The sequence below is a fragment of the Cherax quadricarinatus genome, chromosome 100, assembly GCF_038502225.1.
Source record: "Cherax quadricarinatus isolate ZL_2023a chromosome 100, ASM3850222v1, whole genome shotgun sequence".
Lineage (NCBI taxonomy): Eukaryota > Metazoa > Arthropoda > Malacostraca > Decapoda > Parastacidae > Cherax > Cherax quadricarinatus.
In genome coordinates this window covers 2,691,966-2,836,144 of record NC_091391.1, presented here as the reverse complement: position 1 = coordinate 2,836,144, position 144,179 = coordinate 2,691,966, and positions in this window count along the sequence as shown.

Below are 144,179 nucleotides of genomic sequence, written 5' to 3'. Positions count from 1 at the left end.
GAGGGAGAGAGGAGAAGAGGTATACATGAGAGAGGGAGAGAGGAGAAGAGGTATACATGAGAGAGGGAGAGAGGAGAAGAGGTATACATGAGAGAGGGAGAGAGGAGAAGAGGTATACATGAGAGAGGGAGAGAGGAGAAGAGGTATACATGAGAGAGGGAGAGAGGAGAAGAGGTATACATGAGAGAGGGAGAGAGGAGAAGAGGTATACATGAGAGAGGGAGAGAGGAGAAGAGGTATACATGAGAGAGGGAGAGAGGAGAAGAGGTATACATGACAGAGGGAGAGAGGAGAAGAGGTATACATGAGAGAGGGAGAGAGGAGAAGAGGTATACATGAGAGAGGGAGAGAGGAGAAGAGGTATACATGAGAGAGGGAGAGAGGAGAAGAGGTATACATGAGAGAGGGAGAGAGGAGAAGAGGTATACATGAGAGAGGGAGAGAGGAGAAGAGGTATACATGAGAGAGGGAGAGAGGAGAAGAGGTATACATGAGAGAGGGAGAGAGGAGAAGAGGTATACATGAGAGAGGGAGAGAGGAGAAGAGGTATACATGAGAGAGGGAGAGAGGAGAAGAGGTATACATGAGAGAGGGAGAGAGGAGAAGAGGTATACATGAGAGAGGGAGAGAGGAGAAGAGGTATACATGAGAGAGGGAGAGAGGAGAAGAGGTATACATGAGAGAGGGAGAGAGGAGAAGAGGTATACATGAGAGAGGGAGAGAGGAGAAGAGGTATACATGAGAGAGGGAGAGAGGAGAAGAGGTATACATGAGAGAGGGAGAGAGGAGAAGAGGTATACATGAGAGAGGGAGAGAGGAGAAGAGGTATACATGAGAGAGGGGGAGAGGAGAAGAGGTATACATGAGAGAGGGAGAGAGGAGAAGAGGTATACATGAGAGAGGGTGAGAGGAGAAGAGGTATACATGAGAGAGGGAGAGAGGAGAAGAGGTATACATGAGAGAGGGAGAGAGGAGAAGAGGTATACATGAGAGAGGGAGAGAGAGAAGAGGTATACATGAGAGAGGGAGAGAGGAGAAGAGGTATACATGAGAGAGGGAGAGAGGAGAAGAGGTATACATGAGAGAGGGAGAGAGGAGAAGAGGTATACATGAGAGAGGGAGAGAGGAGAAGAGGTATACATGAGAGAGGGGGAGAGGAGAAGAGGTATACATGTTCGGTTTCAGCCATTACCTATTTTCGGTTGCAGAACTAATGTAGGGTGACCCGAAAAAGAAATACTTTTACCATCATTCACTCCATCACTTTCTTCTTATTACAAACACAGGTAAAGAATCCTTTGCAACCTGGTCGTAATGATTTTTTTTTTGAGGGGGGGAACAAACTCAGTTAGTACTATTTAACTTGTATTTCCGTCACTAGATACATATACAACTATGTACATTTATGTACACTATGCACAAGAGTTGAATATAAGTGTACCATGGTGACGAAGAATGGCAAACAGAAGCCAGAGAGAGAGCACTGTACTCAACCAGCTAATAGGCAAGTCTGGCAATTGCTGACCACTAGTGAACCACGTGGCCTCAGCACTCGGCAGGCTCGCCTGTGATTGGCCAATGAACCAGGGCACCCCCCTAACACCTGGTTCGCTGGTTGGGAGGCAGCCTATATGGGAGTGTGTATAACCGCCGAATAATTGTAACATACTCTTTCCATGCCACACTTGTCAAAGCCGATACTACAGTTTAAATGCCCCTACAAACCGGTTCTCCGTGTTCACCCATCAGTAGAATGGGTACCTGGATATTAGTGGACTGGTGTGGGTCGCATCCTGGGACAGAACTGACCTAATTTGTGAGAAATGCTCAGCATAACAAGGGACTTTCTATATAGTAGTATGTCACTGATGTCAGCTATGGTCTGTATCCCTTGTACATGTACTTGTATACCTTGTACATGTACCTGTATACCTTGTACATGTACTTGTATACCTTGTACATGTACTTGTATACCTTGTACATGTACCTGTATACCTTGTACATGTACTTGTATACCTTGTATATGTACTTGTATACCTTGTACGTGTACTTGTATACCTTGTACATGTACTTGTATACCTTGTACATGTACTTGTATACCTTGTACATGTACTGGTAGAAATATAGATATTATTATTATTATTATTATTATTATTATTATTATTATTATTATTATTATTATTATTATTATTATTATTATTATTATTCTCTCCCTTATGTATTCTGTTATCCAGTGAAACAATTTTCTCATTATTTCTGTATACTGTATTTTTTTTGTGACTATGGTTCCTATCACCTGGAGTTTACCTGGAGAGAGTTCCGGGGGTCAATTATTATTATTATTATTATTATTATTCGTAGAACTCCAATGTTTTTGAGACAAAATTTGCCTTCTCTTAACAATACATCTCTGGTTGTCTTCAAGAGGGAGCTGGACAAACACCTTAAGTCAGTACCTGACCAGCCAGGCTGTGGTTCCTACGTTGGATTGCGTGTGGCCAGCAGTAACAGGCTGGTTGATCAGGCCCTGATCCACCGGGAGGCCTGGTCAAGGACTGAGCCACGGGGGCGTTGACCCCCCCAGAACGCCCTCCAGGTAGATCTCACACTGGGTTTCCCTTATATTATTATTTTGCATTCGCTATATGGTCACAGACCTGGTCTGGTCACAGACCGGGCCGCGGGGGCGTTGACCCCCGAAACTCTCTCCAGGTAATATTATTCTGAATCTACCTTCACCTACTTAATATGCATGTCAGTGTTACTGGCCTAAGGTATTTAATGGTGTTTCTCTCTCCTGAGGTTTGCGTAGTCAAATAACATTCAGTATTTTCCAGCTATCCGTTGGTTTGTCGTGGTTTGCTAAGTGATTCTGCACCTTTTCTCAGAGCCTAGAGAAGGAGACTTTGCCTGGTCCTATTGTTGTGATTCTGTCCAGTCACTTCTTGTGTGTTTGTGTTGGTGTTCGGCCTCTGCTGGTCTGGTCTTGATGGGTGAGATATACGTTCGATGTTTGGGTATCTTTATGCTGTATAGCCCTTGTAGTTTAGCGTTTCTTTTTGATTATAATAACAATGGGTATATGTATTTATGTTACGTTTAGGAGGTGAAGTAGACTCGTTCGGTCGAATACAGGCAAATATAACTTTGTGGAGAGTGGAAGAAATAATTTTGAGGTAATCAGTCCCTCATAATAATAATAATAATAATCTTTTTTTTGTACAAGTACATTTATAAGGTATACAGATCATAGCTGACATCAGTGACATAATGTATAGAAACTCCCTTGTTATGCAAAGCATTTCCTGCAACTTAGGCTAATTTTAGCCCCGGGATGCCACCCACACCAGTCGACTAACACCCAGGTACCTATTTACCGCTAAGTGAACATGGACAGCAGGTGTCTTAAGGAAACATGTCGTAAAGTTTCCACCCGTACCGAGGATGTAAACCCGGATGCTCAGTGTGTGAGCTGAATGCCCTACCAACCCAGATACGGGACACCCTTGATAACCCTCAATCTCAAAATAACTTCTCAAATTCGAATACCCTTTAATGCAATACGGATATAGTTTAGACGCAATAAAGCAATGTTAGGGACAAAATGAAGCCACTAGAATGAGGTGCACTCACGGCAGACTAATCCACAGTTACAGTGGCTTGTACTAGACTGGAGAAACGTGCTGAACAGGCGATATTTTTCAGCAAAAAAATGACCTAAGTATTGCCAATGTATCTTATCCATCAGCTTGTCTTAATAATAATAATAATAATAATAATAATAATAATAATAATAATAATAATAATAATAATCTTTATTTCTACCAGTACATGTACAAGGTATACAAGTACATGTACAAGGTATACAAGTACATGTACAAGGTATACAAGTACATGTACAAGGTATACAAGTACATGTACAAGGTATACAAGTACATGTACAAGGTATACAAGTACATGTACAAGGTATACAAGTACATGTACAAGGCATACAAGTACATGTACAAGGTATACAAGTACATGTACAAGGTATACAAGTACATGTACAAGGTATACAAGTACATGTACAAGGTATACAAGTACATGTACAAGGTATACAAGTACATGTACAAGGTATACAAGTACATGTACAAGGCATACAAGTACATGTACAAGGTATACAAGTACATGTACAAGGTATACAAGTACATGTACAAGGTATACAAGTACATGTACAAGGTATACAAGTGCATGTACAAGGTATACAAGTACATGTACAAGGTATACAAGTACATGTACAAGGTATACAAGTACATATACAAGGTATACAAGTACATGTACAAGGTATACAAGTACATGTACAAGTTATACAAGTACATGTACAAGGTATACAAGTGCATGTACAAGGTATACAAGTACATGTACAAGGTATACAAGTACATGTACAAGGTATACAAGTACATATACAAGGTATACAAGTACATGTACAAGGTATACAAGTGCATGTACAAGGTATACAAGTACATGTACAAGGTATACAAGTACATGTACAAGGTATACAAGTACATATACAAGGTATACAAGTACATGTACAAGGTATACAAGTACATGTATAAGGTATACAAGTACATGTACAAGGTATACAAGTACATGTACAAGGTATACAAGTACATGTACAAGGTATACAAGCACATGTACAAGGTATACAAGTACATGTACAAGGTATACAAGTACATGTACAAGGTATACAAGTACATGTACAAGGTATACAAGTACATGTACAAGGTATACAAGTACATGTACAAGGTATACAAGTACATGTACAAGGTATACAAGTACATGTACAAGGTATACAAGTACATGTACAAGGTATACCAGTACATGTACAAGGTATATAGATCATAGCTGACATCAGTGACATACTACTATATAGAAAGTCCCTTGTTATGCTGAGCATTTCACTCAAATTAGGTCAGTTTTGTCCCAGGATGCCACCCACACCAGTCCACTAACACTCAGGTACCTATTTTACTGATGGGAAACATAGATAACCAAAATAAAGAAAGACCCCCAATGTTTCTACTCTCGCCGGTAATTGAACCCGAACCCTCGCCGTGTGAAGCGAGAGCTTCAGCCACCAGGCCACGGGGCACCGTGGTCTGGTGCACCAGTATTAATAAGATGTGGTCTAATACACAGTTATCCCGACTTGGTCCAACTGGGACCCAACAGGTCACACTAACCTAGGATGTGAAGGAGCCAGTATATATAGGAGAGGGGGTCAGGGACGGGACCCAGAGAGGAAGAAAGACGTAGAGAAATAGTGGTAGAGATAATTCTGGCAGAGGAGGTGGTAGTAGTAGTATGGTTAGTAGTGGTAGTGGTAAGTAGGTGAGTAGTGTTGAATATATACTGGCTCCCTTACCTCCTGTGTTAGTGTGGCTTGTAAATAGTCCAAGTCACACTGACATTGATATGTGAAACACAAGTGTTATACCTATGCATGGGTTATTTGTGTACTGATGGGTAGTTTGAGATAATCAGTCCCTCATCCGGGAATCGATGTGTTCAGCCCATCAGTCTTGTAGAAAGTACAGCATATGGCCGGAGAAGTGGCTTATATACTGTAGTCAGGCGAGTGGAAGCAAGAGGAGGCGGGATCACAGTGAAAACATCCACTTGTTTTAAGTAGGTCTTCGTCCATAGGTTGGACAGGTATATGTTGTACTTGGTTCAGAAAGACACGTAGGCAAACACTATGCCTGAATGAGCATCGAAATGCCTCTAACAGAGACGATGTAAGGTACGCCTGTGTCCTCCACAGAGACTCCACGGGACATTTGATGAACTGGAACGAGGCACAACTCGTTCTCACCGAACCAGACCTCAGACGTCGACGGTGCCTAGAAGCCTCACTAATCGCCGTCACCGACACTATAGAACGTAACACTGGAAACTACAAAATTTCAAAAACATTGGCATACATGATACTTAAGCACCACCAACCCAACAACACAGGAGTCACATGATTTCATCGTCTACCCGTCCTCATCATAGGTAGAGGTTGTTTTGATAAGGACCTGTCTCGCATGGGCCAGTAGGCCTTCTACAGTGTTCCTCCATTCTTATGTTCTTATGACATTCCTCAGGTCACGTGCGTCACACCTCACTCTCCGCCTATATATAATGCCTTTCTACCTCATCATCGTAAGACACAGTCGCTCCTCACCTCAAGAAGTGTTCCTTCGATCCCCGTCGGGGAAGGGAACCTATAGTCATCGTACCAGAGCCTGACTTACTCCTTCATGATGCTTGCAAACCGTGTAAGGATCAAACCCAACAGTGGAGTAATAAATGACTCTACTAAACTTGCCCTTGCTGCCGCTGTAAAGACCTGCCTACAAGTTAAATTTACAGCCATCCACTCGACGAAAGACTCATTCATCGTCGTCTGTACTGACGATTATGAAGCCACAAAGCTGATCGCCGACACTTCTATGAAAACCCTCAGAGACCGACAGTTCACCATCTCCCCTTCACCTTTTTTGCTGGCGAAACGTTCCGTTTTCGTCAAACGGCTGGACAAACTCGTCACTTCTTTATCGACTGAGGATCTCAAGACCTCTATCGAGGAACAAAATACCTGGGCGTCGATTGAACTTATCACCAAAATCCCCAACGCCTCTACAATGATCAAGCTAACCTTCTCCAACATCGAGATGGCTACTAGAGCACTGTCTGACGGCCTAGCTATCTACCTACTATCATATCCATCCAAGTCACAGAGAACCTGAACGTTTCGCCCACCCATCTCGCCATGTTGGACCTGCTACTCCCTATCACCACTCAACGCCTGACTGTCCTCTGAAAGGGAAGAAGTACTGCACAAACTGCGGTAAAGACAGGCCATGACTTCAAGGAATGTTCTACTACCACTACCTCTCCTACCTGCCTCAACTGCAGGGTACTCACCACACCCTTGCAGCAAAATGCCCCCTCTACGAAAGAAGTACTGTCTAAGAAAATCATTGAAGAAAGCAAGAAGAACAACCCTAAATCGCCAAGCATACGCCGCCCTTGCAAAAATTCAATCAGATACCACCGAACTCCTTCAAGCTACACAACAATCGTCTCCACCCAGCCTGTCCCTCTCTGCTCTTCCTGACGCTGCTCCGTCCAAGGTGCTATACTGTATGATGTATGCACACCTTACTAATGCTGCAAACCCTGGCTCATTCAACACAACAATCAATGAACTGTTTCGCCTAAACAACATGCCAAACTTCAACTTTCCAGACTCGCCACCATCACAAGACCTCCTCAAGCTAATTCCAGACATTGTTAACTTCACCTCAACCCCTGGTCCTACTCGTATCTCTGACCAAGACTCTACTCCAGAACCAACACCACCGTCTACTGCCACCTCTCACCACCCACCACCAGCCCAACAAATCGACCGACCAACACTCCCTGCCTCCTCTCAACACAGTCACAGAAGACGAAATAGTACCAGAACATTATGAACAACCCTCGGACAACGACGAAGTAGTAGTCGAAGAAGAAACCACAGGCAACCGTTACCTAAGCCAAGCCTTTAATGGGTCTCGAACCTTCTACACCACCCCCAACCTCCCGACCGAAATGAGCGCAGCTGATATGCTCCACTTAATGAAAGAAGGAGCTATTAAGTACACCTGCACCAAACCTCACCAAATTCCTTTTGAAAACGCACTATCTTACCTCGTGACGAATCTGAACTGCTCCAACCTCAGAATGCAACTTTTCCACATGTCCAAGAGAGACTTCAAAAGACTCAAGAGTGGCTCCATCACCAGCGAAGTGTTGCCAAACACACAACACCCTTCCCAACACCTAACGTCCAAACCAGCTCTTCACCTCAGCCTGTAGCATATCAGTCGGCGAGCACTGTCTGCAGTCTGCTCTCTCCTCTATGTCCTCAACATGCCCTCTCTACACTGCCTCGCAGTGCCACGCAGCTGGGTTTAGCCCTGGCTCTTTATTCTACAACTCAAGACCTTCCTCTCACGACTGTTCATCGTCTGTCCACACTTCGCCACTCACCCACCGGAGTCGCAACAGAAGAGCCTGCTATGTGTGTTCTCAATGTCTGTCCCACGATCGACTTAGCTGCTGGGTTAAGCCCTGGCTCTATTTCTACAACTAAGAACACTCCTCTCCAGCACTATTCTTCGTCTGTCCCGTCTTCCCCGCTCATCCCATTTGGGATCTTACCTGAACTTTCGTTCGTTCGTTGTATGTTAGAAGTGATCAAGGTCCCAGGACCGAAACGTTTTCTAATATGTCATAGTGTTTGCTTACGTGTCTTCCTAAACCAACTTGTCGGTATTTATTACCAAGGTTTATACCATATGTTGTACTTAAGTGTATTATTCCAGTCAGGTTCTGTTCCTTTTCGGTCTTTAAGATGTCGTCTGTATCTTCTCTCTAGTAATTCCCTTCTCTTATGGTAATTCTCTGCAATTATTTGTTAATTTCTTTGCAGCTATTACCGTTCATTGTCGTATCTATGTTATTAGTCCTGTAATTAGCTTTAATGATTCACATAATCGTCACAACAGATCACAGAACAGGAGGGGGTTTGAACCCATGGCAAGGGTGTTCTAAAACTCACAAGTCTGTTGGATGACTCTTGTTAAGGTTGGCATGGTCCAGTTTTTAGCACACTGGCCTCTGAGTTTCAGCACTTCCTGCGTCGTGTTCGAGCCCTGTCCGTTCTGTAATTATTTATCTTCATTAAGTGCCCCATAAACAATACCCTATAGACGATGCCCCATAAAAGATACCCCATAAAGATGCCCCATAAACGGTACCCCATTAACGGTACACCACAAAAGATACTTTATAAACGATACCCCATAAGCAGTACCCATAAATGATACCCTGCCACTCCATAGACGGTACCTATAGGGGAAACCACAATAAATGGTACCCTATTAACGGTACCCCATAAACGGTACCCATTAAAGGAACTTTAAAGATAACAGAAAAAACATTAAAAACTCAGGATCTGAACCTTTAACAACTAATTATTTTGCAGTAATAAACTATTTACAAGCTTATAATTATATTTAGAAACCCGGTCTCGAAAAGGTTTCTGTCCGACGTGGCTGTGATGCCGTTTTCTGTTCGGTTTAATTTTGGACAGTGTCGTCATAGCTTTTGTTCTCACTTGGGACATACGAAATAAATTTCATAATGTAACTTCCGACAGTAAGTGAACTGTAGATAAAAATCCAAATGTACTCCTGTTAACCCTTTTGTGGCCTAGTTCCTAGGCCTATTGTGTATCCATATGCTCTTGTGCTACCATCCACAGGTTGGATATGAGGTACACAATAAACTAGCCACTACCATCCACAGGATGGATATGAGGTACACAATAAACTAGCCACTACCATCCACAGGATGGATATGAGGTACACAATAAACTAGCCACTACCATCCACAGGATGGATATGAGGTACACAATAAACTAGCCACTACCATCCACAGGATGGATATGAGGTACACAATAAACTAGCCACTACCATCCACAGGATGGATATGAGGTACACAATAAACTAGCCACTACCATCCACAGGATGGATATGAGGTACACAATAAACTAGCCACTACCATCCACAGGATGGATATGAGGTACACAATAAACTAGCCACTACCATCCACAGGATGGATATGAGGTACACAATAAACTAGCCACTACCATCCACAGGATGGATATGAGGTACACAATATTCAGGTCGTTATATACGACTTGTACCCACCACTGCAACACTCTGTCTAGGTCGTAGTGTACGACCCTATACGTCTATCTTTGTGCCGGATGTATGAGCGCTTGTGTACATGTGCGTATTTATGAGCGCGTGTACGTGCATGTGTGATCTTCGTGTATGTGTTTTCAGGTATTGTGTACTTTGATATGTGCGGGTTTTCTCGTGTGTGTGTTTTCACGTATTTGTTCTCACGTGTTTGTGGTTGCAGGGTTGAAGTCATAGCTCCTGGCCCCGTCTCTTCACTGGTGACTACTAGGACCTCTCTCTCTCTCTCTCTCTCTCTGCTCCTTGAGGTTTATCGTACCTCTTCTTTAGGTTATGTATGGATCCTGCCTCCACTACATCACTTTCCAGACTATTCCACTTCCTGACAACTCTATGGCTGAAGAAGTATTTCGTAACATCCCTGTGACTCATCTGGGATGTGTCCCATCTCTGGAACATCCCGTCCTTATCCACCCTGTCAGTGTCTCTCAATATTTTATATGTCGTTGTCATATCCCCCCTATCCCTCCTGTCCTCCAGTGTCGTCAGTGCCCCTCTGCTCTGGGACTAGTCTTGTTGGAAAGTTTTGCACTTTCTCTAATTTCCTGACGTGCTTGACCAGGTGTGTTCCATACTGGTGCTGCATACTCAAGTATGGGCCTGACGTATACTGTGTACAGTATTGATGAATAAGACACACGTACAACACCTGGGTGTCTTTATTGATGAATAAGACACATGTACAACACCTGGGTGTCTTTATTGATGAATAAGACACATGTACAACACCTGGGTGACTTTATTGATGAATAAGACACATGTACAACACCTGGGTGACTTTATTGATGAATAAGACACATGTACAACACCTGGGTGTCTTTATTGATGAATAAGACACATGTACAACACCTGTGTGTCTTTATTGATGAATAAGACACATGTACAACACCTGTGTATCTTTATTGATGAATAAGACACATGTACAACACCTGTGTGTCTTTATTGATGAATAAGACACATGTACAACACCTGTGTGTCTTTATTGATGAATAAGACATATGTACAACACCTGTGTGTCTTTATTGATGAATAAGACACATGTACAACACCTGTGTGTCTTTATTGATTAATAAGACACATGTACAACACCTGGGTGACTTTATTGATGAATAAGACACATGTACAACACCTGGGTGTCTTTATTGATGAATAAGACACATGTACAACACCTGGGCGTCTTTTTTGATGAATAAGACACATGTACAACACCTGGGTGACTTTATTGATGAATAAGACACATGTACAACACCTGGGTGTCTTTATTGATGAATAAGACACATGTACAACACCTGGGTGACTTTATTGATGAATAAGACACATGTACAACACCTGGGTGACTTTATTGATGAATAAGACACATGTACAACACCTGGGTGTCTTTATTGATGAATAAGACACATGTACAACACCTGGGTGTCTTTATTGATGAATAAGACACATGTACAACACCAAGGTGTCTTTATTGACGAATAAGACACATGTACAACACCTGGGTGTCTTTATTGATGAATAAGACACATGTACAACACCTGTGTGTCTTTATTGATGAATAAGACACATGTACAACACCTGGGTGACTTTATTGATGAATAAGACACATGTACAACACCTGGGTGTCTTTATTGAAGAATAAGACACATGTACAACACCTGGGTGACTTTATTGATGAATAAGACACATGTACAACACCTGGGTGACTTTATTGATGAATAAGACACATGTACAACACCTGGGTGTCTTTATTGATGAATAAGACACATGTACAACACCTGGGTGTCTTTATTGATGAATAAGACACATGTACAACACCTGTGTGTCTTTACTGATGAATAAGACACATGTACAACACCTGTGTGTCTTTATTGATGAATAAGACACATGTACAACACCTGGGTGTCTTTATTGATGAATAAGACACATGTACAACACCTGGCTGCCTTTATTGATGAATAAGACACATGTACAACACCTGTGTGTCTTTATTGATGAATAAGACACATGTACAACACCTGTGTGTCTTTATTGATGAATAAGACACATGTACAACACCTGGGTGTCTTTATTGATGAATAAGACACATGTACAACACCTGTGTGTCTTTATTGATGAATAAGACACATGTACAACACCTGGGTGTCTTTATTGATGAATAAGACACATGTACAACACCTAGGTGTCTTTATTGATTAATAAGACACATGTACAACACCTAGGTGTCTTTATTGATTAATAAGACACATGTACAACACCTAGGTGTCTTTATTGATGAATAAGACACATGTACAACACCTGGGTGACTTTATTGATGAATAAGACACATGTACAACACCTAGGTGTCTTTATTGATGAATAAGACACATGTACAACACCTGTGTGTCTTTATTGATGAATAAGACACATGTACAACACCTGTGTGTCTTTATTGATGAATAAGACACATGTACAACACCTGGGTGACTTTATTGATGAATAAGACACATGTACAACACCTGGGTGTCTTTATTGATGAATAAGACACATGTACAACACCTGGGTGTCTTTATTGATGAATAAGACACATGTACAACACCTGGGTGACTTTATTGATGAATAAGACACATGTACAACACCTGGGTGTCTTTATTGATGAATAAGACACATGTACAACACCTGGGTGACTTTATTGATGAATAAGACACATGTACAACACCTGGGTGTCTTTATTGATGAATAAGACACATGTGCAACACCTGGGTGTCTTTACTGATGAATAAGACACATGTATAACACCTGTGTGTCTTTATTAATGAATAAGACACATGTACAACACCTGTGTGACTTTATTGATGAATAAGACACATGTACAACACCTGGGTGTCTTTATTGATGAATAAGACACATGTACAACACCTGTGTGTCTTTATTAATGAATAAGACACATGTACAACACCTGGGTGTCTTTATTGATGAATAAGACACATGTACAACACCTGTGTGACTTTATTGATGAATAAGACACATGTACAACACCTGGGTGACTTTATTGATGAATAAGACACATGTACAACACCTGTGTGACTTTATTAATGAATAAGACACATGTACAACACCTGTGTGACTTTATTGATGAATAAGACACATGTACAACACCTGGGTGTCTTTACTGATGAATAAGACACATGTACCACACCCAGGTGTCTTTACTGATGAATAAGACACATGTACAACACCTGAGTATCTTTACTGATGAATAAGACACATGTACAACACCTGGGTGTCTTTACTGATGAATAAGACACATGTACAACACCTGGGTGTCTTTACTGATGAATAAGAAACATGTCTAACATTTTCTTATATTTATTGACGAAAGGTTTCGCCTACGTGGCAGAATTCCTCAGTCAAATACAAAGATGAATTGGAATCCAGGTAGACGATGTATATAAGCAGTCTGAGGTAATCATTCCCTCAACTGGGTGCGAGTCAGTCTCTCGGCAGCTTCGTCTCTAGGTACATAGTTGTGCTTTAAGCTAAGGAACTAATTACCCTTCAAAACTGAGGGATTGATTAAACTTCAAGACTGAGGGATTGATTAAACTTCAAGACTGAGGGAAGGATTAAACTTCAAGACTGAGGGATTGATTAAACTTCAAGACTGAGGGATTGATTAAACTTCAAGACTGAGGGATTGATTATCCTTCAAGACTGAGGGATTGATTATCCTTCAAGACTGAGGGATTGATTATCCTTCAAGACTGAGGGAAGGATTATCCTTCAAGACTGAGGGAAGGATTATCCTTCAAGACTGAGGGAAGGATTATCCTTCAAGACTGAGGGATTGATTATCCTTCAAGACTGAGGGATTGATTATCCTTCAAGACTGAGGGAAGGATTATCCTTCAAGACTGAGGGATTGATTATCCTTCAAGACTGAGGGAAGGATTAAACTTCAAGACTGAGGGATTGATTATCCTTCAAGACTGAGGGAAGGATTAAACTTCAAGACTGAGGGATTGATTAAACTTCAAGACTGAGGGATTGATTAAACTTCAAGACTGAGGGATTGATTAAACTTCAAGACTGAGGGATTGATTAAACTTCAAGACTGAGGGATTGATTAAACTTCAAGACTGAGGGATTGATTAAACTTCAAGACTGAGGGATTGATTAAACTTCAAGACTGAGGGAAGGATTAAACTTCAAGACTGAGTCCCTTGCAATGCCGTCAACCTTCTATGGTGTAGAAATACACCAGATGGAATAGATAATACTAGCTAATCTAGTCTTCTACTGAGCTGAATTTGCTATGACCCTGGGAATCCAGCTCTTATCTTATAACATAGAGGGTTTGAAGCGTTTGAATTGGTAGGTACCAAACTTCTTCCGACTTCCGACAGGCTTCAAACTTTAATGGCCGGTGCATTTTATAATTAGAGAATGAATCTTCAGATCGGCTTTAAACTTTCGAGAAAGGTGTATTTTTTAATAAGGTTTGAATTGGTTTTGTGCTAAAGGAATAACTGGGAAAGTGGGGAGATGGATCTTCAACTTCCTAACAAATCGAACACAAAGAGTAGTGGTCAACAGAGTTAAATCGGAGGCTGCCATAGTGAAGAGCTCTGTTCCACAAGGCACAGTACTCGCCCCCATCTTATTCCTTATCCTCATATCGGACATAAACAGAGATATACACCACAGCACCGTATCATCCTTTGCGGATGATACTGGGGATCTACATGTGAGGCTGTCATGCTGAGGACGATTAACCTCCAAGAAGATATAAACAAAAAGGTTTTCCAGTGGGCAACGGTAAACATAATGATGATTCAATGAGGACAAATTCCAACTACTCCGTTATGGAAAACTGGAGGAGATAATAACTAGAACAGAGTATACTACAGACTCTGGCCATACAATAGAGCGGAAAAATAATGTAAGGGACCTGGGAGTAGTAATGTCGAGGATCTCTTTCAAGGATCACAACAGTGCCACGATCGCGTGCAAGAAATGATAGGATGGATAACGTGAACTTTCAAAACGAGATGCAAGCCATGATGATCCTTTTCAAATCCACTTGTTCTCTCTAGGCTGGAATATTGCTGTACATTAACATCTCCATTCAAGCAGGTGAAATCGCAGATCTAGAGAGTGTACAGATCCTTTACTGCACGTATAAGTTCTGTCAAGCACCTTAACTACTGGGAACAACTTGGAAGCACTTGACTTGTACTCGTTGGAACGCAGAAGGGAGAGATATATCATAATCTACACTTGGAAAATCTTGGAAGGAATGGTCCCAAATCTGCACACAGAAATCACTCAAGTATACAAGTATATAAGTATGCAAGTATACAAGCAAACAAGTATACAAGTATACAAGTATACAAGTATACAAGTAAACAAGTATACAAGTGTACAAGTATACAAGTATACAAGTATACAATTAAACAAGTATACAAGTATACAAGTATACAAGTATACAAGTAAACAAGTATACAAGTGTACAAGTATACAAGTATACAATTAAACAAGTATACAAGTATGGGGTATACAGTATGGGCAAGTGGACAAGTAGCAAGTGTACAGAAGTACAGGTGAAGAGTATACAGTATACAAGTAAACAAGTATACAAGTATACAAGTATACAAGCAAACAAGTATACAAGTATACAAGTATACAAGTATGCAGAGTGAAACAAGTATACAGGTGTACAGGGTATGCAGTATACAGTATGCAGGTATGCAGAGTATACAAGGTATGCAGTAAACAAATTATGCGTATACAGTATACAGGTATACAGGTATACAGAGTATACAGTATACAATTAAACAGTAGTAATGCAGGTATACAGAGTGTACAGTATACAAGTATACAGAGAAACAAAGTATACAGGTATACAGGTATATACAGTATACACAGTATACAAGTACTCAGTATACAATTAAACAAGTATACAAGTATACAAGTATACAAGTATACAAGTAAACAAGTATACAAGTGTACAAGTATACAAGTATACAAGTATACAAGTAAACAAGTATACAAGTATACAAGTATACAAGTATACAAGTATACAATTAAACAAGTATACAAGTATACAAGTATACAAGTATACAAGTAAACAAGTATACAAGTATACAAGTATACAAGTATACAAGTATACAAGTATACAAGTATACAAGTAAACAAGTATACAAGTATACAAGTATACAAGTATACAAATTACTTAAGTTATACAGTATACAAGTATACATATACAGTATATTAAATGAAACAAATTGTTATACAAATATACAAGTATACAAGTATACAAGTATACAAGTATACAAGTATACAAATATACAAGTATACAAGTATACAAATATACAAGTATACAAGTATACAAATATACAAGTAAACAAATATACAAGTATACAAATATACAAGTATACAAGTATACAAATATACAAGTATACAAGTATACAAGTATACAAGTATACAAGTATACAAGTATACAAGTATACAAGTATACAAGTATTCAAGTATACAAGTATACAAGTATACAAGTATACAAGTATACAAGTATACATGTATTCAAGTATACAAGTATACAAGTATACAAGTATACAAGTATACAAGTATACAAGTATACAAGTATGCAAGTATATAAGTATACAAGTATTCAAGTATACAAGTATACAAGTATACAAATATACAAGTATACAAGTATACTTTGCACTGCGTGTATTATTAGTGTATTGTAATATTGTTTAAATTCACTTAATTAGGCCGTAATATAACCTCTAAAATTATATAGATATTTGACACTTAACATAGGCCTACTCTAATATCACCCTTATAAGCCTACTGTAATGTTATCCTTAACATAGGCCTACTGTAATATCACCCTTATAAGCCTACTGTAATGTTATCCTTAACATAGGCCTACTGTAATATCCTGAGCATAGGCCTAATATTACCGCTTATAATAGTTTATTGTAATATAACTATTAACAGAAGTGTACTGTAATATTTCGTTTAATCAGTCTTATGCAATATTACCTTTAAAAGAGAGTCTACTGTAATATGACCTTTAACAAAAGTCTTTTGTACCGTCATCTTTAACCGAAGTGTACTGTAATATTACCTTTAACCGAAGTGTACTGTAATATTGCCTTTAACCGGAGTGTACTGTAATATTGCCTTTAACCGGAGTGTACTGTAATATTGCCTTTAACCGGAGTGTACTGTAATACTGCCTTTAACCGGAGTGTACTGTAATACTGCCTTTAACCGGAGTGTACTGTAATATTGCCTTTAACCGGAGTGTACTGTAATATTGCCTTTAACCCCAAGAGTACTGTAATGTACCTTTAACAGACGTGTACTGTAATATTGCCTTTAACCGAAGTGTACTGTAATACCTGCTAACCGAGTATACTGTAATATTACCTTTAGCCCAGTGTACTGTAATTATTACCTTTAACCAGAAGTGTACTGTAATATTGCCTTTAACGGGTGTACTGTAATGTATTGCCTTTAACCGGAGTGTACTGTAATATTGCCTTTAACAGTGTAGCTGGCCTAATATTACCTTTAACCGGAGTGTACTGTAATATTGCACCTAACCAGGTGTACTGTAATATTGCCTTTAACCGGGATGTACTGTAATATTGCCTTTAACCAGGGTGTACTGGGTAATGTAACCTTAAACCAGATGTACCGTAATATTGCCTTTAACCAGAGTGTACTGTGTACCTTTAACCGGAGTGTACTGTAATTCTGCCTTTAACCGGAGTGTACTGTAATATTGCCTTTAACCGGAGTGTACTGTAATATTGCCTTTAACCGGAGTGTACTGTAATATTGCCTTTAACCGGAGTGTACTGTATTGCCTTTAACCGGAGTGCTGTAATGTGCCTTTAACAGTGTGTATGTACCTTTAACCGGAGTGTACTGTAATAGTGCCTTTAACCGGAGTGTACTGTAATGTGCCTTTAACCGGGTGTACTGTAATGTGCCTTTAACCAGGGTGTACTGTAATACTGCCTTTAACAGGGTGTACTGTAATGTGCCTTTAACGGAGGGTGTACTGTAATACTGCCTTTAACCGGGTGTACTGTAATACTGCCTTTAACGGATTGTACTGTAATATTGCTTTAGCAAGGGATTGTACTGTAATACTGCCTTAAGCCAGGGTGTACTGTAATACTGCCTTTAACCGGATTGTACTGTAATATTGCCTTTAACCGGAGGGTGTACTGTAATGTGCCTTTAGCCAGTGTACTGTAACAATATTGCCTTTAACCAGGGTGTACTGTAATGTTGCCTTTAACCAGTGTACTGTAATATTGCCTTTAACCAGGGTGTACTGTAATGTGCCTTTAACCAGTGTACTGTAATATTGCCTTTAACCGGGTGTGTACTGTAATACGCCCCTAACCGGAGTGTGCTGTATGTGCCTTTAACCGGGTGTGCACTGTATGTGCCTTTAACCGGTGTACTGTAATATTGCTTTAACCGGAGTGTACTGTAATATTGCCTTTAACCGGAGTGTACTGTAATATTGCCTTTAACCGGAGTGTACTGTAATATTGCCTTTAACCGGAGTGTACTGTAATATTGCCTTTAACCGGAGTGTACTGTAATATTGCCTTTAACCGGAGTGTACTGTAATATTGCCTTTAACCGGAGTGTACTGTAATATTGCCTTTAACCGGAGTGTACTGTAATACTGCCTTTAACCGGATTGTACTGTAATATTGCCTTTAACCGGAGTGTACTGTAATACTGCCTTTAACCGGATTGTACTGTAATATTGCCTTTAACCGGAGTGTACTGTAATACTGCCTTTAACCGGAGTGTACTGTAATATTGCCTTTAACCGGAGTGTACTGTAATATTGCCTTTAACCGAAGTGTACTGTAATATTGCCTTTAACCGAAGTGTACTGTAATATTGCCTTTAACCGAAGTGTACTGCAATATATTACCTTTAACAGGGTGTACTGTAATGTACCTTGCCTTTAACCGAAGTGTACTGTAATATTGCCTTTAACCGAAGTGTACTGTAATATTGCCTTTAACCGAAGTGTACTGTAATATTGCCTTTAACCGAAGTGTACTGTAATATTGCCTTTAACCGAAGTGTACTGTAATATTGCCTTTAACCGGAGTGTACTGTAATATTACCTTTAACCGAAGTGTACTGTAATATTACCTTTAACCGAAGTGTACTGTAATAAATAGGTACCTGGGTGTTAGTCACCTTACACCTGTTGTCACTGTTCACCTAGCAGCAAGTAGGTACCTGGGTGTTATTCACTTTACACCCGTTGTCACTGTTCACCTAGAAGTAATTAGGTATCTGGGTGTTAGGTGACTGGTGTGGGTGGCATCCTGGGGGACAAGATTGAGGACCACAATGGAAATAAGTTAGACAGTCCTCGATGACGCACTGGTGACTAACCCTCCCCTGGGTTATCCTGTTTGACTAACCCTCCCCTGGGTTATCCTAGGTGGCTAACCCTCCCCTGGGTTATCCTGGGTAGCTAACCCTCCACTGGGTTATCCTGGGTGGCTAACCCTCCCCTGGGTTATCCTGGGTGGCTAACCCTCCCCTGGGTTATCCTGGGTGGCTAACTCTCCCCTGGGTTATCCTGGGTGGCTAACTCTCCCCTGGGTTATCCTGGGTGACTAATCCTCCCCTGGGTTATCCTGGGTGGCTACCCCTCCCCTGGGTTATCCTGGGTGGCTAAATCTCCCCTGGGTTATCCTGGGTGGCTAACTCTCCCATGGGTTATCCTGGGTGGCTAACTCTCCCTTGGGTTATCCTGGGTGACTAACCCTCTCCTGGGTTATCCTGGGTGGCTAACTCTCCCCTGGGTTATCCTGGGTGACTAACCCTCTCCTGGGTTATCCTGGGTGGCTAACCCTCCCCTGGGTTATCCTGGGTGGCTAACTCTCCCCTGGGTTATCCTGGGTGGCTAACCCTCCCCTGGGCTATCCTGGGTGGCTAACTCTCCCCTGGGTTATCCTGGGTGGCTAACCCTCCCCTGGGTTATCCTGGGTGGCTAACCCTCCTGGGTTATCCTGGGTGGCTAACCCTCCTGGTTTATCCTGGGTGACTAACCCTCCCCTGGGTTATCCTGGGTGGCTAACCCTCCTGGGTTATCCTGGGTGGCTAACCCTCCTGGGTTAAAAATCTGAACAAATATTACGTTAACACAGCTGACCAATCTATCAAGGATGCACTAATCCTACCAGGGCAGTGAACAGGATTACCAGGGATTCAGGATACACAGTCTCTGGGGCCTCTCTCAGACGGCCACCCAGCTATAGCGAGACTTCTCATGTGACTACTGCGTCTTACACACGAGACCTTGAAACTGGTGTGATTTAAATCGGGAGTTCTTAACCGGGGGGTATCCGTACCCCTTGGTGGTATGGGTACCTGAAGGAGTCTACCTGGAGGGCATTCCGGGGATCAACGCCCCCGCGGCCCGGTCCATGACCAGGCCTCTCGGTGGATCAGGGCCTGATGAACGAGGCTGTTGCTGCTGGCCGCACGCAATTCAACGTACGAACCACAGCCCGGCTGATCCGGCACCGTCTTTAGGTATCTGTCCAACTCCCTCTTGAAGACAACCAGGGGTCTTCCCGTAATGACCCCTTATTGCTGGTGGGAGGCTGTTGAACAGTCTTGGGCCCCGGACACTTACTGCGTTTTTTCTTAGTGTACCAGTGGCGCCCCTACTTTTCACTGGGGGTATGTTGCATCGCCTGCCAAGTCTTTTGCTTTCGTATGGAGTGATTGCTGTGTGCATATTAGGATCCAGTCCCTCCAGAATCTTCCAGGTGTAGATTACGATATATCTCTCTCGCCTGCGCTCCAGTGAGTACAAGTCAAGTGCTTCCAAGAGTTCCCAGTAGTTAAGGTGTTTGATGGAACTTATACGTGCAGTAAAGGTTCTCTGTACACTCTCTTGCTCTGCAATTTCACCTGCCTTGAATGGAGATGTTAATGTACAGCAGTATTCCAGCCTAGAGAGAATAAGTGATTTAAAAAGGATCATCATGGGCTTAGCATCTCTTGTCTTGAATGTTCTCATTATCCATCCTATCAGTTTCCTCGCAGATGTGATAGTGGCATTGTTGTGGTCCTTGAAGGTGAGATCCTCAGACATTATCACACCCAGGTCCTTCACATTACCTTTCCGCTCTATTGTGTGGTTACAGTTTGTAGTATACTCACTTCTAGTTATTATTTCCTCCAGTTTTCCATAACGGAGTAGTTGGAATTTGTCCTCATTGAACATCATATTGTTCTCTGTTGCCCATTGGAAAACTTGGTTTATATCTTCTTGGAGCTTTGCCGTGTCCTCAATGGATGACACTCTCATGCAGATCCTAGTATCGTCTGCAAAAGATGATACAGCGCTGTGGTTTACATCTCTGTCTATGTCTGATATGAGAATAAGGAACAGCATAGATGCGAGTACTGTGCCTTGTGGGACAGAGATCTTCACTATGGCAGCATCTGATTTAATTCTGTTTACCACTACTCTTTGTGTGCGATTGGTCAGAAAGTTGAAGATCCATCTGCCTACTTTGCCGGTTATCCCTTTGGCACGCATTTTGTGTGCTATTACACCATGGTCGCACTTGTCAATGACTTTTGCAAAGTCTGTGTATACTACATCCGCATTCTGTTTGTTTTCCAGTGCATCTAGGACCATATCATAGTGGTCAAGCAGTTGCGAAAGGCAGGAGCGACCTGCTCTGAAACCATGTTGCCCTGGGTTGTGCAATGTTTGGGAGTCCAGGTGGTTTATCCTGCTTCTTAGAACTCTTTCAAAGATTTTTATGATGTGGGACGTTAAAGCTATTGGTCTATAGTTCTTAGCTACTGCTTTGCTGCCACCTTTATGGAGTAGGGCTATATCTGTTGTTTTTAGTGACTGTGGAATCTCGCCTGTGTCTAAGCTCCTTCTCCATAGCATACTTAGGGCTCGTGAGAGGGGTTTCTTGCAGTTTTTAATGAACACCGAGTTCCAGGAGTCTGGGCCTAGGGCTGAGTGCATGGGCATGTCGTCGATGGCTTTCTCAAAGTCTAGTGGAGTTAAAGTTATGTAATAAATCTGGCCTACATTGGCAGGGTTTTGAGGCTCATTCATGAAAAAAAATAGTTGGATCATCTACCTTTAAACTGGTCTGTGGCTCGCTGAACACTGAGTCATACTGCAATTTCAGTATCTCGCTCATTTCTTTGTTGTCGTCAGTGTAGGATCCATCTTGTCTGAGCAGGGGTCCTATACTAGAAGTGGTTTTTGACTTGCTTTTGGCATATGAAAAGAAATATTTCGACTTTCTTTCAATTTCATTAATCGCTTTTAGCTCCTCTTGTCTCTCCTGGATCCTGTATGAGTCCTTTAACTTCAGCTCAATATTTTCCACTTCCCTGGTTAGCACTTCCTTCCGTGTATCAGAAACTCTGGCATTCTTGAGGAGCTCAATGATTCTTCGTCTTCTCTTGTAGAGGGAGCGTCTCTCTCTCTCCAGTTTACTTCTTCTTTTCTTTTGTCTTATAGGAATATACCTTGAACATACTTCAGCTACCAGAAGGGTGATCTTTTCAAGGCATTGGTTAGAGTCCATGTAATTTAAGATATCCTCCCAGCATGTTTCATTTAGAGCATAGTTTACCTGATCCCAGATAATGTTCTTGTTGTTGAAGTTGAATTGGGTAAAGGCACCCTCATAACTGTATGCATCTTGCCGGTCAGGACTCGTGCGCATGCAAGTCTGGACTTCGATTAGATTGTGATCAGAATTTGTTGTGTTTGATATTGTTATATTCCTTACCAGGTCCTCATTATTTGTGAAAATAAGATCCAGTATGTTCTCCAGTCCTGTTGCCTTCACTATCTGCTGACTTAGTGTGTGTTTGTTGCAGAAATTCAGCAACTCCTGTGTGTGTGACCTTTCACCTGAGCTACCTCCAGGGATTATTTCTGCTACGACATTATTTGCCATATTCTTCCATTTTGTGTGTCTTAAAGTGAAGTCAGCAAGCAGCAAGATGTTTGGTGATGGGGCTGGAAAGTTGTCGAGACAGGAGTCGATCTTTGACAGTTGTTCTTTGAACTGTTGGGAAGTTGCATCCGGTGGCTTATATACAAGTACAATAACTAAGTTTAAGGTTCTCGACTTTTATTGTCAGAACTTCAACTACATCATTTGTGGTGTTCAGAATCTCTGTGCAAATGAGCGAATCTTTGACATGCAGGCCAACCCCCCCTTGTTGCCTGTTCTTTCTGTCCCTTCTGGGTACCAAATAATGGGAGTATGGGAACCAAATAATGGGGGTATGGGAACCAAATAATGGGGGTATGGGAACCAAATAATGGGGGTATGGGAACCAAATAAGTGGGGTATGGGAACCAAATAATGGGGGTATGGGAACCAAATAATGGGGGTATCGGAACCAAATAATGGGGGTATGGGAACCAAATAATGGGGGTATAGGAACCAAATAATGGGGGTATGGGAACTAAATAATGGGGGTATGGGAACCAAATAATGGCGGTATGGGAACCAAATAATGGGGGTATGGGAACCAAATAATGGGGGTATGGGAACCAAATAATGGGGGTATGGGAACCAAATAATGGGGTATGGGAACCAAATAATGGGGGTATGGGAACCAAGTAATGGGGGTATGGGAACCAAATAATGGGGTATGGGAACCAAATAATGGGGGTAAAGGAACCAAATAATGGGGGTATAGGAACCAAATAATGGGGGTATGGGAACCAAATAATGGGGGTATGGGAACCAAATAATGGGGATATGGGAACCAAATAATGGGGGTATGGGAACCAAATAATGGGGGTATGGGAACCAAATAATGGGGGTATGGGAACCAAATAATGGGGGTATAGGAACCATATAATTGGGGTATGGGAACCAAATAATGGGGGTATGGGAACCAAATAATGGGGGTATGGGAACCAAATAATGGGGGTATAGGAACCAAATAATTGGGGTATGGGAACCAAATAATGGGGGTATGGGAACCAAATAATGGGGGTATGGGAACCAAATAATGGGGGTATAGGAACCAAATAATGGGGGTATGGGAACCAAATAATGGGGGTATGGGAACCAAATAATGGGGGTATGGGAACCAAATAATGGGGGTATGGGAAACAAATAATGGGGGTATGGGAAACAAATAATGGGGGTATGGGAACCAAATAATGGGTGTATGGGAACCAAATAATGGGGGTATGGGAACCAAATAATGGGGGTTTGGGAACCAAATAATGGGGGTATGGGAACCAAATAATGGGGGTATGGGAACCAAATAATGGGGGTATGGGAACCAAATAATGGGGGTATGGGAACCAAATAATGGGGGTATGGGAACCAAATAATGGGGGTATGGGAACCAAATAATGGGGGTATGGGAACCAAATAATGGGGTATGGGAACCAAATAATGGGGGTATGGGAACCAAATAATGGGGGTATGGGAACAAAATGAGGGTATGGGAACCAAATAATGGGGGTATGTGAACCAAATAATGGAGTATGGGAACCAAATAATGGGGGTATGGGACCCAAATAATGGGGGTATGGGAACCAATTAATGGGGTATGGGAACCAAATAATGGGGGTATGGGAACCAAATAATGGGGGTATTAGAACCAAGTAATGGGGGTATGGGAACCAAATAATGGGGGTATTAGAACCAAGTAATGGGGGTATGGGAACCAAATAATGGGGGTATGGGAACCAAATAATGGGGGTATGGGAACCAAATAATGGGGGTATGGGAACCAACTAATGGGGGTATGGGAACCAAATAATGGGGGTATGGGAACCAAATAATGGGGGTATGGGAACCAAATAATGGGGGTATGGGAACCAAATAAATGGGGTATGGGAACCAAATAATGGGGGTATGGGTACCAAATAATGGGGGTATTAGAACCAAATAATGGGGGTATGGGAACCAAATAATGGGGGTATTAGAACCAAGTAATGGGGGTATGGTAACCAAATAATGGGGGTATGGGAACTAAATAATGGGGGTATGGGAACCAAATAATGGGGGTATGGTAACCAAATAATGGGGGTATGGGAACTAAATAATGGGGGTATGGGAACCAAATAATGGGGGTATGGGAACCAAATAATGGGGGTATTGGAACCAAATAATGGGGGTATGGGAACCAAATAATGGGGGTATGGGAACCAAATAATGGGGGTATGGGAACCAATTAATGGGGTATGGGAACCAAATAATGGGGGTATGGGAACCAAATAATGAGGGTATTAGAACCAAATAATGGGGGTATGGGAACCAAATAATGGGGGTATTAGAACCAAGTAATGGGGGTATGGTAACCAAATAATGGGAATATGGGAACTAAATAATGGGGGTATGGGAACCAAATAATGGGGGTATGGGAACCAAATAATGGGGGTATGGGAACCAAATAATGGGGGTATGGGAACCAAATAATGGGGTATGGGAACCAAATAATGGGGGTATGGGAACCAAATAATGGGGGCATGGGAACCAAATAATGGGGTATGGGAACCAAATAATGGGGGTATGGGAACCAAATAATGGGGTATGGGGGGGTATGGGAACCAAATAATGGGGGTATGGGAACCAAATAATGGGGGTATGGGAACCAAATAATGGGGGTATGGGAACCAAATAATGGGGGTATGGGAACCAAATAATGGGGGTATGAGAACCAAATAATGGGGGTATGGGAACCAAATAATGGGGGTATGGAAACCAAATAATGGGGGTATGGGAACCAAATAATGGGGGTATGGAAACCAAATAATGGGGGTATGGGAACCAAGTAATGGGGGTATGGGAACTAAATAATGGGGTATGGGAACCAAATAATGGGGATATGGGAACCAAATAATGGGGATATGGTAACCAAATAATGGGGATGTGATAACCAAATAGTGGGGGTATGGAAACCAAACAATGAAGGGTATTGGAGCCAAATAATGAGGGGTATGGTAACCAAATAATGGGGGTATGGGAACCAAATAATGGGGGTATGGGAACCAAATAATGGGGGTATGGTAAACAAATAATGGGGGCCTGGGAAGCAAATAATGGGGGTATGGGAACTAAATAATGGGGATATGGGAACCAAATAATGAGGGTTATGGGAACTAAATAATAAGGGTATGGGAACCAAATAATGGGAGTATGGTAAGCAAGTAATGGGGGCATGGGACGCAAATAATTCGGATATGGTAACCAAATAATGGGGGTATGGGAACCAAATAATGGGGGTATGGGAACCAAATAATGGGGGTATGGGAACCAAATAATGGGGGTATGGGAACCAAATAATGGGGGTATGGTAACCAAATAATTACATCTGTTAAATCAGAATTTAACAGTTGTGTTAAATTCGTGTTGTATTTCGTGTGGAGTTTATTCACTTATCTGGTTCAGCAGGTCCTGGTTGATCAGGCTCTGATCCACCATAAAGCCTGGTCACAGACCGGGCCGTGGGACGTTGACCCCCAGGAACTCTCTCCAGGTTATCAAATTCGGGGACTCAGAGAGGACTGAAGAGTTTTAGTATTGATTTAGTAAAACTGGAAATGTAAGCGATGTCTTGGTGCTGTGTATAATATGTAAATTAAACAGTGAGAGCAAAATCTAACTGAGTTTCCCAGTTATGTTATGTCTGAGTGACTGGTTCTTAGTTAGGTTGTATTGTGACAGTCTGTGCTGGGGACTTTAGTGTCAGTCTGTACTGGGGACTTTAGTGTCAGTCTGTGCTGGGGACTTTAGTGTCAGTCTGTGGTGGGGATTTTAGTGTCAGTCTGTGCTGGGGACTTTAGTGTCAGTCTGTGCTGGGGACTTTAGTGTCAGTCTGTGCTGGGGATTTTAGTGTCAGTCTGTGCTGGGGACTTTAGTGTCAGTCTGTGCTGGGGACTTTAGTGTCAGTCTGTGCTGGGGACTTTAGTGTCAGTCTGTGCAGGGGATTTTAGTGTCAGTCTGTGCTGGGGACTTTAGTGTCAGTCTGTGCTGGGGACTTTAGTGTCAGTCTGTGCTGGGGACTTTAGTGTCAGTCTGTGCTGGGGACTTTAGTGTCAGTCTGTGCTGGGGACTTTAGTGTCAGTCTGTGCTGGGGACTTTAGTGTCAGTCTGTGCTGGGGATTTTAGTGTCAGTCTGTGCTGGGGACTTTAGTGTCAGTCTGTGCTGGGGACTTTAGTGTCAGTCTGTGCTGGGGACTTTAGTGTCAGTCTGTGCTGGGGACTTTAGTGTCAGTCTGTGCTGGGGACTTTAGTGTCAGTCTGTGCTGGGGACTTTAGTGTCAGTCTGTGCTGGGGACTTTAGTGTCAGTCTGTGCTGGGGACTTTAGTGTCAGTCTGTGCTGGGGACTTTAGTGTCAGTCTGTGCTGGGGACTTTAGTGTCAGTCTGTGCTGGGGACTTTAGTGTCAGTCTGTACTGGGGACTTTAGTGTCAGTCTGTGCTGGGGACTTTAGTGTCAGTCTGTGCTGGGGACTTTAGTGTCAGTCTGTGCTGGGGACTTTAGTGTCAGTCTGTGCTGGGGACTTTAGTGTCAGTCTGTGCTGGGGACTTTAGTGTCAGTCTGTGCTGGGGACTTTAGTGTCAGTCTGTGCTGGGGACTTTAGTGTCAGTCTGTGCTGGGGACTTTAGTGTCAGTCTGTGCTGGGGATTTTAGTGTCAGTCTGTGCTGGGGACTTTAGTGTCAGTCTGTGCTGGGGACTTTAGTGTCAGTCTGTGCTGGGGACTTTAGTGTCAGTCTGTACTGGGGACTTTAGTGTCAGTCTGTGCTGGGGACTTTAGTGTCAGTCTGTGCTGGGGACTTTAGTGTCAGTCTGTGCTGGGGACTTTAGTGTCAGTCTGTGCTGGGGACTTTAGTGACAGTCTGTGCTGGGGACTTTAGTGTCAGTCTGTGCTGGGGACTTTAGTAGTGTCAGTCTGTGCTGGGGACTTTAGTGACAGTCTGTACTGGGGACTTTAGTGTCAGTCTGTGCTGGGGACTTTAGTGTCAGTCTGTGCTGGGGACTTTAGTAGTGTCAGTCTGTGCTGGGGACTTTAGTGTCAGTCTGTGCTGGGGACTTTAGTGTCAGTCTGTACTGGGGACTTTAGTGTCAGTCTGTGCTGGGGACTTTAGTGTCAGTCTGTGCTGGGGATTTTAGTGTCAGTCTGTGCTGGGGACTTTAGTGTCAGTCTGTGCTGGGGACTTTAGTGTCAGTCTGTGCTGGGGACTTTAGTGTCAGTCTGTGCTGGGGACTTTAGTGTCAGTCTGTGCTGGGGACTTTAGTGTCAGTCTGTGCTGGGGACTTTAGTGTCAGTCTGTGCTGGAGACTTTAGTGTCAGTCTGTGCTGGGGACTTTAGTGTCAGTCTGTGCTGGGGACTTTAGTGTCAGTCTGTGCTGGGGACTTTAGTGTCAGTCTGTGCTGGGGACTTTAGTGTCAGTCTGTGCTGGGGACTTTAGTGTCAGTCTGTGCTGGGGACTTTAGTGTCAGTCTGTGCTGGGGACTTTAGTGTCAGTCTGTACTGGGGACTTTAGTGTCAGTCTGTGTTGGGGAATTTAGTGTCAGTATGTGCTGGGGACTTTAGTGTCAGTCTGTGCTGGGGACTTTAGTGACAGTCTGTGCTGGGGACTATAGTGTCAGTCTGTGCTGGGGACTTTAGTGTCAGTCTGTGCTGGGGACTTTAGTAGTGTCAGTCTGTGCTGGGGACTTTAGTAGTGTCAGTCTGAGCTGGGGACTTTAGTAGTGTCAGTCTGAGCTGGGGACTTTAGTAGTGTCAGTCTGTGCTGGGGACTTTAGTAGTGTCAGTCTGAGCTGGGGACTTTAGTAGTGTCAGTCTGTGCTGGGGACTTTAGTAGTGTCAGTCTGAGCTGGGGACTTTAGTAGTGTCAGTCTGAGCTGGGGACTTTAGTAGTGTCAGTCTGTGCTGGGGACTTTAGTAGTGTCAGTCTGTGCTGGCGACTTTAGTAGTGTCAGTCTGTGCTGGGGACTTTAGTAGTGTCAGTCTGAGCTGGGGACTTTAGTAGTGTCAGTCTGTGCTGGGGACTTTAGTAGTGTCAGTCTGAGCTGGGGACTTTAGTAGTGTCAGTCTGTGCTGGGGACTTTAGTAGTGTCAGTCTGTGCTGGGGACTTTAGTAGTGTCAGTCTGTGCTGGGGACTTTAGTGTCAGTCTGTGCTGGGGACTTTAGTAGTGTCAGTCTGTGCTGGGGACTTTAGTAGCGTCAGTCTGAGCTGGGGACTTTAGTAGTGTCAGTCTGAGCTGGGGACTTTTGTAGTGTTAGTCTGAGCTGGGGACTTCAGTAGTGTCAGCCTGAGCTGGGGACTTTAGTAGTGTCAGTCTGTGCTGGGGACTTTAGTAGTGTCAGTCTGTGCTGGGGACTTTAGTAGTGTCAGTCTGAGCTGGGGACTTTAGTATTGTCAGTCTGAGCTGGGGACTTTAGTAGTGTCAGTCTGTGCTGGGGACTTTAGTAGTGTCAGCTTGAGCTGGGGACTTTGGTAGTGTCAGTCTGTGCTGGGGACTTTAGTAGTGTCAGTCTGTGCTGGGGACTTTAGTAGTGTCAGCCTGAGCTGGGGACTTTGGTAGTGTCAGTCTGTGCTGGGGACTTTAGTAGTGTCAGTCTGTGCTGGGGACTTTAGTAGTGTCAGCCTGAGCTGGGGACTTTGGTAGTGTCAGTCTGGGCTGGGGACTTTAGTAGTGTCAGTCTGTGCTGGGGACTTTAGTAGTGTCAGTCTGAGCTGGGGACTTTAGTAGTGTCAGTCTGTGCTGGGGACTTTAGTTGTGTCAGCCTCAGCTGGGGACTTTGGTAGTGTCAGTCTGTGCTGGGGACTTTAGTAGTGTCAGTCTGTGCTGGGGACTTTAGTAGTGTCAGTCTGTGCTGGGGACTTTAGTAGTGTCAGTCTGAGCTGGGGACTTTAGTAGTGTCAGTCTGTGCTGGGGACTTTAGTAGTGTCAGCCTGAGCTGGGGACTTTGGTAGTGTCAGTCTGTGCTGGGGACTTTAGTAGTGTCAGTCTGTGCTGGGGACTTTAGTAGTGTCAGCCTGAGCTGGGGACTTTGGTAGTGTCAGTCTGGGCTGGGGACTTTAGTAGTGTCAGTCTGTGCTGGGGACTTTAGTAGTGTCAGTCTGAGCTGGGGACTTTAGTAGTGTCAGTCTGTGCTGGGGACTTTAGTAGTGTCAGCCTGAGCTGGGGACTTTAGTAGTGTCAGCTTGAGCTGGGGACTTTAGTAGTGTCAGCTTGAGCTGGGGACTTTAGTAGTGTCAGTCTGAGCTGGGGACTTTAGAAGTGTCAGTCTGTGCTGGGGACTTTAGTAGTGTCAGCTTGAGCTGGGGACTTTAGTAGTGTCAGCTTGAGCTGGGGACTTTAGTAGTGTCAGCTTGAGCTGGGGACTTTAGTAGTGTCAGTCTGAGCTGGGGACTTTAGTAGTGTCAGCTTGAGCTGGGGACTTTAGTAGTGTCAGCTTGAGCTGGGGACTTTAGTAGAGTCAGCCTGAGCTTGGGACTTTAGTAGTGTCAGCTTGAGCTGGAGACTTTAGTAGTGTCAGCTTGAGCTGGGGACTTTAGCAGTGTCAGCTTGAGCTGGGGACTATAGTAGTGTCAGTCTGAGCTGGGGACTTTAGTAGAGTCAGCTTGAGCTGGGGACTTTAGTAGTGTCAGCTTGAGCTGGGGACTTTAGTAGTGTCAGCTTGAGCTGGGGACTTTAGTAGTGTCAGCTTGAGCTGGGGACTTTAGTAGTGTCAGTCTGAGCTGGGGACTTTAGTAGTGTCAGCTTGAGCTGGGGACTTTAGTAGTGTCAATCTGAGCTGGGGACTTTAGTAGAGTCAGCTTGAGCTGGGGACTTTAGTAGTGTCAGTCTGAGCTAGGGACTTTAGTAGTGTCAGTCTGAGCTGGGGACTTTAGTGTCAGTCTGTGCTGGGGACTTTAGTAGTGTCAGCTTGAGCTGGGGACTTTAGTAGTGTCAGCTTGAGCTGGGGACTTTAGTAGAGTCAGCCTGAGCTTGGGACTTTAGTAGTGTCAGCTTGAGCTGGGGACTTTAGTAGTGTCAGTCTGAGCTGGGGACTTTAGTAGTGTCAGCCTGAGCTGGGGACTTTAGTAGTGCCAGCTTGACCTGGGGACTTTAGTAGAGTCAGCCTGAGCTTGGGACTTTAGTAGTGTCAGCCTGAACTGGGGACTTTAGTAGTGTCAGCCTGAGCTGGGGACTTTAGTAGTGTCAGTTTGAGCTGGGGACTTTAGTAGTGTCAGCCTGAGCTGGGGACTTTAGTAGTGTCAGCCTGAGCTGGGGACTTTAGTAGTGTCAGCCTGAGCTGGGAGGCTCCAGTAGTGTCAGTCTGAGCTGGGAGACTTCAGTAGTGTCAGCCTGAGCTGGGAGGCTCCAGTAGTGTCAGTCTGAGCTGGGGACTTTAGTAGTGTCAGCCTGAGCTGGGGACTTTAGTAGTGTCAGCTTGACCTGGGGACTTTAGTAGAGTCAGCCTGAGCTTGGGACTTTAGTAGTGTCAGCCTGAACTGGGGACTTTAGTAGTGTCAGCCTGAGCTGGGGACTTTAGTAGTGTCAGTTTGAGCTGGGGACTTTAGTAGTGTCAGCCTGAGCTGGGGACTTTAGTAGTGTCAGCCTGAGCTGGGGACTTTAGTAGTGTCAGCCTGAGCTGGGGACTTTAGTAGTGTCAGCCTGAGCTGGGAGGCTCCAGTAGTGTCAGCCTGAGCTGGGAGACTTCAGTAGTGTCAGCCTGAGCTGGGGACTTTAGTAGTGTCAGCCTGAACTGGGGACTTTAGTAGTGTCAGCCTGAGCTAGGAGGCTCCAGTAGTGTCAGCCTGAGCTGGGAGACTTCAGTAGTGTCAGCCTGAGCTGGGAGACTTCAGTAGTGTCAGCCTGAGCTGGCAGACTTCAGTAGTGTCAGCCTGAGCTGGGGACTTTAGTAGTGTCAGCCTGAACTGGGGACTTTAGTAGTGTCAGCCTGAGCTAGGAGGCTCCAGTAGTGTCAGCCTGAGCTGGGAGACTTCAGTAGTGTCAGCCTGAGCTGGCAGACTTCAGTAGCGTCACTCTGAGCTGGGGACTTTAGTAGTGTCAGCCTGAACTGGGGACTTTAGTAGTGTCAGCCTGAGCTAGGAGGCTCCAGTAGTGTCAGCCTGAGCTGGGAGACTTCAGTAGTGTCAGCCTGAGCTGGGAGACTTCAGTAGTGTCAGTCTGAGCTGGCAGACTTCAGTAGTGTCAGCCTGAGCTGGGACACATCAGTTGCGTCAAAGCTGGGAGACTTCAGTAGGACGATGAGGATATCTAAAAGAGGCGTGGATGTGGGAGAGTGGATGTGGGAGAGTGGATGTGGGAGAGTGAATGTAAGAGAGTGAATGTAAGAGAGTGAATGTAGGAGAGGGATGTGGGTGTGAATGTGGGAGAGGGATGTGGGAGTGAATGTGGGAGGTTACCTGGAGGTTATTCCGGGGATCAACGCCCCTGCAGCCCGGTCCATGACCAGGCCTCCCGATGGATCAGGGCCTGATCAACTAGGCTGTTACTGCTGGCCGCACGCAGTCCAACGTACGAGCCATAGCCCGGCTGATCCGGCACTGACTTTAGGTATCTGCCCAGCTCTCTCTTGAAGGCAGCCAGGGGTTTATTGGTAATTCCCCTAATGCTTGATGGGAGGCAGTTGAACAGTCTTGGGCCCCGGACATTTATGGTGTTTTCCCTTAGTGTACCAATGGCGCCCCTACTTTTTATTAGGGGCATTTTGCATCGCCTGCCCAGTCTTTTACTTTCGTAGGGAGTGATTTCTGTGTGCAGATTTGGGACCATTCCTTCCAAGATTTTCCAAGTGTAGATTATGATATATCTCTCCCTCCTGCGTTCCAACGAGTACAAGTCAAGTGCTTCCAAGCGTTCCCAGTAGTTAAGGTGCTTGACAGAACTTATACGTGCAGTAAAGGATCTCTGTACACTCTCTAGATCTGCGATTTCACCTCCTTTGAATGGAGATGTTAATGTACAGCAGTATTCCAGCCTAGAGAGAACAAGTGATTTGAAAAGGATCACCATTGGCTTGGCATCTCTCGTTTTGAACGTTCTCATTATCCATCCTATCATTTTCTTTGCAAGTGCGATCGTGGCACTGTTGTGATCCTTGAAAGTGAGATCCTCAGACATTACTACTCCCAGGTCCCTTACATTATTTTTCCGCTCTATTGTATGGCCGGAGTCAGTAGTATACTCTGTTCTAGTTATTATCTCCTCCAGTTTTCCATAACGGAGTAGTTGGAATTTGTCCTCATTGAACATCATATTGTTTACCGTTGCCCACTGGAAAACTTTGTTTATATCTTCTTGGAGGTTAACCGCGTCCTCAGCAGATGACAGCCTCATGCAGATCCTAGTATCATCCGCAAAGGATGATACGGTGCTGTGGTGTATATCTCTGTTTATGTCTGATATGAGGATAAGGAATAAGATGGGGGCGAGTACTGTGCCTTGTGGAACAGAGCTCTTCACTATGGCAGCCTCCGATTTAACTCTGTTGACCACTACTCTGTGTGTTCGATTTGTTAGGAAGTTGAAGATCCATCTCCCCACTTTCCCAGTTATTCCTTTAGCACGTATTTTATGGGCTATTACGCCATGATCGCATTTGTCAAATGCTTTTGCAAAGTCTGTGTATATTACATCTGCATTCTGATTTTCTTCCAGTGCATCCAAGGCCATGTCATAGTGATCCAGTAGTTGTGAGAGGCAGGAGCGACCTGCCCTGAACCCATGTTGCCCAGGATTGTGCAGATTTTGGGAATCCAGGTGATTTGCAATCCTGCTTCTTAGCACTCTTTCAAAGATTTTTATGATGTGAGTGAATGTTGGAGAGTGAATGTGGGAGAGTGAATGTGGGAGAGTGGATGTGGGAGAGTGAATGTAAAAGAGTGAATGTAGGAGAGGGATGTGGGAGAGTGGATGTGGGAGAGTGAATGTGGGAGAGTGAATTTGGGAGAGTGAATGTTGGAGAGTGAATGTGGGAGAGTAGATATGGGAGAGTGGATCTGGGACAGTGGATGTAAGAGAGTGAATGTAGGAGAGGGATGTTTGGAGAGTGGATGTGGGAGAGCGAATGTAAGAGAGTGAAAGTGGGAGAGTGGATGTGGAAGAGTGAATGTTGGAGAGTGAATGTAGGAGAGGGATGTGGGAGAGTGAATGTGGGAGAGTGAATGTTGGAGAGAGAGTGTGGGAGAGTGGATGTGGGAGAGTGAATGTAGGAGAGTGAATGTAGGAGAGTGAATGCGGGAGAGTAAATGTGGGAGAGTGGATGTGGGAGAGCGTATGTGGGAGAGTGAATGTGGGAGAGGGATGTGGGAGAGTGAATGTAGGAGAGGGATGTTTGGAGAGTGGATGTGGGAGAGTGAATGTAAGAGAGTGAAAGTGGGAGAGGGATGTGGGAGAGTGAATGTGGGAGAGTAAATGTGGGAGAGTGGATGTGGGAGAGCGTATGTGGGAGAGTGAATGTGGGAGAGGGATGTGGGAGAGTGAATGTGGGAGAGGGATGTGGGAGAGTGGATATGGAAGAGTGGATGTGGGAGACTGAATGTGGGAGAGTGGATGTGGGAGAGTGAATGTGGGAGAGTGGATGTGGGAGAGTGAATGTGGGAGAGTGGATGTGGTAGAGTGAATATGGGAGAGTGAATGTGGGAGAGTGAATGTGGGAGAGTGGATGTGGTAGAGTGAATGTGGGAGAGTGAATGTGGGAGAGTGAATATGGGAGAGTGAATGTGGGAGAGTGAATGTGGGAGAGTGAATGTGGGAGAGTGAATGTGGGAGAGTGAATGTGGGAGAGTGAATGTGGGAGAGTGAATGTGGGAGAGTGAATATGGGAGAGTGAATGTGGGAGAGTGAATGTGGGAGAGTGAATATGGGAGAGTGAATGTGGGAGAGTGAATGTGGGAGAGTGGATGTGGGAGAGTGAATATGGGAGAGTGAATGTGGGAGAGTGAATGTGGGAGAGTGAATGTGGGAGAGTGAATGTGGGAGAGTGAATATGGGAGAGTGAATGTGGGAGAGTGAATGTGGGAGAGTGAATGTGGGAGAGTGAATGTGGGAGAGTGAATATGGGAGAGTGAATGTGGGAGAGTGAATGTGGGAGAGTGAATGTGGGAGAGTGAATGTGGGAGAGTGAATATGGGAGGGAGTGTTTTAGAAAAAGTTGTCTCCCACATCCTTCACGGATACTGATCCCTCCATCCCTCCATCCCTCCATCCCTCCATCCCTCCATCCCTCCATCCCTCCATCCCTCCATCCCTCCATCCCTCCATCCCTCCTCATTCCCGCCCTCATCACTCCATCTAAATCACCTCCTCTCCATCTCTCCCTCTCCCAGAATCCCCTTTCCAGCCGCCTCTTCCTCACTCCCACCTTCGCCCATTTCTCAGAAGCATTATAGAAGTTTATATACTATCTATATTTGGAATATTCTCTCTCTCTCTCTCTCTCTCTCTCTCTCTCTCTCTCTCTCTCTCTCTCTCTCTCTCTCTCTCTCTCTCTCTTTTTTTTTGTTTTTTTTTTTTTTTTTTTTTTTTTTTTTTTTTTTTTTTTTTTACACATGGTTTTTGCAGGGTTAGATTAAGAGTTCCTTTGTTTATTTACAAGCTCAGAGCTGCTATATTATTTCGTTGATGCATCTATGGTGAGGTAATGTATTCCATATTCAAGTCATTCTAAGACTGAATGATAGCAGAGGAATGGTACAGTTAGGGTATTGGTGCTGTTTGCTGCCCGTCTTGTGGTATAGAAGCTGTCTTCTCGCCGTGCAGGAAGTGAAGGCGTGTGTATGCGACACCTTCATTTCTATGGTGTTGAGGGTTTTGCTGACATAATGTCTTCAGCCATTTAAGAACATAGGAAATGAGGAACGCTGCAGCTGGCCTACTGGCCTATACCAGGCAGGTCCTTCTCAGACCCAAACCCACTATCAGAAATATTTGCCCAACCCATTGTCAATACTACGCGAGGAATAAGCTTTAATAACAATATTAACTCAGGTGTAAGTCCCTAATTTACTCGACATGTCTAAAGTATTTTGCCAGTGATTGGCAGCAGTGACACCGGTCTGTAGTTGCTCACTATCGCTTATTATCAAGAATTTACCTCTTTCCACTAAGACCATTTACACTATATAGCAGAATTCGCTCTGTTGGACAGCACACCTGCGCAGCCGTTTTGGGTTGTAATACTGTTGGTAGAATTACCGACAGTATCTTATGCTAAAGGATACAAGCCGTGTAACGGCTTGACGAACCTCCTGGAGAGCGAAACGTTGCCACAATAACAATAAAATGTCGCATTAGTTGCACTTGTGTCCTTTAACTTAGTTTTGGATTCACCTTATTCAGGCATGTCTTGGCACAAAGATGTAAGAAGGATAATTTGCATTCTGTCTTAGTATCATCAATGACATTTTGATAGGGTTCTTGTGGCTAGCAGTTGAGGTCCACTGACCCAGGGAGATCACTGACCCAGGGAGATCACTGACCCAGGGAGATCACTGACCCAGGGAGATCACTGACCCAGGGAGCTGCATCTTATCAGCAAAATGTTCAGAAATTAGGTCAGCCTTTTCTTGAGTGTAGGGACAGTCTTATTCTCTTAATTTAGAGGTGGAAGGATTTCGTCAGGTGAATATTTCTATTGAGTTTAGAACCCAATCTTCCCAATACCAGTTTTCTGTTTTTTTATTATGGGTAGGTGTGGGGATTGTCAGCCTCTCGTCTTCAGATGGTACAGTTTTGGATTTCCTCCATTTGTCGATAGGTTTTTGTCATAGTTACTGAAATGTTGCACAAGTGCCTCATTCTTCTTCTTTTCCTGGTGATTGTGACTGACATCATCAGTGAGCTGGGCTCACACAATGCCACTATGATCCTGTCTGTTTCGTCTCATCTATGAGGTGTAGCCAGCCATTTTAGCGAAGTTCTCTGGAGTCCTGTTCTCCAGAAATATTTCAGTGACGGTGATCTCGTCAGGATAATGAGTTTTCTCGAAACTGTGCGTAAGCTTACGAACATTCAAGATTGATGGACTGACCACATCGACTCAAGGTTGAGGGACTGATTACCTCATTCTCCTCCTGTTCTTCAAGATTCTCCTTTGTATGGACTGATGAAGCCACTGTGTGGCGAAACGTTTCCTTAATAAAGATACCCAAGAGTTGCACATGTGTCTAATTTATCAACGTGTCGGTTCACTGAACCATTCATCTACAGTAATATTCCTGATGCTGGCAGGCAGGATGTCTGTGTATGGGGTCTACCTGGAGTCTACCTGGAGGACATTCCGGGGATCAACGCCCCCGCGGCCCGGTCCATGACCAGGCCTCCTGCTGGATCAGGGCCTGATCAACGAGGGTGTTACTGCTGGCCGCACGCAATCCAACGTACGAACCACAGCCCGGCTGATCCGGCACCGTCTTTAGGTATCTGTCCAACTCCCTCTTGAAGACAACCAGGGGGTCTTCCCGTATTGCCCCTTATTGCTGGTGGGAGGCTGCTGAACAGTCTTGGGCCCCGGACACTTACTGCGTTTTCTCTTAGTGTACCAGTGACGCCCAGGGGTAACTAAATAGATATTATTTTATATGTTTTATTAACACATCGGTCTTTCCCACCAAGGCAGAGTGACCCGAAAAACAAGAAACATTTTCACCATCATTCAGTCCATCACTGTCCTGCCAGAGGAGTGCCAACTGCCAGAGGAGTGCCAACACTATAGCTAAAATAAACTGCAACATTAACACCCATTCTTCAGAGGCAGACACTGTACTTACCATCTCCAGGACTCAAGTCCGGCTAACCAATTTCCCTGAATCCCTTCATAAATGTTACTTTGCTCACACTCCAACAGCACGTCAAATCATAAAAGCCATTCGTCTCAACTCACTCCTATCTAACACGCTCACGCATGCTTGCTGTAAGTCCAAGCCCCTCACACACAAAACCTCCTTTACCCCCTCCCTCCAACCTTTCCCAGGACGACCCCTACCCCACCTTCCCTCCACTACAGATTTGTAAGGTAATTATCCTGAACGTAGGTTCAGCACTTAGGAATAAACCCTGACACAAGACTGAGATAAGAGTAGCCTGGTGAGTGACTAGTAAGAGTAGCCTGGTGAGTGACTAGTAAGAGTAGCCTGGTGAGTGACTAGTAAGAGTAGCCTGGTGAGTGACTAGTAAGAGTAGCCTGGTGAGTGACTAGTAAGAGTAGCCTGGTGAGTGACTAGTAAGAGTAGCCTGGTGAGTGACTAGTAAGAGTAGCCTGGTGAGTGACTAGTAAGAGTAGCCTGGTGAGTGGCTAGTAAGAGTGTTCGCTAGATCTGAGATCCTGTTGATCTGTTCAGAGATTAAATCTCTAAAGAACTGGTGATTCTGTCTTCCCAGTTCCTTTTTATTTCAGCAGCAATTTTCTTGATATCGTCTATCATGACAGTGTTTATATCTGATATCTGGCAGACAGTTGTCAGTGGTGACCCCCCTTGGTGCCTGCACCGCTTGAGTTTTGCTGCAGAATCTCAACAGATTCCTTTATAGGTTCTACTGTTGCTTTTGTTATTAGGTCACAGCTGGGTCTGATGATGATGGAGGTGGTGTGTGCGTGCCTGGGGCTGTGCTGGGGGGAGATGAGAAGGCTGTGGCTGACTTTTTCATTCTTCTCCACTTCCATGTCCTCCTCCACATCCTTGTCCAGACTTTCCAGATAAACCCTGATACACGTGCCTTGGTCTGACACTTGTTTAAGTATAGCTTCAGTCAGTTGATTGTTAGCTAATACAGACGCACATTATAGAGCTAAATGTGTAGCAGCTATTATGAAACCACAATAACACTATTGCAGCCCGGTCCGTGACCAGGCCTCCCGGTGGATCAGGGCCTGATCAACTAGGCTGTTACTGATGGCCGCACGCAGTCCAATGTACGAGCCTCAGCCTGGCTGATCCGGAGCTGATTTTAGGTATCTGTCCAGCTCTCTCTTGAAGGCAGCCAGGGGTTTATTGGCAATTCCCCTAATGCTTGATGGGAGGCTGTTGAACAGTCTTGGGCCCCGGACACTTATGGTGTTTTCTCTTAGTGTACTGATGGTGCCCCTACTTTCAACTGGGGGCATTTTGCATCGCCTTCCCAGTCTTTTACTTTCGTAGGGAGTGAGTTCTGTGTGCAGATTTGGGACCATTCCTTCCAAGATTTTCCAAGTGTAGATTATGATATATATCTCCCTCCTGCGTTCCAACGAGTACAAGTCAAGTGCTTCCAAGCGTTCCCAGTAGTTAAGGTGCTTGACAGAACTTATACGTGCAGTAAAGGATCTCTGTACACTCTCTAGATCTGCAATTTCACCTGCTTTGAATGGAGATGTTAATGTACAGCAGTATTCCAGCCTAGAGAGAACAAGTAATTTGAAAAGGATCATCATTGGCTTGGCATCTCTCGTTTTGAAAGTTCTCATTATCCATCCTATCATTTTCTTTGCACGTGCGATCGTGGCACTGTTGTGATCCTTGAAAGTGAGATCCTCAGACATTACTACTCCCAGGTCCCTTACATTATTTTTCCGCTCTATTGTATGGCCGGAGTCAGTAGTATACTCTGTTCTAGTTATTATCTCCTCCAGTTTTCCATAACGGAGTAGTTGGAATTTGTCCTCATTGAACATCATATTGTTTACCGTTGCCCACTGGAAAACTTTGTTTATATCTTCTTGGAGGTTAACCGCGTCCTCAGCAGATGACAGCCTCATGCAGATCCTAGTATCATCCGCAAAGGATGATATGGTGCTGTGGTGTATATCTCTGTCTATGTCTGATATGAGGATGAGGAACAGGATGGGGCGAGTACTATGCTTTGAGGAAGAGAGCTCTTCACTATGGCAGCCTCCGATTTAACTCTGTTGACCACTACTCTTTGTGTTCGATTTGTTAGGAAGTTGAACATCCATCTCCCCCTTTGCCAGTTATTTCTTTAGCACGTATTTTGTGCGCCATTATGCCATGATTGCACTTGTCAAACGCTTTTGTAAAGTCTGTGTATATTACATCTGCATTCTGATTTTCTTCCAGTGCATCCAAAGCCATAACATAGTGATCCAGTAGTTGTGAGAGGCAGGAGCAACCTGCCCTGAACCCATGTTGCCCTGGATTGTGCAGATTTTGGGAATCCAGTTGGTTTGCAATCCTTCTTCCTAGCACTCTTTCAAAGATTTTTATGATGTGGGACATTAGAGCTATTGGTCTATAGTTCTTAGCTAATGCTTTGCTGCCACCTTTATGGAGTGGGGCTATATCCGTTGTTTTAAGTGACTGTGGAAATTCACCCATGTCCAAGCTCCTTCTCCATAGTGTACTTAGGGCACGTGAGAGGGGTTTCTTGCAGTTCTTAATGAAAACAGAGTTCCACGAACCTGGGCCTGGGGCTGAGTGCATGGGCATGTTGTCAATGGCTTTTTCAAAGTCTATCGGAGATAGGGTAATGTCGGAGATCTGGCATACATTTATGGAGTTTTGAGGCTCATTCATGAAGAAATCATTTTGGTCGTCGATCCTCAGACTGATTAGTGGTTCACTAAACACAGAGTCGTACTGGGATTTTAGTATTTCACTCATTTCTTTGTTGTCACCTGTGTAAGTCCCATCCTGTCTGAGTAAGGGCCAGATACTAGATGTGGTATTTGCCTTGTTTTTGGCATTTGAAAAGAAATATTTGGAATTTCTTTCAATTTCACTAATAGCATTAAGCTCCTCCTGTCTCTCCTGGTTCCTAGAAGAGTCCTTTAACTTAAGTTCGATAGTTTCCACTTCCCTGGTCAGCGCCTCCTTCCATGTATCAGATATTCTAGCATTCCTGAGGAGCTCAGTGATTCTTTGTCGTCTTCTGTAGAGGGAGCGTCTTTCTCTCTCCAGTTTACTCCTGCTCTTCTTCTCTCTTTGGGGAATATGCCTAGAACATGCTTCAGCTGTCAGGAAGTTGATCCTTTCAAGGCACTGGTTTGGATCCATGTTATTTAAGATATCTTCCCTGTGCATGTAAGTCTGAACTTTGATTGGATTGTGATCAGAATTAGTTGTTTTTGATGTTGTTATGTCTCTTACCAGGTCCTCATTATTTGTGAAGATAAGGTCAAGCGTGTTTTCTAGTCTTGTTGGCTCCACTATCTGCTGGCTTAAGGTGTGTTTATTGCAGAGACTTAGTAGCTCGTGTGTGTGTGACTTCATCTGCACTACCTCCAGGGATTGTTTCTGCTAAAACATTATTTGCTACATTCTTCCATTTTGTATGCCTTAGGTTGAAATCACCAAGCAATAAGATGTTTGGGGATGGAGCTGGAAGGCTTTCCAGACAGTTATCAATTTTCAGTAGCTGTTCCTTGAACTGTTGTGAGGTTGCATCTGGTGGCTTGTATACAACCACAATGACTAGGTTTTGGTTCTCGATCTTTATTGATAGAACTTCAACTACATCATTTGTGGTGTTCAGCAACTCCGTGCAGATAAGGGACTCTTTGACATACAGGCCAACCCTCCCTTGTTGCCTGTTCTTTCTGTTGCATCTAAAAAGGTTGTACTCACTTATCCATATTTCACTGTCAAAGTGATCTTTTGTGTGGGTCTCTGTGAAGGCTGCAAACATTGCATTAGACTCCTCTAGAAGTCCACTGATAAAAGGTATTTTGTTGTTGGTGGATGGCTTAAGGCCCTGTATATTAGCAAATATGAACGAGGTTGTATTCTGTGTTTGTTGGGGGGATTTTGTTATTGGCATCAGTGCTTGTAGTTCTGGAGGGCCATGGGTGGCCACTGGCTGTGCCTCCAGTCCAACGAGGCACTCAGGTTACTGCCTGAGCGCCAGGAACAAACAATACAACTCAAGAGATTCTCTGGAGATGTGTTGAATACCTGACATCTCTGAATACAGAGATAAATGAGGACAAGTATATATAGTGCCAAGAATCAGGTAGTAAGTTGCTGCTGATACAACAACAACTACTACTACTACTACTACTACTACTACTACTACTACTACTGCTACTACTACTGCTACTACTACTACTACTACCACTACTACTACTATTACTAGTACGACTAGTAGTTGCTGCTGATACAACAACAACTACTACTACTACTCCTACTACTACTACTACTACTACTACTACTACTACTACTACTACTACTACTACTACTACTATTACCACCACATTTCCTCTAATAATTGTCGTTCTACACATCTCGGTATCACTATACCAATTTTCATACTGGCAGGTGTTGGAGAGGAGCTGCCACATCCACGGCTTTCTTGTTGTGTGAAGGTGCTCTCCCCATCGTTATGGCTGAAGAAATTAAAATTGATTTTTCAAGTGTGTTGTACATAGCTTATCTATCTGCAGATCTGAAGGGCAACCAGAGCTTCACCAGTGTTGTGGTTGTTGTGGGAGAATTCCAGGCATTATCAAAATGGTGTTGAATTAGATATTTGTCCAACACTTGGGTATCTTAATTGTGGAAACGATTCGCCAGCCAGTGGCTTCCTCAGTCCAGAGAAGTATGAAGATCGGGAGGAGTTTGAGGTAATCAGTCCCTCAGCTTGGAGTCGATGTGATCAGTCCATCAATCTTGATTATCATGATGGTTACCTGGTTACATGGAGGTTATTCCGGGGATCAACGCTCCCGCGGCCCGGTCCATGACAAGGCCTCCCGATGGATCAGGGCCTGATCAACTAGGCTGTTACTGATGGCCGCACGCAGTCCAACGTACGAGCCACAGCCCGGCTGATCCGGCACTGACTTTAGGTATCTGTCCAGCTCTCTCTTGAAGGCAGCCAGGGGTTTATTGGCAATTCCCCTAATGCTTGATGGGAGGCTGTTGAACAGTCTTGGGCCCCGGACACTTATGGTGTTTTCCCTTAGTGTACCAATGGCGCCCCTACTTTTTATCGGGGGCATTTTGCATCGCCTGCCCAGTCTTTTACTTTCGTAGGGAGTGATTTCTGTGTGCAGATTTGGGACTATTCCTTCCAAGCTTTTCCAAGTGTAGATTATGATATATCTCTCACTCCTGCGTTCCAACGAGTACAAGTCAAGTGCTTCCAAGCGTTCCCAGTAGTTAAGGTGCTTGACGGAACTTATACGTGCAGTAAAGGATCTCTGTACACTCTCTAGATCTGCGATTTCACCTGCTTTGTATGGAGATGTTAATGTACAGCAGTATTCCAGCCTAGAGAGAACAAGTGATTTGAAAAGGATCATCATGGGCTTGGCATCTCTCGTTTTGAAAGTTCTCATTATCCATCCTATCATTTTCTTTGCACGTGCGATCGTGGCACTGTTGTGATCCTTGAAAGTGAGATCCTCAGACATTACTACTCCCAGGTCCCTTACATTATTTTTCCGCTCTATTGTATGGCCGGAGTCAGTAGTATACTCTGTTCTAGTTATTATCTCCTCCAGTTTTCCATAACGGAGTAGTTGGAATTTGTCCTCATTGAACATCATATTGTTTACCGTTGCCCACTGGAAAACTTTGTTTATATCTTCTTGGAGGTTAACCGCGTCCTCAGCAGATGACAGCCTCATGCAGATCCTAGTATCATCCGCAAAGGATGATACGGTGCTGTGGTGTATATCTCTGTTTATGTCGGAGATGAGGATGTGACCCACACCAGTCCACTAACACCCAGGATGTGATCCACACCAGTCCACTAACACCCAGGATGTGACCCACACCAGTCCACTAACACCCAGGATGTGACCCACACCAGTCCACTAACACCCAGGATGTGACCCACACCAGACCACTAACACCCAGGATGTGACCCACACCAGTCCACTAACACCCAGGATGTGACCCACACCAGTTCACTAACACCCAGGATGTGATCCACACCAGTCCACTAACACCCAGGATGTGACCCACACCAGTCCACTAACACCCAGGATGTGATCCACACCAGTCCACTAACACCCAGGATGTGACCCACACCAGTCCACTAACACCCAGGATGTGACCCACACCAGTCCACTAACACCCAGGATGTGACCCACACCAGACCACTAACACCCAGGATGTGACCCACACCAGTCCACTAACACCCAGGATGTGACCCACACCAGTTCACTAACACCCAGGATGCCACCCACATCAGACCACTAACACCCAGGATGCCACTCACACCAGACCACTAACACCCAGGATGCCACCCACACCAGACCACTAACACCCAGGTACCTATTTTACTGCTAGGTGAACAGGAACAGCAGGTGTCTTAAGGCAACATTTTCTGATGTTTCCACTCGTACCTGGGTTCGAACCATGGACCTCAGTGTGTAAGCTGAGTAGTTATAACAAGTTGTTCCTGGCACTCTTGTTGCACATCCACGGACGCTGCAACAGGAAATTTAATCTTGCGATTTCGCTGTGCGAATCCGGAAACAAGTTTATGAGAATAGGATTAAATTTTGTGGGAGTGTGAGGTGGAAATGTGGACCTCACGTGGGTCACAGAGGTCACTGCCTGCGGTCACTTCGGTCACTGCCTGCGGTCATTGCGGTCAAGGGATGACGGCCGTGGGAGAGGAGATACTGCCTTCACACACCCGATCACTTAACACCGCACGTGTACAGAGATCCTTTACTGCACGTATAAGTTCTGTCAAGCACCTTAACTACTGGGAACGCTTGGAAGCACTTGACTTGTACTCGTTGGAACGCAGGAGGGAGAGATATATCATAATCTACACTTGGAAAATACTGGAAGGAATGGTCCCAAATCTGCACACAGAAATCACTCCCTACGAAAGTAAAAGACTGGGCAGGAGATGCAAAATGCCCCCAATAAAAAGTAGGGGCGCCATTGGTACACTAAGAGAAAACACCATAAGTTGTCCGGGGGCCCAAAACTGTTCAACAGCCTCCCCATCAAGCATTAGGGGAATTGCCAATAAACCCCTGGCCTGCCTTCAAGAGAGAGCTGGACAGATACATAAAGAGTCAGTGCCGGATCAGCCGGGCTGTGGCTCGTACGTTGGACTGCGTGCGGCCAGCAGTAACAGCCTAGTTGATCAGGCCCTGATCCATCGGGAGGCCTGGTCATTGACCGGGCCGCGGGGGCGTTGATCCCCGGAATAACCTCCAGATAACCTCCAGGTCTAATAAAGACAGTAACACGAAGCACACTCTCTCTCTCTCTCTCTCTCTCTCTCTCTCTCTCTCTCTCTCTCTCTCTCTCTCTCTCTCTCTCTCTCTCTCTCTCTCTCTCTCTCTCTCTCTCTCTCTCTCTCTCTCTCTCTCTCTCTCTCTCTCTCTCTCTCTCTCTCTCTCTCTCTCTCTCTCTCTCTCAATAATCCTACACCAACAAGGGATTTAGGTTCCCATTATTTTAATCTATCCGTCTCCTTTTACTTCCGGACCAATTACCATAATGGAATATTAAGTTACTCCTAAGTGTTACATTGCTGTATCTGACTTAACTCTCCAGTTACATTTATTTTTAGTTTCTTAGGATAGATTAAACTAGTATTGTTGGTTAGAATAATTTCTTCACTCATACTAGATTTGCAGATTTTCTTTATCTAAGTTGGTATTTGTTAATTAATTTAGTTTAGATTGTTAGATTTATTTAAATAGGTTAGTTTTGTTAATTAGTTAGATTGGGTTACTTAGATTTTTAGTTCAGTTATAATTGGGTTACAATTAGTTATCTTAATTTTAGTTACATTAGTTTGGTAAATTAGCTTAATTTACATAATAAAATTTAGAGTATCGTGACTGGAACAGTTAACAGTTAACCCATACTTACGACAGGAACTATATGATGATGTTTTGGTCTGTCCAGGACCATTGTCAAGTCACAACTAAGTGAGAAAAACAGGGAAGGCAGAAGACAGGTCAGGAGGAAGAAGGGAGGAGGAGCTTGGACAGTTAGTTTAACATGTTTATTATGTACCACATACCCATCCTGTGGGTGGTAGTCACCCCATACCCATCCTGTGGGTGGTAGTCACCACATACCCATCCTGTGGGTGGTAGTCACCCCATACCCATCCTGTGGGTGGTAGTCACCCCATACCCATCCTGTGGGCGGTAGTCACCACTACCCATCCTGGGTGGTAGTCACCCCATACCTATCCTGTGGGTGGTAGTCACCACATACCCATCCTGTGGGTGGTAGTCACCCCATACCCATCCTGTGGGTGGTAGTCACCCCATACCCATCCTGTGGGTGGTAGTCACCACATACCCATCCTGTGGGTGGTAGTCACCCCATACCTATCCTGTGGGTGGTAGTCACCACATACCCATCCTGTGGGTGGTAGTCACCCCATACCCATCCTGTGGGTGGTAGTCACCCCATACTCATCCTGTGGGTGGTAGTCACCACATACCCATCCTGTGGGTGGTAGTCACCCCATACCCAAGCACCTTAACTACTGGGAACGCTTGGAAGCACTTGACTTGTACTCGTTGGAACGCAGGAGGGAGAGATATATCATAATCTACACTTGGAAAATCTTGGAAGGAATGGTCCCAAATCTGCACACAGAAATCACTCCCTACGAAAGTAAAAGACTGGGCAGGCGATGCAAAATGCCGCCAATAAGTAGAAAGAGGGCGCCATTGGTACACTAAGAGAAAACACCATAAGTGTCCGGGGCCCAAAACTGTCCAACAGCCTCCCATCAAGCATTAGGGGAATTGCCAATAAACCCCTGGCTGCCTTCAAGAGAGAGCTGGACAGATACCTAAAGTCGGTGCCGGATCAGCCGGGCTGTGGCTCGTACGTCGGACTGCGTGCGGCCAGCAGTAACAGCCTAGTTGATCAGGCCCTGATCCATCGGGAGGCCTGGTCGTGGACCGGGCCGCGGGGGCGTTGATCCCCGGAATAACCTCCAGGTAACCTCCAGGTAACCCATCCTGTGGGCGGTAGTCACCCCATACCCATCCTGTGGGTGGTAGTCACCACATACCCATCCTGTGGGTGGTAGTCACTACATACCCATCCTGTGGGCGGTAGTCACCCCATACCCATCCTGTGGGCGGTAGTCACCACATACCCATCCTGTGGGTGGTAGTCATCACATACCCACCCTCCTGTGGGCGGTAGTCACCCCATACCCATCCTGTGGGCGGTATCACCACCATACCCATCCTGTGGGTGGTAGTCACCCCATACCCATCCTGTGGGTGGTAGTCACCCCATACCCATCCTGTGGGTGGTAGTCACCCCATACCCATCCTGTGGGCGGTAGTCACCACCATACCCATCCTGTGGGCGGTAGTCACCCCATACCCATCCTGGGTGGTAGTCACCCCATACCCATCCTGTGGGTGGTAGTCACCCCATACCCATCCCACCTGTGGGCGGTAGTCACCACCATACCCATCCTGTGGGCGGTAGTCACCCCATACCCATCCTGTGGGCGGTAGTCACTACACCTACCCATCCTGTGGGTGGTAGTCACCCCATACCCATCCTGTGGGTGGTGGTCACCCCATACCCATCCTGTACCCAGGGTGGTATGGGTCACCACATACCCATCCTGTGGGCGGTAGTCACCCCATACCCATCCTGTGGGCGGTAGTCACCCCATACCCATCCTGTGGGCGTGGAGTCACCCCATACCCATCCTGTGGGCGGTAGTCACCCCATACCCATCCTGTGGGTGGTAGTCACCCCATACCAATCCTGTGGGCAGTAGTCACCCCATACCCATCCTGTGGGCGGTAGTCACCACATACCCATCCTGTGGGTGGTAGTCACCCCATACCCATCCTGTGGGCGGTAGTCACCACATACCCATCCTGTGGGTGGTAGTCACCCCATACCCATCCTGTGGGTGGTAGTCACCCCATACCCATCCTGTGGGCGGTAGTCACCACATACCCATCCTGTATCATGTGGGAGTTCGATACGTGGATTAGGGAAGAAATACTCACGTAGGCTGTTATTACTTATAATTACTGTTATGTGGACAGAGCCCGCAGCCGTTACCTATCTCCTTGGTTACACTCGTAATACTGACTAGCCGGCTGGCCAGTACCCCGTAGTGGGTCTTTTGAAATAGTGTCAGCTCAGCACAATATGAAAGACCGTGACTCAAGACGGTTGGTCGTTGAGTCAACGGACAGGTTACTGGTAACTGGTTACTACTACTGAGACTGGTAACTGGTTACTACTACTGAGAGCTTGTCGGAAAACAATTACTTGCAACTAGTAATGCCATCTCTTGTTGATGTCACATGCCGTCTGCAGAAAGACGTTTCTGTTGCGGCTAGTGCTCTCACTAGAGTGTCTGTAGTTCTTCCTAGTGTTCCAGATGGTGATAACGTCCTAGTTGACAGTGATTCCTGCAAAGTAAAAGGTCTATTTGTTGAACCATCCTTACATGTTGTACGAGATAGTAAGATCCATTTCTACCTGGCCAACACTTCTGGTCACAGTGTTCGCCTTAGAGCAAATACCAATCTTGTTGACCTTGTTCACTATCCTTACCCTGTTCAGGTAGAGGATGAGTTGTCACCTGACCAGTGGGTCGGTGCTATTTCTGCCGGGGAGACCTCATCCACCTCACTGGATCAATCTGTTCCACCAGTTGAGGAGAAAGACTTAGCTCCCACTGACTTCCCAGATGAAGTCAAGCGTTTGTTGACTCTGTTGAACAAACGTCGTAAAGCCATTGCTTTACCAGGTGAGAAGATGGGTATAACGAACTTATTGTCCCATCGTATTCCACTTGAACCTGGTACTAGACCTATCTACATACCTGCGTACAGAATGCCTCATTCACAAGTTGCTGTCGCAGAAGAATTGATCAATCAAATGCTTGATGATGGAGTTATTGCACCTAGCAATTCCCCTTGGAATGCACCCTTGATACTAGTACCTAAGAAGGATGGTACTTGGCGTCCAGTAATTGACTTTAGGAAGTTAAACGCAAAAACCATTCCAGATCGCTTTCCACTCCCTGTACTGGGTGATCTTTTACGTAATATCGGAGATAACAAAGTCTTTTCAACCCTAGATTTGTTACAAGGGTTTTGGCAAGTCCCTCTTCACGAGGACAGCCAAGAACTAACTGCATTCTCCACTCCTACAGGTCATTATCACTTCCTCCGTATGGCATTTGGATTACGATCTTCCCCTATCACGTTCTCAAGGCTCATGACTAATATCTTTAGAGGTCTCATAGGTAATGCACTTATGGTGTACTTAGATGATGTAATCGTCATGTCTAAAGACGTGGATACACACTTGAAAAGACTTGATGTAGTACTTGGTAAGCTTGAAGAAGCCAATTTAAAGATCAAACTGTCAAAATGTCAATTTTTCAGATCAGAAATTAAGTTTCTTGGTCATGTAGTCACTCCTAGAGGGGTTACGACTGACCAAAGTAAAGTAACTGCTGTACTAAATTTTCCAACTCCCAAAACTGCTGATGCCGTAAGATCCTTTGTGGGCTTAGCAGGTTTTTATAGATCTTTCATTGCCAATTTTTCTTCCATAGCTGCTCCTCTAACTGAGTTGCTTAAGAAAGATGCTCCTTTTGTTTGGACCTTCCATCAAGAAAGAGCATTCCAAACTCTAAAAGAAAAGCTAACATCTGCTCCAATTTTGAAATTTCCAGATTTTTCTAAGCCTTTCTATCTGACAACTGATGCTAGTTCAATTGGCATAGGTGCCGTACTAGCTCAGAAGACCGATGGCAAGTACAACGCAGTTGCATTTGCTAGCCGAGTCCTTACAAAGGCTGAACGTAATTATACAGTAACTGAGCAAGAAGCTTTAGCAATAGTATGGTCTTTAAAGCACTTCCGAGACATTATTTATCAGTACTCTGTTCATGTCTTGACAGATCATGCTCCACTGATACCCTTATTCCAGAACAAACAACCTACTGGAAGGTTAGCTAGATGGACCTTGACTATCCAAGAGTTCAATCCCACCGCTGCCACCATTTATCATGTGGGAGTTCGATACGTGGATTAGGGAAGAAATACTCACGTAGGCTGTTATTACTTATAATTACTGTTATGTGGACAGAGCCCGCAGCCGTTACCTATCTCCTTGGTTACACTCGTAATACTGACTAGCCGGCTGGCCAGTACCCCGTAGTGGGTCTTTTGAAATAGTGTCAGCTCAGCACAATATGAAAGACCGTGACTCAAGACGGTTGGTCGTTGAGTCAACGGACAGGTTACTGGTAACTGGTTACTACTACTGAGACTGGTAACTGGTTACTACTACTGAGACCTGTGGGTGGTAGTCACCCCATACCCATCCTGTGGGCGGTAGTCACCACATACCCATCCTGTGGGTGGTAGTCACCCCATACCCATCCTGTGGGTGGTAGTCACCCCATACCCATCCTGTGGGCGGTAGTCACCACATACCCATCCTGTGGGTGGTAGTCAAAAGATTACAGAGGTACATAATTGGTCCAGGGACTGGACTCCAAAGTTTTGATAGCTGAGCAAGTTACAGAGGTAATGAATTCACAATTTACAAAGGTAATGAACTCACAATTTACAAAGGTAATGAACTCCAGGTAGGTCTAGTCACAATCATGACAAGTTACAAAGGTATTTACAGATTACAGAGGTACACAATGGGTCCAGGGACTGGACTCCAAAGTTTTGATGGCTGAACTAGGTACAAATACACACACATACACACACACACACACACACACACATAAACACACACACACACACACACACACACACACACACACACATGCACACATGTGGTAATGCTTTATTTACAGCTAGCAAAGTCAGGGTATTTCTCCAGAATGGTCTGCAATATACCACTGTGGATAAAATACTTAGCCATTTCTTGAACACTTCTGAGTGAGTTGTTTCTAAATTCATTAATTTTATCGCACTCCAGTACATAATGACGCAAGGTGTGACAATAATCCATCTGGCAAAGTTTACATTTCGTTTGGTCTACATCTGGTGGTGGTGATTTAACCTGCCATAGATACTTGTAACCCAGCCGGAGCCGGGCGGTAGTGACATCCAAGAGTCTACTTATCTTGTTGGATGCACCATAGACATGTGGCTCCTCCTGCTTGATAGAATGATGATAGATGGACTCACTGGTGTCAATCTCCCTGAGCCTTAAGTCCATAAAATTCAGCTGAAGTTCTTTTCGTATTATTGTTCTCAAACTACTACCTGACAAGCCAAGATTGTAATCTACTCCCTCTTTGAAAGCATACAGCTTAGCCAATTTATCAGTTCTATCATGCATTTGAAGACCAATGTGAGATGGAATCCACAGCATGTGCACTCTGACTCCACTGTCCACAATCCTACCATACCTGTGTCTGGCTTCTGACACAAGCATGCCACAATTTATGCTTAATGAGTTGAGAGCATTTATGGATGACAGAATCAGTTACAATTAAACTGTCAATCTTTGATACATAGATGCATTTCAGTGCAAGGAGTATGGCAAACAGTTCTGTCTGAAGGGTAGAGGCCCAATTATTGATGCGTGCTCCAATTTCTTTAAGAGAGCCATCACTCTGTACGACAACAGCAGCACTACCAACTGCACCAGTGGATTGGTGAACAGAACCATCAACGTAAATAATTTGCGAGAGTGTGTGCTGTGTGACTAAGTTATCAATACAGCTTAAGGCCTCATGTTTGGCTTCAAGGCGAAGTTTTGGTTGTGATTTAAGAAGTAGTTTGGGGGGAAATGAAGGAATGGTAGTTTGGAATGGGGTAATATTCCATGGAGCGGAGAAGTGCCGCTGTTGCCTTACTTGACATAGATCATGTATCTGATTCATGCGGAGGTCGGTTCCAGTTTTTTCGATCCATCTGGAGGAGTGTTCACCAGTGCTGAGGAAAGTTTGGAGGGCTTCTGTGCAGGGGTTTGAATGAGCTTGCCTGAGCATATTAACCCCAATTAGGATATTTCTTTCAGTAACACGATCTCTGATGCTTGGAATATCAAGTTCTTTTTGCATATTTAAAATTTTGGCAGTACGAGGGCATCCTAGGATGATCCTCATTGCTTCGTTCTGCAGTTTTTCCAGCCCTCCAAGCTTCCAGTCAGACACAAGAGCAAGTAGTGGCGCAGCATAATCAACCAATGATCTAATATAAGCAAGATACATCATTTTCACAATTTTAACATTAGCACCATACCTGGGGTGAAGCCCTGCCACAACTCTAAGTGCTCTTAGTCGTTCTTTGTATTGGCGACAAAGTCTTGTTACAACAGGTCCAAGTAGTGGAACCTCAAAGCCTAGATACCTGTATCTGCTTACATATTCTAGAAGAGACCCATCATGCAATTGGATCTGACGAACTGTGCCTCTCTGTCGAGGGGGACGCCTATTGAGTATCTTTGTTTTATCAGTAGAGATTATCAACCCCAGGTCCTGACACGAGGCTAGTACATGATTAAGAATGTTTTGGGTGTTGGAGAATCCGGTGGTGTGAATCATTATATCATCAGCAAAACTAATCACATAATTATGGGGCTGACTAGGCATAGCATTAAGTAATGCATTAATTAGAACATTGAACAGTGTGGGACTGAGCACACCTCCCTGTGGGGTTCCTAATTCAAAGTCTTTAGTTACACTTCTATGTCCCTGGAACAACACAGACGATTTTCTGTTGGACAGGTAGCCTTTAATCCAGCGGAGAAGCCATCCTCCAACATCCATTCTGGCAAGTTCACTAATGATTACATGTCGGTTGGCTACATCGAAAGCGGATTTAAGGTCAAGGAAGGTAGTGTAGGAGCTGTCAGTGTGCAGAGTGAGAAATGTGGCTATGCAATGATGCACGCTCCTTCCATGCATGAAACCATGCAACCGGGGAGACAAAAATTGTTTGATTCTGTACATGAGACGATTAAGAATCATTCTCTCAAATGTTTTACACAAACAGCTAATAAGAGATATTGGGCGAAATGCATTTTGTTGTTTGGGCTTAGGAATTGGAATGATGAGGCTGTTGGTCCAAGATTGAGGGAGCTCCCCAGTTACATAGCTCATGTTATATAATTCAAGTAATGGATTACCTGGTACTCGACACAGCAATCTGAGCATGTTGTAAGTAATACCATCACACAGAAGCAGTAGAGATGTAAAGACAACGTAATCAGTCCATCACCCTTGGATACGTTGTTTAGAGGTGGTCAGTCCCTCAGCCTGGAGAAGATACCTAATTGCTGCACATGTCTTATTTATAAGTTTGTTGGTATTGAATACCATTGATATACAAATAACTTTGAGAACAAAAAAGGCACAATACCGTGACTGGAACAACACACAAACAACCCGTACATAGGAGAGAGAAGCTTACCACGACGTTTCGATCCGACTTGGACCATTTACAAGGTCACACTGAGAACAGTCGCTATATGTGTAGTGAGGTACTCAACTTACTGACCACTGTCTCAGCTCATTAGTTTCTCATACTGAGGGAGAGAAACATGTGTTGTCTTCTTTCTCGTGATATTCACAGAGGTGAAGATATTTCTTTTTTAAATTCCGCCCCATGCTGCTTATTAAGACCGCTTGGCTAATAAGCTTATGTTACTAAGTGTTGCGTTACCCGCTTATTTTGTCAAGCTAAAATTAAGTGAAGCAAAAACCAGTTTTCCTGAGAGAAATTTTTAGAAAACTGACCGAAATGTAGTTGATTTTTGACTCCTGGTCAATATTGTGTTGTTAGGTAAGACACATATGCAACAGTTAGGTATCTTTATTTCGAAACGTTTCGCCTACACAGTAGGCTTCTTCAGTCGAGTACAGAAAAGTTGATAGAAGCAGAAGATACTTGAAGACGATGTAATCAGTCCATCACCCTTAAAGTTTTGAGGTGGTCAGTCCCTCAGTCTGGAGAAGAGCATTGTTCCGTTGTCTGAAACAATATGAAGTTGAAGTGACAGAACGGGGCCTTATATAGGGCCAGGAGGTGAGACGTAGGTTGCTTTGGGAGGGCAGGTCCCTCTCAAACTCAGCCGTTCTCACTAGTAGAGGTTGTCAAGTTGATAGTCTGTACCAAGATACCCTTGTGTTGCAGTGTCTGACAGAATGAACATTAAAATGGTATAAAATGGTATTTTATACCATTTTAATGTCAATATTGTGACCATAATTGACCAATTTGTGATTATGGGTTTAAGAATATCTCCATTTTGAGTTCTTGTTTTTTGTACGGTAAGTTTATGGTTTGTTTTATAGGCAGTAAACACTTAGAAGGATAGGCTGGGGCGTTGAAATTTTTGAGAGATATATGGGGGAGAATAATGGGCGTTTTGTGGGAGATATTTTCGAAAAGGAATTACCTGCCGAAAATTAGTATATACACAATACTCGCCCACCAATAATAAGTTTACTCACTGCTGTGAGAGTTACCCAGTTGATAAGTAAGACATATATGCAACAGTTACGTATCCTTATCCCGAAACGTTTCGCCTACTCAGTAGGCTTCTTCAGAAACTAATTCTTCGAGGTTGATGGACTGATTACATCTTCATTTCACAAGTACATCTGCTATCTCTGTATTTGACTGAAGAATCCTATAATCAAGCATCTACATATCTCAGTCATGCAGGCTGCTACCCTGGCTAGCTTCTAAAGCCAGCTAATAACATCAGCGTCCCACCACATGAAGAACACTACCCCCCATCGCCTGCCAACCACCAGACAGCCGCTGCCACCCGGTGAAAGGTCACTTGCTTTCTACTACCCAGCATATAATTAACCTGGCCTGTTACCTGTTGTAATGGCTGCCTACGAACCATCAACTAGTCTTCACGGTGCACACTTTACCCAGAGATGATCGTCATGTACATACATTATAAAAATATGCAGATATATAGTCATTGGTGTGAGCTATGGTCTGTATAAGTTGAATCATGTACTGGTAGAAATAAAGACATTATTATTATTATTATTATTATTATTATTATTATTATTATTATTATTATTATTATTATTATTATTATTGGTGTTAAGTACTTAAGGTTCAAACTGTACAATAACAAACTTTATAATTTGTGATAATGTTGGTAGAATTACTGACAATATGTTAGGAAAAAGGACATATGTGCAACTACTGTGACATTGTGGCTACGTTTCGCTCTCCAGGAGCTTTGTCAAGTCACTAACGGCTTGACAAAGCTCCTGGACAGCGAAACGTTGCCGCAGGAAATGTCACATTAGTTGCACATATGTAGTTTTTTCTAACACTCTAATTTGTGTTTATTTATTATTATTAATTATAATTAATATTATAGACATATACATTATATACCGTATTTTCCGGCATATAAGGCGCACGAGTGTTGGCTGCTTCCTGGCACGATGTCTCCCAACAGTTTTAAAATAACGTTATTAAACAACTGTTAAAGCATAACCTAGAGCCTACCCTTGACCCTGACCTTGACCTTATAAGGCGCAGGCTGACCCAAGACTTTTTTGTGGGAAAAAAGTGCGCATTATATGCCGGAAAATGCGATATTGCAGAAAGGATGGTTTTGTAGTGACATGTATGCAAAGTTACGGTATTTAATACTCTTGTATGTAGTTTATATTGTTGGTATATCATATTATTCACAACAGAGATAAAACACCTCAATTACTGGGAGCGCTTGAGGTTCCTAAACCTGTATTCCCTGGAACGCAGGAGGGAGAGATACATGATTATATACACCTGGAAAATCCTAGAGGGACTAGTACCGAACTTGCACACGAAAATCACTCACTACGAAAGCAAAAGACTTGGCAGACGATGCACCATCCCCCCAATGAAAAGCAGGGGTGTCACTAGCACGTTAAGAGACCATACAATAAGTGTCAGGGGCCCGAGACTGTTCAACTGCCTCCCAGCACACATAAGGGGGATTACCAACAGACCCCTGGCAGTCTTCAAGCTGGCACTGGACAAGCACCTAAAGTCAGTTCCTGATCAGCCGGGCTGTGGCTCGTACGTTGGTTTGCGTGCAGCCAGCAGCAACAGCCTGGTTGATCAGGCGCTGATCCACCAGGAGGCCTGGTCACAGACCGGGCCGCGGGGGCGTTGACCCCCGAAACTCTCTCCAGGTAAACTCCAGGTAATACTGGTATATTCTTTATCCTTCTCTTATACTGGTATATCCTTTATCCTTCTCTTATACTGGTATATCTTTTATCCTTCTCTTATACTGGTATATCCTTTATCCTTCTCTTATACTGGTATATCCTTCATCCTTCTCTTATACTGGTATATTTTTTGTCTTATACTGGTGTATTTTCTATTCCTCTCTTCTTATACTGGTATATTTCCTTCTCTTCTTATACTGGTATATTTCCTTCTCTTCTTATACTGGTATATTTCCTTCTCTTCTTATACTGGTATATTTCCTTCTCTTCTTATACTGGTATATTTCCTTCTCTTCTTACACTGGTATATATCCTTCTCTTCTTACACTGGTATATTTCCTTCTCTTCTTATACTGGTATATTTCCTTCTCTTCTTATACTGGTATATTTCCTTCTCTTCTTATACTGGTATATTTCCTTCTCTTCTTATACTGGTATATTTCCTTCTCTTCTTACACAGGTATATTTCCTTCTCTTCTTACACTGGTATATTTCCTTCTCTTCTTACACAGGTATATTTCCTTCTCTTCTTACACTGGTATATATCCTTCTCTTCTTACACAGGTATATTTCCTTCTCTTCTTATACTGGTATATTTCCTTCTCTTCTTATACTGGTATATTTCCTTCTCTTCTTATACTGGTATATTTCCTTCTCTTCTTATACTGGTATATTTCCTTCTCTTCTTATACTGGTATATTTCCTTCTCTTCTTATACTGGTATATTTCCTTCTCTTCTTACACAGGTATATTTCCTTCTCTTCTTATACTGGTATATTTCCTTCTCTTCTTATACTGGTATATTTCCTTCTCTTCTTATACTGGTATATTTCCTTCTCTTCTTATACTGGTATATTTCCTTCTCTTCTTACACAGGTATATTTCCTTCTCTTCTTATACTGGTATATTTCCTTCTCTTCTTATACTGGTATATTTCCTTCTCTTCTTACACAGGTATATTTCCTTCTCTTCTTATACTGGTATATTTCCTTCTCTTCTTATACTGGTATATTTCCTTCTCTTCTTATACTGGTATATTTCCTTCTCTTCTTATACTGGTATATTTACTTCTCTTCTTATACTGGTATATTTCCTTCTCTTCTTACACAGGTATATTTCCTTCTCTTCTTATACTGGTATATTTCCTTCTCTTCTTACACATATATATTTCCTTATCTTCTTATACTGGTATATTTCCTTCTCTTCTTACACAGGTATATTTTCTTCTCTTCTTACACAGGTATATTTCCTTCTCTTCTTATACTGGTATATTTCCTTCTCTTCTTATACAGGTATATTTCCCTCTCTTCTTACACAGGTATATTTCCTTCTCTTCTTACACAGGTATATTTCCTTCTCTTCTTATACTGGTATATTTCCTTCTCTTCTTACACAGGTATATTTCCTTCTCTTCTTATACTGGTATATTTCCTTCTCTTCTTACACAGGTATATATCCTTCTCTTCTTATACTGGTATATTTCCTTCTCTTCTTATACTGGTATATTTCCTTCTCTTCTTATACTGGTATATTTCCTTCTCTTCTTATACTGGTATATTTCCTTCTCTTCTTACACAGGTATATTTCCTTATCTTCTTATACTGGTATATTTCCTTCTCTTCTTACACAGGTATATTTCCTTCTCTTCTTACACAGGTATATTTCCTTCTCTTCTTATACTGGTATATTTCCTTCTCTTCTTACACAGGTATATTTCCTTATCTTCTTATACTGGTATATTTCCTTCTCTTCTTACACAGGTATATTTCCTTCTCTTCTTACACAGGTATATTTCCTTCTCTTCTTATACTGGTATATTTCCTTCTCTTCTTATACAGGTATATTTCCTTCTCTTCTTACACAGGTATATTTCCTTCTCTTCTTACACAGGTATATTTCCTTCTCTTCTTATACTGGTATATTTCCTTTTCTTCTTACACAGGTATATTTCCTTCTCTTCTTATACTGGTATATTTCCTTCTCTTCTTACACAGGTATATATCCTTCTCTTCTTATACTGGTATATTTCCTTCTCTTCTTATACTGGTATATTTCCTTCTCTTCTTATACTGGTATATTTCCTTCTCTTCTTATACTGGTATATTTCCTTCTCTTCTTATACTGGTATATTTCCTTCTCTTCTTATACTGGTATATTTCCTTCTCTTCTTATACTGGTATATTTCCTTCTCTTCTTATACTGGTATATTTCCTTCTCTTCTTATACTGGTATATTTCCTTCTCTTCTTATACTGGTATATTTCCTTCTCTTCTTATACAGGTATATTTCCTTCTCTTCTTACACAGGTATATTTCCTTCTCTTCTTACACAGGTATATTTCCTTCTCTTCTTATACTGGTATATTTCCTTCTCTTCTTACACAGGTATATTTCCTTCTCTTCTTATACTGGTATATTTCCTTCTCTTCTTACACAGGTATATATCCTTCTCTTCTTATACTGGTATATTTCCTTCTCTTCTTATACTGGTATATTTCCTTCTCTTCTTATACTGGTATATTTCCTTCTCTTCTTATACTGGTATATTTCCTTCTCTTCTTATACTGGTATATTTCCTTCTCTTCTTATACTGGTATATTTCCTTATCTTCTTATACTGGTATATTTCCTTCTCTTCTTACACAGGTATATTTCCTTCTCTTCTTATACTGGTATATTTCCTTCTCTTCTTATACTGGTATATTTCCTTCTCTTCTTATACTGGTATATTTCCTTCTCTTCTTACACAGGTATATTTCCTTCTCTTCTTATACTGGTATATTTCCTTCTCTTCTTACACAGGTATATTTCCTTCTCTTCTTATACTGGTATATTTCCTTCTCTTCTTACACAGGTATATTTCCTTCTCTTCTTATACTGGTATATTTCCTTCTCTTCTTACACAGGTATATTTCCTTCTCTTCTTATACTGGTATATTTCCTTCTCTTCTTATACTGGTATATTTCCTTCTCTTCTTATACTGGTATATTTCCTTCTCTTCTTATACTGGTATATTTCCTTATCTTCTTATACTGGTATATTTCCTTCTCTTCTTATACTGGTATATTTCCTTCTCTTCTTATACTGGTATATTTCCTTCTCTTCTTACACAGGTATATTTCCTTCTCTTCTTATACTGGTATATTTCCTTCTCTTCTTATACTGGTATATTTCCTTCTCTTCTTACACAGGTATATTTCCTTATCTTCTTATACTGGTATATTTCCTTCTCTTCTTACACAGGTATATTTCCTTCTCTTCTTATACTGGTATATTTCCTTCTCTTCTTATACTGGTATATTTCCTTCTCTTCTTACACAGGTATATTTCCTTATCTTCTTATACTGGTATATTTCTTTCTCTTCTTACACAGGTATATTTCCTTCTCTTCTTATACTGGTATATTTCCTTCTCTTCTTACACAGGTATATTTCCTTCTCTTCTTATACTGGTATATTTCCTTCTCTTCTTACACAGGTATATATCCTTCTCTTCTTATACTGGTATATTTCCTTCTCTTCTTACACAGGTATATTTCCTTCTCTTCTTATACTGGTATATTTCCTTCTCTTCTTATACTGGTATATTTCCTTCTCTTCTTATACTGGTATATTTCCTTCTCTTCTTATACAGGTATATTTCCTTCTCTTCTTATACTGGTATATTTCCTTCTCTTCTTACACAGGTATATATCCTTCTCTTCTTATACTGGTATATTTCCTTCTCTTCTTATACTGGTATATTTCCTTCTCTTCTTACACAGGTATATTTCCTTCTCTTCTTATACTGGTATATTTCCTTCTCTTCTTACACAGGTATATTTCCTTATCTTCTTATACTGGTATATTTCCTTCTCTTCTTACACAGGTATATTTCCTTATCTTCTTATACTGGTATATTTCCTTCTCTTCTTACACAGGTATATTTCCTTCTCTTCTTATACTGGTATATTTCCTTCTCTTCTTACACAGGTATATTTCCTTCTCTTCTTATACTGGTATATTTCCTTCTCTTCTTACACAGGTATATTTCCTTATCTTCTTACACAGGTATATTTCCTTCTCTTCTTACACAGGTATATTTCCTTATCTTCTTATACTGGTATATTTCCTTCTCTTCTTACACAGGTATATTTCCTTATCTTCTTATACTGGTATATTTCCTTCTCTTCTTACACAGGTATATTTCCTTCTCTTCTTATACTGGTATATTTCCTTCTCTTCTTACACAGGTATATTTCCTTATCTTCTTATACTGGTATATTTCCTTATCTTCTTATACTGGTATATTTCCTTCTCTTCTTATACTGGTATATTTCCTTCACTTCTTACACAGGTATATATCCTTCTCTTCTTACACAGGTATATTTCCTTATCTTCTTATACTGGTATATTTCCTTCTCTTCTTATACTGGTATATTTCCTTCTCTTCTTATACTGGTATATTTCCTTCTCTTCTTACACAGGTATATTTCCTTATCTTCTTATACTGGTATATTTCCTTCTCTTCTTATACTGGTATATTTCCTTCTCTTCTTATACTGGTATATTTCCTTCTCTTCTTATACTGGTATATTTCCTTCTCTTCTTACACAGGTATATTTCCTTCTCTTCTTATACTGGTATATTTCCTTCTCTTCTTACACAGGTATATTTCCTTCTCTTCTTATACTGGTATATTTCCTTATCTTCTTATACTGGTATATTTCCTTCTCTTCTTACACAGGTATATTTCCTTCTCTTCTTACACAGGTATATTTCCTTCTCTTCTTATACTGGTATATTTCCTTCTCTTCTTACACAGGTATTTTTCCTTCTCTTCTTATACTGGTATATTTCCTTCTCTTCTTATACTGGTATATTTCCTTCTCTTCTTACACAGGTATATTTCCTTCTCTTTTTATACTGGTATATTTCCTTCTCTTCTTACACAGGTATATTTCCTTCTCTTCTTATACTGGTATATTTCCTTATCTTCTTATACTGGTATATTTCCTTCTCTTCTTACACAGGTATATTTCCTTCTCTTCTTACACAGGTATATTTCCTTCTCTTCTTATACTGGTATATTTCCTTCTCTTCTTATACTGGTATATTTCCTTCTCTTCTTACACAGGTATATTTCCTTCTCTTCTTATACTTGTATATTTCCTTCTCTTCTTATACTGGTATATTTCCTTCTCTTCTTATACTGGTATATTTCCTTCTCTTCTTACACAGGTATATTTCCTTATCTTCTTATACTGGTATATATCCTTCTCTTCTTACACAGGTATATTTCCTTCTCTTCTTATACTGGTATATTTCCTTCTCTTCTTACACAGGTATATTTCCTTCTCTTCTTATACTGGTATATTTCCTTCTCTTCTTACACAGGTATATTTCCTTATCTTCTTATACTGGTATATTTCCTTCTCTTCTTACACAGGTATATTTCCTTATCTTCTTATACTGGTATATTTCCTTCTCTTCTTACACAGGTATATTTCCTTCTCTTCTTATACTGGTATATTTCCTTCTCTTCTTATACTGGTATATTTCCTTCTCTTCTTATACTGGTATATTTCCTTCTCTTCTTACACAGGTATATTTCCTTCTCTTCTTACACAGGTATATTTCCTTCTCTTCTTATACTGGTATATTTCCTTCTCTTCTTACACAGGTATATTTCCTTCTCTTCTTATACTGGTATATTTCCTTCTCTTCTTATACTGGTATATTTCCTTCTCTTCTTATACTGGTATATTTCCTTCTCTTCTTATACTGGTATATTTCCTTCTCTTCTTATACTGGTATATTTCCTTCTCTTCTTATACTGGTATATTTCCTTCTCTTCTTATACTGGTATATTTCCTTCTCTTCTTATACTGGTATATATCCTTCTCTTCTTACACAGGTATATTTCCTTCTCTTCTTATACTGGTATATTTCCTTCTCTTCTTATACTGGTATATTTCCTTCTCTTCTTATACTGGTATATTTCCTTCTCTTCTTATACTGGTATATTTCCTTCTCTTCTTATACTGGTATATTTCCTTCTCTTCTTATACTGGTATATTTCCTTCTCTTCTTATACTGGTATATTTCCTTCTCTTCTTATACTGGTATATTTCCTTCTCTTCTTATACTGGTATATTTCCTTCTCTTCTTATACTGGTATATTTCCTTCTCTTCTTATACTGGTATATTTCCTTCTCTTCTTATACTGGTATATTTCCTTCTCTTCTTATACTGGTATATTTCCTTCTCTTCTTATACTGGTATATTTCCTTCTCTTCTTATACTGGTATATTTCCTTCTCTTCTTATACTGGTATATTTCCTTCTCTTCTTATACTGGTATATTTCCTTCTCTTCTTATACAAGTATTCCACTTTCCTTTTTTCTCGTATATTCCTTTGTGTTTCGCTTCTCTCTATTTTTCCGATATTCTCAAATTTCCTCTATTGAGTTTACTGTTTCTCCTTCAACGCTTTCCGATATCTATTTTAAAAGTATATATATTTTTGATCGACTTGTGTGGCTTCTCATATATGCTGTTAACCTCTTGGTATATATGCTGTTAACCTCTTGGTATATATGTTGTTAACCTCTTGGTATATATGCTGTTAATCTCTTGGTATATATGTTGTTAACCTCTTGGTATGTATGATGTTAATCTCTTGGTATATATGCTGTTAACCTCTTGGTATATATGCTGTTAACCTCTTGGTATATATGTTGTTAACCTCTTGGTATATATGTTGTTAACCTCTTGGTATATATGTTGTTAACCTCTTGGTATATATGTTGTTAACCTCTTGGTATATATGCTGTTAACCTCTTGGTATATATGTTGTTAACCTCTTGGTATATATGTTGTTAACCTCTTGGTATATATGCTGTTAACCTCTTGGTATATATGTTGTTAACCTCTTGGTATATATGTTGTTAACCTCTTGGTATATATGATGTTAACCTCTTGGTATATATGTTGTTAACCTCTTGGTATATATGTTGTTAACCTCTTGGTATATATGCTGTTAACCTCTTGGTATATATGTTGTTAACCTCTTGGTATATATGTTGTTAACCTCTTGGTATATATGTTGTTAACCTCTTGGTATATATGATGTTAACCTCTTGGTATATATGTTGTTAACCTCTTGTTATATATGTTGTTAACCTCTTGGTATATATGTTGTTAACCTCTTGGTATATATGATGTTAACCTCTTGGTATATATGATGTTAACCTCTTGGTATATATGATGTTAACCTCTTGGTATATATGTTGTTAACCTCTTGGTATATATGTTGTTAACCTCTTGGTATATATGCTGTTAACCTCTTGGTATATATGCTGTTAACCTCTTGGTATATATGTTGTTAACCTCTTGGTATATATGTTGTTAACCTCTTGGTATATATGTTGTTAACCTCTTGGTATATATGATTTTGATCTATCCAGTGTGTAATGTGTCTATTATCGGTTTTTTTTTCCAAATAATGTCACGTATTCTTAAGTATGTTAATGTATATATTCTTAAGTATGTTAATGTATATATTCTTAAGTATGTTAATGTATATATTCTTAAGTATGTTAATGTATATATTCTTAAGTATGTTAATGTATATATTCTTAAGTATGTTAATATAATATATTCTTAAGTATGTTAATGTAATATATTCTTAAGTATGTTAATATAATATATTCTTAAGTATGTTAATATAATATATTCTTAAGTATGTTAATATAATATATTCTTAAGTATGTTAATATAATATATTCTTAAGTATGTTAATATAATATATTCTTAAGTATGTTAATATAATATATTCTTAAGTATGTTAATATAATATATTCTTAAGTATGTTAATATAATATATTCTTAAGTATGTTAATATAATATATTCTTAAGTATGTTAATATAATATATTCTTAAGTATGTTAATATAATATATTCTTAAGTATGTTAATATAATATATTCTTAAGTATGTTAATATAATATATTCTTAAGTATGTTAATATAATATATTCTTAAGTATGTTAATATAATATATTCTTAAGTATGTTAATATAATATATTCTTAAGTATGTTAATATAATATATTCTTAAGTATGTTAATATAATATATTCTTAAGTATGTTAATATAATATATTCTTAAGTATGTTAATATAATATATTCTTAAGTATGTTAATATATTATATTCTTAAGTATGTTAATATAATATATTCTTAAGTATGTTAATATATTATATTCTTAAGTATGTTAATATATAACATTCTCAAGAATATTTTAATATATCATCAGTAATATTTAAATATTTAAATATATCTTCAAGAATATTTAAATATAACTTGGGGTTGACGTCATTTTAGAAGCTTTGATGGTCCCTGGTGGGCGAAACGTGTTACATTTTCATGCCAGAAACTACATTTTGTGTCTTGTCAGTTTCAGTTGGTTCAGTTTCTTACAGCACACACCTCTCAGCTCTGGCACACACCTCTCAGCTCTGACACACACCTCTCAGCTCTGGCACACACCTCTCAGCTCTGGCACACACCTCTCAGCTCTGACACACACCTCTCAGCTCTGGCACACACCTCTCAGCTCTGGCACACACCTCTCAGCTCTGGCACACACCTCTCAGCTCTGGCACACACCTCTCAGCTCTGGCACACACCTCTCAGCTCTGACACACACCTCTCAGCTCTGACACACACCTCTCAGCTCTGACACACACCTCTCAGCTCTGGCACACACCTCTCAGCTCTGACACACACCTCTCAGCTCTGGCACACACCTCTCAGCTCTGACACACACCTCTCAGCTCTGACACACACCTCTCAGCTCTGACACACACCTCTCAGCTCTGACACACACCTCTCAGCTCTGACACACACCTCTCAGCTCTGGCACACACCTCTCAGCTCTGACACACACCTCTCAGCTCTGGCACACACCTCTCAGCTCTGACACACACCTCTCAGCTCTGGCACACACCTCTCAGCTCTGACACACACCTCTCAGCTCTGGCACACACCTCTCAGCTCTGGCACACACCTCTCAGCTCTGACACACACCTCTCAGCTCTGACACACACCTCTCAGCTCTGACACACACCTCTCAGCTCTGGCACACACCTCTCAGCTCTGGCACACACCTCTCAGCTCTGACACACACCTCTCAGCTCTGACACACACCTCTCAGCTCTGTCACACACCTCTCAGCTCTGACACACACCTCTCAGCTCTGGCACACACCTCTCAGCTCTGACACACACCTCTCAGCTCTGACACACACCTCTCAGCTCTGACACACATCTCTCAGCTCTGGCACACACCTCTCAGCTCTGGCACACACCTCTCAGCTCTGGCACACACCTCTCAGCTCTGACACACACCTCTCAGCTCTGACACACACCTCTCAGCTCTGACACACACCTCTCAGCTCTGACACACACCTCTCAGCTCTGGCACACACCTCTCAGCTCTGGCACACACCTCTCAGCTCTGGCACACACCTCTCAGCTCTGGCACACACCTCTCAGCTCTGACACACACCTCTCAGCTCTGGCACACAACTCTCAGCTCTGTCACACACCTCTCAGCTCTGACACACACCTCTCAGCTCTGACACACACCTCTCAGCTCTGACACACACCTCTCAGCTCTGACACACACCTCTCAGCTCTGGCACACACCTCTCAGCTCTGACACACACCTCTCAGCTCTGACACACACCTCTCAGCTCTGACACACACCTCTCAGCTCTGACACACACCTCTCAGCTCTGACACACACCTCTCAGCTCTGACACACACCTCTCAGCTCTGACACACACCTCTCAGCTCTGACACACACCTCTCAGCTCTGACACACACCTCTCAGCTCTGACACACACCTCTCAGCTCTGACACACACCTCTCAGCTCTGACACACACCTCTCAGCTCTGACACACACCTCTCAGCTCTGGCACACACCTTGGTCGTCTTCTGAAGTCGTCAGGTTCAATTGCTTAAGTTTCATACAACACACACCTCTCAGCTCTGGCACACACCTCTCAGCTCTGGCACACACCTTGGTCGTCTTCTGAAGTTGTCAGTTTCAGTTGGTTCAGTTTCTTACAGCACACACCTCTCAGCTCTGGCACACACCTTGGTCGTCTTCTGAAGTCGTCAGGTTCAATTGCTTCAGTTTCTTACAGCACACACCTCTCAGCTCTGGCACACACCTGGTTACATGTTTTGAACCTGTTACAGCTATAAGAGTGTGAGATCAGAGTCCTGGCACTAGATCCACACACTGTGTACTGATACGACTTTTTCTCCAGTGAACTGCTGCTTTAACAGTGTTCTGTGTGGTATTCCATTCTGGTCTCAATCCTGGGCAAGTGAACTGCCTCGAGTGACTTTACTAGATCCAGGTTGATGGTGATAGATTTGTAGGTGTAGTGGTGATGGTGTATCATGAGTAGTGGTGATGGTGTTGTATTGTGAGTAGTGGTGATAGTGTTGTATCGTGAGTAGTGGTGATGGTGTTGTATTGTGAGTAGTGGTGATAGTGTTGTACCGTGAGTAGTGGTGATAGTGTTGTATCGTGAGTAGTGGTGATAATGTTGTATCGTGAGTAGTGGTGATAGTGTTGTACCGTGAGTAGTGGTGATAGTGTTGTATCGTGAGTAATGGTGATGGTGCTGTATCATGAGTAGTGGTGATAGTGTTGTATCATGAGTAGTGGTGATGGTGTTGTATTGTGAGTAGTGGTGATAGTGTTGTATCGTGAGTAGTGGTGATAGTGTTGTATCGTGAGTAGTGGTGATAGTGTTGTATCGTGAGTAATGGTGATGGTGCTGTATCATGAGTAGTGATGATGGTGTTGTATTGTGAGTAGTGGTGATAATGTTGTATCGTGAGTAATGGTGATGGTGCTGTATCATGAGTAGTGATGATGGTGTTGTATTGTGAGTAGTGGTGATAGTGTTGTATCGTGAGTAGTGGTTATAGTGTTGTATTGTGAGTAATAGTGATAGTGTTGTATCGTGAGTAATGGTGATAGTGTTGTATCGTGAGTAATGGTGATAATGTTGTATCGTGAGTAGTGGTGATAATCTTGTACCGTGAGTAGTGGTGATAGTGTTGTATCGTGAGTAGTGGTGATAGTGTTGTACCGTGAGTAGTGGTGATAGTGTTGTACCGTGAGTAGTGGTGATAGTGTTGTACCGTGAGTAGTAGTGATAGTGTTGTATCGTGAGTAGTGGTGATAATGTTGTATCGTGAGTAGTGGTGATAGTGTTGTATCGTGAGTAGTGGTGATAGTGTTGTATCGTGAGTACTGGTGATAGTGTTGTATCGTGAGTAGTGGTGATAATGTTGTATCGTGAGTAATGGTGATAGTGTTGTATCGTGAGTACTGATGATAGATTTGTATCGTGAGTAGTGGTGGTAGTGTTGTATCGTGAGTAGTGGTGATGGTGTTGTATCGTGAGTAGTGGTGATAGTGTTGTATCGTGAGTAGTGGTGATAGTGTTGTATCGTGAGTAGTGGTGATAGTGTTGTATCGTGAGTAGTGGTGATAATGTTGTATCGTGAGTAATGGTGATAGTGTTGTATCGTGAGTACTGATGATAGATTTGTATCGTGAGTAGTGGTGATAGTGTTGTATCGTGAGTAGTGGTGATAGTGTTGTACCGTGAGTAGTGGTGATAGTGTTGTACCGTGAGTAGTGGTGATAGTGTTGTATCGTGAGTAGTGGTGATAGTGTTGTACCGTGAGTAGTGGTGATAGTGTTGTACCGTGAGTAGTGGTGATAGTGTTGTATCGTGAGTAGTGGTGATAGTGTTGTATCGTGAGTAGTGGTGATAGTGTTGTACCGTGAGTAGTGGTGATAGTGTTGTATCGTAAGTAGTGGTGATAATGTTGTATCATGAGTAGTGGTGATAGTGTTGTATCATGAGTAGTGGTGATAGTGTTGTATCATGAGTAGTGGTGATAGTGTTGTACCGTGAGTAGTGGTGATAGTGTTGTATCGTGAGTAGTGGTGATAGTGTTGTATCGTGAGTAGTGGTGATAGTGTTGTATCGTGAGTAGTGGTGATAGTGTTGTATCGTGAGTAGTGGTGATAGTGTTGTACCGTGAGTAGTGGTGATAGTGTAGTATCGTGAGTAGTGGTGATAGTGTTGTATCGTGAGTAGTGGTGATAGTGTTGTACCGTGAGTAGTGGTGATAGTGTTGTACAGTGAGTAGTGGTGATAGTGTTGTATCGTGAGTAGTGGTGATAGTGTTGTATCGTGAGTAGTGGTGATAGTGTTGTACCGTGAGTAGTGGTGATAGTGTTGTACCGTGAGTAGTGGTGATAGTGTTGTATCATGAGTAGTGGTGATAGTGTTGTACCGTGAGTAGTGGTGATAGTGTTGTATTGTGAGTAGTGGTGATAGTGTTGTATTGTGAGTAGTGGTGATAGTGTTGTATTGTGAGTAGTGGTGATAGTGTTGTATTGTGAGTAGTGGTGATAGTGTTGTATCGTGAGTAGTGGTGATAGTGTTGTACCGTGAGTAGTGGTGATAGTGTTGTATTGTGAGTAGTGGTGATAGTGTTGTATTGTGAGTAGTGGTGATAGTGTTGTATCGTGAGTAGTGGTGATAGTGTTGTACCGTGAGTAGTGGTGATAGTGTTGTATTGTGAGTAGTGGTGACAGTGTTGTATCGTGAGTAGTGGTGATAGTGTTGTACCGTGAGTAGTGGTGATAGTGTTGTATTGTGAGTAGTGGTGACAGTGTTGTATCGTGAGTAGTGGTGATAGTGTTGTATTGTGAGTAGTGGTGACAGTGTTGTATCGTGAGTAGTGGTGATAGTGTTGTACCGTGAGTAGTGGTGATAGTGTTGTATTGTGAGTAGTGGTGATAGTGTTGTATCGTGAGTAGTGGTGATAGTGTTGTACCGTGAGTAGTGGTGATAGTGTTGTATTGTGAGTAGTGGTGACAGTGTTGTATCGTGAGTAGTGGTGATAATGTTGTACCGTGAGTAGTGGTGATAGTGTTGTATTGTGAGTAGTGGTGATAGTGTTGTATCGTGAGTAGTGGTGATAATGTTGTACCGTGAGTAGTGGTGATAGTGTTGTATTGTGAGTAGTGGTGACAGTGTTGTATCGTGAGTAGTGGTGATAGTGTTGTACCGTGAGTAGTGGTGATAGTGTTGTATTGTGAGTAGTGGTGATAGTGTTGTACCGTGAGTAGTGGTGATAGTGTTGTACCGTGAGTAGTGGTGATAGTGTTGTATCGTGAGTAGTGGTGATAGTGTTGTACCGTGAGTAGTGGTGATAGTGTTGTATTGTGAGTAATAGTGATAGTGTTGTATCATGAGTAGTGGTGATAGTGTTGTATCATGAGTAGTGGTGATAGTGTTGTATTGTGAGAAGTGGTGATAGTGTTGTATCGTGAGTAGTGGTGATAGTGTTGTATCATGAGTAGTGGTGATAGTGTTGTATCGTGAGTAGTGGTGATAGTGTTGTATCGTGAGTAATAGTGATAGTGTTGTATCATGAGTAGTGGTGATAGTGTTGTATCATGAGTAGTGGTGATAGTGTTGTATTGTGAGTAGTGGTGATAGTGTTGTATCGTGAGTAGTGGTGATAGTGTTGTATCATGAGTAGTGGTGATAGTGTTGTATCGTGAGTAGTGGTGATAGTGTTGTATCGTGAGTAATAGTGATAGTGTTGTATCATGAGTAGTGGTGATAGTGTTGTACCGTGAGTAGTGATGATAGTGTTGTATTGTGAGTAGTGGTGATAGTGTTGTATTGTGAGTAGTGGTGATAGTGTTGTATTGTGAGTAGTGGTGATAGTGTTGTATTGTGAGTAGTGGTGATAGTGTTGTATCGTGAGTAGTGGTGATAGTGTTGTACCGTGAGTAGTGGTGATAGTGTTGTATTGTGAGTAGTGGTGATAGTGTTGTATTGTGAGTAGTGGTGATAGTGTTGTATCGTGAGTAGTGGTGATAGTGTTGTACCGTGAGTAGTGGTGATAGTGTTGTATTGTGAGTAGTGGTGACAGTGTTGTATCGTGAGTAGTGGTGATAGTGTTGTACCGTGAGTAGTGGTGATAGTGTTGTATTGTGAGTAGTGGTGACAGTGTTGTATCGTGAGTAGTGGTGATAGTGTTGTATTGTGAGTAGTGGTGACAGTGTTGTATCGTGAGTAGTGGTGATAGTGTTGTACCGTGAGTAGTGGTGATAGTGTTGTATTGTGAGTAGTGGTGATAGTGTTGTATCGTGAGTAGTGGTGATGGTGTTGTATCGTGAGTAGTGGTGATAGTGTTGTATTGTGAGTAGTGGTGACAGTGTTGTATCGTGAGTAGTGGTGATAGTGTTGTACCGTGAGTAGTGGTGATAGTGTTGTATCGTGAGTAGTGGTGATAGTGTTGTACCGTGAGTAGTGGTGATAGTGTTGTATTGTGAGTAATAGTGATAGTGTTGTATCATGAGTAGTGGTGATAGTGTTGTATCATGAGTAGTGGTGATAGTGTTGTATTGTGAGAAGTGGTGATAGTGTTGTATCGTGAGTAGTGGTGATAGTGTTGTATCATGAGTAGTGGTGATAGTGTTGTATCGTGAGTAGTGGTGATAGTGTTGTATCGTGAGTACTGGTGATAGTGTTGTGTGTCAGTGTACTGGTGATAGTGTTGTGTGTCAGTGTACTGGTGATAGTGTTGTGTGTCAGTGTACTGGTGATAGTGTTGTATCGTGAGTAGTGGTGATAGTGTTGTATCATGAGTAGTGGTGATAGTGTTGTATCGTGAGTAGTGGTGATAGTGTTGTATCGTGAGTAATAGTGATAGTGTTGTATCATGAGTAGTGATGATAGTGTTGTATCGTGAGTAGTGGTGATAGTGTTGTATTGTGAGTAGTGGTGATAGTGTTGTATTGTGAGTAGTGGTGATAGTGTTGTATTGTGAGTAGTGGTGATAGTGTTGTATTGTGAGTAGTGGTGATAGTGTTGTATTGTGAGTAGTGGTGATAGTGTTGTATCATGAGTAGTGGTGATAGTGTTGTATTGTGAGTAGTGGTGATAGTGTTGTGTTGTGAGTAGTGGTGATAGTGTTGTATCGTGAGTAGTGGTGATAGTGTTGTATTGTGAGTAGTGGTGATAGTGTTGTATCATGAGTAGTGGTGATAGTGTTGTATTGTGAGTAGTGGTGATAGTGTTGTATTGTGAGTAGTGGTGATAGTGTTGTATCGTGAGTAGTGGTGATAGTGTTGTATCGTGAGTAGTGGTGATAGTGTTGTATCGTGAGTAGTGGTGATAGTGTTGTATTGTGAGTAGTGGTGATAGTGTTGTATCGTGAGTAGTGGTGATAGTGTTGTATCGTGAGTAGTGGTGATAGTGTTGTATTGTGAGTAGTGGTGATAGTGTTGTATCGTGAGTAGTGGTGATAGTGTTGTATCGTGAGTAGTGGTGATAGTGTTGTATTGTGAGTAGTGGTGATAGTGTTGTATCATGAGTAGTGGTGATAGTGTTGTATTGTGAGTAGTGGTGATAGTGTTGTATCATGAGTAGTGGTGATAGTGTTGTATTGTGAGTAGTGGTGATAGTGTTGTATCATGAGTAGTGGTGATAGTGTTGTATTGTGAGTAGTGGTGATAGTGTTGTATCATGAGTAGTGGTGATAGTGTTGTATTGTGAGTAGTGGTGATAGTGTTGTACCGTGAGTAGTGGTGATAGTGTTGTATCGTGAGTAGTGGTGATAGTGTTGTATTGTGAGTAGTGGTGATAGTGTTGTATTGTGAGTAGTGGTGATAGTGTTGTATCATGAGTAGTGGTGATAGTGTTGTATTGTGAGTAGTGGTGATAGTGTTGTATCGTGAGTAGTGGTGATAGTGTTGTATTGTGAGTAGTGGTGATAGTGTTGTATTGTGAGTAGTGGTGATAGTGTTGTACCGTGAGTAGTGGTGATAGTGTTGTATTGTGAGTAGTGGTGATAGTGTTGTATCGTGAGTAGTGGTGATAGTGTTGTATTGTGAGTAGTGGTGATAGTGTTGTATCGTGAGTAGTGGTGATAGTGTTGTACCGTGAGTAGTGGTGATAGTGTTGTATCATGAGTAGTGGTGATAGTGTTGTACCGTGAGTAGTGGTGATAGTGTTGTACCGTGAGTAGTGGTGATAGTGTTGTACCGTGAGTAGTGGTGATAGTGTTGTATCGTGAGTAGTGGTGATAGTGTTGTACCGTGAGTAGTGGTGATAGTGTTGTACCGTGAGTAGTGGTGATAGTGTTGTATCATGAGTAGTGGTGATAGTGTTGAATCGTGAGTAGTGGTGATAGTGTTGTATCATGAGTAGTGGTGATAGTGTTGTATCATGAGTAGTGGTGATAGTGTTGTATCATGAGTAGTGGTGATAGTGTTGTATCATGAGTAGTGGTGATAGTGTTGTATCATGAGTAGTGGTGATAGTGTTGTATCGTGAGTAGTGGTGATAGTGTTGTATCATGAGTAGTGGTGATAGTGTTGTACCGTGAGTAGTGGTGATAGTGTTGTACCGTGAGTAGTGGTGATAGTGTTGTACCGTGAGTAGTGGTGATAGTGTTGTACCGTGAGTAGTGGTGATAGTGTTGTATCGTGAGTAGTGGTGATAGTGTTGTACCGTGAGTAGTGGTGATAGTGTTGTATCGTGAGTAGTGGTGATAGTGTTGTACCGTGAGTAGTGGTGATAGTGTTGTACCGTGAGTAGTGGTGATAGTGTTGTATCGTGAGTAGTGGTGATAGTGTTGTACCGTGAGTAGTGGTGATAGTGTTGTACCGTGAGTAGTGGTGATAGTGTTGTATCATGAGTAGTGGTGATAGTGTTGAATCGTGAGTAGTGGTGATAGTGTTGTATCATGAGTAGTGGTGATAGTGTTGTATCATGAGTAGTGGTGATAGTGTTGTATCATGAGTAGTGGTGATAGTGTTGTATCATGAGTAGTGGTGATAGTGTTGTATCATGAGTAGTGGTGATAGTGTTGTATCGTGAGTAGTGGTGATAGTGTTGTATCATGAGTAGTGGTGATAGTGTTGTACCGTGAGTAGTGGTGATAGTGTTGTACCGTGAGTAGTGGTGATAGTGTTGTACCGTGAGTAGTGGTGATAGTGTTGTACCGTGAGTAGTGGTGATAGTGTTGTATCGTGAGTAGTGGTGATAGTGTTGTACCGTGAGTAGTGGTGATAGTGTTGTATCGTGAGTAGTGGTGATAGTGTTGTACCGTGAGTAGTGGTGATAGTGTTGTATCGTGAGTAGTGGTGATAGTGTTGTACCGTGAGTAGTGGTGATAGTGTTGTATCGTGAGTAGTGGTGATAGTGTTGTACCGTGAGTAGTGGTGATAGTGTTGTACCGTGAGTAGTGGTGATAGTGTTGTACCGTGAGTAGTGGTGATAGTGTTGTATCGTGAGTAGTGGTGATAGTGTTGTACCGTGAGTAGTGGTGATAGTGTTGTATCGTGAGTAGTGGTGATAGTGTTGTATCGTGAGTAGTGGTGATAGTGTTGTACCGTGAGTAGTGGTGATAGTGTTGTATCGTGAGTAGTGGTGATAGTGTTGTATCGTGAGTAGTGGTGATAGTGTTGTATATTGCATGGTCCTGATACTTTTGTATTGTATATCGATGATATTTGTTATAATAAAGTACTTTTGATATACCTTTGATGACTCCCGAGTGTTTCTACTCCCTGAGCCCGGCCATAGGCCAAGCTCATCTATTGCTTGCCTGGTCAACCATTCTGTTGCTGCTGATGGTTCACTGCTCCACATATACATCACAGCTTGGTTGATCTGATCTGGCACCTAGTGAAAATACTTGTCCAGTCTCCTCTAGAAGACTTCTACACTTGTTCCAACAGAAACGTTGCCACGAGAAACGTCACAGTAGTTGCGCATGTGTCCTTTTACCTAACATATTGTCGGTAATTCTACCAATATTAATACAATCTGTGGGACACCGCAACATAATGGACGTTTCATGTAGACGTTATTTGGACACCCTTCTTCGTGCTCACAGTTTTTGCAACAACTTCCTAGAATATTACCTGGCCAGGAAGGTGATCCCTGCCAAACCAAAGCATACTACGGGGCAGGGTTAGAACCTGCGATCAGAGAGTCTTTAAACTCTACATCGTTGCGTTAGCCACTGGGCCCAGTGGCTAACGCACTGGTCTGGAGTTTTGAAACTCTGATCGCGGGTTTTAACCCCACCCGTGATATGGTTTGTTTGCAATTGTGTCATTAGAATTTTGTGAGTCAAGATAAGATAACATAAGATAAGATTTCGTTCGGATTTTTAACCCCGGAGGGTTAGCCACCCAGGATAACCCAAGAAAGTCAGTGCGTCATCGAGGACTGTCTAACTTATTTCCATTGTGGTCCTTAATCTTGTCCCCCAGGATGCCACCCACACCAGTCGACTAACACCCAGGATGCCACCCACACCAGTCCACTAACACCCAGGATGCCACCCACACCAGTCGACTAACACCCAGGTACCTATTTGCTGCTAGGTGAACAGGACAACAGGTGTAAGGAAACGTGTCGGAATGTTTCCACCCGCCGGGAATCGAACCCGGGCCCTCCGTGTGTGAAGCGGGAGCTTTACCCACCAGGCCACCGGGCCAAGGTGATCCCTGCGTCCACTCCTACACAACTCTCCAACTTCAGACACCCTTATAGACAGCAAGTCGCCCAACAATGAACAATCTAATCATCTAATGGAACAGGTTACCTAAACGTCGCAGTATTTATGTCTTGTAAGGAAATCAAAGGTGTCCATTAGCTTGGTTAGTAGCGCACTCAGCTCACACTGAGACCCGGGGGTCGATCCCTAGTACGGGGGGTAATATTAGGACGTGTTTCCTTAAGACACCTGCTGTCCATGTTCACCTAGCAGTAAAATAGGTACCTGGGTGTTAGTAGACTGGTGTGGGTCACATCCTGGGTGTTAGTGGACTGGTGTGGGTGGCATCCTGGGTGTTAGTGGACTAGTGTGGGTGGCATCCTGGGTTTTAGTGGACTGGTATGGGTCACATCCTGGGTGTTAGTGGACTGGTGTGGGTCGCATCCTGGGTGTTAGTGGACTGGTGTGGGTCACATCCTGGGTGTTAGTGGACTGGTGTGGGTCGCATCCTGGGTGTTAGTGGACTGGTGTGGGTCGCATCCTGGGTGTTAGTGGACTGGTGTGGGTCGCATCCTGGGTGTTAGTGGACTGGTGTGGGTCACATCCTGGGTGTTAGTGGACTGGTGTGGGTCGCATCCTGGGTGTTAGTGGACTGGTGTGGGTCGCATCCTGGGTGTTAGTGGACTGGTGTGGGTCACATCCTGGGTGTTAGTGGACTGGTGTGGGTCGCATCCTGGGTGTTAGTGGACTGGTGTGGGTCACATCCTCGGTGTTAGTGGACTGGTGTGGGTCACATCCTGGGTGTTAGTGGACTGGTGTGGGTCACATCCTGGGTGTTAGTGGACTGGTGTGGGTCACATCCTGGGTGTTAGTGGACTAGTGTGGGTGGCATCCTGGGTGTTAGTGGACTGGTGTGGGTCACATCCTGGGTGTTAGTGGACTGGTGTGGGTCACATCCTGGGTGTTAGTGGACTAGTGTGGGTGGCATCCTGGGTGTTAGTGGACTGGTGTGGGTCACATCCTCGGTGTTAGTAGACTGGTGTGGGTCACATCCTGGGTGTTAGTGGACTGGTGTGGGTCACATCCTGGGTGTTAGTGGACTGGTGTGGGTCACATCCTGGGTGTTAGTGGACTAGTGTGGGTGGCATCCTGGGTGTTAGTGGACTGGTGTGGGTCACATCCTGGGTGTTAGTGGACTGGTGTGGGTCACATCCTGGGTGTTAGTGGACTGGTGTGGGTCACATCCTGGGTGTTAGCGGACTGGTGTGGGTGGCATCCTGGGTGTTAGTGGGCTGGTGTGGGTCACATCCTGGGTGTTAGTGGACTGGTGTGGGTCGCATCCTGGGTGTTAGTGGACTGGTGTGGGTCGCATCCTGGGTGTTAGTGGACAGGTGTGGGTCACATCCTGGGTGTTAGTTCACTGGTGTGGGTCACATCCTGGGTGTTAGTGGATTGGTGTGGGTGGCATCCTGGGTGTTAGTGGACTGGTGTGGGTCACATCCTGGGTGTTAGTGGACTGGTGTGGGTCACATCCTGGGTGCTAGTGGACTGGTGTGGGTCACATCCTGGGTGTTAGTGGACTGGTGTGGGTCACATCCTGGGTGTTAGTGGACTGGTGTGGGTCACATCCTGGGAGTTAGTGGACTGGTGTGGGTCGCATCCTGGGTGTTAGTGGACTGGTGTGGGTCGCATCCTGGGTGTTAGTGGACTGGTGTGGGTCGCATCCTGGGTGTTAGTGGACTGGTGTGGGTCACATCCTGGGTGTTAGTTGGCTGGTGTGGGTCACATCCTGGGTGTTAGTGGACTGGTGTGGGTCACATCCTGGGTGTTAGTGAACTGGTGTGGGTCACATCCTGGGTGTTAGTGGACTGGTGTGGGTCACACCCTGAGACAAAACTGACCTAATTTGCGGGAAATGCTCAGCATAATAAGGGACTTTCTATATAGTAGTATGTCACTGATGTCAGCTATGATCTGTATACCTTGTACATGTACTTGTATACCTTGTACATGTACTTGTATACCTTGTACATGTACTTGTATACCTTGTACATGTACTTGTATACCTTGTACATGTACTGGTATACCTTGTACATGTACTTGTATACCTTGTACATGTACTAGTATACCTTGAACATGTACTTGTATACCTTGTACATGTACTTGTATACCTTGTACATGTACTTGTATACCTTGTACATGTACTTGTATACCTTGTACATGTACTTGTATACCTTGTACATGTACTTGTATACCTTGTACGTGTACTTGTATACCTTGTACATGTACTTGTATACCTTGTACGTGTACTTGTATACCTTCTACATGTACTTGTATACCTTGTACATGTACTTGTATACCTTGTACATGTACTTGTATACCTTGTACATGTACTTGTATACCTTGTACATGTACTTGTATACCTTGTGCATGTACTTGTATACTTTGTACATGTACTTGTATACCTTGTACATGTACTTGTATACCTTGTACATGTACTTGTATACCTTGTACATGTACTTGTATACCTTGTACATGTACTTGTATACCTTGTACATGTACTTGTATACCTTGTACATGTACTTGTATACCTTGTACATGTACTTGTATACCTTGTACGTGTACTTGTATACCTTGTACATGTACTTGTATACCTTGTACGTGTACTTGTATACCTTGTACATGTACTTGTATACCTTGTACATGTACTTGTATACCTTGTACATGTACTTGTATACCTTGTACATGTACTTGTATACCTTGTACATGTACTTGTATACCGTGTACATGTACTTGTATACCTTGTACATGTACTTGTATACCTTGTACATGTACTTGTATACCTTGTACATGTACTGGTAGAAATAAAGATTATTATTATTATTATTATTATTATTATTATTATTATTATTATTATTATTATTATTATTATTATTATTATTATTATTATTATTATTATTATTATTATTATTATTATTATTAATGGGTATGGTCTGAACCCATGGCAAGTGAGTATTACCACAAGTCTTGTACGGGTTTAAAACACACTATTTGTACGGGTTTAAAACACACTATTTGTACGGGTTTAAAACACACTATTTGTACGGGTTTAAAACACACTATTTGTAGGGTTTAAAACACACTATTTGTAGGGTTTAAAACACACTATTTGTACGGGTTTAAAACACACTATTTGTACGGGTTTAAAACACACTATTTGTACGGGTTTAAAACACACTATTTGTACGGGTTTAAAACACACTATTTGTAGGGTTTAAAACACACTATTTGTAGGGTTTAAAACACACTATTTGTAGGGTTTAAAACACACTATTTGTAGGGTTTAAAACACACTATTTGTACGGGTTTAAAACACACTATTTGTACGGGTTTAAAACACACTATTTGTACGGGTTTAAAACACACTATTTGTAGGGTTTAAAACACACTATTTGTACGGGTTTAAAACACACTATTTGTACGGGTTTAAAACACACTATTTGAGAACAGTTCCGTGCTGGGTTCTTGATCCTAGCCTGGTTGGTTCACATTACTTTTGCCCCGGTTCGAACTCCGCTAAACCTCTCCCATGATATATATTACCACTTATTACGGGTTTTTTTAATTCATGGATCACAGGATATATTCACAGAGAATCGTATTTCTCTCAAGGTATATATGCGGAGAATATATTTTGATCCCTATTTAAAGTATTCTTATCTGATGGTGGTAAGGTCACATGCAGCCTTATTAACCTTAGTATAGTCGATAGTCTTGGAACCCCTAGTTAAGCAACCTTACCATAACAGACTCGGCAGCAGGGGCGTTGATCCAAGGACACCCTTCAAGAATACCCTTCAAGGACACCCTTCAAGAACACCCTTCAAGGACACCCTTCAAGGACACCCTTCAAGGACACCCTTCAAGGACACCCTTCAAGAACACCCTCCAAGGACACCCTCCAAGAACACCCTCCAAGAACACCCTCCAAGAACACCCTTCAAGAACACCCTTCAGGAATACCCTTCAAGGACACCTTTCAAGGACACCCTTCAAGGACACCCTTCAAGGACACCCTTCAAGAACACCCTCCAAGGACACCCTCCAAGAACACCCTCCAAGAACACCCTCCAAGAACACCCTTCAAGAACACCCTCCAAGAACACCCTTCAAGGACACCCTTCAAGAACACCCTTCAAGGACACCCTTCAATGACACCCTCCAAGAACACCCTCCGAGAACACCCTTCAAGAACACCCTTCAAGGACACCCTTCAAGAACACCCTTCAAGAACACCCTTCAAGAACACCCTTCAAGAACACCCTTCAAGAACACCCTTCAAGAACACCCTTCAAGAACACCCTTCAAGAACACCCTTCAAGAACACCCTTCAAGAACACCCTTCAAGAACACCCTTCAAGAACACCCTTCAAGAACACCCTCCAAGAACACCCTCCAAGAACACCCTCCAAGAACACCCTTCAAGAACACCCTCCAAGAACACCCTCCAAGAACACCCTCCAAGAACACCCTCTAAGAACACCCTTCAAGAACACCCTTCAAGAACACCCTCCAAGAACACCCTCAAAGAACACCCTTCAAGAACACCCTCCAAGAACACCCCCCAAGAACACCCTCCAAGAACACCCTCCAAGAACACCCTCCAAGAACACCCTCCAAGAACACCCTCCAAGAACACCCTCAAAGAACACCCTTCAAGAACACCCTCCAAGAACACCCTCCAAGAACACCCTAAAAGAACACCCTCCAAGAACACCCTCCAAGAACACCCTCCAAGAACACCCTCCAAGAACACCCCAAGAACACCTTCAAGAACACCCTTCAAGAACACCCTCCAAGAACACCCTCCAAGAACACCCTCCAAGAACACCCTCCAAGAACACCCTCCAAGAACACCCTCAAAGAACACCCTCCAAGAACACCCTCCAAGAACACCCTCCAAGAACACCCTTCAAGAACACCCTTCAAGAACACCCTCCAAGAACACCCTCCAAGAACACCCTCCAAGAACACCCTCCAAGAACACCCTCCAAGAACACCCTCCAAGAACACCCTCCAAGAACACCCTCCAAGAACACCCTCCAAGAACACCCTCCAAGAACACCCTCCAAGAACACCCTCCAAGAACACCCTCCAAGAACAAAAGCTAGTGGGACAGTCGAAGTAGGCTTGAATAAGGTCTGTACCTGGAGTTTATTCCGGGGATCAACGCCCCCGCCGCCCGGTCCACGACCAGACCTCCCGGTGGATCATGGCCTCATCAACCAGGCTGTGAAAATGATACATGCTCAGTCACAGTTAGTGGTTTGAAACACTGACTAGTTGAAGAATGAGACACTTGAGCAGCGTTTGAGAATCTTTATTGAGGAAGAGTTTCGCCAGCCACTGGCTTCTTCAGTCCAATACAGAGAAGAACGATGGAAAATGAGGGACTGATTTCCTTTAACTCCTTCTTATATCATTCTTCCTTGTTTTGGACTGAAGAAACCATGGCTGGCGAAACGTTTCCAAAGTAAACATTTGAAAATGTTTCAGAAATGTCTCATTTATCATGATAACACCTGTCGACAAGACTTCTTACACATGTTACCACTGATCAGGCAGCGATTATTAGGTCCCTAGAGTTAGTTAGTTGTCGTGAAGGAGCCCTTAATTACCCCAAAATAATCTTTATTCCTACAAGTACATGATACAACTTATACAGACCATAGCTGGAGTTTACCTGGAGAGAGTTCCGGGGGTCAACGCCCCCGCGGCCCGGTCTGTGACCAGGCCTCCTGACTGTATAGAAAGTTCCTGGTTACGTAGAGCATTTCAGGCAAATTAGGTCAATTTTGTCCCAGGATGCGACCTACACCAGTCCACTAATACTCAGGTACCTATTTTAATGCTAGGTGAACATGGACAGCAGGTGTCTTATGAAAATACATCCTTGTGTTTCCACCCGTATTGCGGATCGACCTCCATACCTCAGTGTGTAAGCTGAGTGCGCTACCAGTCGAGCTACGAGACACCCATACCAGGTAGGTTCTTTACTAAATCCATAAAGGTAATAAGTTCCTACGTCACTTACCCCTCACACACAATCTCTGTTCCTTTGTATTTCTACTCTGTTTTACCCATAATTCTTGCAACCACAATAGATTATTTTTTGGTGGATGGAAGACTGGGTATTACAAGCTGTGAGTTCTTGATTACAGTCTCGACACCAAGAAATTCCCAGCCAGAGATGCTGATCATGGTTGCGCTTGGAGGCTGTCTGATGGGTGATTCTTTTTTTATCTCTCCCGAGTCTCGTGAGGGTGGCATCCTGAAGACAGCGTGGGACACGGAAGACAAAGTCTAACACGGTAGTGGACGACACAGAAGACACTGGGGGATACTAAAGACTGGTGGACAAAGCCTAACACGGTAGTAGAGGACACAGAAGACACTGGGGGACACTAAAGACAGTGGTGGACACAGCTTAACACGGTAGTGGACACAGAAGACACTGGGGGATACTAAAGACTGGTGGACACAGCCTAACACGGTAGTAGAGGACACAGAAGACACTGGGGGACACTAAAGACAGTGGTGGACACAGCTTAACACGGTAGTGGAGGACACAGAAGACACTGGGGGACACTGAAGACAGTGGTGGACACGGAAGACAGAGGCCAACACGGTAGAGGGGGGACACAAAAGACACTGGGGGGCACCGAAGACACTAGGGGACACTGAAGATAATGGTGGACACGGAAGACAGGGCCTAACACGGTAGTGGAGTACACAGAAGACACTGGGGGACACGGAAGACACCGGGTGGCTCTGAAGATAGTGGTGGACACGGAAAACAGAGCCTGACACTGTAGTGGGGGGGGGACACAGAAGACAGTGGTGGACACTGAAAACAGTAGTTACACATCTTAATAAAAAAAATAAATACGTCAAAAATACTGGAGAAACCACAGTAGCTGCAGAGCAAGCTGTATACCTGGATTTTTTACCTGGAGAGAGTTCCGGGGGTCAACGCCCCCGCGGCCCGGTCTGTGACCAGGCCTCCTTAAGTCAGTGTCCCAGGATGCGACCCACACCGGTCGACTTACACCCAGGTACCCATTTTACTGATGGGGAACATAGACAACAGGTGGAAAGAAACACGTCCAATGTTTCTACTCTGGCTGGGAATCGAACCCAGGCCCTCACCGTGTGAAGCGAGAGCGTTAACCACCAGGCCACCAGAACTAGGTTTCGCCCAGTTTGGAGCTTTATCAAATATCAAAGCTCCAGAGCAAAACGTCATCCCAATAACCGGTTTCTACAACGTACGTCTTGTCTTCGCCAAGAAACAGGATCAATAAAGATAAAAGACGATTGAAATAACATTCTTAACAAAAAAAAACGAAATGCAAAATTAAATTTAATAATAAAGTGTGAGGAAACTAGACGAGGAAGATTTGTGGGAGACAGAAATATGGAGAAGAGAAGACTAGGATGATTTCTTGGAGACGCAAATAATGAGAACGAAAAACCCATAATAATTTTAAATTCCTTAACAAGTAATGTTGGAGATATATTGAGAAATATTTTTTTCACTGAGTGAGAACAGAAATAATGTATGCTTACCTGTTATAATCACAGGAAACGCCAAGCCCACAGGGGCATTGCAGCTCCTGGGGAAGGGGAGGTAATCAGGTGCAGTGCAAAAGGTAAGGAAAGTCTTCCTGGGATCAGGAACCCATCGCCAGCATCAAGGAAGGAAATGTGTGTTAAGACCAATGGGAATTTTAAGGTCAAGTGATTTAAGGCGCCGGGAGGTATGCTTGGTTCCCAGGAGCCAGGAGGTATGCTTGGTTCCCAGGAGCCAGGAGGTTAGCTTGGTTCCCAGGAGCCAGGAGGTTAGCTTGGTTCCCAGAAGCCAGGAGGTTAGCTTGGTTCCCAGGAGCCAGGAGGTATGCTTGGTTCCCAGGAGCCAGGAGGTAAGCTTGGTTCCCAGGAGCCAGGAGGTATGCTTGGTTCCCAGGAGCCAGGAGGTTAGCTTGGTTCCCAGGAGCCAGGAGGTAAGCTTGGTTCCCAGGAGCCAGGAGGTAAGCTTGGTTCCCAGGAGCCAGGAGGTTAGCTTGGTTCCCAGGAGCCAGGAGGTTAGCTTGGTTCCCAGAAGCCAGGAGGTTAGCTTGGTTCCCAGGAGCCAGGAGGTTAGCTTGGTTCCCAGAAGCCAGGAGGTTAGCTTGGTTCCCAGGAGCCAGGAGGTTAGCTTGGTTCCCAGGAGCCAGGAGGTATGCTTGGTTCCCAGGAGCCAGGAGGTTAGCTTGGTTCCCAGGAGCCAGGAGGTATGCTTGGTTCCCAGGAGCCAGGAGGTATGCTTGGTTCCCATGAGCCAGGAGGTATGCTTGGTTCCCAGGAGCCAGGAGGTTAGCTTGGTTCCCAGGAGCCAGGAGGTTAGCTTGGTTCCCAGGAGCCAGGAGGTATGCTTGGTTCCCAGGAGCCAGGAGGTATGCTTGGTTCCCAGGAGCCAGGAGGTTAGCTTGGTTCCCAGGAGCCAGGAGGAAAGCTTGGTTCCCAGGAGCCAGGAGGTAAGCTTGGTTCCCAGGAGCCAGGAGGTTAGCTTGGTTCCCAGGAGCCAGGAGGTTAGCTTGGTTCCCAGAAGCCAGGAGGTTAGCTTGGTTCCCAGGAGCCAGGAGGTTAGCTTGGTTCCCAGAAGCCAGGAGGTTAGCTTGGTTCCCAGGAGCCAGGAGGTTAGCTTGGTTCCCAGGAGCCAGGAGGTATGCTTGGTTCCCAGGAGCCAGGAGGTTAGCTTGGTTCCCAGGAGCCAGGAGGTATGCTTGGTTCCCAGGAGCCAGGAGGTATGCTTGGTTCCCAGGAGCCAGGAGGTATGCTTGGTTCCCAGGAGCCAGGAGGTTAGCTTGGTTCCCAGGAGCCAGGAGGTTAGCTTGGTTCCCAGGAGCCAGGAGGTATGCTTGGTTCCCAGGAGCCAGGAGGTATGCTTGGTTCCCAGGAGCCAGTAGGTATGCTTGGTTCCCAGGAGCCAGGAGGTATGCTTGGTTCCCAGGAGCCAGGAGGTATGCTTGGTTCCCAGGAGCCAGGAGGTATGCTTGGTTCCCAGGAGCCAGGAGGTATGCTTGGTTCCCAGGAGCCAGGAGGTATGCTTGGTTCCCAGGAGCCAGGAGGTATGCTTGGTTCCCAGGAGCCAGGAGGTATGCTTGGTTCCCAGGAGCCAGGAGGTATGCTTGGTTCCCAGGAGCCAGGAGGTAAGCTTGGTTCCCAAGAGCCAGGAGGTAAGCTTGGTTCCCAGGAGCCAGGGGGTAAGCTTGGTTCCCATGAGCCAAGAGGTATGCTTGGTTCCCTGGAGCCAGGAGGTAAGCTTGGTTCCCAGGAGCCAGGAGGTAAGCTTGGTTCCCAGGAGCCAGGAGGTAAGCTTGGTTCCCAGGAGCCAGGAGGAATGCTTGGTTCCCAGGAGCCAGGATGTATGCTTGGTTCCCAGGAGCCAGGAGGTTAGCTTTGTTCCCAGGAGCCAGGAGGTTAGCTTGGTTCCCAGAAGCCAGGAGGTTAGCTTGGTTCCCAGGAGCCAGGAGGTAAGCTTGGTTCCCAAGAGCCAGGAGGTAAGCTTGGTTCCCAGGAGCCAGGAGGAAAGCTTGGTTCCCAGGAGCCAGGAGGTAAGCTTGGTTCCCAGGAGCCAAGGAGGTAAGCTTGGTTCCCAGGAGCCAAGAGGTAAGCTTGGTTCCCAGGAGCCAGGAGGTAAGCTTGGTTCCCAGGAGCCAAGAGGTAAGCTTGGTTCCCAGGAGCCAGGAGGTAAGCTTGGTTCCCAGGAGCCAGGAGGTAAGTTTGGTTCCCAGGAGCCAGGAGGTAAGCTTGGTTCCCAGGAGCCAAGAGGTAAGCTTGGTTCCCAGGAGCCAGGAGGTAAGCTTGGTTCCCAGGAGCCAGGAGGTAAGCTTGGTTCCCAGGAGCCAGGAGGTAAGTTTGGTTCCCAGGAGCCAGGAGGTAAGCTTGGTTCCCAGGAGCCAAGAGGTAAGCTTGGTTCCCAGGAGCCAGGAGGTAAGCTTGGTTCCCAGGAGCCAAGAGGTAAGCTTGGTTCCCAGGAGCCAAGAGGTAAGCTTGGTTCCCAGGAGCCAGGAGGTAAGCTTGGTTCCCAGGAGCCAGGAGGTAAGCTTGGTTCCCAGGAGCCAAGAGGTAAGCTTGGTTCCCAGGAGCCAGGAGGTAAACTTGGTTCCCAGGAGCCAGAAGGTAAGCTTGGTTCCCAGGAGCCAAGAGGTAAGCTTGGCTTCCAGGAGGTAAGCTTGGTTCCCAGGAGCCAGGAGGTAAGCTTGGTTCTCAGGAGCCAGGAGGTAAACTTGGTTCCCAGGAGCCAGGAGGTAAGCTTGGTTCCCAAAAGCCAGGAGGTAAGCTAGGTTCCCAGGAGCCAGGAGGTAAGCTTGGTTCCCAGGAGCCAGGAGGTAAGCTTGGTTCCCAGGAGCCAGGAGGTAAGCTTGGTTCCCAGGAGCCAAGAGGTAAGCTTGGTTCCCAGGAGCCAGGAGGTAAGCTTGGTTCCCAGGAGCCAGGAGGTAAGCTTGATTCCCAGGAGCCAGGAGGTAAGCTTGGTTCCCAGGAGCCAGGAGGTAAGCTTGGTTCCCAGGAGCCAGGAGGTAAGCTTGGTTCCCAGGAGCCAGGAGGTAAGCTTGGTTCCCAGGAGCCAGGAGGTAAGCTTGGTTCCCAGGAGCCAGGAGGTAAGCTTGGTTCCCAGGAGCCAGGAGGTAAGCTTGGTTCCCAGGAGCCAGGAGGTAAGCTTGGTTCCCAGGAGCCAGGAGGTAAGCTTGGTTCCCAGGAGCCAGGAGGTAAGCTAGGTTCCCAGGAGCCAGTAGGTAAGCTTGGTTCCCAGGAGCCAGGAGGTAAGCTTGGTTCCCAGGAGCCAGGAGGTAAGCTTGGTTCCCAGGAGCCAGGAGGTAAGCTTGGTTCCCAGGAGCCAGGAGGTAAGCTAGGTTCCCAGGAGCCAGGAGGTAAGCTTGGTTCCCAGGAGCCAGGAGGTAAGCTTGGTTCCCAGGAGCCAGGAGGTAAGCTAGGTTCCCAGGAGCCAAGAGGTAAGCTAGGTTCCCAGGAGCCAGTAGGTAAGCTTGGTTCCCAGGAGCCAGGAGGTAAGCTAGGCTCCCAGAAGCCAGGAGGTAAGCTTGGTTCCCAGGAGCCAGGAGGTAAGCTTGGTTCCCAGGAGCCAGGAGGTAAGCTTGGTTCCCAGGAGCCAGGTTAAATGTCCAGGGTTCGATTCCCGGCAGTGGGATTGACCACCTCATACTTCTTCAAGGCTACGGGACTGACCACCTCATGTCTACCTCTCCACTGTTTCTGCTATCTCCTCTGTATTTCAACTGAAGAAGACTGCCAGGCAGGTTTAACATATCCTCTAACGTCCTGGAAAATGCACAACACCCTTATTTTCACAGCTACCTCTATCGCCAATAATATTTACATCTATTCCAATACAGTGGACCCCCGGTTAACGATATTTTTTCACTCCAGAAGTATGTTCAGGTGCCAGTACTGACCGAATTTGTTCCCATAAGAAATATTGTGAAGTAGATTAGTCCATTTCAGACCCCCAAACATACACGTACAAACGCACTTACATAAATACACTTACATAATTGGTCACATTCGGAGGTAATCGTTATGCGGGGGTCGACTGTAATTATAATTTGATAAATGTATAGAGAAAGTTGTATATACCAAAAAGATACATGAAAACGGGTTGTGGTGAAGAGACAGAGGACATAAAGAGTGGAGATAAAGATCAGTCTGACACAGCCTTCACCCAACACTAACTTATTACCCGGACCTGCCATGGCCTCTTCTGAATGATGTGTGTGTGAAGGCTTCTCTTGGGTTCTCTTACCTCACTGCCTTAACTCACTGGTAGGGCTTTCGGCTCACAGCCCAAAAGGACCTGGATTGTATCCCGTAGCTCACATACTGACGTCCGGGGGTCGATCCCCGGTACTGGTAGAAACATCAGGAAGTGTTTCCTTAAGACACCTGCTGTTCATGTTTGCCTAGCTGTAAAATAGGTACCTGGGTGTTAGTGGACTGATGTGAGTCGCATCCTGGGACAAAACTGACTTAATTTGCGGGAAATGCTCAGCATAACAAGCGGCTTTCTCTATAGTAGTATGTCATTGATGTTAGCTATGTATACCTTGTACATGTACTGGTAGAAATATATTATTATTATTATTATTATTATTATTATTATTATTATTATTATTATTATTATTATTATTATTATTATCATCATCATCATCATCATCTGACCCCTAGCTCACTGGTAGAGTTTTCGGCTCACAGTCGAAAGATTCTGGGTTCAATCCCAGTACATGCAAAGTGTACATAACCTTTATTCGACGCATGTACACACCCTCATTGAAAAGCTATCTCCCCAACCAGCGAACCAGTACTAGGGTCGAACGATGGGGCCCCATAGTTCGATCAGTACCCAGGTTCAGCCAATGAGAAGATGGTTCTGGCTATTGTAGAAGTGTTGTGGACACCACCCACCTGTCTACCCCTGTCATTTCCATACTAGAGCTGGTTGAGCATGGTTGTCCATTCTGTCTCCAGGCTGTGTCTTGGCCTTACCTAAACCGTCTTGTATACATACATTTTCCAACTGTACATAGTGTACATACCTGTAAATAACCACATTGTTCTTGACGAAGGAAAATGTATTTCAAAGTCCTTCAGGTGTGTTTGTTCTGCTCCTTGCTCCCCTTTACTCCCAGAATAACAGACCTTATTGTTCCTGGGTTGTAATAAAAACGTCGGTCTAGAGAAATAGTTAGAGATCAGACAAGATGATAAATTAGACACATGTGTAACAGTTGGATATTTTGTGGATACCTAAGTGTCGCACATGTGTCTAAATTTGCAAGACGTGGATGTATAAATGTATAAATTTTACCTTATTCCTAGTAATGACCCTCGTGTAGTAGATAGTCTTAATGACCCTCGTGTAGTAGATAGTCTTAATGACCCTCGTGTAGTAGATAGTCTTAATGACCCTCGTGTAGTAGATAGTCTTAATGACCCTCGTGTAGTAGATAGTCTTAATGACCCTCGTGTAGTAGATAGTCTTAATGACCCTCGTATTGTAGATAGTCTTAATGACCCTCGTGTAGTAGATAGTCTTAATGACCCTCGTGTAGTAGATAGTCTTAATGACCCTCGTGTAGTAGATAGTCTTAATGACCCTCGTGTAGTAGATAGTCTTAATGACCCTCGTGTAGTAGATAGTCTTTATGACCCTCGTGTAGTAGATAGTCTTAATGACCCTCGTGTAGTAGATAGTCTTAATGACCCTCGTGTAGTAGATAGTCTTAATGACCCTCGTGTAGTAAATAGTCTTAATGACCCACGTGTAGTAGATAGTCTTAATGACCCTCGTGTAGTAGATAGTCTTAATGACTCTCGTGTAGTAGATAGTCTTAATGCCCCTCGTGTAGTAAATAGTCTTAATGACCCTCGTGTAGTAGATAGTCTTAATGACCCTCGTGTAGTAAATAGTCTTAATGACCCTCGTGTAGTAGATAGTCTTAATGACCCTCGTGTAGTAGATAGTCTTAATGACCCTCGTGTAGTAGATAGTCTTAATGACCCTCGTGTAGTAGATAGTCTTAATGACCCTCGTGTAGTAGATAGTCTTAATGACCCTCGTGTAGTAAATAGTCTTAATGACCCTCGTGTAGTAGATAGTCTTAATGACCCTCGTGTAGTAAATAGTCTTAATGACCCTCGTGTAGTAGATAGTCTTAATGACCCTCGTGTAGTAGATAGTCTTAATGACCCTCGTGTAGTAAATAGTCTTAATGACCCTCGTGTAGTAGATAGTCTTAATGACCCTCGTGTAGTAGATAGTCTTAATGACCCTCGTGTAGTAGATAGTCTTAATGACCCTCGTGTAGTAGATAGTCTTAATGACCCTCATGTAGTAGATAGTCTTAATGACCCTCGTGTAGTAGTAGATAGTCTTAATGACCCTCGTGTAGTAGATAGTCTTAATGACCCTCGTGTAGTAGATAGTCTTAATGACCCTCGTGTAGTAGATAGTCTTAATGACCCTCGTGTAGTAGATAGTCTTAATGACCCTCGTGTAGTAGATAGTCTTAATGACCCTCGTGTAGTAAATAGTCTTAATGACCCTCGTGTAGTAGATAGTCTTAATGACCCTCGTGTAGTAGTAAATAGTCTTAATGACCCTCGTGTAGTAGATAGTCTTAATGACCCTCGTGTAGTAGATAGTCTTAATGACCCTCGTGTAGTAGATAGTCTTAATGACCCTCGTGTAGTAGATAGTCTTAATGACCCTCGTGTAGTAGACAGTCTTAATGACCCTCGTGTAGTAGATAGTCTTAATGACCCTCGTGTAGTAGATAGTCTTAATGACCCTCGTGTAGTAGATAGTCTTAATGACCCTCGTGTAGTAGATAGTCTTAATGACCCTCGTGTAGTAGATAGTCTTAATGACCCTCGTGTAGTAGATAGTCTTAATGACCCTCGTGTAGTAGATAGTCTTTTTAGTATGATAATAAGATGTTATCTTCATTGTAGAATAATAAGAAAATATTATAACCTTTATATTATAATAATAAGGTAAAAGGACCCCAATGGAAATAAGTCACTCTGTCTGACTTTTTTGTGTTATCCCAGGTTATCCCAGGTTATCCCAGGTTATCCCAGGTTCTCTACACATATGCTGCTATGTATGATAATTCTATGTAACTATATGTGTGTATACCTGAATAAACTTACTTACTTGTGTATACCTGAATAAACTTACTTACTTGTGTATACCTGAATAAACTTACTTACTTGTGTATACCTGAATAAACTTACTTACTTGTGTATACCTGAATAAACTTACTTACTTGTGTATACCTGAATAAACTTACTTACTTGTGTATACCTGAATAAACTTACTTACTTGTGTATACCTGAATAAACTTACTTACTTGTGTATACCTGAATAAACTTACTTACTTGTGTATACCTGAATAAACTTACTTATTTGTGTATACCTGAATAAACTTACTTACTTGTGTATACCTGAATAAACTTACTTGTGTATACCTGAATAAACTTACTTATTTGTGTATACCTGAATAAACTTACTTACTTGTGTATACCTGAATAAACTTACTTACTTGTGTATACCTGAATAAACTTACTTATTTGTGTATACCTGAATAAACTTACTTACTTGTGTATACCTGAATAAACTTACTTACTTGTGTATACCTGAATAAACTTACTTACTTGTGTATACCTGAATAAACTTACTTGTGTATACCTGAATAAACTTACTTACTTGTGTATACCTGAATAAACTTACTTACTTGTATATACCTGAATAAACTTACTTACTTGTGTATACCTGAATAAACTTACTTACTTGTGTATACCTGAATAAACTTACTTACTTGTGTATACCTGAATAAACTTACTTACTTGTGTATACCTGAATAAACTTACTTACTTGTGTATACCTGAATAAACTTACTTACTTGTGTATACCTGAATAAACTTACTTACTTGTGTATACCTGAATAAACTTACTTACTTGTGTATACCTGAATAAACTTACTTACTTGTGTATACCTGAATAAACTTACTTACTTGTGTATACCTGAATAAACTTACTTACTTGTGTATACCTGAATAAACTTACTTACTTACTTACTTACAAGACGTATGTGCGATATTTGACTATAGTTCAGAAAGGTTCCGCCTAGAAAGCTAGCTTCTTTAGTCGAATACAGGCGAATGTAACGCTGGTGACGATACCAGAAGTAATTTTGAGGTGGTCAGTCCCTCACCTTGACAGGAGGTGGTCAATCTCTCAGTTCTGAAATACTTCAGGTATAATGATTAGCTAAATATTATGCATGTGTCTTACCTGGAGACCTGGAGTTTACCTGGAGAGAGTTCCGGGGGTCAACGCCCCCGCGGCCCGGTCTGTGACCAGGCCTCCTTAGGTCAGTGTCCCAGGATGCGACCCACACCAGTCGACTAACACTCAGGTACCCATTTTACTGATGGGGAACATAGACAACAGGTGGAAAGAAATACGTCCAATGTTTGTACTCTGGCTGGGAATCGAACCCAGGCCCTCACCGTGTGAAGCCAGAGCGTTAACCACCAGGCCACCAGATTGTTTAACGTTATTAATATGAAGGACGAGCAGATGTGCCCTTGCTAGGAGTTACAAGAGTGACGGACTGAACACATCGATCCCAGGCTGAGGGACTGATTACCTCAAAGTCCTTATCTTCCACCATTTCTCTGTCGTTTGATAACTTTATTGATGAGACGTTTCGCCTTCACAGTAGGCTTCTGCAGGCTTCACGTGTAATAGTGAAATATTAATGATGTAATCAGTCCATTAACCTTGGAGAAAAGCATCTGAGGTGGTCAGTCCCTCGGCCTGGATAAGAGTTCAGCTCCATGGTCTGGAACAAGGTGGTAATCCCTCAGCCTGGAGAAGAGTTCACCTCCATGGTCTGGAACAAGGTGGTCAGTCCCTCAGCCTGAAGAAGAGTTCAGCTCCATGATCTGGAACAAGGTTGTCAGTCCCTCAGCCTGGAGAAGAGTTCACCTCCATGGTCTGGAACAAGGTGGTCAGTCCCTCAGCCTGAAGAAGAGTTCAGCTCCATGGTCTGGAACAAGGTTGTCAGTCCCTCAGCCTGAAGAAGAGTTCAGCACCATGGTCTGGAACAAGGTTGTCAGTCCCTCAGCCTGGAGAAGAGTTCAGCTCCATGGTCTGGAACAAGGTGGTCAGTCCCTCAGCCTGGAGAAGAGTTCAGATCCATGGTCTGGAAGAAGGTGGTCAGTCCCTCAGCCTGGATAAGAGTTCACCTCCATGGTCTGGAACAAGGTTGTCAGTCCCTCAGAATGGAGAAGAGTTCAGCTCCATGGTCTGGAACAAGGTGGTCAGTCCCTCAGCCTGGAGAAGAGTTCAGCTCCATGGTCTGGAACAAGGTTGTCAGTCCCTCAGCCTGGAGAAGAGTTCAGATCCATGGTCTGGAAGAAGGTGGTCAGTCCCTCAGCCTGGAAAAGAGTTCAGCTCCATGGTCTGGAACAAGGTGGTCAGTCCCTCAGCCTGAAGAAGAGTTCAGCTCCATCGTCTGGAACAAGGTGGTCAGTCCCTCAGCCTGAAGAACAGTTCACCTCCATGGTCTGGAACAAGGTTGTCAGTCCCTCAGCCTGGAGAAGAGTTCACCTCCATGGTCTGGAACAAGATTGTCAGTCCCTCATCCTGGAGAAGAGTTCAGCTCCATCGTCTGGAACAAGGTTGTCAGTCCCTCAGCCTGAAGAAGAGTTCACCTCCATGGTCTGGAACAAGGTTGTCAGTCCCTCAGCCTGGATAAGAGTTCAGCTCCATCGTCTGGAACAAGGTGGTCAGTCCCTCAGCCTGGAAAAGAGTTCACGTCCATGGTCTGGAACAAGATTGTCAGTCCCTCATCCTGGAGAAGAGTACAGCTCCATCGTCTGGAACAAGGTTGTCAGTCCCTCATCCTGGAGAAGAGTTCAGCTCCATCGTCTGGAACAAGGTTGTCAGTCCCTCATCCTGGAGAAGAGTTCACCTCCATGGTCTGGAACAAGGTTGTCAGTCCCTCAGCCTGGAGAAGAGTTCACCTCCATGGTCTGGAACAAGGTGAAGCTGAGGCATGTGAACACTCTTAAGGGGCACTTAAGTTCCCCCGTCTTGTAATACCAAGTTCATTTTTCCAATATAATCTACCTTGTAAAGGTGTAAGCATTGCTCACACCTCCGCAACACAATTGTCCTTAAAGATTTGTTAAGTTATACCATGAATTAAGGAAAGATCCTGGACTTCACCTTACGAAACAGACAAAGCAAATGTGATAGTAATTATGGTCACGGTAGATTATAATGGAAAAAGGAACATGTGATTAAAAGACAGGAGAACTTACGTGCGTTTTAAATACTATTACCTTCACCAATATGGCTTATAAAAAGTACTGCTGGAACATGGTGCTATAGGCGGTGCTGTCTTCTAGCACAGCTGTGGCCCTATGACACCTGTGACTAACCTATGACAGCTGTGACTAACCTATGACACCTGTGACTAACCTATGACATCTGTGACTAACCTATGATAGCTGTGACTAACCTATGACAGCTGTGACTAACCTATGACAGCTGTGACTAACCTATGACAGCTGTGACTAACCTATGATAGCTGTGACTAACCTATGACAGCTGTGACTAACCTATGACAGCTGTGACTAACCTATGACAGCTGTGACTAACCTGACACCTGTGTCTAACCTATGACAGCTGTGGCCCTATGACACCTGTGACTAACCTATGACAGCTGTGACTAACCTATGACAGCTGTGACTAACCTATGACACCTGTGACTAACCTATGACAGCTGTGACTAACCTATGACAGCTGTGACTAACCTATGACACCTGTGACTAACCTATGACAGCTGTGACTAACCTGACACCTGTGTCTAACCTATGACAGCTGTGGCCCTATGACACCTGTGACTAACCTATGACAGCTGTGACTAACCTATGACACCTGTGACTAACCTATGAGAGCTGTGACTAACCTATGACAGCTGTGACTAACCTATGACACCTGTGACTAACCTATGACACCTGTGACTAACCTATGCCACCTGTGACTAACTTATGACACCTGTGACTAACCTATGACACCCGTGACTAACCTGTGACCTACTTATGACACCTGTGACTAACCTATGACACTTGTGACTAACCTATGACACCTGTGACTAACCTATGACACCTGTGACTAACCTATGACACCCGTGACTAACCTATGACACCTGTGACTAACTTATGACACCTGTGACTAACCTATGACACCTGTGACTAACCTATGAGACCTGTGACTAACCTATGACACCTGTGACTAACCTATGACACCTGTGACTAACCTATGACCTATTTATGACACCTGTGACTAACCTATGACCGACTTATCACACCTGTGACTAACCTATGACACCTGTGACTAACTTATGACACCTGTGACTAACCTATGACATCTGTGACTAACCTATGACACCTGTGACTAACCTATGAGACCTGTGACTATCCTATGACACCTGTGACTAACCTATGACCTACTTATGACACCTGTGACTAACCTATGACACCTGTGACTAACCTATGACACCTGTGATTAACCTATGACACCTGTGACTAACCTGTGACACCTGTGACTAACCTATGATATCTGTGACTAACCTATGACACCTGTGACTAACTTATGACACCTGTGACTAACCTATGACATCTGTGACTAACCTATGACACCTGTGACTAACCTATGAGACCTGTGACTAACCTATGACACCTGTTACTAACCTATGACCTACTTATGACACCTGTGGCTAACCTATGACACATGTGACTAACCTATGACACCTGTGACTAACTTATGAAACCTGTGACTAACCTATGACATCTGTGACTAACCTATGACACCTGTGACTAACCTATGAGACCTGTGACTAACCTATGACACCTGTGACTAACCTATGACCTACTTATGACACCTGTGACTAACCTATGACACCTGTGACTAACCTATGACACCTGTGACTAACCTATGACATCTGTGACTAACCTATGACATCTGTGACTAACCTATGACACCTGTGACTAACCTATGACACCTGTGACTAACCTATGACATCTGTGACTAACCTATGACATCTGTGACTAACCCATGACACCTGTGACTAACTTATGACACCTGTGACTAACCTATGACATCTGTGACTAGCCTATGACACCTGTGACTAACCTATGACACCTGTGACTAACCTATGACACATGTGACTAACCTATGACCAACTTATGACACCTGTGACTTACCTATGACACCTGTGACTAACCTATGACCTACTTATGACACCTGTGACTAACCTATGACACCTGTGACTAACTTATGACACCTGTGACTAACCTATGACACCTGTGACTAACCTATGACATTTGTGACTAACCTATGACCTACTTATGACACCTGTGACTAACCTATAACACCTGTGACTAACTTATGACACCTGTGACTAACCTGTGACCTACTTATGACACCTGTGACTAACCTATGACACCTGTGACTAACTTATGACACCTGTGACTAACCTGTGACCTACTTATGACACCTGTGACTAACCTATGACCTACTTATGACACCTGTGGCTAACCTGTGGCCTACTTATGACACATGTGACTAACCTATGACCTACTTATGACACCTGTGACTAACCTATGACCTACTTATGACACCTGTGACTAACCTGTGACCTACTTATGACACCTATGACTTACCTATGACCTACTTATGACACCTGTGAATAACCTGTGACCTACTTATGACACCTGTGACTAACCTATGACCTACTTATGACACCTGTGACTAACCTATGACCTACTTATGACACCTGTGACTAACCAATGACCTACTTATGACACCTGTGACTAACCAATGACCTACTTATGACACCTGTGACTAACCTATGACACCTGTGACTAACCTATGACACCTGTGACTAACCTATGACATCTGTGACTAACCTATGACATCTGTGACTAACCTATGACACCTGTGACTAACCTATGACACCTGTGACTAACCTATGACATCTGTGACTAACCTATGACATCTGTGACTAACCTGTGACCTACTTATGACACCTGTGACTAACCTATGACCTACTTATGACACCTGTGACTAACCTGTGACCTACTTATGACACCTGTGACTAACCTATGAATTACTTATGACACCTGTGACTAACCTGTGACCTACTTATGACACCTGTGACTTACTTATGACCTACTTATGACACCTGTGACTAACCTGTGACCTACTTATGACACCTGTGACTAACCTATGACCTCCTTATGACACCTGTGACTAACCTATGACCTACTTATGACACCTGTGATTAACCTATGACCTACTTATGACACCTGTGACTAACCTATGACACCTGTGACTAACTTATGACACCTGTGACTAACCTGTGATCTACTTATGACACCTGTGACTAACCTATGACCTCCTTATGACACCTGTGACTATCCTATGACCTACTTATGACACCTGTGACTAACCTATGACCTACTTATGACACCTGTGACTAACCTGTGACCTCCTTATGACACCTGTGACTATCCTATGACCTACTTATGACACCTGTGACTAACCTATGACCTACTTATGACACCTGTGACTAACCTGTGACCTACTTATGACACCTGTGACTTACCTATGACCTACTTATGACACCTGTGACTAACCTGTGACCTACTTATGACACCTGTGACTAACCTATGACCTCCTTATGACACCTGTGACTAACCTATGACCTACTTATGACACCTGTGACTAACCTATGACCTACTTATGACACCTGTGACTAACCTATGACACCTGTGACTAACTTATGACACCTGTGACTAACCTGTGACCTACTTGTGACACCTATGACTAACCTATGACCTACTTATGACTTACTTATGACTCACCTTTGACACTTTCGCATTAAGACAATTTAAACACATAAACGTAGTGGTTTATAAATTAAAATGGCTTAATAAAATGGCCTAGTGTCTGTTTATGTGTCTCAATCTTGTTGGTGTAAGTTATTTAAAACCTTTGGTGATGTAAATGGTTTCGAAAACCGACAAGTTGAAGAATTAGACACTTTCTTCAAGACTTATGGACTGAGCACATCGATTCCAATCTGGGGGACTGATTACCTCAAATACTGTTTCTCCAAGGTTGATGACTGATTACATTATCTTCCTTTCTCTACCCCACCTGTTGTCTCTGTATTTGACTGATGAAGCCTGCTGTGTAGGCGAAACGTTTCAGCAAGCTACCCAACTGTTGCATATGTGTCTTAATCATTATTTTTTCTGTACGTGAAAAAAGACATTTTTGCACAGTTCAGGACATTTAATGAAGGAAACGTTTCGCCACGAGTGACAAACTGCTTCGCAAGGGCCAGTAGACCTGCTGCCGTGTTCCTTCTTTCTTATGTTATTATGTTCTTAATAATAGGAGTCCTCAGGTTGTTCTTCAACTCTATACATCCTTGGTTAGGCCTCATTTAGATTATGCTGCACAGTTTTGGTCACCGTATTACAGAATGGATATAAATTCTCTGGAAAATGTACAAAGGAGGATGACAAAGTTGATCCCATGTATCAGAAACCTTCCCTATGAGGATAGACTAAGGGCCCTGAATCTGCACTCTCTAGAAAGACGTAGAATTAGGGGGGATATGATTGAGGTGTATAAATGGAAGACAGGAATAAATAAAGGGGATGTAAATAGTGTGCTGAAAATATCTAGCCTAGACAGGACTCGCAGCAATGGTTTTAAGTTGGAAAAATTCAGATTCAGGAAGGATATAGGAAAGTACTGGTTTGGTAATAGAGTTGTGGATGAGTGGAACAAACTCCCGAGTACAGTTATAGAGGCCAGAACGTTGTGTAGCTTTAAAAATAGGTTAGATAAATACATGAGTGGGTGTGAGTTGAACGTGACTAGCTTGTACTGATGGGTCTGATGCCGTGCTCCGTCCTTAAGTGGATATGACCTGCCCTGACTAGGCTTGGGCCGGTGGGTGACTTGGACCTGCCTCGCATGAGCTAGTAGACCTGCTGCAATGTTCCTGCCTCACAGGGAAGATTTCTGACACGTGGATCAACTTTGTCACGACACCAATGCCACCCAGTCCCTCATAACCTTTGATGGACCAGGGCACAATGACCCTAGCTTACCCAGTGAACTTAGTGTTCTGAGTGCATGGTCCGTCTGGTCACTGATCCAGAAATGCTTTTTTCCCCCTCTTTTGGAGACGGAATCTGACATTTCCGTTACAGTCGAGGATTTCCAACCTTTTTCATGCCTCTCACCCCTAGAAAGTGTTTGATCAATGTTTCAACCCTACAAAAGTAATATCACAGATACAGGAAATACGAATACAGTGGACCCCCGGTTAACGATCACCTCCGAATGCGACCAATTATGTAAGTGTATTTATGTAAGTGCGTTTGTACGTGTATGTTTGGGGGTCTGAAATGGACTAATCTACCTCACAATATTTCTTATGGGAACAAATTCGGTCAGTACTGGCACCTGAACATACTTCTGGAGTGAAAAAATATCGTTAACCGGGGGTCCACTGTATATATATATATCAATTAGTGCTTCTCACTAGGATTCTTTGTCGCATCTCCTCCTGGAACGCCATCTCGCACCCCCTGGGGGTTCGTGCACCCCAGGGAGTGCTCCTTTCTTACGTTCTCACCGCTGTTCATTAAAGTTGAAAATTAGACACATGTGCAACATCTGGGTATCTTTATTGTTGACGTTTCGCCCTCCAGTGGCTTTATCAATACAAATTCCAGGACATAAACTGTAGACAGTAGAACTATATTTGTATTGATAAAGTCACTGGAGGGCGAAACGTCTACAGTAAAGATACCCAGATGTTGCACGTGTCTAAATTTCCATCTTGTCGGTATTGTATACCATTCGTGTACGTCTTTATAAGTCGTCTCCAACTTCGACTTCCTCGTCTTTCACGTTCTTCGTTGTCAACATCGTGAGTCCTGGTAACTACATGCGACATTTCACCTGCACACAGGAATATCGTCTGTCCTGATTCTGTACATATATGTTGATGAATTAGACATATGTTAGCAACACTTGTTGATATCTCTGGCCCGGTGGCCCGGTGGGTAAAGCTTCCGCTTCACACACGGAGGGCCCGGGTTCGATTCCCGGCGGTTGGAAACATTTCGACACGTTTCCTTACACCTGTTGTCCTGTTCACCTAGCTGCAAATAGGTACCTGGGTGTTAGTCGACTGGTGTGGGTGGCATCCTGGGTGTTAGTCGACTGGTGTGGGTGGCATCCTGGGTGTTAGTCGACTGGTGTGGGTCACATCCTGGGTGTTAGTCGACTGGTGTGGGTCGCATCCTGGGTGTTAGTCGACTGGTGTGGGTCGCATCCTGGGTGTTAGTCGACTGGTGTGGGTCGCATCCTGGGTGTTAGTCGACTGGTGTGGGTCGCATCCTGGGTGTTAGTCGACTGGTGTGGGTCGCATCCTGGGTGTTAGTCGACTGGTGTGGGTCGCATCCTGGGGGACAAGATTAAGGACCACAATGGAAATAAGTTAGACAGTCCTCGATGACGCACTGACTTTCTTGGGTTATCCTGGGTGGCTAACCCTCTGGGGTTAAAAATCCGAACGAAATCTTATCTTATCTTATCTTATCTTATCTCATCCACTCTCTCATTTGCTCTCTTTTTACATTGCTTCACCACTCTTTTAACCTCTCTTTTTCTCTCCATATACTCCTCCCTCCTTGCATCACTTCTACTTTGTAAAAACCTCTCATATGCTAACTTTTTCTCTCTTACTACTCTCTTTACATCATCATTCCACCAATCGCTCTTCTTCCCTCCCGCACCCACTTTCCTGTAACTACAAACTTCTGCTGAACTCTCTAACACTATATTCTTGAACTTACCCCATTCATCTTCGACCCCATTGCCTATACTCTCACTAGCCCATCTATCCTCCAATAGTTGTTTATATCTTACCCTAACTGCCTCCTCTTTTAGTTTATAAACCTTCACCTCTCTCTTACTTGCTGCTTCCATTTTTCTTGTATCCCTTCTACTTTTTACTCTCAGTGTAGCTACAACTAGAAAGTGATCTGATATATCTGTGGCCCCTCTATAAACATGTACATCCTGAAGTCTACCCAACAGTCTTTTATCTGTTGTGCAAGAAAGGTATAAAATACCGACAATATGAAAGTTAAGACACATGTGCAACATCTGGATATCTTTATTGTAGTAGACGTTTCGCTATCCAGTGGCTTTATCAATACAGATTCTAGGACATAATAGGAAGACAGTAGAACTATATACAAAAGATGAGGTAATCAGTCCCTCGGCCTTGGAGTTAGTGTTCACAGCATCGTGGTGGAGGAGAATCTGGAGCAAAGACAAGAAGACTGGCGGTTTATATAGGCGTCAGTGGATAGGGACGGGCAGCAGACGAGGGCAGTCACTGGTAGGCGGGATTCCCCAGTGGAAGTAGGTCCTTCCCATAGAGATGGGTTAGTTGCAGCAGCCGTGAAGAAGGTCTTGTAGATGTCCTCTGAACCAAGATTCCATGATGTTGCAGTGTCTGACAGGTTGTGCAAGAAAGGTATAAAATACCGACAATATGAAAGTTAAGACACATCTTTTACCTCATCTTTTGTATATAGTTCTACTGTCTTCCTATTATGTCCTAGAATCTGTATTGATAAAGCCACTGGATGGCGAAACGTCTACAATAAAGATATCCAGATGTTGCACATGTGTCTTAACTTTCATATTGTCGGTATTTTATACCTTTCTTGCACAACCTGTCAGACACTGCAACATCATGGAATCTTGGTTCCAAGGACATCTACAAGACCTTCTTCACGGCTGCTGCAACTAACCCATCTCTTTGGGAAGGACCTACTTCCACTGGGGAATCCCGCCTACCAGTGACTTTGCCCTCGTCTGCTGCCCGTCCCTATCCACTGACGCCTATATAAACCGCCAGTCTTCTTGTCTTTGCTCACACAGTCCGATCATACAGTTGCTCTACACCGCAAGAAGCCTCTCTTCGACCCCGCCGGGGTGTAGAATTTATATTCTACAAACGTGATATCCTTTTCACAATGCTGTCGAATCGTGTGAAAATCAAGCCTGTGAATGGTGCAATAAATGACTCCTCGAAGTTAGCTTTAGCTACCGTCGTTAGGACCTGCCTGCAGGTCAAATTTACGGCAATCCACTCTCTGAAAGACTCCTTCATTGTCGTCTGCACAGATGACACGGAAGCACTAAAACTAATGGACGACTCTTCAATCAGGACCCTACAAACACAACAATTCACTCTATCCCCGTCTCCATTCTTGAAGTCGAAACGTTCGGTCTTTGTGAAAAGACTGGACAATATCGTCACCTCTCTCTCTATTGAAGCACTGAAGACATCTATTGAGGAACAAAACACCTGGGCCTCGGTAGACATCATCTCAAAGATCCCTAACGCCTCATCTATGCTAAAGATTACATTCTCAGACATCTCCATGGCTGCCCAAGCTCTCTCTGACGGTCTGGCCATCTCATATTACCACATTCACCCAAGTCATATAGAACAAGAACGTTTCACATACATCTCCCACTGCTGGACCTGCTACTGCTGGACCTGCTACTGCTGGACCTGCTACTGCTGGACCTGCTACTGCTGGACCTGCTACTGCTGGACCTGCTACTGCTGGACCTGCTACTGCTGGACCTGCTACTGCTGGACCTGCTATTGCTGGACCTGCTACTGCTGGACCTGCTACTGCTGGACCTGCTACTGCTGGACCTGCTACTCCTATAACCACACCACCAAGGACTGCCCCATCAAGACTGCCCCATCAAGACTGCCCCATCAAGGATAAGTTTTGTTCAAAATGTGGGAATGATGGACACGATTTCAGATCCTGCACCATTACTACAGCACCAACATGTCTTAACTGCAAGGGTAACCATCATACCCTTGCAGCTAAGTGCCCACTCAGGAAAGAAATCATATTGAAGAAAACTAAAGTTCTGAAGAACACCTCCAATTCACCGACATTCGCTGCAATAACCAAACCACAAATCGACACCATCAAGACTCTACACGCTAATCTACAGGCACCATCGCCCAGCAACTCCCTCTCTCCACTCCCCGACGGTGCTGCCTCCAAGGTGCTGTACTGCATGGTGTATGTACACCTTGCAAACGCAGCAAACCCCGGCACTTTCAACACCACTATTAACGAACTATTCCGTCTGAACAACATTCCTGCCTTCAATTTTCCGGACTCCACACCTTCAGCAGACATCCTCAAGATCCTTCCCAACGTCCTGAACTTTCCTGCACCTGCAGACCTGTCTCCTGCCCAAGCAACTGCTCCTGTAACTTCTATAACCCCTTCCACCGCTGACAACGTTGATCATGTTACCTCAACCACTGTCTCCCACCTCTCCCAGCCTGCTGTTACACAACCATTACACCTCTCCACTGCTCCTGTCGACCCTCAGTCACCTGCTACCACCATGGTAGATTCGCCCAATGAATCCACTCCAGAAGAGGAAGATACAGACGACTCCAGTAAACCCTCATGGGAAAACCTTACCTTCTACACTTCTCCTTCAAATACTGACACCATGACCTGTACTGAACTTTACAAAAGCCTCGGTGCTGGAACAGTCAAGTATGCATGTGAATCACCGCTTCACTTCACACTCACCCAGGTTCTTGAGTTCATCAAGCCTCTACGTTTCACCTTCAGTAACAAGGCTAAACTATACCACCTATCTAGGAGCAGCTTTAAAAAGTTGGAAAATGGCTCCATTGCTAACCTTCCTCCTCAGTTACTCCTATAACTCCAATATGTGTTCTACCCTCTGATGTGACCTATGTGACCTAGCCTGCTGCCAGCTACTCAAGATTCAAGACTTCAACTACCACAAGTTCAATGCAACAGTCCCTGCTATTCCTGTTCTCAAGTCTGTCCCACGATCACCTTAGCTGCTGGGTTAAGCCCTGGCTCTGTTTCTCTGACTAAGAACACTCCTCTCCAGAGCTATTCTTCATCTGTCCCGTTAATAATAATAATAATAATAATAATAATAATAATAATAATAATAATAATAATAATAATAATAATAATAATAATAATAATAATAATAATAATAATAATAATAATTAATAACAATAATCTATATTTCTACCAGTACATGTACAAGGTATACAAGTACATGTACAAGGTATACAAGTACATGTACAAGGTATACAAGTACATGTACAAGGTATACAAGTACATGTACAAGGTATACAAGTACATGTACAAGGTATACAAGTACATGTACAAGGTATACAAGTACATGTACAAGGTATACAAGTACATGTACAAGGTATACAAGTACATGTACAAGGTATACAAGTGCATGTACAAGGTATACAAGTACATGTACAAGGTATACAAGTACATGTACAAGGTATACAAGTACATGTACAAGGTATACAAGTACATGTACAAGGTATACAAGTACATGTACAAGGTATACAAGTACATGTACAAGGTATACAAGTACATGTACAAGGTATACAAGTACATGTACAAGGTATACAAGTACATGTACATGGTATACAAGTACATGTACAAGGTATACAAGTACATGTACAAGGTATACAAGTACATGTACATGGTATACAAGTACATGTACAAGGTATACAAGTACATGTACAAGGTATACAAGTACATGTACAAGGTATACAAGTACATGTACAAGGTATACAAGTACATGTACATGGTATACAAGTACATGTACAAGGTATACAAGTACATGTACAAGGTATACAAGTACATGTACATGGTATACAAGTACATGTACAAGGTATACAAGTACATGTACAAGGTATACAAGTACATGTACAAGGTATACAAGTACATGTACAAGGTATACAAGTACATGTACATGGTATACAAGTACATGTACAAGGTATACAAGTACATGTACAAGGTATACAAGTACATGTACAAGGTATACAAGTACATGTACAAGGTATACAAGTACATGTACAAGGTATACAAGTACATGTACAAGGTATACAAGTACATGTACATGGTATACAAGTACATGTACAAGGTATACAAGTACATGTACAAGGTATACAAGTACATGTACATGGTATACAAGTACATGTACAAGGTATACAAGTACATGTACAAGGTATACAAGTACATGTACAAGGTATACAAGTACATGTACAAGGTATACAAGTACATGTACAAGGTATACTGATCATAGCTGACATCAGTGACATACTACTATATAGAAAGTCCCTTGTTATGCTGAGCATTTCCAGCAAATTAGGTCAGTTTTGTCCTAGGATGTGACCCACACCAGTCCACTAACACCCAGGACGTGACCCACACCAGTCCACTAACACCCAGGATGTGACCCACACTAGTCCACTAACACCCAGGATGTGACCCACACCAGTCCACTAACACCCAGGATGTGACCCACACTAGTCCACTAACACCCAGGATGTGACCCACACCAGTCCACTAACACCCAGGATGTGACCCACACCAGTCCACTAACACCCAGGATGTGACCCACACCAGTCCACTAACACCCAGGATGTGACCCACACCAGTCCACTAACACCCAGGATGTGACCCACACCAGTCCACTAACACCCAGGATGTGACCCACACCAGTCCACTAACACCCAGGATGTGACCCACACCAGTCCACTAACACCCAGGATGTGACCCACACCAGTCCACTAACACCCAGGATGTGACCCACACCAGTCCACTAACACCCAGGATGTGACCCACACCAGTCCACTAACACCCAGGATGTGACCCACACCAGTCCACTAACACCCAGGATGTGACCCACACCAGTCCACTAACACCCAGGATGTGACCCACACCAGTCCACTAACACCCAGGATGTGACCCACACCAATCCACTAACACCCAGGATGTGACCCACACCAGTCCACTAACACCCAGGATGTGACCCACACCAGTCCACTAACACCCAGGATGTGACCCACACCAGTCCACTAACACCCAGGATGTGACCCACACCAGTCCACTAACACCCAGGATGTGACCCACACCAGTCCACTAACACCCAGGATGTGACCCACACCAGTCCACTAACACCCAGGATGTGACCCACACCAGTCCACTAACACCCAGGATGTGACCCACACCAGTCCACTAACACCCAGGATGTGACCCACACCAGTCCACTAACACCCAGGATGTGACCCACACCAGTCCACTAACACCCAGGATGTGACCCACACCAGTCCACTAACACCCAGGATGTGACCCACACCAGTCCACTAACACCCAGGATGTGACCCACACCAGTCCACTAACACCCAGGATGTGACCCACACCAGTCCACTAACACCCAGGATGTGACCCACACCAGTCCACTAACACCCAGGATGTGACCCACACCAGTCCACTAACACCCAGGATGTGACCCACACCAGTCCACTAACACCCAGGATGTGACCCACACCAGTCCACTAACACCCAGGATGTGACCCACACCAGTCCACTAACACCCAGGATGTGACCCACACCAGTCCACTAACACCCAGGATGTGACCCACACCAGTCCACTAACACCCAGGATGTGACCCACACCAGTCCACTAACACCCAGGATGTGACCCACACCAGTCCACTAACACCCAGGATGTGACCCACACCAGTCCACTAACACCCAGGATGTGACCCACACCAGTCCACTAACACCCAGGATGTGACCCACATCAGTTCACTAACACCCAGGATGTGACCCACACCAGTTCACTAACACCCAGGATGTGACCCACACCAGCCCACTAACACCCAGGATGTGACCCACACCAGTCCACTAACACCAAGGATGTGACCCACACCAGTCCACTAACACCCAGGATGTGACCCACACCAGTCCACTAACACCCAGGATGTGACCCACACCAGTCCACTAACACCCAGGATGTGACCCACACCAGTCCACTAACACCCAGGATGTGACCCACACCAGTCCACTAACACCCAGGATGTCCCCCACACCAGTCCACTAACACCCAGGTACCTACTTACTGCTAGGTGAACATTAGACAGTAGGTGTCTTAAGGAAACCCGTCCTAATGTTTCCAGCCGTACCTGAGATCCATCCCCGGACCAGTGTGTGTGAGCTGAGTGCGCTAGCGATCGAGCTACTGGGTATCTCGGGTACTAGTGATGTGCCGCTTACAGCCCTATGGCAGGGGCATGGTTAGCATTCATGTCAAGTTTTGTACCGTTTACAGCCCTATGGCGAGGGCAGCCCTATGGCGAGGGCAGCCCTATGGCGAGGGCAGCCCTATGACGAGGGCAGCCCTATGACGAGGGCAGCCCTATGACGAGGGCAGCCCTATGACAAAGGGACAGTGACTCAACATCACCCAGGCCGCGGCCCAAATGCCGGAACGACTCCAGTTAAGTCATTCCTGGCACACAGGCTGCAGTACGAGTGCCGGAACGATTCCAATTAAGTCATTCCTGGCACTCAGGCTGCAGTACGAGTGCCGGAACGACTCCAGTTAAGTCATTCCTGGCACTCAAGCTGCAGTACGAGTGCCGGAACGACTCCAGTTATGTTATTTCTGGCACTTAGGCTGCAGTACGAGTGCCGGAACGACTCCAGTTAAGTCATTCCTGGCACTCAGGCTGCAGTACGAGTGCCGGAACCACTCCAGTTAAGTCATTCCTGGCACTCAGGCTGCAGTACGAGTGCCGGAACGACTCCAGTTAAGTCATTCCTGGCACTCAAGCTGCAGTACGAGTGCCGGAACGACTCCAGTTAAGTCATTCCTGGCACTCAGGCTGCAGTACGAGTGCCGGAACGACTCCAGTTAAGTCATTCCTGGCACTCAGGCTGCAGTACGAGTGCCGGAACGACTCCAGTTAAGTCATTCCTGGCACTCAGGCTGCAGTACGAGTGCCGGAACGACTCCAGTTAAGTCATTCCTGGCACTCAGGCTGCAGTACGAGTGCCGGAACGACTCCAGTTAAGTCATTCCTGGCACTCAGGCTGCAGTACGAGTGCCGGAACGACTCCAGTTAAGTCATTCCTCGCACTCAGGCTGCAGTACGAGTGCCGGAACGACTCCAGTTAAGTCATTCCTGGCACTCAGGCTGCAGTACGAGTGCCGGAACGACTCCAGTTAAGTCATTCCTGGCACTCAGGCTGCAGTACGAGTGCCGGAACGACTCCAGTTAAGTCATTCCTGGCACTCAGGCTGCAGTACGAGTGCCAGAACGACTCCAGTTAAGTCATTCCTGGCACTCAGGCTGCAGTACGAGTGCCGGAACAACTCCAGTTAAGTCATTCCTGGCACTCAGGCTGCAGTACGAGTGCCGGAACGACTCCAGTTAAGTCATTCCTGGCACTCAGGCTGCAGTACGAGTGCCAGAACGACTCCAGTTAAGTCATTCCTGGCACTCAGGCTGCAGTACGAGTGCCGGAACGACTCCATTTAAGTCATTCCTGGCACTCAAGCTGCAGTACGAGTGCCGGAACGACTCCAGTTAAGTCATTCCTGGCACTCAGGCTGCAGTACGAGTGCCAGAACGACTCCAGTTAAGTCATTCCTGGCACTCAGGCTGCAGTACGAGTGCCGGAACGACTCCAGTTAAGTCATTCCTGGCACTCAGGCTGCAGTACGAGTGCCAGAACGACTCCAGTTAAATCATTCCTGGCACTCAGGCTGCAGTACGAGTGCCGGAACGACTCCAGTTAAGTCATTCCTGGCACTCAGGCTGCAGTACGAGTGCCAGAACGACTCCAGTTAAGTCATTCCTGGCACTCAGGCTGCAGTACGATTGCCGGAACGACTCCAGTTAAGTCATTCCTGGCACTCAGGCTGCAGTACGAGTGCCAGAACGACTCCAGTTAAGTCATTCCTGGCACTCAGGCTGCAGTACGATTGCCGGAACGACTCCAGTTAAGTCATTCCTGGCACTCAGGCTGCAGTACGATTGCCGGAACGACTCCGGTTAAGTCATTCCTGGCACTCAGGCTGCAGTACGAGTGCCAGAACGACTCCAGTTAAGTCATTCCTGGCACTCAGGCTGCAGTACGAGTGCCAGAACGACTCCAGTTAAGTCATTCCTGGCACTCAGGCTGCAGTACGAGTGCCAGAACGACTCCAGTTAAGTCATTCCTGGCACTCAGGCTGCAGTACGAGTGCCAGAACGACTCCAGTTAAGTCATTCCTGGCACTCAGGCTGCAGTACGAGTGCCAGAACGACTTAAGAAATTATCTGAACGAGTGTTGAACACGTAACGTCTCTGTCTTTTGGTTAAAAAGATGAAAACATTGTGATTGGTATTGGTAAGGTCACTGGAGGGCGAAACATCAACAAATAAAGATCCCCAGATGTTGCACATGTTAGAAATGATCAAGGTCCCAGGACCGAAACGTTTTCTAATGAATATGTCATAGTGTTTGCTCGCGTGTCTTTCTGGAGCTATGCAAAGCAGTCATACCAAACTATTGGCATAACTCACGAAATCGTAATAACACGATTGCAAACAAACCATACTACGGGCGGGGATAGAACCCGCGGTCATAGAGTCTCAAAACTCCAGACCGTCGCGTTAGCCACTAGACCAGCTAGCCACAATAAGATTCATCCAACTAGGTATATTTCTACACCATAGGAAGGTTAACATAGGCCACCACTGTGACCACAAGTGCAAGTTTTTACAGACGAATCTCCAACTAGCGTGGCCGTGACGAACTCTAGCTCAAGTCCCTTCACTGCCGTCAACATGACTTAAGAAATCGTAATGACACGATTGCAAACAAACCATACTACGGGCGGGGATAGAACCCGCGGTCATAGAGTCTCAAAACTCCAGCCCGTCGCGTTAGCCACTAGACCAGCTAGCCACAATAAGATTCATCCAACTAGGTATATTTCTACACCATAGGAAGGTTAGCATAGGCCACCACTGTATATGTGGTCACAGTGGAGGAACACTGCTGTAGGCCTACTGGGCAGAATCTTCTCAAAACAAACCATACCCATTCCTTTTACCAAATAAGTAAAACTTGCGATTTTGGCTTAAATAGGAATGCTCTTCTTGCCGAATAAGGCAAGCGAAATTTGTGTATGCAATAATTTCGCAAAAAATATATTTCATTGTGTTTGTTTATTAAATTATTGTAAACTTATCTAAAATATATTTAGTTGGATTAGGCTAAATTAAATTGTGCTTGTTATAATAAGGTCAGGTAAGTTTTCTAAGGTTCTTTTGGTACAAAGTTATTAATTTTTACTTTAATAAAGATAAAAAAATATATCTTTAAACGTAAAAGAGAAAATTTTAGAAAGGACTTTAAATGAGTTCTTGATAATTGACCAGTTTTACCTATTCGGCACGACACACACACACACACACACACACACACACACACACACACACACACACACACACACACACACACACACACACACACACACACACACACACACACACACACACACACACACACACACACACACACGCGCACACACACACACACACACACACACACACACACACACACACACACACACACACACACACACACACACACACACACACACACACACGCGCACACACACACACACACACACACACACACACACACACACACACACACACACACACACACACACACACACACACACACACGCACACACACACACACACACACACACACACACACACACACACACGCGCACACACACACACACACACACACACACACACGCGCGCCCACACACACACACACACACACACACACACACACACACACACACACACACACACACACACACACACACACACACACAGTGTGTGTGACCTTCAAGGCAGAAGCAACTCGGACCAGGATACTGCAGGAGAAAGCACGATTAAGGGACATGACGGCATACAGGAGGGTGTATCTCGACCGCGACAGAACACAAGAAGAAAGGAAGAAACTGAGAGAGATGGTACAAAGGCGAAAGGAGGAAAGAGAGGGGATGGAGAAGACAGACAGGAGATCCCAGACCCAGGAAGAAGATCTAATACAGCCTCCCTCACAACTTTCTATAGAAGCCTCCCAACCAGGTCAACCCCAGTGCAACCAAACACTCTAAATCAAAACACCCATGCCACATCCAATGCCCCCACCCACTACATTACAAACTTCACCCCCACAGCAACAACCCATAGTTCCTTACCAGGTCTCCCACTTCCCCAACCCCAATATACTTCCCAGACTACAGTCTTAGAAAAGAAGTTGAAGGTGTGGTATACAAATGCAGATGGAATAACAAACAAGTATGAGGAGTGGCACGAAAGAATCAAAGAGACATCCCCAGACATAATAGCACTCACAGAAACAAAACTCACCAGAATAATAACAGATTCAATCTTTCCATCCGGATATCAAATCTTCAGGAAAGACAGAGGGAGGAGAGGGGGAGGAGGAGTTGCACTGCTCATTAAAAACCAGTGGGGTTTTGAGAAAATGGAAGGAATGGATGGCATGGGCGAAAGGGACTACTTAGTAGGAACAATCCAGTCTGAGGGACATAAGGTGATAATTGCAGTAATGTACAACCCACCACAGAACTGCAGGAGGCCAAGAGAAGAATACGATGAGAGCAACAGAGCAATGATCAACACACTAGCCGAGGTGGCCAGGAGAGCACACATGGGGGGAGCAAAGTTACTAGTTATGGGTGATTTCAATCACAAGGAGATTGACTGGGAAAACCTGGAGCCCCATGGGGGTCCCGAAACATGGAGAGCCAAGATGATGGATGTGGTACTGGAGAACCTCATGCATCAACATGTTAGAGACACTACCAGAGAGAGAGGAGAGGATGAACCAGCAAGGTTGGACCTTGTATTCACCATGAGTAGTTCGGACATCGAGGGTATCATGTATGAAAGGCCCCTGGGAGCTAGTGATCATGTGGTTCTGTGCTTCGACTACATAGTTGAGCTCCAAGTGGAGAGAGTAGCAGGAATAGGCTGGGAAAAACCAAACTACAAAAGGGGGAACTACTCAGGCATGAGGAACTTCCTTCAAGACATTCAGTGGGAGAGGGAACTGACAGGAAAACCAGTACAAGAAATGATGGACTATGTAGCAACAAAATGCAAGGAGGCAGAGGAGAGGTTTGTTCCCAAGGGAAACAGAAATAATGGGAAGAACAGAACGAGTCCTTGGTTCACCCAAAGGTGTAGGGAGGCAAAAACTAGGTGTAATAGAGAATGGAAAAGGTACAGAAGACAGAGAACTCAGGAAAATAAAGAAATCAGCCGAAGAGCCAGAAACGAATATGCACAGATAAGAAGGGAGGCTCAGAGACAATATGAAAATGACATAGCATCAAAAGTAAAGACTGACCCGAAGCTGTTGTACAGCCACATCAGGAGGAAAACAACAGTCAAGGACCAGGTAATCAGACTGAGGAAGGGTGATGGGGAATTCACAAGAAACGACCGAGAGGTATGTCAGGAGCTCAACACAAGATTTAAAGAGGTATTTACAGTGGAAACCAGTAGGACTCCAAGAAATCAGAACAGGGGGGCACACCAGCAAGTGCTGGATGAGGTACATATAACCAAGGAGGAGGTGAAGAAGCTGCTATGCGAACTTGACACCTCAAAGGCGGTGGGACCAGACAACATCTCTCCATGGGTCCTTAAAGAGGGAGCAGAGATATTGTGTGAGCCATTAACAAAGATCTTCAACACATCATTTGAAACTGGGCAACTCCCTGAGGTATGGAAAATGGCAAATGTAGTCCCAATTTTTAAAAAGGGAGACAGACATGAGGCACTAAACTACAGACCTGTATCTCTAACGTGTATAGTATGCAAGGTCATGGAGAAGATCATCAGGAGGAGAGTGGTGGGGCACCTGGAAAGAAACAAGTGTATAATTGACAACCAGCACGGTTTCAGGGAAGGAAAATCCTGTGTCACAAACCTACTAGAGTTTTATGACAAGGTGACAGAAGTAAGACAAGAGAGAGAGGGGTGGATCGACTGCGTATTTTTGGACTGCAAGAAGGCTTTCGACACAGTTCCTCACAAGAGGTTACTGCAAAAGCTAGAGGACCAGGCACACATAACAGGAAAGGCACTGCAATGGATCAGAGAATATCTGACAGGGAGGAAACAACGAGTCATGGTACGCGACGAGGTGTCAGAGTGGGCGCCTGTGACAAGCGGGGTTCCACAGGGGTCAGTCCTAGGACCTGTGCTGTTCTTGGTATACGTGAACGACATAACGGAAGGGATAGACTCAGAAGTGTCCTTGTTTGCAGACGATGTGAAGTTAATGAGAAGAATCGAATCGGACGAGGATCAGGCAGGACTACAAAGAGATCTGGACAGGCTACAAGCCTGGTCCAGCAACTGGCTCCTAGAATTTAACCCTGCCAAATGCAAAGTCATGAAGATTGGGGAAGGGCAAAGAAGACCGCAGACACAATATAGTTTAGATGGCCAAAGACTGCAAACCTCACTAAAGGAAAAAGATCTGGGGGTGAGTATAACACCGAGCATATCTCCTGAGGCGCACATCAATCAGATAACTGCTGCAGCATACGGGCGCCTGGCAAACCTACGGATAGCGTTCCGATACCTCAGTAAGGATTCGTTTAAGACTCTGTACACCATCTACGTCAGGCCCATACTGGAGTATGCAGCACCAGTTTGGAATCCACACCTAGTCAAGCACGTCAAGAAATTAGAGAAAGTGCAAAGGTTTGCAACAAGACTAGTCCCAGAGCTACGGGGATTGTCCTATGAAGAAAGGTTGAGGGAAATCGGCCTGACGACACTGGAGGCCAGGAGGGTCAGGGGAGACATGATAACGACATATAAAATACTGCGCGGAATAGACGAGGTGGACAAAGACGGGATGTTCCAGAGATGGGACACAGACACAAGAGGTCACAATTGGAAGTTGAAGACTCAGATGAATCAAAGGGATGTTAGGAAGTATTTCTTCAGTCATAGAGTAGTCAGGCCATGGAATAGCCTAGAAAGTGATGTGGTGGAGGCAGGAACCATACATAGTTTTAAGGCGAGGTATGATAGAGCTCATGGGGCAGGGAGAGAGAGGACCTAGTAGCAATCAGCGAAGAGGCGGGGCCAGGAGCTGTGACTCGACCCCTGCAACCACAAATAGGTGAGTACAAATAGGTGAGTACACACACACACACACACACACACACACACACACACTCACACTCACACTAAGATTTAGGTCTTGTCCCTTTGTCATGTATGATATACAGTTACGTAATGAACATTTGTAACTTTCTGTTGGAATCTATGAAAAAGAGGATTGTGTTGGTGTGTCCGGCTGGAGGGTCGGGGAAGTACCGTGAGGCGGACGTTCATGGCCCAGGATCATTGACCATTTATGTCTGGCTGGCAGGATGCTTTCTCTCTCTCTCTCTCTCTCTCTCTCTCTCTCTCTCTCTCTCTCTCTCTCTCTCTCTCTCTCTCTCTCTCTCTCTCTCTCTCTCTCTCTCTCTCTCTCTCTACCTCTCTCTCTTTTTTCTCTCTCTCGCACACACACAGTCATGGTACGTGACGAGGTATCAGACCGGTACTGTTTCTGGTATATGTGAATGACATGACGGGAGAATTAGATTCAGAAGTGCTCCTGTTTGCAGATGATGTGAAGTTAATAAGGAGAATTCAGTCGGAGGAAGACCTGGCTGAACTACAGAGGGATCTGGACAGGCTGCAGGCCTGGTCCAGCAACTGGCTCCTGGAGTTCAACCCCACAAAGTGCAAAGTCATGAGGATCGGGGAAGGACAAAGAAGACCGAAGACAGAGTACAGTCTAGGGAGCAAACACTACAAACCTAACTCAAGGAAAAGGATCTTGGGGTGAGTATAATACCGAACACATCTCCTGAGTCACACATCAGCCAGGTAACTGCTGCAGCATATGGGCGCCTGGCAAACTTAGGGATAGCATTTCGACATCTCAGTAAGGAATCGTTCAGGACTCTGAAGTATGCAGCACCAGTTTGGAACCCACGCCTGGCCAAGCACGTCAGGAAATTAGATAAAGCTCAAAGGTTTGCAACGAGACTAGTCCCAGAGCTAAGGGGCAACAAGGGGTCACAAGTGGAATCTGAAGACTCAGATGAACCACAGGGATGTTAGGAAATATTCCTTCAGCCACTAAGTTGTCAGGAAGTGGAAAGTGATGTAGTGGGGGCAGGTACCATACATAGCTTTTAGAAGAGGTACGATAAAGCTCATGGAGCAGAGAGAGAATGGACCTAGTAGAGACCAGAGAAGAAGCGGGGCCAGGAGTTGGGCTATGACTCGACCCTTGCAACCACAATTAGATGAGTACACACACACACACACACACACACACACACACACACACACACACACACACACACACACACACACACAAACACGCACACGCACACTGGTGCTTCTAACCTAACTGAAGCATATACCTAGTGAAAGTCTTAAGTATTTCCCCTTAGAGGAATTATATAGCTAAATGCAGAATACAGTACAAGGCTACAAGAATACAGTACAAGGCTACAAGAATACAGTACAAGGCTACAAGAATAGAGTACAAGGCTACAAGAATACAGTACAAGGCTACAAGAATACAGTACAAGGCTACAAGAATACAGTACAAGGCTACAAGAATACAGTACAAGGCTACAAGAATACAGTACAAGGCTACAAGAATACAGTACAAGGCTACAAGAATACAGTACAAGGCTACAGGATGACATAGATATGCAAGAAGTATTGACGAACTTAAAAATGGCATTCAGGCACATTAACAAAGAGTTATTCAGATCCATATATGCGATGTATGTAAGATGTATTATAAATTTGGTAACACCAATATAAAACTCTCAACAGGAAGAAATTGCCACAAGGCGACCCAGACTCGGGAAGCGCCATTTTTATCAAGAACTACAAGCAACTTATCCTTGTCATGTGCCTTAAATATTCTTGGAGAGGTGGGATCCATACATAGTTTTAAGAATAGGTATGGGAGGGCTGACACAGCCAGGAGTGAACGAACGCAGTAGCGGCAAACGGAGAGGTGGGGTCAGGAGCTGAGACTCGATCCCTGCAACCACAGTTAGATGAGTACAACTGTTTAAAAGAACGAAAATAGTCTGAATCTACAAAGGCAACAGCGAAGCAAAATCAAGGAATAGCATTAATGTCCCACATTATCAAAAATCTTTACAAGACCTGCATAGCCCCGGGCAGCATGAGTTTGGAACAGGTCCTGCCTCTCACAACTACTGCACCACTATGACATGGTCTTATATGGTCACTACTGCCTCTCACAACTACTGGACCACTATGACAAGGTCTTGGATGGTCACTCCTGCCTGTCACAACTACTGGACCACTATGACATGGTCTTATATGGTCACTACTGCCTCTCACAACTACTGGATCACTATGACATGGTCTTGGATGGTCACTCCTGCCTCTCACAACTACTGGACCACTATGACATGGTCTTGGATGGTCACTCCTGCCTCTCACAACTACTGGACCACTATGACATGGTCTTGGATGGTCACTACTGCCTCTCACAACTACTGGACCACTATGACATGGTCTTGGATGGTCACTACTGCCTCTCACAAGTACTGGACCACTATGACAAGGTCTTGGATGGTCACTCCTGCCTCTCACAACTACTGGACCACTATGACATGGTCTTGGATGGTCACTACTGCCTCTCACAACTACTGGATCACTATGACATGGTCTTGGATGGTCACTCCTGCCTCTCACAACTACTGGACCACTATGACATGGTCTTGGATGGTCACTACTGCCTCTCACAACTACTGGATCACTATGACATGGTCTTGGATGGTCACTCCTGCCTCTCACAACTACTGGACCACTATGACATGGTCTTGCATGGTCGCTCCTGCCTCTCACAACTACTGGACCAATATGACATGGTCTTGGATGGTCACTACTGCCTCTCACAACTACTGGACCACTATGACATGGTCTTGGATGGTCACTCCTGCCTCTCGCAACTACTGGACCACTATGACATGGTCTTGGATGGTCACTACTGCCTCTCACAACTACTGAACCACTGTGACATGGTCTTGGATGGTCACTCCTGCCTCTCACAACTACTGGACCACTATGACATGGTCTTGGATGGTCACTAATGCCTCTCACAACTACTGGACCACTATGGCATGGTCTTGGATGGTCACTACTGCCTCTCGCAACTACTGGACCACTATGACATGGTCTTGGATGGTCACTACTGCCTCTCGCAACTACTGGACCACTATGACATGGTCTTGGATGGTCACTACTGCCTCTCGCAACTACTGGACCACTATGACATGGTCTTGGATGGTCACTACTGCCTCTCACAACTACTGGACCACTATGACATGGTCTTGGATGGTCACTACTGCCTCTCGCAACTACTGGACCACTATGACATAGTCTTGGATGGTCACTACTGCCTCTCGCAACTACTGGACCACTATGACATGGTCTTGGATGGTCACTACTGCCTCTCACAACTACTGGACCACTATGACATGGTCTTGGATGGTCACTACTGCCTCTCACAACTACTGAACCACTATGACATGGTCTTGGATGATCACTCCTGCCTCTCACAACTACTGGACCACTATGACATGGTCTTGGATGGTCACTCCTGCCTCTCACAACTACTGGACCACTATGACATGGCCTTGGATGGTCACTACAGCCTCTCACAACTACTGGATCACTATAACATGGTCTTGGATGGTCACTCCTGCCTCTCACAACTACTGAACCCCTATGACATGGTCTTGGATGGTCACTCCTGCCTCTTACAACTACTGGACCACTATGACATGGTCTTGGATGGTCACTCCTGCCTCTCACAACTACTGGACCACTATGACATGGTCTTGGATGGTCACTCCTGCCTCTCACAACTACTGGACCACTATGACATGGTCTTGGATGGTCACTACTGCCTCTCACAACTACTGGACCACTATAACATGGTCTTGGATGGTCACTCCTGCCTCTCACAACTACTGAACCCCTATGACATGGTCTTGGATGGTCACTCCTGCCTCTCACAACTACTGGACCACTATGACATGGTCTTGGATGGTCACTCCTGCCTCTCACAACTACTGGACCACTATGACATGGTCTTGGATGGTCACTCCTGCCTCTCACAACTACTGGACCACTATGACATGGTCTTGGATGGTCACTCCTGCCTCTCACAACTACTGGACCACTATGACATGGTCTTGGATGGTCACTCCTGCCTCTCACAACTACTGGACCACTATGACATGGTCTTGGATGGTCACTCCTGCCTCTCACAACTACTGGACCACTATGACATGGTCTTGGATGGTCACTACTGCCTCTCACAACTACTGGACCACTATAACATGGTCTTGGATGGTCACTCCTGCCTCTCACAACTACTGAACCCCTATGACATGGTCTTGGATGGTCGCTCCTGCCTCTCACAACTACTGGACCACTATGACATGGTCTTGGATGGTCACTCCTGCCTCTCACAACTACTGGACCACTATGACATGGTCTTGGATGGTCACTCCTGCCTCTCACAACTACTGGACCACTATGACATGGTCTTGGATGGTCACTCCTGCCTCTCACAACTACTGAACCACCACGACATGGTCTTGGATGGTCAGTCCTGCCTCTCACAACTACTGAACCACCACGACATGGTCTTGGATGGTCACTCCTGCCTCTCACAACTACTGAACCACCACGACATGGTCTTGGATGGTCACTCCTGCCTCTCACAACTACTGGACCACTATGACATGGTCTTGGATGGTCACTCCTGCCTCTCACAACTACTGAACCACCACGACATGGTCTTGGATGGTCACTCCTGCCTCTCACAACTACTGAACCACCACGACATGATCTAGGATACAGTGGAAGACATGCAAAATACAAATGTACACAGACTTGGCAGGTGTGATTATGGTGTAATAGCACACAAAAGGCATCCTTAGGAGATCAAATGAATAAGACACATGTGTAACAGTTAGAAATCTTTATTCCGAGCCGTTCCGCCTACACAATAGGCTTCTTCAGTCGAATACAGAGGAGGCAACAGAGGAGGTGTAAGGACGTAATCAGTTGATCACCTTCAAACTACTTTTGATTTTCCAGATCAAAGAAATCTGCCGTGCAGGCAAAAGTTTCGGAATAAAGATGCCTAATTGTCGATATTAGAACATAAGAAAGAGCACTGCAGCAGGCCTACTGGCCCATGTATTGCATACCATTGTTATATTCACAGTGCTAAATGAATACTTGGAAAAGTGGGCAGATAGATATTTAACAATGTATCATATAGAACACACATACTAACAGTAAACAGAGATGAATCAGATATTAAGACCACTAGCATGCATGTACTCAAGTCAGATATTAAGACCACTAGCATGCATGTACTCAAGTCAGATATTAAGACCACTAGCATGCATGTACTCAAGTCAGATATTAAGACCACTAGCATGCATGTACTCAAGTCAGATATTAAGACCACTAGCATGCATGTACTCAAGTCAGGTATTAAGACCACTAGCATGCATGTACTCAAGTCAGGTATTAAGACCCCTAGCATGCATGTACTCAAGTCAGGTATTAAGACCACTAGCATGCATGTACTCAAGTCAGGTATTAAGACCACTAGCATGCATGTACTCAAGTCAGATATTAAGACCACTAGCATGCATGTACTCAAGTCAGGTATTAAGACCACTAGCATGCATGTACTCAAGTCAGGTATTAAGACCACTAGCATGCATGTACTCAAGTCAGGTATTAAGACCACTAGCATGCATGTACTCAAGTCAGATATTAAGACCACTAGCATGCATGTACTCAAGTCAGGTATTAAGACCACTAGCATGCATGTACTCAAGTCAGGTATTAAGACCACTAGCATGCATGTACTCAAGTCAGGTATTAAGACCACTAGCATGCATGTACTCAAGTCAGATATTAAGACCACTAGCATGCATGTACTCAAGTCAGGTATTAAGACCACTAGCATGCATGTACTCAAGTCAGGTATTAAGACCACTAGCATGCATGTACTCAAGTCAGATATTAAGACCACTAGCATGCATGTACTCAAGTCAGATATTAAGACCACTAGCATGCATGTACTCAAGTCAGATATTAAGACCACTAGCATGCATGTACTCAAGTCAGATATTAAGACCACTAGCATGCATGTACTCAAGTCAGATATTAAGACCACTAGCATGCATGTACTCAAGTCAGATATTAAGACCACTAGCATGCATGTACTCAAGTCAGATATTAAGACCACTAGCATGCATGTACTCAAGTCAGATATTAAGACCACTAGCATGCATGTACTCAAGTCAGATATTAAGACCACTAGCATGCATGTACTCAAGTCAGATATTAAGACCACTAGCATGCATGTACTCAAGTCACATATTAAGACCACTAGCATGCATGTACTCAAGTCAGATATTAAGACCACTAGCATGCATGTACTCAAGTCAGATATTAAGTCCACTAGCATGCATGTACTCAAGTCAGATATTAAGACCACTAGCATGCATGTACTCAAGTCAGATATTAAGACCACTAGCATGCATGTACTCAAGTCAGATATTAAGACCACTAGCATGCATGTACTCAAGTCAGATATTAAGACCACTAGCATGCATGTACTCAAGTCAGATATTAAGACCACTAGCATGCATGTACTCAAGTCAGATATTAAGACCACTAGCATGCATGTACTCAAGTCAGATATTAAGACCACTAGCATGCATGTACTCAAGTCAGATATTAAGACCACTAGCATATACTCACTCTCATCCCTCTCACCCTCATATCTGACACAATTAAGTATACTTGTATTTAGACTCAGATACAGTGAGTACGGATACACAAATTATAAGAACATAAGAACATAAGAAAGGAGGAACACTGCAGCAGGCCTGTTGGCCCATACTAGGCAATTACATGGTAACATTTGTAAATTACCAAAGATAGCCCCAAAAAAGGTCAACGTGACTGATACCCATTGGGTTTATAATCTTATTTTCTTGAGACAATAATATGGGAGCTGAACAGTGTCACTACGCCATATATTACTGGTCACACTAGGAAAATAAAACTGTCAGTAGAAAAACATTAATTTTTCGATGTATGTGAACCACAGAAGAGTGAAAAATGTATAAGGAATGTGAGTGAAGAGTGGATGATGTATATGAGAGGGAAGACAGACAGTATGAACATCAAAATGGTATACTATACCGACATGTTGGTAGGTAAGATAGTTCCTGACTATGGAACTGAACTTCTCCAGGCTGAGGGACTGACAACCTCAAATTCTACGACTTCATGTACAAACCTGTCAGACACTGCAACTTCTTGGGATCTTAATACTTAGGAATTCTTCGCTTGCCTAATTCTTGGGCACGACCTACTTCAACATTGAACAAATGTGACACGACCTATGACTGCTGCACCTCTCCTGCCATACGGTTTATAAGCTCCTTCTCCGCACGTATGCTGTATTCTATTCAAGATTGATGGACTGACCACATCGACTCAAGGTTGAGGGACTGATTACCTCATTCTCCTCCTGTTCTTCAAGATTCTCCTTTGTATGGACTGATGAAGCCACTGTGTGGCGAAACGTTTCCTTAATAAAGATACCCAAGAGTTGCACATGTGTCTAATTTATCAAGATAGTTCCTGACTATGGAACTGAACTTCTCCAGGCCGAGGGACTGATAACCTCAAATTCTACGACTTCAAGGGTGATGGACTGATTACATCGTCTTCACATCTCTACTGTTCCTGCCTACTTTCTGTATTCGACTGAAGAAGCCTAATGTGTAGGCGAAACGTTTCGGAATAAAGTTGCCTAACTGTTGCCTATGTGTCTTACCTACCAAGACAGACAGTAAATGAGATATAAACACAGATATAAGATCATAAGAACGAAGGAACACTGCAGCAGGCCTACTGGCCCATGCGAGGCAGGTCCAAGTCTCCTACCGGCTTAAGCCAATGCACCCAACCTAGTCAGGTCAGGTCACCTTGATAGCACTGTATATTTGCTGAATATATTAGAATTTGCATAAGTGTTATCCACTGGGGACACTGGAGGTCCCTCAAGTGATCTAAACGACACTTCTAACGAGACACAGAAAACAATACGATGTTCAATGAGGACAAATTCCACTTGCTCCGCTATTTACCTGGAGTTTACCTGGAGAGAGTTCCGGGGGTCAACGCCCCCGCGACCCGGTCTGTGACCAGGCCTCCTGGTGGATCAGAGCCTGATCAACCTGGCTGTTGCTGCTGGTTGCACGCAAACCAACGTACGAGCCACAGCCCGGCTGGTCAGGAACAGACTTTAGGTGCTTGTCCAGTGCCAGCTTGAAGACTGCCAGGGGTCTGTTGGTAATCCCCCTTATGTGTGCTGGGAGGCAGTTGAACAGTCTCGGGCCCCTGACACTTGAAGACTGCCAGGGGTCTGTTGGTAATCCCCCTTATGTATGCTGGAAGGCAGTTGAACAGTCTCGGGCCCCTGACACTTATTGTATGGTGTCTTAACGTGCTAGTGACACCCCTGCTTTTCATTGGGGGGTATATTGAGTATATTGAGTATATTGAGTATTGGGTATACTGAGGAAATAAAAATCTAGAACTAATTATTACAGGAAAAGGGAATAAATAAAGGGGATGTAAACAGCGTACTAAAAGTATCTTGATTTGTTGGTAGAATTACCGACAATATGTAAAGTAAAAGGACACAAGTGCAACTAATGTGACATTTATTGTGGCAACGTTTCGCTCTCCAGGAGCTTTATCAAGCCATTACAAACAATACATGGACACAGAGGGTATATAAAGGCTCAGAGTGAGGTGAATACTAGTGAGGTACCATTCCGATGTTCACTAGTGGTAGTAGTAGTAGTAGTAGTAGTAGTAGTAGTAGTAGTAGTAGTAGTAGTAGTAGTAGTAGTAGTAGTAGTAGTAGTAATAGTAGTAGTAGTAGTAGTAATAGTAGTAGTAGTAGTAGTAGTAATAGTAGTAGTAGTAGTAGTAATAGTAGTAGTAGTAGTAGTAGTAGTAGTAATAGTAGTAGTAGTAGTAGTAATAGTAGTAGTAGTAGTAGTAGTAGTAGTAGTAGTAGTAGTAGTAGTAGTAGTAGTAGTAGTAGTAGTAGTAGTAGTGGTAGTGACAAAAGTAATACAATAGGGTAGAACAATTAATTCGTGCATGAGTAAAAGGATATAAAAGCTATTACTTGGGTAACATAAAAATAGGATGGACAAATATAGACTGGAAAGAGGCAGCTTGTTTCAGTGTTCACTCTCTGTAATGTGCTTTGTGTAGTATAACAGGAGAGACTATGTGATGGCAGGGTTTACTGTTTTAAAATGGTATAAAATACCGACAGGTTGTTAGGTAAGACACATATGCAACAGTTAGGTATTTGATGAATGGTTTGAAAAACCGACAAGTTGAAGATTGAGACACTTAGCAACATGTGGGAATCTTTATTCAGTTCAATTCAATTCAAGTTTATTCTCTATAAGGGTTACAGTGTGGGGTTTACAGGATTTGGATATTGTGTGGTGTACATGTTATAAAATACTAATTACAGAGGGGGCCACTAGGACACCTAGCATGGCTAGGTATTACAGAGGGGGCCACTAGGACACCTAGCATGGCTAGGTATTACAGAGGGGGCCACTAGGACACCTAGCATGGCTAGGTATTACAGAGGGGGCCACTAGGACACCTAGCATGGCTAGGTATTACAGAGGGGGCCACTAGGACACCTAGCATGGCTAGGTATTACAGAGGGGGCCACTAGGACACCTAGCATGGCTAGGTATTTCGGGCAGACTTAGATTAATTCTTAACATTAAATCCTTACAGATTATGGTATTAAGGCTAAGTGACTACATCATAATTTGTGAGTTTAGCAATGTGAGTGCTTTTGTTTTAGCACAATACAAAGTGTCTATATTGGAGTATCATAGACAAACTTATGACTAGTTAGGATTTATTATTTTTAGATTAAGATTAGTATTTCTGGGTTTATAGTCAGTGGGTGAGTGAGTGTAATTGTGAACCACCAGGTGGTTATCACGTAGTTAGTTGACGGGGTGGATCAGGGAGATAAGATGTTTTCTGATGGTAGTTTTGAAGGTGATGAATGTGTCTGCAGTTCTAGAGTTCTCAGGTAGGGTATTCCAGATTTTAGGGCCTTTGACACATTGAATTTTTGTAAAGGTTTAGTCGGACACGGGGAATGTCGTAGAGATGTTTGTGTCTGGTGTTATGCCTGTGGATCCTGTCACAACTATCAAGAAAGCATTTTAGGTCAAGGTTAATATTCGAATTTAAGGCCCTGTAGATATAGATTGCACAGTAGTAAGTGTGGATGTACTGAACAGGGAGTAAGTTTAGGTCTATGAAGAGTGGGGGGGGGGGGTGTGCTGCCAGGGATGGGATTTAGTGATTATTCTTACTGCAGCTTTTTGTTGGGTTATTATTGGCTTTAGGTGTGTTGCTGCAGTTGATCCCCAAGCACAAATAGCATAGGTGAGGTATGGATAAATAAGTGAGTGGTATAGTGTGAGAAGGGCAGTTTGTGGCACGTAGTATCGTATCTTGGAGAGGATCCTCACCCCAGGAAACGTTTCGCCACACAGTGGCTTCATCAGTCCAATACAAAGCAGAAGGTGTAAGGAGAGGAGGAGTTTGAGGTAATAAGTCCCTCAGCCTGGAGTCGATGTGTTCAGTCCATCAATCTTGTAGAATGTACAGCATAGGCAAAACAAACAAGTTCAAGTAAGATCCCAATGGGATGAGCGGGGAAGACGGGACAGATGAAGAATAGCTCTGGAGAGGAATGTTCTTAGTCAGAGAAACAGAGCCAGGGCTTAACCCAGCAGCTAAGGTGATCGTGGGACAGACTTGAGAACAGGAATAGCAGGGACTGTTGCATTGAACTTGTGGTAGTTGAAGTCTTGAATCTTGAGTAGCTGGCAGCAGGCTAGGTCACATCAGAGGGTAGAACACATATGGGAGTTATAGGAGTAACTGAGGAGGCAGGTTAGCAATGGAGCCATTTTCCAACTTTTTGAAGCTGCTTCTAGATAGGTGGTATAGTTTAGCCTTGTTACTGAAGGTGAAACGTAGAGGCTTGATGAACTCAAGAACCTGGGTGAGTGTGAAGTGAAGCGGTGATTCACTGGCATACTTGACTGTTCCAGCACCGAGGCTTTTGTAGAGTTCAGTACAGGTCATGGTGTCAGTATTTGAAGGAGAAGTGTAGAAGGTAAGGTCTTCCCATGAGGGTTTACTGGAGTCGTCTGTATCTTCCTCTTCTGGAGTGGATTCATTGGGCGAATCTACAATGGTGGTAGCAGGTGACTGAGGGTCGACAGGAGCAGCTGTGAGGTGTAATGGTTGTGTAACAGCAGGCTGGGAGAGGTGGGAGACAGTGGTTGAGGCAACATGATCAACGTTGTCAGCGGTGGAAGTGGTTATAGAAGTTACAGGAGCAGTTGCTTGGGCAGGAGACAGGTCTGCAGGTACAGTAAAGTTCAGGACGTTGGGAAGGATCTTGAGGATGTCTGCTGAAGGTGTGGAGTCCGGAAAATTGAAGGCAGGCATGTTGTTCAGACGGAATAGTTCGTTAATAGTGGTGTTGAAAGTGCCAGGGTTTGCTGCGTTTGCAAGGTGTACATACACCATGCAGTACAGCACCTTGGAGGCAGCACCGTCGGGGAGTGGAGAGAGGGAGTTGCTGGGCGATGGTGCTTGTAGATTAGCGTGTAGAGTCTTGGTGGTGTCGGTTTGTGGTTTGGTTATTGCAGCGAATGTCGGTGAATTGGAGGTGCTCTTCAGAACTTTAGTTTTCTTCAATATGATTTCTTTCCTGAGTGGGCACTTAGCTGCAAGGGTATGATGGTTACCCTTGCAGTTAAGACAAGTTGGTGTTGTAGTAATGGTGCAGGATCTGAAATCGTGTCCATCATTCCCACATTTTGAACAAAACTTCTTATCCTTAATGGGGCAGTCTTGATGGGGCAGTCTTGATGGGGCAGTCTTGATGGGGCAGTCTTGATGGGGCAGTCCTTGGTGGTGTGGTTATAGGAGTAGCAGGTCCAGCAGTAGCAGGTCCAGCAGTAGCAGGTCCAGCAGTAGCAGGTCCAGCAGTAGCAGGTCCAGCAGTAGCAGGTCCAGCAGTAGCAGGTCCAGCAGTAGCAGGTCCAGCAGTAGCAGGTCCAGCAGTAGCAGGTCCAGCAGTAGCAGGTCCAGCAGTAGCAGGTCCAGCAGTAGCAGGTCCAGCAGTAGCAGGTCCAGCAGTAGCTGGTCCAGCAGTAGCAGGTCCAGCAGTAGCAGGTCCAGCAGTAGCAGGTCCAGCAGTGGGAGATGTATGTGAAACGTTCTTGTTCTATATGACTAGGGTGAATGTGGTAATATGAGATGGCCAGACCGTCAGAGAGAGCTTGGGCAGCCATGGAGATGTCTGAGAATGTAATCTTTAGCATAGATGAGGCGTTAGGGATCTTGGAGATGCTGTAGGTGCCCCGGTGGCCTGGTGGCTAAAGCTCCCGCTTCACACACGGAGGGCCCGGGTTCGATTCCCGGCGGGTGGAAACATTCCGACACGTTTCCTTACACCTGTTGTCCTGTTCACCTAGCAGCAAATAGGTACCTGGGTGTTAGTCGACTGGTGTGGGTGGCATCCTGGGGGACAAGATTAAGGACCCCAATGGAAATAAGTTAGACAGTCCTCGATGACGCACTGACTTTCTTGGGTTATCCTGGGTGGCTAACCCTCCGGGGTTAAAAATCCGAACGAAATCTTATCTTATCTTATCTTATCTGTCTACCGTGGCGAAGCGTTTCCTGAATAAGATTCCCATATGTTGCTTAAGTGTCTCAATCTTCAGCAGTTAGGTATCTTTATTTCGAAACGTTTCGCCTACACAGTAGGTTTCTTCAGTTGAGTACATAGCCGTGCCATAGTTTCAGACTATGGAACAATACTCTTCTCCAGACTGAGGGACTGACCACCTCAAAATTTCAAGGGTGATGGACTGATTACATCGTCTTCACGTCTCTTCTTTGTGTCTTACCTAACATGGCAGAGTTTACTGTTTTCAGGAGGATTCTTGCTAAGACTTCAGAGATGGTGAAGCTGCCTTTGTCATGTAGATTGTGGCATGCAAAGAGTACGTAACCTTTATTCGGCGAATGTACACACCCTCATTTACAGGCTATCTCCCCCAACCAGCGAACCAGGTAACTGAGGGTTGATGATGGGGCCCCGTCGTTCAACTAGTGACCAGGTTCCAGCCAATAAGATGGTTTTGGCAATCGCAGAGGTTATGTGGGTACCACTCTCCTGTCTGCCCTTGTCATTCCCATTCTAGAGCTGGTTGAAGCACGGTCTGCTATCTTGTGGCTTCTATTCTGCCTTGCTTACCGTGGAGTGCACTATACTTATCACTGTACATAGTGTACATATTGCTGTTCTAAATTGGTGAAGGATAATATAAGTCTAAACTTTTTCTGCTGTGTTTATTTTGCTCCCATTACACCCGGGGTAACAGGCCATTTGGATTCCTGGGTTGTAATATAGATGAATAGTTCAGAGAACCGACATGCTGATAAATTAGACACATTTGCAACACTTGGGTATCCTTAACGAGGAAACGTATCGCCACACAGTGGCTTCATCAGTCCATACAAAGGAGAATGGTGAAGAACAGGAGGAGTTTGAGGTAATCAGTCCCTCAGCCTTGAGTCGATGTGGTCAGTCCATCAATCTTAAAAAGAATACAGCATATGTGGGCAGAAGTAGCTTATATACTGTAGGTAGGAGAGGTGCAGCAGTCGTAGGTGGTGTCACATTTGACCCATGTGTCTAATTTATCTACTTGTCGGTTCTCTGAATCATTAATCTACAATCCTGTCTAACACTGCAACATCTTGGGATCTTAATACAGGGAATTCTTCACTTGCCTAACCCTTGGGCACAACCTAGATGGAAGGTTACAACACAGACACAGTGATGACGGAACATAGATAGAAGGTCACAACATATATGGCAGGTTATTGACATGTTAGGAAATGCTTGCTGATTCTCATGGTGGTCGGCGGAATTAATTAATGAGCTCATCAAAGCAAATTTAATACACAGCTTCAAGAGTAGCAGTGACATAGCCCCACACAACAAACACTAGTCACTTAAGTCAGTTGTACGATGCGGGTCCAGGAGCGGAGACTCGACCCCCGGCAAACAGAACTCGGTACATCGAGTTGTGTACACTGTACACCGTGTACATCTTATACATATACACCGTGTACACCATGTACGTGTACACCGTGTACGTGGAGTATGCAGCACCAGTCTGGAACCCACACCTGGTCAAGCACATCAAGAAATTAGAGAAAGTGCAAAGGTTTGCAACAAGACTAGTCCCAGAGCTACGGGGAGGTTAAGGGAAGTCGAGCTGGCGACACTGGGGGACAGAAGGGACAGGGGGACATGATAACGACATATAAAATACTGAGAGGAATTGAGAAGGTAGATAGGGTCAGAATATTCCAGAGATTTGACACAGCAACAAGGGGAGTTGGAAGCTGATAAACTCAGATGAATCACAGGGATGTTAGGAAGTATTTCTTCAGCCACAGAGTAGTCAGGAAGTGGAACAATCAGGAGAGTGATGTAGTGGAGGCAGGATCCATTCATAGCTTTAAGAAGAGGTATGATAGAGTTCATGGAGCAGGGAGAGAGTAGACCTAGTAGCGGCCAGTGTAGAGGCGGAGCCAGGAGCTGTAGCTTAACCCCTGCAACCATATACAGGTGAGTTCATATAGGCACGTACATATGTAAATTTTGATATCCTGACGTCAGTACAATACCAGCACTGACGTCATTGCTGACGTCAGTCGTATTATGGTTAAGAAACCAATGATACCAACACCGGTAAGTTACATACATCAATGATACAGTAAGACAGTTTAATACTATCTTTTATGGGCATCGTTTCGCTCACCCAGTGAGCTTCAAGCCACAAACATGATAAAACTGTGTGAGCGAAACGTCGTCAATACCGCATACCCAAACAGAAAGTGTGCAAGACTTTAGATGTGTCAGGAAACAGGACAAGTGTTTCCTGACGCGGGTTTCATGGTGTCCCTCAGCTGGAGCTTTTGGTCATCTGACGGAGATCTTCCACTGGCTCACCCCTTTCAAAATTAAACTTATACTTAATATAACTTTTTTTTTCCCCGAGACTTTGGAACGTCTTCAGGTAAATGTCATCGGTCCTTAAAGTGTACATTATGCGAGTACCAACAGCCTGATTACACCCCATTCACACAGATGTTATTTCACTGATGTAACGACAATTTACGAGATCATGTAAGGTGACTAACACCCAGGTACCTACTTACTGCTAGGTGAACACTGACAGCAGGTGTAAGGTGACTAACACTCAGGTACCTACTTACTGCTAGGTGAACAGTGACAGCAGGTGTAAGGTGACTAACACTCAGGTACATACTTACTGCTAGGTGAACAGTGACAGCAGGTGTAAGGTAACTAACACTCAGGTACCTACTTACTGCTAGGTGAACAGTGACAGCAGGTGCAAGGTGACCAACACTCAGATATCTACTTACTACTAGGTAAACACTGATAGCAGGTGTAAGGTGACTAACACCCAGGTATCTACTTACTGCTAGATGACTACTGACATCAGGTGTAAGGTGACTAGCACCCTGGCATCTACTTACTGCTAGGTGAACAGTGACAGCAGGTGTAAGGTGACTAACACTCAGGTATCTACTTGCTGCTAGGTAAACACTGACAGCAGGTGTAACATGACTAACACTCAGGTACCTACTTACTGCTAGGTGAACACTGACAGCAGGTGTAAGGTGACTAACACTCAGGTACCTACTTATTGCTAGGTGAACACTGACAGCAGGTGTAAGGTGACTAACACTCAGGTACCTACTTACTGCTAGGTGAACACTGACAGCAGGTGTAAGGTGACTAACACTCAGGTACCTACTTACTGCTAGGTGAACACTGACAGCAGGTGTAAGGTGACTAACACTCAGGTACCTACTTACTGCTAGGTGAACACTGACAGCAGGTGTAAGGTGACTAACACTCAGGTACCTACTTACTGCTAGGTGAACACTGACAGCAGGTGTAAGGTGACTAACACTCAGGTACCTACTTACTGCTAGGTGAACACTGACAGCAGGTGTAAGGTGACTAACACTCAGGTACCTACTTACTGCTAGGTGAACACTGACAGCAGGTGTAAGGTAACTAACACTCAGGTACCTACTTATTGCTAGGTGAACACTGACAGCAGGTGTAAGGTGACTAACACTCAGGTACCTACTTACTGCTAGGTGAACAGTGACAGCAGGTGGAAGGTGACTAACACCCAGGTACCTACTTACTGCTAGGTGAACAGTGACAACAGGTGTAAGGTGACCAACACTCAGATACCTACTTACTGCTAGGTGAACAGTGACAGCAGGTGTAAGGTGACTAACACTCAGGTACATACTTACTGCTAGGTGAACAGTGACAGCAGGTGTAAGGTGACTAACACTCAGGTACCTACTTACTGCTAGGTGAACAGTGACAGCAGGTGCAAGGTGACCAACACTCAGATACCTACTTACTGCTAGGTGAACACTGACAGCAGGTGTAAGGTGACTAACACCCAGGTACCTACTTTCTGCTAGGTGAACACTGACAGCAGGTGTAAGGTGACTAACACCCAGGTACCTACTTACTGCTAGGTGAACAGTGACAGCAGGTGTAAGGTGACTAACACTCAGGTACCTACTTACTGCTAGGTGAATAGTGACAGCAGGTGTAAGGTGACTAACACTCAGGTACCTACTTACTGCTAGGTGAACAGTGACAGCAGGTGTAAGGTGACTAACACCCAGGTACCTACTTACTGCTAGGTGAACACTGACAGCAGGTGTAAGGTGACTAACACCCAGGTACCTACTTACTGCTAGGTGAATAGTGACAGCAGGTGTAAGGTGACTAACACTCAGGTACCTACTTACTGCTAGGTGAACAGTGACAGCAGGTGTAAGGTGACTAACACCCAGGTACCTACTTACTGCTAGGTGAACACTGACAGCAGGTGTAAGGTGACTAACACCCAGGTACCTACTTTCTGCTAGGTGAACACTGACAGCAGGTGTAAGGTGACTAACACCCAGGTACCTACTTATTGCTAGGTGAACACTGACAGCAGGTGTAAGGTGACTAACACTCAGGTACCTACTTACTGCTAGGTGAACACTGACAGCAGGTGTAAGGTGACTAACACTCAGGTACCTACTTACTGCTAGGTGAACACTGACAGCAGGTGTAAGGTGACTAACACTCAGGTACCTACTTACTGCTAGGTGAACACTGACAGCAGGTGTAAGGTGACTAACACTCAGGTACCTACTTACTGCTAGGTGAACACTGACAGCAGGTGTAAGGTGACTAACACTCAGGTACCTACTTACTGCTAGGTGAACACTGACAGCAGGTGTAAGGTAACTAACACTCAGGTACCTACTTATTGCTAGGTGAACACTGACAGCAGGTGTAAGGTGACTAACACTCAGGTACCTACTTACTGCTAGGTGAACAGTGACAGCAGGTGTAAGGTAACTAACACTCAGGTACCTACTTACTGCTAGGTGAACACTGACAGCAGGTGTAAGGTGACTAACACTCAGGTACCTACTTACTGCTAGGTGAACACTGACAGCAGGTGTAAGATAACTAACACTCAGATACCTACTTACTGCTAGGTGAACACTGACAGCAGGTGTAAGGTGACTAACACCCAGGTACCTACTTACTGCTAGGTGAACAGTGACAGCAGGTGTAAGGTGACCAACACTCAGGTACCTACTTACTGCTAGATGAACAGTGACAGCAGGTGTAAGGTGACCAACACTCAGGTACCTACTTACTGCTAGATGAACAGTGACAGCAGGTGTAAGGTGACCAACACTCAGGTACCTACTTACTGCTAGATGAACAGTGACAGCAGGTGTAAGGTGACCAACACTCAGGTACCTACTTACTGCTAGATGAACAGTGACAGCAGGTGTAAGGTGACCAATACTCAGGTACCTACTTACTGCTAGGTGAACACTGACAGCAGGTGTAAGGTGACCAACACTCAGGTACCTACTTACTGCTAGATGAACAGTGACAGCAGGTGTAAGGTGACCAACACTCAGGTACCTACTTACTGCTAGATGAACAGTGACAGCAGGTGTAAGGTGACCAACACTCAGGTACCTACTTACTGCTAGATGAACAGTGACAGCAGGTGTAAGGTGACCAACACTCAGGTACCTACTTACTGCTAGATGAACAGTGACAGCAGGTGTAAGGTGACCAACACTCAGGTACCTACTTACTGCTAGGTGAACACTGACAGCAGGTGTCTTCAGGAAACACTTCCCAATGTTCTCACCCGTACCGGGGATCGATCCCCAGACCTCAGTGTGTCAGAGGAAGGCCACCAGGACACAGGGGCCAGGAGCCATAGCTCAACCCTCGAAGCCATCTAGAGAAAATATGTACCTCACCCTGCTTCTCTGTGCCCCGCCCCACTCTACCTCACCCCGCCTCTCTGTGCCCCGCCCCGCTCTACCTCACCCCGCTTCTCTCTGCCCCGCCCCGCTCTACCTCACCCCGCTTCTCTGTGCCCCGCCCCTCTCTACCTCACAACGCTTCTCTGTGCCCCGCCCCACTCTACCTCACCCCGGTTCTCTCTGCCCCGCCCCGCTCTACCTCACCCCGCTTCTCTCTGCCCCGCCCCGCTCTACCTCACCCCGCTTCTCTCTGCCCCGCCCCGCTCTACCTCACCCCGCTTCTCTCTGCCCCGCCCCGTTCTACCTCACCCCGCTTCGCTCTGCCCCGCCCCGCTCTACCTCACCCCGCTTCTCTCTGCCCCGCCCTGCTCTACCTCACCCCGCTTCTCTGTGCCCCGCCCCGCTCTACCTCACCACGCTTCTCTCTGCCCCGCCCCGCCCCACTCTACCTCACCCCGCTTCTCTGCCCCTCCCCGCCCCGCCCCGCCCCGCCCCGCCCCGCCTCGCTCCGCCCCGCCCCGCTCTACTCTGCCTCACCCCCAGGTGTAAGACAGTACCTGTGTAGAGGTGTAAGACAGTACCTGTGTGGAGGTGTAAGACAGTACCTGTGTAGAGGTGTAAGACAGTACCTGTGTAGAGGTGTAAGACAGTACCTGTGTAGAGGTGTAAGACAGTACCTGTGTAGAGGTGTAAGACAGTACCTGTGTAGAGGTGTAAGACAGTACCTGTGTTGAGGTGTAAGACAGTACCTGTGTAGAGGTGTAAGACAGTACCTGTGTTGAGGTGTAAGACAGTACCTGTGTTGAGGTGTAAGACAGTACCTGTGTTGAGGTGTAAGACAGTACCTGTGTGGAGGTGTAAGACAGTACCTGTGTAGAGGTGTAAGACAGTATCTGTGTAGAGGTGTAAGACAGTACCTGTGTAGAGGTGTAAGACAGTACCTGTGTGGAGGTGTAAGACAGTACCTGTGTAGAGGTGTAAGACAGTACCTGTGTGGAGGTGTAAGACAGTACCTGTGTAGAGGTGTAAGACAGTACCTGTGTTGAGGTGTAAGACAGTACCTGTGTAGAGGTGTAAGACAGTACCTGTGTTGAGGTGTAAGACAGTACCTGTGTTGAGGTGTAAGACAGTACCTGTGTGGAGGTGTAAGACAGTACCTGTGTAGAGGTGTAAGACAGTACCTGTGTTGAGGTGTAAGACAGTACCTGTGTAGAGGTGTAAGACAGTACCTGTGTTGAGGTGTAAGACAGTACCTGTGTTGAGGTGTAAGACAGTACCTGTGTGGAAGTGTAACACAGAAGGGGGAAGGGAGATTAAGTGTGGGTGGGGGTAGGTAGAAGGGGTGTGTGGAGAAAGTAAGGAAGGGGTAGATGGGGCTGGGGTAATAGATATTAGGGAGGGAGGGCAGGAGAACATTTCCGTGACTTTAGGAAAGTTTTCTGGGGATGGTTCCCCTGGCCAGGGGCTAGAAAGGTTTTGTAAACAAGGACTGATGAAGGTCAAGGAGGTTCACACGTCATCCATCTTAACACACACACACACACACACACACACACACACACACACACACACACACACTACAATGGATCAGGGAATACTTGTCAGGAAGACAGCAGCGAGTCATGGTACGTGGCGAGGTGTCAGAGTGGGCACCTGTGACCAGCGGGGTCCCGCAGGGGTCAGTCCTAGGACCAGTGCTGTTTCTGGTATTTGTGAACGACATGACGGAAGGAATAGACTCTGAGGTGTCCCTGTTTGCAGATGACGTGAAGTTGATGAGAAGAATTCACTCGATCGAAGACCAGGCAGAACTACAAAGGGATCTGGACAGGCTGCAGACCTGGTCCAGCAATTGGCTCCTGGAGTTCAATCCCACCAAGTGCAAAGTCATGAAGATTGGGGAAGGGCAAAGAAGGCCGCAGACGGAGTACAGTCTAGGGGGCCAGAGACTACAAACCTCACTCGAGGAAAAAGATCTTGGGGTGAGTATAACACCAGGCACATCTCCTGAAGCGCACATCAACCAAATAACTGCTGCAGCATATGGGTGCCTAGCAAACCTCAGAACAGCATTCCGACATCTTAATAAGGAATCATTCAGGACCCTGTACACCGTGTACGTTAGGCCCATATTGGAGTATGCGGCACCAGTTTGGAACCCACACCTAGCCAAGCACGTGAAGAAACTAGAGAAAGTGCAAAGGTTTGCAACAAGACTAGTCCCAGAGCTAAGAGGTATGTCCTACGAGGAGAGGTTAAGGGAAATCAACCTGACGACACTGGAGGACACGAGAGATAGGGGGGACATGATAACGACATACAAAATACTGAGAGGAATTGACAAGGTGGACAAAGACAGGATGTTCCAGAGATTGGACACAGTAACAAGGGGACACAGTTGGAAGCTGAAGACACAGATGAATCACAGGGATGTTAGGAAGTATTTCTTCAGCCACAGAGTAGTCAGTAAGTGGAATAGTTTGGGAAGCGATGTAGTGGAGGCAGGATCCATACATAGCTTTAAGCAGAGGTATGATAAAGCTCACGGCTCAGGGAGAGTGACCTAGTAGCGATCAGTGAAGAGGCGGGGCCAGGAGCTCGAACTCGACCCCCGCAACCTCAACGAGGTGAGTACAACTAGGTGAGTACACACACACACACACACACACACACACACACACACACACAAAGCTCAGGAAGCAGAGAGAGAGAGGATCCAGTAGCGATCAGTGAAGAGGCGGGGCCAGGAGCTGAGTCTCGACCCCTGCAACCACAATTAGGTGAGCACAATTAGGTGAGCACACACACACACACACGGAGAGTGATGTAGTGGAGGCAGAATCAATACACAGCTTTAAAAAGAGGTATGATAAACCTCATGGAGAAGGGAGAGAGAGGACCTAGCAGCTACCAGCGAGGAGGAAGAAACCAGGACCTGTGACTCGACCCCTGCAACCACCCGTAGGTGAGTACACACACTAACAAGAGTGTAATATCAAGGACAACATCAACCACCTCATCCTGGGGGAAAAGCTGTCCCTTAGTTACGGTGCAACGGGTTTATCGTTTTATGGGATTCTCTGAATACCTGGAGTTTACCTGGAGAGAGTTTCGGGGGTCAACGCCCCCGCGGCCCGGTCTGTGACCAGGCCTCCTGGTGGATCAGAGCCTGATCAACCAGGCTGTTGCTGCTGGCTGCACGCAAACCAACGTACGAGCCACAGCCCGGCTGATCAGGAACTGACTTTAGGTGCTTGTCCAGTGCCAGCTTGAAGACTGCCAGGGGTCTGTTGGTAATCCCCCTTATGTGTGCTGGGAGGCAGTTGAACAGTCTCGGGCCCCTGACACTTGAAGACTGCCAGGGGTCTGTTGGTAATCCCCCTTATGTGTGCTGGGAGGCAGTTGAACAGTCTCGGGCCCCTGACACTTGAAGACTGCCAGGGGTCTGTTGGTAATCCCCCTTATGTGTGCTGGGAGGCAGTTGAACAGTCTCGGACCCCTGACACTTGAAGACTGCCAGGGGTCTGTTGGTAATCCCCCTTATGTGTGCTGGGAGGCAGTTGAACAGTCTCGGGCCCCTGACACTTATTGTATGGTCTCTTAACGTGCTAGTGACACCCCTGCTTTTCATTGGGGGGATGGTGCATCGTCTGCCAAGTCTTTTGCTTTCGTAGTGAGTGATTTTCGTGTGCAAGTTCGGTACTAGTCCCCTAGAAGGAAATCGTTAATATGGATCAATTTCTGGACTAAATATATGTATCTAAAATGTGTATTTGATGGTTATAATTATAACCAGAATTTTTATTAAAGGGGTGTACTGGCAAGCCAGCGGAAGGCCTCGGTCAGATGACCAAAAGATCCGTCTGCGGGTTATCATATGACTAAGACCAGCGTCAGGAAATACTTGTCCTGTTTCCTGACGAACCTGACCTATACATAATGTACTTTATGTGTTAAGGTAAAACGTCAAGAATGTGATGCATTAGATACATGTGCAACTCTTGGGTATCTTTATCTAGGAAACGTTTCGCCACACAGTGGCTTCATCAGTCATATACAAAAAGAAAGATAAAAATCAGAAGGAGTTTGAGGTAATCAGTCCCTCGGCCTGGTGTCGATGTAATCAGTCCATCAGTCTTGAAAAGAATACAGCGTATGTGCAAAGTGGCTTATATACTGCAGACAGGTGAGGTGCAGCAGTTGTAGGCGGCACCACAGTGGGCAAATCCACGTGTGGAAGTAGGTCATCACCTACCCAAGTGTTGTACATGTGTCTGATTTATCAACCTGTCAGTTCTCTGAACCTTATACCTACAGTAGTGAATCTCTTTTCTGTTTTCAACACACCGGCCACATCCCACCGAGGCAGGGTGACCTAAAAAGAAAAACGCAAGTTTCTCATTTTAACTTTAGTAATGTATACAGGAGAAGGGGGTTACTAACGTCTTGCTCCCGGCATTTTAGTCGCCTCTTACGACACGCATGACTTACGGGGGAGAATTCTGTTCCACTTCCCCATAATAATTATATAATAATAATAATAATAATAATAATAATAATAATAATAATAATAATAATTTTCTCACTCTATAGTTATTCCTGGATGCTGTTGATGCTGCACCACACTGTGGCCACACTTGTCCAAGACGTGTATAGTGAGTGTACACAACCTGAGCACAATCCTTATCTCCCGGAGCATCTAAGATCATGTATCTTACGTGACTGCTATGTTCAGCATCTCTGTATATATGTAGAGGTTCCGCCAACCAGTGGCTTTACCAGTGCAATAACGTGAAGACTGTAGGAGTGGGTCTGTGAGATGACACCAGCATCCAGGATCTTTCCCTACAGGATGCTAAAGGCACTAGATATTGGTTTCTTGCAGTTTTTTAAGATGGAGTTCCCAGAGTCTGGCCTCAGGCACACTACGTGGATATGTGGCCCGGTGGTCTGGTGGCTAAAGCTCCCGCTTCACACACGGAGGGCCCGGGTTCGATTCCCGGCGGGTGGGAACATTTCGACACGTTTCCTTACACCTGTTGTCCTGTTCACCTAGCAGCAAATAGGTACCTGGGTGTTAGTGGACTGGTGTGGGTGGCATCCTGGGTGTTAGTCGACTGGTGTGGGTCACATCCTGGGTGTTAGTGGTCTGGTGTGGGTGGCATCCTGGGGGACAAGATTAAGGACCCCAATGGAAATAAGTTAGACAGTCCTCGATGACGTACTGACTTTCTTGGGTTATCCTGGGTGGCTAACCCTCCGGGGTTAAAAATCCAAACGAAATCTTATCTTATCTTATCTTAACTTGTCTAAAGGTAACTGGGGATAGGCCTACGAGAGAAATTGTGATGTAGGCCGCGTTTTGAGTGGTTCATGGAAAACTCATTTGGGTCGTCAGTCCCAATGGGTTACTGAATCTATACATAAACTAAAAAGTACATTGATACAGGGGTTATCTCTCATATAGTCTGTTCTTCGTCCAAAAATTTGTCTGTAAATGATGGTGACTTCTGGGATAACCGAAATATATGGGACTTTTATCTGTTTATTTTTTGTCAAGTTTGTATTAGTGGTCTAACATCTGTGACCTACCAGCTGTGACCCACAACCAGTGACCCACCACTGTGACCCACAACCAGTGTCCCACCACTGTGACTCACCACTATGACCTACCACTGTGATCCACCACTGTCACACACAACCAGTGTCCCACCACTCTGACCCACAACCAGTGTCCCACCACTGTGACTCACCACCAGTGTCCCACCACTGTGACTCACCACCAGTGACCCACCATTGTGACCCACAACCAGTGTCCCACCACTCTGACCCACAACCAGTGTCCCACCACTGTGACTCACCACCAGTGACCCACCATTGTGACCCACAACCAGTGTCCCACCACTCTGACCCACAACCAGTGTCCCACCACTGTGACTCACCACCAGTGAACCACCATTGTGACCCAACACTGTGACCTACCACTGTGACCTACCACAGATGGTTGTCATAGAGACAGTTAATACAGAGTTCCAGGTAAACGCAGTGACGTCAATAACAGCTGGAAAGTCTGTGTGTGTGTTGGTCTGTGTGTGTGTGCTGGTCTGTGTGTGTGTTGGTCTGTGTGTGTGTTGGTCTGTGTGTGTGTTGGTCTGTGTGTGTGCTGGTCTGTGTGTGTGTGCTGGTCTGTGTGTGTGTGCTGGTCTGTGTGTGTGTTGGTCTGTGTGTGTGTGCTGGTCTGTGTGTGTGTGTTGGTCTGTGTGTGTGTGTTGGTCTGTGTGTGTGTGCTGGTCTGTGTGTGTGTGCTGGTCTGTGTGTGTGTGCTGGTCTGTGTGTGTGTGCTGGTCTGTGTGTGTGTTGGTCTGTGTGTGTGTGCTGGTCTGTGTGTGTGTGTTGGTCTGTGTGTGTGTGCTGGTCTGTGTGTGTGTGCTGGTCTGTGTGTGTGTGCTGGTCTGTGTGTGTGTGCTGGTCTGTGTGTGTGTTGGTCTGTGTGTGTGTTGGTCTGTGTGTGTGTGCTGGTCTGTGTGTGTGTGCTGGTCTGTGTGTGTGTGCTGGTCTGTGTGTGTGCTGGTCTGTGTGTGTGTGCTGGTCTGTGTGTGTGTGCTGGTCTGTGTGTGTGTTGGTCTGTGTGTGTGTGCTGGTCTGTGTGTGTGTGCTGGTCTGTGTGTGTGTGCTGGTCTGTGTGTGTGTGCTGGTCTGTGTGTGTGTTGGTCTGTGTGTGTGTTGGTCTGTGTGTGTGTGCTGGTCTGTGTGTGTGTGCTGGTCTGTGTGTGTGTTGGTCTGTGTGTGTGTGCTGGTCTGTGTGTGTGTGCTGGTCTGTGTGTGTGTTGGTCTGTGCGTGTGTGTGCTGGTCTGTGTGTGTGTGCTGGTCTGTGTGTGTGTTGGTCTGTGTGTGTGTGTTGGTCTGTGTGTGTGTGATGGTCTGTGTGTGTGTGCTGGTCTGTGTGTGCGTGCTGGTCTGTGTGAGTGTGTTGGTCTGTGTGTGTTGGTCTGTGTGTGTTGGTCTGTGAGTGTGTTGGTCTGTGAGTGTGTTGGTCTGTGAGTGTGTTGGTCTGTGTGTGTTGGTCTGTGAGTGTGTTGGTCTGTGAGTGTGTTGGTCTGTGAGTGTGTTGGTCTGTGTGTGTTGGTCTGTGAGTGTGTTGGTCTGTGTGTGTTGGTCTGTGAGTGTGTTGGTCTGTGAGTGTGTTGGTCTGTGTGTGTGTTGGTCTGTGTGTGTGTGCTGGTCTGTGTGTGTGTGCTGGTCTGTGTGTGTGTTGGTCTGTGTGTGTGTGCTGGTCTGTGTGTGTGCTGGTCTGTGTGTGTGTGCTGGTCTGTGTGTGTGCTGGTCTGTGTGTGTGCTGGTCTGTGTGTGTGCTGGTCTGTGTGTGTGTGCTGGTCTGTGTGTGTGTTGGTCTGTGTGTGTGTGCTGGTCTGTGTGTGTGTTGGTCTGTGTGTGTGTGTGCTGGTCTGTGTGTGTGTTGGTCTGTGTGTGTGTGTTGGTCTGTGTGTGTGTGCTGGTCTGTGTGTGTGTTGGTCTGTGTGTGTGTGTTGGTCTGTGTGTGTGTTGGTCTGTGTGTGTGTTGGTCTGTGTGTGTGTTGGTCTGTGTGTGTGTTGGTCTGTGTGTGTTGGTCTGTGAGTGTGTTGGTCTGTGTGTGTTGGTCTGTGTGTGTTGGTCTGTGTGTGTGTTGGTCTGTGTGTGTGTTGGTCTGTGTGTGTGTTGGTCTGTGTGTGTGTGTGTTGGTCTGTGTGTGTGTTGGTCTGTGTGTGTGTGTGTTGGTCTGTGAGTGTGTTGGTCTGAGTGTGTTGGTCTGTGAGTGTGTTGGTCTGTGAGTGTGTTGGTCTGTGAGTGTGTTGGTCTGTGTGTGTGTTGGTCTGTGTGTGTGTTGGTCTGTGTGAGTGTGCTGGTCTGTGTGTGTGTTGGTCTGTGTGTGTGTTGGTCTGTGTGTGTGTTGGTCTGTATGTGTGTGCTGGTCTGTGTGTGTGTATTGGTCTTTGTGTGTTGGTCTGTGCGTGTGTTGGTCTGTTTGTGTGTGAGTTGGTCTGTGTGTGTGTGTTGGTCTGTGTGTGTGTTGGTCTGTGTGTGTGTGTTGGTCTGTGTGTGTGTGTTGGTCTGTGTGTGTGTTGGTCTGTGTGTGTGTATTGGTCTTTGTGTGTTGGTCTGTGTGTGTGTATTGGTCTTTGTGTGTTCGTCTGTGCGTGTGTTGGTCTGTGTGTGTGTGTTCGTCTGTGTGTGTGTGTTCGTCTGTGTGTGTGTTCGTCTGTGTGTGTGTGTTGGTCTGTGTGTGTGTTGGTCTGTGTGTGTGTGTGTTGGTCTGTGTGTGTGTGTTCGTCTGTGTGTGTGTGTTGCTCTGTGTGTGTGTTGGTCTGTGTGTGTGTGTGTTGGTCTGTGTGTGTGTTGGTCTGTGTGTGTGTGTTGGTCTGTGTGTGTGTATTGGTCTTTGTGTGTTGGTCTGTGCGTGTGTTGGTCTGTGTGTGTGTGTTCGTCTGTGTGTGTGTTCGTCTGTGTGTGTGTGTTGGTCTGTGTGTGTGTGTTGCTCTGTGTGTGTGTTGGTCTGTGTGTGTGTGTGTTGGTCTGTGTGTGTGTTGGTCTGTGTGTGTGTGTTGGTCTGTGTGTGTGTGTGTTGGTCTGTGTGTGTGTTGGTCTGTGCGTGTGTTGGTCTGTGTGTGTGCTGGTCTGTGTGTGTGTGTGTTGGTCTGTGTGTGTGTGTTGGTCTGTGTGTGTGTTGGTCTGTGTGTGTGTTGGTCTGTGTGTGTGTGTTGGTCTGTGTGTGTGTGTTGGTCTGTGTGTGTGTTGGTCTGTGTGTGTGTGTGTTGGTCTGTGTGTGTGTGTTGGTCTGTGTGTGTGTGTTGGTCTGTGTGTGTGTTGGTCTGTGTGTGTGTTGGTCTGTGTGTGTGTTGGTCTGTGTGAGTGTTGGTCTGTGTACTCACCTATTTGTACTCACCTATGTGTGGTTGCAGGGGTCGAGTCTTAGCTCCTGGCCCCGCCTCTTCACCGGTTGCTACTGGGCCCTCTCTCTACCCGCTCCATGAGCTTTATCATACCTCATCTTAAAACTATGTATGGTTCCAGCCTCCAGTACGTCACTTTCTAGGCTATTCCACTGCCTGACAACTCTATGACTGAAGAAATACTTCCTAATATCTCTCTGACTCATCTGTTTCTTCAACTTCCAATTGTGGCCTCTTGTTTCTGTGTCCCCTCCCTGGAACATCCTGTCTTTGTCCACCTTGTCTATTCCGCGCAGTATTTTATATGTCGTTATCATGTCTCCCCTGACCCTCCTGTCCTCCAGTGTCGTTAGGCCGATTTCCCTCAACCTTTCTTCATAGGACATTCCCCTTAGCTCTGGAACTAACCTTGTCGCAAACCTTTGTACTTTCTCTAGTTTCTTGACGTGCTTTATCAAGTGCGGGTTCCAAACAGGTGCTGCATACTCCAGTATGGCCCTGACATACACGGTGTACAGTGTCTTGAACGATTCCTTACTAAGGTATCGGACCGCTGTTCTCAGGTTTGCCAGGCGCCCATATGCTGCAGCAGTTATCTGGTTGATGTGTGCTTCCGGAGACATGCTCGGTGTTATACTCACGCCAAGATCTTTCTCCTTGAGCGAGGTTTGCAGTCTTTGACCACCCAGCCTATACTCTGTCTGCGGTCTTCTGTGCCCTTCACCTATCTTCATGACTTTGCATTTGGCGGGATTAAATTCGAGAAGCCAGTTGCTGGACCAGGTGTCCAGTCTGTCCAGGTCTCTTTGAAGTCCTGCCTGGTCCTCATCTGATTTAATTCTTCTCATTAACTTCACATCATCTGCGAACAGGGACACTTCTGGGAGCTGCTGAAGGGGTGAGGTTTGTGACGTGCGGGATGGGGGGAGAGGGAACAGTGAGTGGGTTTTGATTTATATTGTACAGTTGCTTTGGGGTTGTTTTGGTTGGAGACCTTCTGCGGGTGTTCGTGTGTGTGTGTGTTGGTCTGTGTGTGTGTGTGTGTGTGTGTGTTGGTCTGTGTGTGTGTGTGTGTTGGTCTGTGTGTGTGTTGGACTGTGTGTGTGTGGGGTCTGTGTGTGTGTGGGGTCTGTGTGTGTGTGGGGTCTGTGTGTGTGTGGGGTCTGTGTGTGTGTGTTGGTCTGTGTGTGTGTTGGTTTGTGTGTGTGTGTGTTGGTCTATGTGTACTCACCTAGTTGAGGTTGCAGGGGTCGAGTCCGAGCTCCTGGCCCCGCCTCTTCACTGGTCGCTACTAGGTCACTCTCCCTGAACCATGAGCTTTATCATACCTCTTCTTAAAGCTATGTATGGATCCTGCCTCCACTACATCGCTTCCCAAACTATTCCACTTCCTGACTACTCTGTGGCTGAAGAAATACTTCCTAACATCCCTGTGATTCATTTGTGTCTTCAACTTCCAACTGTGTCCCCTTGTTGCTGTGTCCAGTCTCTGGAACATCCTGTCTTTGTCCACCTTGTCAATTCCTCTCAGTATTTTATATGTCGTTATCATGTCCCCCCTATCTCTCCTGTCCTCCAGTGTGGTCAGGTCGATTTCCCTTAACCTCTCCTCGTAGGACATACCTCTCAGCTCTGGGACTAGCCTTGTTGCAAACCTTTGCACTTTCTCTAGTTTCTTTACGTGCTTGGCTAAGTGTAGGTTCCAAACTGGTGCCGCATACTCCAATATGGGCCTAACGTACACGGTGCACAGGGTCCTGAACGATTCCTTATTAAGATGTCGGAATGCTGTTCTGAGGTTTGCTAGGCGCCCATATGCTGCAGCAGTTATTTGGTTGATGTGTGCCTCAGATATTCCTGGTGTTATACTCACCCCAAGATCTTTTTCCTTGAGTGAGGTTTGTAGTCTCTGGCCCCCTATACTGTACTCCGTCTCCGGTCTTCTCTGCCTTTCCCCAATCTTCATGTCTTTGCACTTGGTGGGGTCGAACTCCAGGAGCCAATTGCTGGACCAGGTCTGCAGCCTGTCCAGATCCCTTTGTAGTTCTGCCTGGTCCTCGTCCGATTGAATTCTTCTCATCAACTTCACATCATCTGCAAACAGGGACACCTTGGAGTCTATTCCTTCCACCATGTCGTTCACAAATACCAGAAACAGCACTGGTCCTAGAACTGACCCCTGTGGGACCCCGCTGGTCACAGGTGCCCACTCTGACACCTCGTCACGTACCATGACTCGCTGCTGTCTTCCTGACAAGTATTCCCTGATCCATTGTAGCGCCTTCCCTGTTATCCCTGCTTGGTCCTCCAGTTTTTGCACTAATATCTTGTGTGGAACTGTGTCAAACGCCTTCTTGCAGTCCAAGAAAATACAATCCACCCACCCCTCTCTCTCTTGTCTTACTGCTGTCACCAAGTCATAGAACTCCAGTAGGTTTGTGACACAGGATTTCCCGTCCCTGAAACCATGTTGGCTGCTGTTCATGAGATCATTCCTTTCTAGATGTTCCATCACTCTTCTCCTGATAATCTTCTCCATGATTTTGCATACTATACATGTCAGTGACACTGGTCTGTAGTTTAATGCTTCGTGTCTGTCTCCTTTTTTAAAGATTGGGACTACATTTGCTGTCTTCCATGTGTGTGTGTGTGTGTGTGTGTGTGTGTGTGTGTACTCACCTAGTTCTACTCACCTAGTTGAGGTTGCATGGGTCGTGTCCAAGCTCCTGGCCCCGCCTCTTCACTGGTCGCTATTAGGTCACTCTCCCTGAACCGTGAGCTTTATCATACCTCTGCTTAAAGCTATGTATGGATCCTGCCTCCACTACATCGCTTCCCAAACTATTCCACTTACTGACTACTCTGTGACTGAAGAAATACTTCCTAACATCCCTGTGATTCATCTGTGTCTTCAGCTTCCAACTGTGTCCCCTTGTTACTGTGTCCAATCTCTGGAACATCCTGTCTTTGTCCACCTTGTCAATTCCTCTCAGTATTTTGTATGTCGTTATCATGTCCCCCTATCTCTCCTGTCCTATGTTGTGTGTGTGTGTGTGTGTGTGTGTGTGTGTGTGTGTGTGTGTGCCTGATGGTTTGTATGTACATGTGTATTTGTTGGTTTGTGTGTATGTATTTTATGTGCGTATGTGTGTGTTTCTGTTGGTGTATTTTTTTGTGTGTACTCCCCTATTTGTACTCTATGGTTGCAGGGGTCGATTCACAGCTCCTGGCACAGCCTCTTCACTGGTCGCTACTAGGTTCACTCTGCCCCTGCTCCATCAGCTTTATCGTACCTCCACTCCATCACTCTCCAGACTGTTCCACTTCCTGACAACTCTATGACTGAAGAAATGCTTCCTTAAGATAAGATAAGATGAGATTTCGTTCGGATTTTTAACCCCGGAGGGTTAGCCACCCAGGATAACCCAAGAAAGTCAGTGCGTCATCGAGGACTGTCTAACTTATTTCCATTGTGGTCCTTAATCTTGTCCCCCAGGATGCGACCCACACCAGTCGACTAACACCCAGGATGCGACCCACACCAGTCGACTAACACCCAGGTACCTATTTGCTGCTAGGTGAACAGGACAACAGGTGTAAGGAAACGTGTCGAAATGTTTCCACCCGCCGGGAATCGAACCCGGGCCCCCCGTGTGTGAAGCGGGAGCTTTAGCCACCAGGCCACCGGGCCACACCACATCCCTGTGACTCACATGAGTTTTCAACTTCCACTTGTGACCGTTGTTGTGTCCCATCTCTGAAAATTCTGTCCCTATCCACCTTGTCAATTCCACTCAGTATTTTATATGTTGTTATCATATCCCCCTATCCCTCCTTTCCTCCATTGTCGTCAGTTGATTTCCCTTAACCTCTCCTCGTAGGCCATACCCCTGAGATCTGGGACTAGTACTGTTGTAAATCTTCGTAATTTCTTGATATTTGTGGCCAAGTGTGGGTTCCATACTGGTGCTGCATACTCCAGTATGGGTCTACCATACACGGTGTACAGTGTCTTAAATGACTCCTTACTTAAGTGTCGAAACGCTGTTCATAGGTTTGTCAGGCGCCCATATACTGCAGCATATGGGCGCCCTGTGAGATGTGCTCGGTATGATGCTCACCCTTTTCTTGAGGGAGGTTAGCAGCCTTTGATCCCCTAGCCTGTACTCCGTCTTCGGTCTT